This window comes from Sylvia atricapilla, chromosome 2, assembly GCF_009819655.1.
Source record: "Sylvia atricapilla isolate bSylAtr1 chromosome 2, bSylAtr1.pri, whole genome shotgun sequence".
NCBI lineage: Eukaryota > Metazoa > Chordata > Aves > Passeriformes > Sylviidae > Sylvia > Sylvia atricapilla.
The window spans coordinates 66,395,710-66,539,888 of NC_089141.1; the positions used below are offsets into that span (position 1 = coordinate 66,395,710).

A 144,179-nucleotide genomic window follows, 5' to 3' on the forward strand; every position below is an offset into this window, starting at 1 on the left:
AATAATGGTGCCATTGAAATTAAAAGTCAAACTCAACTGTAAGACGAATATTCCCAAAAACATTGGTCTGTCTTCATATCTTCTGGTTCCTCCAGTGAATTTCCACCCATGGAACTTAGAATCATATTACCCGTGTATGTAGTTCAAATCTTGGAATTAAGAATGAGAATCCAGCTAACCATATTTGTAGTGCTGTAATTTCAAATAGCCAAATAGTTAAACAATATTTGGAAATCTACAGAAGTATGTGACTGATAATGCATTTGAACACTGTTCTTAGCTGTTTTCACAATTGATAATGCATTTGAGCATTTACTTTATCCATCTGCCCAAGTGACATATGTGAAAGTAACAGTTAAGCCTTTTGAGCAAAACACCAGTTTTCTCACAGCAAAATTCTGTTTGGGAGCAAGCATACCAGTTCTGACATGACTGACATCTGTGGAAAGCTGAAGGAGGAAAGCCGGGAAGGAGCAATCTTTTTTCTGCTCTCACTCTAGTGAGAGACAACCCACATAGTCAGAGTAGGCCACATGCTTTGAGAACTGTGGTTTCTGGGTTTTAATTTGGAGATAACCAGGACTATTTAAAAACTCCCCTGCCTTCTAATTCAGAATCAGAATCTCTGCAGTAGGAACATAAATTAAACAGGGAGTAAAGATGGCAGGGAGTTTGCTTCTCATAATGAAATTGGAACAAACACAAGGAAAAGATCTAGCTAAGAAGAATACACTTTTTTTTTTTTCCTAGTATCACAATTCATACAACCTTCATCAGCCAAGAAATACCTTTGTCATACTGCATTTCTTCTATTACCAGATTGTCCCAGAAAGAGCTGATTTTAGACCAGCTCTTGCCCAGCCCTGGAGGTGTTTCCAGCACTGACTGCACATCTACAGGATGGACAAAGGGACCCAGAAGCAGCAAGATGGACAGATCCATCACTACCCAGACCGAGGAATTCTATGGCAGGAAGGGCAAGGGGTTTTATGCCAGTCTAGTGATGTTGCAGGAAAGATCTCAAGTACTATGCAAGTTATACAGTTTATGGAACAGTGGGTCCACAAAAAAAAGTCTGGATGTAAGTTTTCTAAATTACCCTCTGTACCTAAACTACCCTCTAGGTATCTTTGCCATTTTATCATTTTGTGATTCAGTGGGTTATAGATAGTGCAAAGACAAGTTTTTACATGCAAGATTTTTCACATTATTTTTACAGGCTTTTTTTTTCTATCCCATCTGACAGAAAAAAAATAAATTATAAAAATTAATTACATGGGCTTTTCTGGATAGTCACCAAAGGTTCTTGCTGGACCAAACTGAACCAGGATGAAAGTTCAGGTACTTATGTTTTTAAACCATTCCCTATCTGAAAAGCTAATACACCCACTTGACACAAGAAAAGCCTTTCAAGCAACTGCAAATTTTCCATGCTCTTTTGACATGGTGCCACTCAGATGTGCCTTCTCAAACTCACAATACTGCTGGACTGAGGGTTCTTTATATTATTTATTTTTTCCTACATACATTACATAACCAATGCATATTGCTATTTATTTTTTTAAGATGACAACTTCTAAACCACTTTGCAGCATCAAAGCTTTGAGTCTGTTGGCCTACACTTACTAACAGTTTGCAAACTGTAAAAATAATTTATGTATCCACATGATAGACTTGCTAACATGGACAGTAATTTTTTTCCACTTTTTTGCAAAGTTTATGAATTTCTTGAATCTCTTTCCCCAACCATATGCAAATAGACAGAAGTAAAGATGACAGAAAATTAATAAAAGGACAAAAAAAAAAAAGGAAAAAATCATAAGGTAATTCAGTATAATCATGTTATTAGAAAACAAGGCATTTTCCTGAATCAGCTGCCACTGTTCCCTGTAGATAAGCTGAAATCTGGAGTCCTGGTGGAAGGTATGTCATGGATTTTTAGCCTCCTGAAGAGAAGGTCTATTTCTGTCTTTGTGATCTTCTGCTCTTCACACTCAAACAGTGTTTCAAAAACTTTACTTTTAGATTATCAGCTCATTTATTAACAACCTTGAACACCACATCTCCTCCTCAACCTTCTCCTTCTTATTCATCTAAACCAAATTACACTCTCCAATATAGTTGTATACTGGAAACAATGTAAATATTCAAACTTCTTTGAAAGTCTAATTAGTCTTTGTTATCCATGAAGATCATTAGAAACCCATCCTGATTTGCAAGATTCAGGCTGGTGCTTTCAGTTCATAATAAACAGAAAGGATGGGAAGGGGGGTGAAGGAGGGGGTCTAAAGCATTTGAAAGTCAGAGTGATTTGATAACAATCAAATAACCCCTTGAACAAGGGCTGTCATGGGTAATTCTGTCTAGATGGATCTACAAACTAGCAGCTAAGCTTAATTCACAGACCGTATCTTTGGATGCCATAAGCACTGAAGCAATTTGAATTCACTGAAATGATGCAATTTTAGATTTGTTCATATAGTAAATCCATTCTAATGGTGATTACAATGTACTTCAATTTAGTATCAATTAAATAAGGAAAAAAGCCCAAAGGAACCATGGTAGTTCAGAAAAGAACACGGTATAAAAAAAGGAGGAAGTCAATTGGCATGAAATTAGCAACAGCTAGGAAGTCAAAATGTTTGCAAGAGACACTGAGAGTAAAGAATCCATGCTGTAACTTTAGGGAAGTATTTAATTGCTCAAATAATGTAGAGGAAATGTATAAATTTAACAGTAACAAATTGCTAGGTCTAGGTAGTATCTATGCAAAACCTCTACAGCAGCTCAAGTGTTAGATTGTTTAAGTTCTCACAAAACATCGACCCTACCATTCAAAGCAGGCTTGGTGCCAAACAAATTAGAAGCATCATCTGGGACATCAGCCTTGAAAAAACCACGAAAACTGCTCTGGGGAACTACATTTCATCTAGCCTTATTTTTTTATCAAGCCAATTTGTACAAATTGGAATAAATAACAGAATACAGAAGCATCTGGATATGTATGATACATTGGAGGAGAATCTGCACAGATTTTTTAAAGCAGGTCATGCTGATGAATATATGAGTGTTTCTGAAGAAGCCAATATGCTTTTCATTAAACTGATTTCTTTAACTCTGAACATTTGGCTTTATAAGAAAACATGGAGTGAGAATAGAAAGAAAACAATGGGTTAGAAAATTCCGTTTTCCTTATGGAGTGAGACAGGAAACAATGGGAGGTTTGGCCCGACTTCTGCGGGGATAAGGCTATATAAATTAGGGCTTGTCAGCTGGGAAGAGAAGTATCTAAATTTTAGATAGTCATGAATGACAAAGAGAAGCTGAATAGAGAATGATTAATCATTCAGTCTTTCTCAGAAAACCAGAACTAAGGGGCACCCAATCAAATTACTAAGCAGCAGATTTAAAGTAGATAATAAGAAGTACTTTTTCTAACAATACATTATTAAATTGCAGCTCTAATTGCCACAGGGGGTTGTAGAGCCCTAATGTTTAAATGGTTTAAAAATGGGTCTCAGCAAATGGAATATTATTACACATCAGTTGCTATCAAAATTAAATGATCCAGATGTCCTGATTCAATGACTTTTGAAAGAGGGGAAAATATCCCTCAATATTTTTCTTGTTTCTGAGATTTTTTTCTAACAAAGCTACTATCAGCCCTTGCTAAAGGCAGAATACTGGATAGGATGGACTTCTGGTGGCATGATAGTGGCTCTATTTTTATAAAACTACTTTCACAGTCATTTTTCAGACTGGAACTGCCCTTTAAAATAATCTCACGAGACTTGGGAGTTTACTGTCCGTGCTCTGACCTTATTGTTACACGTCTTTTGTATAGCCCAGACTGGATTACAGCAATTAATTCTTTACTGGCTTGTCTGAAAGGCAGATCCAGCCGCAGCTATTGCAGCATAAAGCAACAAGCTTATTACCAGGAAAGAGCAGATGGGATTGGTGGACTTCCAGCTTCTTTGTTCTCTGCATCGACAGCCTATTAGTAACTACACTAATTCAGAAATTCCTACTGTAGGATACTGCATAAGTAGCACCCTATAGTAGATTTTTACTGATTTACGACGTATAATTTCTCAAGTCCAGGAGTAATAGGTTTCATGGGCACATTAAGATGTTTGGGGTTGGTGTTAGACATCTTTTATCAATGCCTTAAAAAGGGAATGGAACCATCAAGCCTTCAGTGTGGTTTGTAAAGTGCTGATAAAGTTCTGGGTTGATCAAACTCCTCAGCTATTGCTGGGATACTGAATGGAACTCCTTAACAATTTATTAGTAATGTCAATATTGGGAGGAGAGTAATTTACATTTAAAAACCCAAACAGTTAGGTTAACTATTTAAATGACTAAGGTGTTCAAATAATCTTTGCCGCATTCAAACAGATCAACCTGAAAACCATGGGACAGTGTATTCATCAACATACATTTTACCTGCCAGCACCTATGTGTGAAGCTATCTTATTAGTGGAATTATGTGTTAGTGAAATTAACAAGTGTAAAAAACCAAGTACGCTTAAAATACAGCAAGAAATACAACACAGTGAAATGCATTTCTACCCTTTACTAAATCCACTTGTACAGGAAATGCAAGAAAAGGGTTTCTCACACTGACTGAGAGCAAGGTAGCTGAAGTATGCACAACTTTAAGCTGCTTTCTACCCATACTACTGGGTATCTCACTTAAGAAGTCCCAGTCAAGGAAGAGCCAATCTCTGGACCATTTTCTTGTTGATGGCTTCTTGATATGAAGTCTATGATCAGTGCATCTGTCTCAAAAAGATGCTTTTGTACCCATGCTAGGGCATGATGCCGAGCCCTAAGCTTTTTCTCTTTGGCAACTGAGTTCTGAAATGAATGCTGGGATGCAACATTTGTGTAGGTGGTATAAACAGTAGAGCGCATTTGAAAATTTTCAACTACTTGTACTCATAACTGAGGACAAGCATTCCTATGGTGACTCTTAAGATCCTGTGCTATGATGCTACATGCTCTATCCCCTCGTCAAATGTGTCTCCTGATGTATGTCCACACTGGTGTCTGCACCAAGATATTTTTAGTGATGGAATATCCAGATCAGATGGTCATGTTCCTGTTCTGACAACTGAAAACTTCATATACCCATTTACTATTGGGTTTTCTTGCTGGTCCATTAGAAGATTTTGCATCATTGGTTCAAAATAAAAACTTCGCCCATTTTTAATCTCTTTTGAGTATTTCACAGAATCATCAAGGTTGGAAGAGATCTTCAGGATCACCTAGTCCAACCATCAGCCTGGTGCCACTATAATCCCCCCTAAACCATATAGCCAACTGCCACATCCAGACATCTCTTGAATGCTTCCAGAGACAGTGGTTCCACCACCTACGTGGGCAACTTACTGAAATGCCTAACTACTCTTTCAGTGAAAAAAAAATGTTATTATACATAACTGAACCTTGACTGCCTCATTGCATCCTCCAGCACTGATATCATAATAAACTTCTTGGCTTTTTATTTTTTAATTGTACACTAGTGATGTGTAATAAACTCAATATTCCATGTGCTGCCAACTCCTCTTTCTATATTGTTTTGCAATCTTACTGGATTAACAATGCACTTCTAAGAACTACCATTATTAGCGATAATAAGTTGAGAGGTCCACATTTGGCCTAGGACTAAATATATAGAAGCTGAATTCTCCTTTTACTTGTGGGAATAAAGATTAAAACTATCTGGAGTAGTGAAAACTGGATTCTGTTACTCATTCTAATAAAACATGGCAGAATTGGGGCCAGATGGTTTTTACACTCTCAACATTTCCCCCCTTCTTTCTTCCAAAGGGACAGAGAAAACACAACCAAAGTTTTGGATTAAGTGCTATCTGGTTACAAAGTAGTACACTGGGGGCTGTATTTACTCTCTTCACTGACAGAAGTTATATCATCTGGAAGTCAATACTTTTTGCTCCACTCTAGCTTCCTTTCTAGTCATTCTTACAGGACTGGCTGTTACTATCTATACTGCAAGAGTGCTTGAAAGACCGACAACAACAGTGCTGTTTTCTTCTGCACATGCAGAAGAAAGTTTTCTGATCATAAACAAAAGAGACAAAATTGTGACAGGCTGGATGATTTCAGAGTTGACTTATGCCCTGAACAGAGAATCAGTGTCTGTTCCTCCTTCCACCACCATAAACAAAGCAGGGTGAAGGCAGCAGTGGCTGATAGTGCTACTGCTCTGCCTAAGGCAGATGTTCAAGAATTGGGCAGTGACTGACCAATAGCTATTTTTAGTGGGTAGCTGAGCAACTCACAACCCTTAGACTCACAGAATCATTTAGGCCGGCAAAGACAGCAAATATCACTGAGTGTGTTAACCCAGCACTGCCAGCTCCTCACTAAACTACACCCAAGTGTCACATCTACACATCTTTTAAATACTTGCAGGATGGTGACTCAACCACTTCCCTGGGCACTCTGTTCTAATGCTTAATGACGCTTTCAGTGAAAAAATATTTTGTAATATCTAATCTAAGCCTGCCCTGACTTCTTGAGATTTGTTCCTGATTTTGTATTAGATCCCTAGGAGACTTAGGATTGTGACTTAGAAGGTTGTCCCCGAAAGCTGTGTAGCCAGAGGAAATTAAGTGAACGGTTGTGTGATGTCGGAGCTGTCTCGGGCAACACTGAATCTCTGCTGACCTCCTAAGTGACACGAAGGACACAAGCAATGGCTTCTTACAGTGCTGGGCAATGAAAGGCAAAATCACTACCGTAAGTGAACAGTGCTCATCCCTCTCTCTGTCAAAGATTTGCCATCTACGAGTCCATCTAGGCATCCGGACCGTGTTAAGAAAGACATTTCAACACGAGGTCATCTTCCACCTCAGGAGTTCTCCTATACATAACCAACACATAATTATGTAGTTTTCTGCGATGCTCGGTTCAGTCTTTGCTTCACCACCAACGCAACTTCAAAAAACGCGTCGCTTTCCTCGCTTTGCGCCGAAACTCCCAGAATCAGCATGTTTTAAACCTACAAACGACGGCTTTTGGCTGAATTAGCTCCTTTCAAGCCCAACAAAGCCTCTATTTGCGATTCCCATTCCCCTCACACTCTCAATCTGCATAATTACATCCCTGACACCAGCAGGCTCTAATTACACGGCTCGCGAGGGGCCGGCGCCCCGGGCCGGATCCCGCCCGCGGGCGGGGCGAGACGCGGCGGGGGGCACGGGGGAAGGCACTTTTCCTTCAACGCCCGGGGCTGCGCTCCGAGGTGGCCCCCGCCGCCCTTGCCCGGGGCTGGATGGCGGGGGCGCCGGGCGGCTCTTTGTTCCTGCCCAGTGCGTGTGCGCGTCGCTCGGGCTGCCGGAGTGGGAGTGGGAGTGGGAGTGGGTCCCGCCCTCGCCGCCGTTAACGGGAGGCGCAGGAGCGGCGGAGCGCGGCCGGGCGGGCCGCACGGCGCCCAGGGCCGGACCCCGGCAGCCGGGCGCTGCCCTCCGGCGGCGCGGCGGAGCAGGTGCCGGCGGCGGCGGCGGGCCGGCAGGATGGAGGCCGCCTTGCTGAAGCCGGCGATGATGGCGGAGGTGAAGGGGAGCGGCGCCGGCTCCGCCGTCAGCGCCGAGCTGGAGGTGAAGAAGCTGCAGGAGCTGGTGCGGAAGCTGGAGAAGCAGAACGAGCAGCTCCGGAGCCGCGCCGCCGCCGCCGCGGTGGCCCCGGGCCCGCCCAGCCCGCACCTGCTGCTGGCCCCGCCGCCGGCCCCGGGCGGGCTGCGCCCCGCCAGCCCCCCGGCCGCGGGCTCCCCGAGCTTGCCCAGCGCCGTGCCCGCCCTGCTGTGCCCGCCGGAGCCCCTCGCCTACTTCAAGCCCTCGCCCGGGCCGCCGGCCGCTGGCAGCGGGCAGGAAGGCGGCGGCGCTCCGGGGGCGGCGGCCACCGTGCTGGACGAGGTGGCGGTGCTGGAGCTGGAGGACGGCTGCGGAGAGGACGAGGATACATGGTACATGCGGCTCGGCCCTGCCCTGCTCCCCGCCCCGGCCCGGTTGCGGCTCGGCCCTGCCCTGCTCCCCGCCCCGGCCCGGTTGTGTCCCCCGGCCGGGCCTCCCGCAGCGGTCTCCCGGCTCTGATTAGCATTAGCCCCCGAATCCGCTTGATCTCCCTGCTTACGCTGAAATCTGCCTTTTTTTTTACATTTTAATTTTTATTTTTCCATCCCCTCCATCTCCCCTCCAGAGCGAGGGAGGGCCCCGTGTGCTCAGGTCGGGGTGTCGCCGCCCGGCGCGCCCAGGGCGCCGCGCCCTCCGCGGGGAGCGGGGCTCGTTCTCCGCCCCGAGGAACAGCGTTCAGATCTCAGCCTAGTTTCAGCCTCCTGTTTACATAAGGAATTAAAAATAGCGGAATTTCGTTCCGGGGAAGCCTTGATCTGAGCAGCGCTGCCTCCTCATCCTAAAATCTCTGCCGAATATTCTCCCATCTTCAGGGATTTGGGAGGGCTTTTGTCTTTTAGCCGTTGATCTAAATTGTGTGTCTTACGCGCCCACGGATCTGCGAAAGGCACGGCAGGGTGCCAGTAAATGCAGAAAATCAGAAATGAATAACGAGTGAATAAAGAAAAAAATTAAATCGACCTAGACGAATGGTTACACTCCCTTAAAAACAAACGCAAGGGGAGATTGCAGGGTAGAGATACAAGTAGATCAGTAAAGCTAGTGCCTCAAAACCTGTTTCAGCAACGTGGGCGAGCATCGTAGGGACAGTGCTGGAATACTATCTGGGCTGCGTAATCATGTGGAATGTCATTGATCCTCAGTTGTTTTGAAGCGTCAATAGCAATATAGAGATTATTTAAATAACAGTTTGGGAGTATCCATGTAAGCTTCTATGTAGCTTTCTTTTTTATGTGGTTAGTTTTTGAATCAAGCTAAAGTTAATACCAGATAAGAATAGAATGCAGTATAAAGAAGCTGAGATGTATTCAAACATACCTATTTTTGGTAGAAGATAAAATATTCAAAAATGAATCTAAATGTCAGAAATGTTTCTGATTGTTATATGTGCTTCCTGGTGCACAGTGTTGTGTTTCTGAAAATGGCTTTTGAAAATCATGTACAAATCGTGTGCGAATTTTTGTCAGCGTTGCTTTATTGTGCGTGGTTGGTCTGTGCAGGGATGGTTTGGGCTTGTCAGTCCAGACTTAAATCAAATTTTACATTGGTTCTGACTTCTAGCTTTCCTGACATTAAGGACTATCTAATTTGTTTGATAATGTCTTGTTAAACATAATGTTTACATTTTAGGGTGGTAGTCTGTCATAGTTTCTTTATGTGCCGTAGTGAAATTTCCAATTTGATTTCCTCCCTTGGAGCAATCCTAGATTTAGGGGCCAGAATATACCTTTATGTCACACGTATATGTGTCCACAGGCAGAATTTCATGACAGGGATTTGTTGACAAATTCATTCCACTAAGAGTGAGTTGTTTTAGCTGTTGAACGTTTTTAAGTCAAAGATAAATCTTCGTCATTGTCCATGAAAGGTCAGGCGTGTGATGCCAGTTGCTTGGGGCTTTTTTGTAATCTCAGTCTTTAAAGCAAACTGGTATGTGGAAAGCCAAAGCCTTCAGTGCATATCCTTGTTTTTTTGTTTTTGATTAGTAAGTTTACCCCTTAAATATCTTTATCTTTGGGTTTTTGTGTTTTGATTGCCTTTTTTTTTTTTTTTTTTTTTTTTTTTTTTTTGTTCTTGTTTTGGTTTTTTTTTTAAACTGCAGTTACCAAAAACCCCAAAACCAGCCAACCCTCTGGAACTGCAGAAAAGTCACTGCTTTGTAGTGTTCAGCTTTTTACAAGAAGATCTGATCATCAGTCCAGATGTTTAGCTTTTGAAGCACTTCTGCAGGTTATCTGGGTGTCTGAAAGCTTTTCTTTCCTTTGCTTTTTAGTTTTCTCAGTTTCATTTTTTACTGTGTGGTCAGAGAGTGCAGGAAGTCTGGGGAAATGAGTCCTCTCCTCAGAGCAATTCAATAGTTGATCTCTGCTGGGATTGCTGAGAGAGATAGCAATCACAGTGAGGATATTTATTCCTTGTGAACTGGGTAGACGGTGCTGATTGACTTCAAAGGCAGAAAACTCCACAGAGCAGACTCTGGAGAAAGGGTGTTCTGGTGGGACTTGGATAGCTCTTGAGTCAAAACTGTGAAAGTCAAAGGCTGCTGCTACCTGTTAGTGACCCCCTGAGGGACAAAATCCTGTTCAGTTTTTGCTCTTGCCTTTCACTCCCCCTTTGTACAGGCCAGATCCCATTACAGTCTGTGGAGTGTTTTTCTGGTGCCTAGAGAATCTGCCTCTGGGTGTCCCTGCCCCGTGGCTCAGAGGTGGCCAGGCCAGGGAGCTGTGTCAGTCTTGTCCAGCAGACAAGAATAGTTTGCTTCCTGGAAGATTTGCACTCTCCCAGGTGAATCGGCATCTGCTGTGCCTGCTAATCTGCCAGGGCAACAACAGCAACCCAGATCTTGGCCTCAAGAATTCTTCCATGAAATCTGCTTAAAAACCTGGTTTTCTAAGGTGGCAACTGATCAGTTGCCAACTCTTGTCTGAGAACGATGCACATACAACTACTTTTTTTGCGTATGTGTGGGTTTTTTTTCCTTTTCTGCTGATGTTGAAAATAGATTTTCAGTGTTTCTCATAAAATGTTTTTTAATCGTTACAAATATGGCTTGAACAACATCTGGTTTGTGTGGGAGAAGATAAAATCAGGTGCTAAAATTATCTAAATCTCCAATAAATATAAGTATAGGGAAAAGGAAGAGCACCTTTGGTGTGTTACAGCACCTGATATATTTGAACTTTGGAGAGTGCTAAAATTCAGACAATGGTACTGATTAGATGGAAACTTTTAATGTGGTATCTACTTGAACTTTGTTTGAACATGCCCGACCTGTAGAGTTGATACTTTGCCACCTATTTCTTTGAGGAGAGAAGAAAGAAAACAAATGTAAACTCTGCTTCAGGATATATTTCTTTTTATTAGATCTTCTCTTGCAGGGCTTTGGATGTTAAAATAATCAGTGATCTGATAGGAAAGTGAGATACAAAAGCCAACTTTGCAGTATTGCGTATCTTGCTGATACTTCTGTGTCTTTTGGTTAAGGTTGTACGTCTTGCCTACCAAGACTCATGCTACTCGAGAGAAATCACTGAGTCCTCTGCAGTGGTGCAGGCGTGTTCTGGATCATCCAACTCCTGAAATAGAAGCTGCAAAACGTTCCCTATGCTTTAGATTGGAGCAAGGTAATCTTACTTTTGTTATTTTGTTATTAGGAGGTTGGCATTTTTGGTCTGGTGTTTCACTCCTCTTGAGAATTTTCACAATTTACCAGGCTTTACACATGGCAGACATGCACATTCATATGTATGCAAGTCTTCCTTCATTACGTAAATGCTAACAAATGGTTGGGTTTTTTTTGTTTCTGATCATGCGGTTTTTAAAGTACTCTCCTCCTTTGTTAGCCATTTTTTTCCTGCTGCACGACCTGTTGTTCTAACTTGTAAGTTTTCATCTATGGCTTAAAATAGAGGACCTCCTGGCAAGGAAATACTGATGCTAACTTTACTGTTGGTTTATCTGTTGAGGTTTGAAAAAGGATGCTTTTCATTTTCTTTGTAGTCAAAATTATCATGAGGCTATGATCTTTAAAGGCATATTTGTCAACATCTAATGTAGTGTCAGAACTTTGCTAAGCATAGCACACACCAAGAAGAGCTGTAACTTGGCTTCAGTGCTATTTTGTTGGCCTCTCGTAATCTCTGGTACTGGAATCCGTCTGATGGTTGGTCAGCGCTGGTGAACTTGTGGAGTTCTCTGTATGCTCTAACTTTTGGTTTAAATAAATACCAGACTTTATTTACTTTCTTACTGTCTGGGATCTCCTCAAGATTGTATTAAATGTTGTTGAAGAAGCAATTAGAGGAAGATACTAAGGTTTATAACTCATCAGGAAAGAAGAAGAGAAAGAACAATACAGGAACATGACAGAAGGAGGAATAAAGCTAATGAAAGCATGAACATATGGCTGTATAAGTTAGCTACAGCTGTCATTAAGAGAGATTGAGCATGTTCTTATATGCTTTGGAGGATGTGGCTAGCTGTGGATCCAAAATCAGGCATTTAGCTGAATCAGGCTCTGAAGGCATCAGCCTCTTTGCATTGACTATAAAAGATGCTACAATGATCATTGATCTAGGAGTATTTATTTGAGCTTATTTGCCTCAAGTTAGGTGGACAAGCTGTGGTTCCTATATCGGCAATCACCCAATCTGATTTTAGGGTGGACTTTGTTAATTTGGTACCTGAGTTCAGGAGTCTGTAGGGTGAGCTGAGTATCATGTTTGACTGGCAATGGAAGTTTTGTGTGTAGAGTCAGAGGAATCAGGGCAGCTGCTCAGGTGACAAGATTTAGGTGTTGACTGTAGAATAGTTCCCTGGAGTCCCCTGACAGTAATGGGTGCTCGGCACTCAACCCCATGTACTCACCTGAAGGTGCATCTGTGTGGAGTTGGGCATTCAACAATGGAGTGCAGTCTGCTGTGGAAGCTCTTTTTCGATTGCCCCGCATACATAGCTAGTGCCCTTTGAGATTGCGTGTTGCCCTGTTTTCTGTTCAGGTCAGATGCAGACCTTCCAGAAGGTCCTGTGCTTTTACTGTCTTTTAATGATACCTTGGCCTCCCCAAGGGCCTCTCAGGTGGGCAGGCACATCCGAGTATGGACAGTGGAGTCAAGCCTGTAATGTCAGTGTAGAAGCGAGAGGACTGCATGACCTGTTTTTGCCCTTAAAAGGATTTATTTCATTTGAATAGGCAATAAAGGTTTCCAATTAAAATCACTCTATGGTTATCAGTTCAGTGTCTCTCTGCAGAAGTCACAGCAAATGACATATGTCACTGAGTTACGTTGACAATGAGTTACTCTGATCCGTATGTTCTGCTGATGGTGATTGGCTCATGAGTTTCCTGAGCTCTGTAAAAAGTTTCTGAGAAATTGTATGTCATTAATAAAACCTGTTATGGGAGCAGTATGTTCAGGGAGGGAATAGACTTGTGCTTATACTGCAGCAATTCTTTGGTAAACGTACTTTAATTAATAACTCAGTTAAGACCTGATTAACACTTGTATTTCTAAATGTTTTCTTTTAGGACCTGTACCTTTTAAGTAATACATAATAAGCAAATGTCATCCTTCTTAGTGTTAAATTTTCAGAAGTTGGTTTCACTGTATTTATTTATTCCTTAGTTTTTCAACCAGATGTGAGAGACTTTTAAACATCTAATAATTTGGTTTTTGAAGTACAGCAAACTTTCTGTAACCTGACTTGTGTATGTTTTGTTTTGCAGTGCACTTCATCAGTAATATACATATTTAAATATGTACACATAATCCATCCAGATTTTATAAGTGACTCACTAAGTATGACATTCTTCTTTTCTGGTACTGAAGTTTCAAACTTTGTACTTCTAAATTGAATGGTGTTTTCCCCTTTTAGCCATACGCCTTGCAAGGGCATTTTCATGGTATTTTGAAATCCAGTTGTGGTCTTCTGCTTGCCTCTCAATCAATGGTTAGCACTAAAGTACTTGAGAACTATTAAATGAGTAGTCAGAAAACATTTATAGTGTACCAGAGAGTGCCTTCTGAAATGGCTTATCAGTAGAATTCGCTTAGTGCATGGTGCATTAGCCAAAAATTAAACCAGTTTAGTTGTTACAGCTCTTTAGACATCAGAGTGCACATGGAAATAAAAAGCAGTAAAAATTGATTTTTGACTGCAAAGTCAGCATATCTGAGTAAGTTCATGCAGAGAGAAGAGCTGTGAGGGGAAAAAAAAATAAAAATATGTCGGTCTTACTTTTGAGTTGTAACTAATTCCTGTTCTCTTGCTCAGATTTTTTTAATCCTGCCTTCATTTATTTCTGCTCATGTGAATTTTTCTTACTACATTTCATTTTCATTAAAGTTTTTATTTCGTTTTTGAAATGTCCCAGCATTAGGATATTTCATAACAAGTCTGAAAGTCTTGTGAGAGACTTCTGCAAGCACAGTCCCAGGCAGTGAAATAGTCAAACAGCTATGTAGTCTTCCAGGCCAGAAAATTACTTGAAGGGTGGTATTTTCTTTCACTTAGCTGTGCTCACCAGCCTGTTTCTGATCTAATGAAAATGACTGTTTTGAGTATTTCATGGTGGAAGTTAAGAATTCATCTTTGCATAAATCTTTAAGGTTTATTATAAGCGCAGAAGTGGTCTCCAGCAGATGGTTCTTCTGTGAACCACTTTGAGAACTTGGGCAAGCTTCTCAACATTCCTCTGGTCTAGCACTAAGTAGGTAAAGCTTTTATAATGTTTATAATGAACTAGGCTTATTATAAACCCTGTTTCTGTGGATTAAGCATGCTAGCTTTAAGGAGGATGAAAGTTACATTTAACCTCTGATGATACGATCTTTTCTTGGAATCATTCCCTTTTTCCATGAGCAATTACAATGTTGAGGTAATGTTTGTTGTTTGTTTGAGTTCTATCTGTGTGGGCTGGACCAGATCACATCTTTCTTCTTACTCTTTGTCAGTTATCTTTTGTTTGAAACTGTTCTGGTCTTTTACGTTTACAGCAGTTCTCCATATATTGTAGGGTCCGTTATCTTGCTGTTTGGATTTTAATCTTGGCTGTCTATTTTATTTTTTTAGGTTAATTGAACAGGGCCACCTAGCAGTCTTAATGGTGTGGTAGAGCCTCTTCCATGATTTCTTGGCAGTAATTGAAGATATTGGGACATGCATTAAGTTCAGTGAGCAGAGAGATCAGCTAGTAGACTTCCTAGCTGATGCAGATGGCTATAACCCCTCTGAAATTCGGGAGGTGGTGGTGACTGACACCCTGGCTGAAGATACCCTGCCTAACTTCGTTTCTGCAAAAAGCTCTGAGGCAGACAGGTGGAAAAACTGAGGGCTTAAGAAGCTTAGCAAGGAGTCAGTCTGTAGGAGCTCAGCTTTTATGCAGGACTTCAAAGGGTAACTCATCCAATTCAGCCTTCCTTATAGGAACCTCCTCTTTAATGGGCAATATGAAATACTGGCTAGATTCAGAATTTGGCTTGGATGAGTTCTTATTCAGAAATGTAATTTCAGATCTTTAAGAACAGTAGGCAGCTGAAGTAGGTTTCACAATTGGCTACAGTAGTTTAAAAGAGGTAAACTCTGTTTTCTTTCCTAAAGTATTATTAAGCTTCAGGATGGATGCTGTTATGTCACCTGTGGCTGACAAGATACGTTGTGAAACAGATCCATTACAGTTTCTTTCCATTGCTTATGATTCCACAAAACAAAAGATTCTCATTAGAAGAATTTTATTTGTTGCTGTGCTGGATCCCAATATTAAACATTAGTTAAGGTTGATACCCAAACATACATTATAACGAGAAAAAAAAACTGGGAGGAGACCAAACAAAATTACTTATTTTGGCAGTGTATACTGTGTTCTTTTTACCTGTTAAAAAAAAAAAAAATCTAGTAGGTTATAGCTGGTAGGGCCCCAGGCAGAAGGTTTTACCTGGATGTCTAACTTGGGCTTATGCAGGAAGAAGCAGTGTTCTCCCCCTTATCTTAACTCTATTCCACTTTCCATGGGTTCATAGTGCAACAATTTATATTGAGTCTTTAACATATGGAATACACTTCAATTGTTAAAAACCAATGTCATAGGGAACTTCTGTGCTATAGTCTGTTGATACCAGAAACAAACAGAAAATACTGTAAGTGAACAAAAATCTTTATGTTGTATGCTTGGGCTGGATCCGGTGATGAAACAAGGGCAAGGAGGATTTTGGTTTGTTTTTTTTTTTTTTTCCCTCAACTAGATTTATTAGATATAATTTTATTTGCTGTTCATTGATGGATCAGATATGTATGTTGTGATACTCATAACTGGATTAATAAAATTTCATATGGCTTTCTTGCTCATATGTAATACAGGTTAGTTCTGTGTAAAATGCTTTTGAGGCAGGAAATAATAATGTGCAGAGGGTTACAGATGGTTGTTGTTTCCAAATAAAATGTCTAAAGCTCTAGACAGAAGGAAGAAAGTGGCATGAGAGGTTTGCTTCCTTTTTGTGTATGTTTCTGATAATAAAAAAATATAAACAACTGTAGCTCTTATCCATATCTTAGCACCTTTTGAGGAATGTGATATCTTGGAGGTCAGGCTGTTTAAGCATCTTCTGCTGCGGTACAAGTGTAGTGCTTGAAGTGCACCTATGCATGCACAGCAGTTACTTCCTAATGGATTTCATTTATTTGAAGTAATTTGTTGTAACAGCTGCATAATTACAAGCACTTCTTAGAGGTTTTGTGAATACTGATATCTGGATTTTCTAGCACAGCTGCTGAGGACTTGTGTATTTAATTTGGAAGAACTCAGGTTTGATACTCAACTTGCATTTGAAACAGAATATTTCTCTCTATCACTGTAACATTGCTACTCTGCAAGTTCACTTGAAGATAGAAGTGTTTAGTTTAAAGCCCTTATGGCAACAAATGCATAGAAGATCAGACACTTAACTTTTGATTAATGTCAGAGATATCTCTTGCCTTTTTACTACAGCTCTTCAGTGTGATTTCTACTTTTTATTAAATTGCAACCTACATACTATTTAAGATTTTAATCGTATTTGGGGATTGATTGTTGCGCAGCTCAATTATTTGCCTTGAATAGAGTTCTGGTTATCAATATACTTACAAGAGGAAGCTGAGTTCTGAAGTGTCTGCAGATGTAGAGAGGTGGTGTTAGATCTTGCCTCAGTTGAGAAGACACCCATCCCATTTTAAAGTGTGGGGTTTTTTTAATCCATGCTGACTATTGAGCTGGGATTGTCATCTCATTATGAGTGGTTAAACAGCTAGAAACACTTAAATTTCATGTGAGGATTTCAGTAGGTTTATTCTTATTTAAAGTAACTTACACTCACAATGTAAATTCAAAGCCTGTAATGCAGTGTGTCTAAAAACAAGAGAAATATTATGAACACTGCTTTATGCTAAAAGTATGGGCACATTTAGTGTTACCTAGCAGAGTACTAATCCCTGGGTTGGCTTCTGAAGTGTGCAACTACTTTTCTGTATAGAAATTGAAAAGAAACCTAAGTTTTAATAATTGACTTGCGGGCATTTGGAAGCTTATCCTCTGGAGATATTTTTTCTATTGAAATGAGGACCTTTTCAAAACTGGACTGTTCTGAATGCTGTACTGCATTTTTGCTTCTGATAATCTTACATGTCTTGCTCACTGTTTGTTAGTCTCCAAATTATTGTTACAGCTTTTGGCTTTCATGTTGTCTTTCTTTCACAGTCTGTTTTTGATGTCTGCAGAAGAGAGCTGGAGATAACATTTCAGAATGCAGACAAGTGTGATAGAGGTAGCATTGCTTCTTCACTAAAAGGTTTACTTCTGTATTTTCACTTTCAGGGGCACTTTGGTTCTTCACAATATTGCATCTTTTGGGAAGCTTTTGTTCACACTGGGGTGTGTGTCATTTTGTGTGTTTTTATGCCATGATCCTTAAGTGTCTTTTGATTGGTTATTTCTGGGATATAGTCTACAGTCCTGTAAATATATCATGCAGTCTTCCTTCTTGGCAATGCCTTGTGTTTTAATATATTAGAAGAAAGTTGGTTATTTGCAGTTTCTTTCCTAAGTGTTCCACATTTCAGCATCTCTGTTCATGTTTCATGGAAATAAGACATTTACACCAATCATTTGCTTTTACCTAAGGGTTTTTGCAAGCGCTCTTGTAATAAAATAAAATCCTTTTTACTCTACCTGGTAATGAAATATAGACAGTAAGCTCTAATCTGAATACTTGTGGGGCAGAAGCATTCACAGATTTACTTGATCTTTTTTGTGGTGCAAGGCAGAAGGTGAGTTAGTACAAATGTTAAAAACCTAGGAGTTTAAAAACAAAATTCCTGAGTGTTCCATTCTTTTTTCCCTTCATGAACTTTTTAAAAAATACTATTATCTTAATTTTACTTCTTGTTGTAAGATTTTTAATTACAGAAAACAGTTTCTTGGGGAATATTTGCCCTTAGTGCCGTTGCTGAGCTATTCTAAAAGTCTTTTTGCATGTGGATTTATCGCAGTAATGGAATGCTTCACTGAAAGCTTCACGTTTAAAAAGTGCAATGGGAAAAAAAGTAGTAAAAGTATGCCTGTGGGACAAAAAAAATTTTTGTCAGCGGAGAATAGTTGCAACTTTGGTAGTTGCTGTTTTGAAAAGATTTGCAGCATTTAAAGATTACATTTTTGGTAATGTTAAAGGAATTAAGTCACAAAGTGTACTGCAACAAGTGTTGCAGTATGAAACATTGTTTTGTATGATGGGAGTATTTGGCTGTATGAGGTCATGGAAAGCTAATATGGGGTAACAGTTTTTAAAATAACATTGAGCATAGCATTTTTTAATCTATTTTATGTATTTTTTTTAATCTATTCTCTTGTGTTACTAAAGAGGTTTTGGATGATGTTCACTGGTGAATTCGGACCACCATTACCACTTCTACAATGTGAAATACCTGTTAACCAAGTCTGCACAGCTGTCTGAGCTCAGAATGGCCCTGCTTAATAACACCAGAGAAATCTGTATGAAAGCAAGATTTTGGGAGAGCTTTTTGCTTGAAAGTGGATGGCTGTTTGCTCAACTTAGCCAACCCTGTCTGCCCCTCTAATGCTGAGGGAGCGATTGCGCTTGCAGTCTGACTTGGAACAAACAAGTTCTCCTACTCCTGGAAAGAAAGTCAGCTTCTCTGCATTGTCTCTTCCTGTTAGGTAATACCAAGTACCACTGTTGATTTTGCTGCCTATCCTCTATTAATTCAGAGTGAGGAGACTTGTACTTGAAGTGCACAATTCTAAAATGGTTACTCAGAGAGTCAGAGGTGGATAACTTTGACGGTACCCTCATGCAGTCAGATAAATTCCTCTGTAAAGGTTGATGAGTTGTGTCCTCTGCTGCATAAGAGGGATCAGTTGTTTTTATTTTTAGTTTTGTCTGTAGTTGATGGAGGATAGATTCTTTCTGAGTTAATTAAGTATGGATAAGGATTTGTAACTAAATATTATGCATGATTTCACTGAACCTTAGTCATTTAAGCTAGATACCTGGGAGAAGCTGTCTGTCCACTGATTCTGAAGAAGCCAAAAGACAGTCCACTCAGCCATCCCCTAAGCAGTTGTGTGAACTGAGTCTGGAGATAGTAATTTCTCTCCACTAATTAGAGAAAAACCTTGGAGTACTTAGCATCAGAAGGATTTGAATACAATACTACTTTATATTTTTAACAAGTTTTGAATACCCTCCATATTTTGCAAGAATAATCCTGATGCCTTTCATTCAGAGATGGTTTCTCATTGTCTCCTGTTTCTTCAGTCATGGCACTTCTGACCTTGTTTGTAATCATTTGTTTAGAAGCTAAGCTCATCCTCCAAAACGAGGACACAGGATGCTTCAGGATTTTTTTGTGTTTTCACATACCTAGTAGTTAGCTGTATCTTGTTATGAAAGGCACAAAAATTCTGTTCCACAATCCAATCATTGGTGAAATGGTGTAAATTCTATTGTTGTGTCTGCTAGTCTTAAATTAGATACATGGGATATTGCTTTGTGTTGCATCTGTATCACAGAGGGACATCTGTGTAATTGAATCATCCTTGGAAATACATTTTGTGGCTCAATTTCCAGCTTCACAGATGGGACTGTTCCTCGTGTGTCTGACTGTAAGGACTTTGTTGTTTGGTCTTGGGTATCTATGTGAATTCACAGAACATGTAATGGTCCAGGTTTGTTCCACCTAATTTTAGGTTTGTGTCTAGTAAATACACAGTTTAAGGTTCAGCCACTTTGACTGTGATCCATTGGTCTTAGTGAGCATGCCAAGCATAACTCTTGCATCCTTGAGGTGTCTAGGTGGGCAGATGGCTATGATACAGGATCTGAACAACAGGCTCACTGAACTGGACCAGCTGAAGCACTTGAAATGTCATTACACTGTGGTTTTAGATGACTGAATCATGTCCTTGCTGTTTTATGCTGGATTGGTTCTGCTCCAGACTGAAGGTGTTAAAATGAGGCTGTCTGCAAGTAGGCCCTTCTGTGTGTATATATGCATTGTTTTTTCTGTTTAGAATTGCTTTCTACACATAAGAAAATACAATATGCACTTCATATTGATGCTGTCATTTCACAGAAAAATTACCAGTATGCAAGGAAGCAAGTGCAGGATCATTCACGTGGTAAAAAGTATCCCATCTGCAAGTTAACTAAGTAATATTAGCTGTTCACTACTTGATTTAAAATCACTTGAAAATCTTGTGAAGATTCGTGTCAGAAGTTAAGAAGTTAAGCTTTTAGGGCTAGGGGCTCTAATTTGTTTTACGCTTAGGAGTGGCTCATATACTGTAGCTCCAGTTTCATTGGCCTCAAGGTCCTACCCCAGAGCACACTTAATAAAAGAGTAGAATTTAATAATAGGTCTTTAGAATTTGCATCTGGTATGAATGGTACCATATATATTTTGATTTTTTTTAATTTTATTTTATTTTAGAGGTAGTTGGCAGTTGATGTATTTGTGACTTTTGTCTTTAGGCAGTTTTTTCTTCATAATATGTTTGAAGTTCGCTGTGAGTGCAGGGCAGGGTTTTGTGGCCTCCTGTTATGTGGGTGGTAGCAACTGAGTCATCTGGTGTGTTGTTGCCTCCAGGTATGTAGGATTTGGCTCAGCATCCCGACATCCCAATGACCTTTCTTCCTAAAAGTCCTGCACATCCTTCAAGCGGCTCTGTGAAATGCTAGCAAACCTCCTCTAAGTTTTTTGTTTCTCCTGCCTAATCCATAGGAAAGGCAGAATACAGAGTGATTTGCAGGCCAAAATGAAACGGCATGGTGGAGTGGCAGAATCTTGGCTTCAGCCTGTTCCTCTATGGTGTCGTGTATTACAGTTGTATAGCCAGTGTTCAGACTGCCTCATGATTGTTTCTTAACGTCTTTTGAAACACTGAGTGTGAAATACTTCACTAATGGATCCTTATTTATAAATAATAAAAACACCCAATTCAGTTTGTAAGTAGGCACATATGTTCTTGTTGTTTTGGACATAGTCCAAAAATATTTTACCTGTTCTTGGTTTATGTGGATGCTAATAAATCTAAAATAATTACTTGGAAGAAAAACAATGTTTCTTTATAGAGAAGCTTGAAAAAACAGCTCAAACTATCTTGTCCAAGCCCATTCTTGCTTATTTTGTGGACATGACAGGCTCTGGTGATGGAAACATGTAAAAGATGCTGCAGAATGCCTTTTATTCGAACTGTAAGACAGGGCAGAAGGATGCTGCAGCAGTGTAATAGTCGTACTGATGGTGCTTCTGCAGTTTGTGTGCTTTTGACTCCTCTCTGTGTGCCCACTCTCATGCTTTCCCTGTTGTACCATGCTGTTGGGTGATACTGTACTCCTCTCTCCTCCTCTGCCAGTTTATACCTGTGTTGCTTGTTAGTGAGGAGCAAAGAATGCCTCTTTGTTAAATGCCTGTACAGTTCTTGGTGCAGTGTACATCTGGGAGGTACTCACAAGGCAAAGTTTACTTAAGGAGTTTCCCTTGAGATACCTGAAATCACCCCAGGGAAGCTTAAATGTAGGAATGTGCTCTGAGTTAGTGTCAGGAGACATTGGTCTTTCTCAGGGGAATCTGAAGAGGCTGGTTGGCATAGCATAAAAGTTGTTGCAGAAGCTCTAACCCTCATGACAGTAATGATAATGGTATCTATATCAAACATCTCTATGTCACTTTACCTGCTTTCCTAGTGTAGCAATTTTTTCGTTAGTGCTTCTTAATTTGACTGGAGGTTGGTGTTGAATCTTAAATCTGTGTGAGGATACATATTCTGAATATGTTATTATATTGGGACGTCAGTTAAACCTCTATTAGAACTTATCTTCATCATAAACTCTAATGATTTTTATCCTGTATGGTGTTTTAAAAATATGAAAAAATCTATTTCACAGGTGCTTTTATTTTTCAAGTGTTTTCTGTATTTTCTCTGCTTTTGGTAATAGTGTTAACAGTTTCTCATGATAATCACATAACTGTGGCACCTGCTATATTTATCCAAAAGCCACAGGGCTCCTGGAGGGTAAGTGCTGCTTTTGACCTCGATTTGAGCCTAAGATTTAGCTTTTTCAGTCTGCCTCAATATAGGCAGCAGATGTGCTTGAACAAAGAAGAGGGAGTGTGGCATCTTGGAATGGTATTGGAGTAAATTGAGCCCTCTGGTAAAAGCCTCTTGCTGGAAATTTAACCTGTGACTACAGATGGCAAGTAGATACAGTTTTAGGGGGAGCTATAGTGTTTGTATGGGTGTTGCTGGGATGCAGAGGAATTTCAGTACTAAACAGTAACAATAGGAAAAATGGAAGCTAGGGTTGATCTTGGACTAATTGGACTAATTCTATATTTTCTGTCTTTTCATCTTATCATAAATGATCAAGAGAGTTACATCCCAGTAGGCACATATATTTAGAATCTACCTGGCATGTAATAAAGATCTTAAACTGTTAGGAGAAGGATGGGAAATTGTCCTTCTGTGAGTCTGTTTTTAACAGAATGGATTCCTCACCCTTTATGCTTCTCTGTTTTGCTGATGGTAATGCAACAAAGAAAAAAAGAATCATGTTAGCTACCAGAAAAATTAAATTTAGGAAATTTAATTACGTATTTTTAACTGTATTTTTCCTCCAGCAACTTGTTCAGAGCAAAAATACACCTTTGATTCAAGTTCTTGCTACCATGTCTGATTAGCAGTATAACACATGTCCATTTAGGAGAAGTGTTGCACATCCTGTGTGGCATGTGGCATCTTTTATTAACTGGAGTTACCATCCCAGAAGAGTCCACTAAGCAGTTCATAGTAGCATTTTTTTTATACTAGTGCAGTGTATAGACTAAATGAATAGTACATTTTCAGCGTGAGAGTACCTTGTGAAGTAGTTGAGCTCTGATCTGCATAGGGAGTTAACTAATGCCTGTTCTTTAAATCACAAAGAGAAGTCTTGCTCTTCATAGCAGAGGAGCCCCCTAAGGATGGACTTAGAGAGTGAAAGGTCAAAGGCACCTTTCATCTTCATTCATTTTGTCAATAGCAGCTGAGCTCTTCTTGAAATACATTCAGTGTTTTTTAAAAATAAAATTGTCTATATGGTGATTGAATGTTTGTCTTGATTGTTACATAGTTGTGATTTGATCTTAATTTGTTTTTATGCAATGGTACTGTTACTGCTGTCTTCTCCTATCACTTGTTCAAGTTCCAAGACCAATGCAGCAGAAGGGGAGTCTGTCCAGTAGAGTTCTCTGGGATTGCTGTGATTGCAATGACTCAGCACCTACGACTTCAAGGAATCGAAATTGCAAAGCAGCTACTACTTTCTAAGGACTGAGAAGATTTCTAAAAGAGTGGATGAATTGCTATCCGTGGGGTTTTAAATCTGCTGTTGGCTGACTGAAGTGGGGGTGTCTAACATAGTTTTAAGTGAGTGGGAGATGGCATTTTGGCACCAAAAAAAGCCTGATTAGATTAACTGGTTTTGAAAACATGCCTCCTCCTCAGGATGAAGTTAAGAAAATACCCTAAGACTCATAATTTTTTGCTATGTAGAGAGTAGCTTGCTGATGAGATAAAATGTTCTCATGTTCTTTGTAGCCTTGAAGGGTACAGGGTATATTCAGGCACACAGAAGACCTTGTACCTTCTTGTTGTGTTACCAAAACATAAGTACCTAAGAGTTGATCCTGTCAATGCACACAGCCTGTCTACACTCTGCAGGGTATGCCAAGCAGCCTAGCTCCAATATATCCACACAGTGCAGTGCTGTATGGATAATACATGTGGCTGTAGCTGTAGCTGGGATCCAACGTGAATGAATCTCATGAGATACTTCTTGTATTTCAGATTTCTATTTACCATATCTGCCTCTCTGTGTGTTAAAAATTGTTAAATGTGCTATAAGTGCTTTCAAGATCAGGGTCACACTACTTTATTTAAGCCATCTTAAATTTCAGACTTGAAATCAGTGACTAGTTGAAAAACAGCCACATTTTTGGAGTGTGAGATCTGTCTTCCTCCAGGGACAGAGAGTAGCATCATTGGTTAGTAGGACTGGAGGTCACATTTGAATATTGTACACTAGTTGAGCTGATTACAGATCGCAGTTTTTTAAGATGGAGGACATGCTGCATTTTGCCAAATGGTCTACTTCTCTGTGACTGAAATTCTGGTTGGTTTCCATACTGTAACTTTCAGAAGAATTTTTAATCATCAAGCAAAATTAATTTTCAGCTTTTACTTACCTGTGGTATACTGAAATTAAATCTGTTAAAGACAGGATTTCTACAACTTCAGGACTAACCTGAGACAAGAATGAAATGTCTCCAGTTTCGTGATACAAAGGAAGGTAACTAAATAAATACCATTTAAAATATCTTTTGTAGTTATATCTAACATACTCTAGATAGAAGTAGTAGAAATGTAGCAGGAAAAAGACCATAATGATCCAAAGTCTGCTGAAGACACTGGAAGTCTTTAATTTACCTGGAGTTTGTGCGGTATCTTTATGTTCTTTCAGGTATTTTGCCTATGAATTGTATGCTTTTGGGGGTGACTGTCAAATTACTTTGAGAGAAGACTTCTGCTTAATATTTGAGGTTAAAAATATAATAAGCTGAGATTCCATGTTTCCCACATGTCTGGAGAAAAAAGTAATTTTATGCTCTAGATTTGGCTGGCAATGATCAGTATAAATTATTTCAAACTCTGGAGTTTGATACCCTATATTTAGAGATTTTGCTTCAGGGGGACTTAGCAAGACCTGCCTAGACATCATGAGGTTCTTCTGACTCATATAACAGAGCTGCATGTGGTATTCTTGCTGTTTGTACAAATGGAAGGTCAGGTCTGTGCTGAACATGTGAATGCAGCATAGTTCGTCAGTAATGTGAACAGTGTAAATTCACTATCTGCTTTTGCCAAAGTCCCTGGTATGTAGATATGTTTGTTCTGGGAGATTTTCCCTGTATTGATGTAGCCTGTCTACTTCATTGCAATGCTTGTAGAGTGTTTTATAAAGAACAGTTTTGCTCAGTGGTGTAAGAGTCATTTACAGATGTTATCCTACTGTATTGGCAAAGTACTCCTTCTCTGACAGGCTTACTTGGTTTTCTTATTAAGAAATCCAAGGAAGTGAGTGGGTGTGTGTAGACTGGCTAGGGGAAGCAAGTATCTTTTAGCTGTAAGGCAGATGCCCAAGAAAAGCAACGTTGTTATAAGTAGTAGTTCCATAAATAATCTGACAGATACCTATCCAAAAATGAATTTACCAGCTTTTACTGGAACTTAAAAAAAATGGTTTCTGCAGCCACCATGACATGTGCGAGGGTAAATGAAGCCCTCTGAATAGGGGACGTGAAACTGCTTCTCCTGCCTCTTGGATGGTGAGCCAAGGTTCCTATGTAAGGATGATTTCAAGGGACAGAGCTGTCTGGCTGGGGAAGAGGAGGACCTCTAACAATAAGGTTACCTCACCAATGTATGTACCAGATGGATTGGCAGCTTGAAAGCATGCTTTTGAATAATACATGAGCATGTCCAAACAAGCAGCAGGCCAGATTTCTCTCAGTCAACTTCAGCACTAGATAAGTTTTAGGATGATGAAGGGCTTATTTAAGTGCATTGATTTATGATCATGGGCCTGTATTAGAATCAACTCCCACTCCAACATACATTATTAATTTTCTATATGATACTAGGTTTCTCTCTTCATTGATTCAGAATCTTGGCTGTCAAGAGTTGTGAGTTAGAGGGCTCAGCCTGCCCCAGGAGATGTGCCCAGGGAAGGTTGTAGAGCTACAGCTCTCCTGTTCTTTTCTGTTAAGTGGTTTGCAGTCTTGCAAAGTAACAGCTCTGGTAACTATTTTCCATCTCAAAGTGGAAAGAATTTCTATGGTGTAGTTCGGTTTTTTTTGTTGTGGTTGGTTTTTGTTTTTTGGGTTTTTTAATACCTTGGTCAGGGCCCAACTTTGAGCTTTAGACTTTTTGTTTCTTTACCCCAGACCTGAAAATGATTGACAAACCCTACAAACAACATGATTCAGAAATGATGTGAGGTTGCCAAAATTGTGCTTCTTTCCTCCTTTATGAGGATATGTCATTGATCCGGTTACAGTTGAAGGGTCTCTGTGAGATGATGACAGTATGACAGTTTTCAGCCAGAGAAAACAGATCTACCTACATCCTCGTATTGTTGGGTAATGACCATGACCCACAGAACTGTGGTGGTGATAAATCTGGCACAGTGGCTGTCAAACTACTGATCATCAGTATTTTACTGTGTGAGCTGCATCCTGGGCAGGCATCTCTGCTGAAGATGCTGTGAGTTTTGAATTACAGTAGCTGTGGAGGTGATGCCCACGGCTACATACTCCTTGCTGCTGCGTATCTGCAGATGTTCCCTTGGTTGTTTCAGACCTAGAAAGTGTATGCCATACTGGTCTGTATAACAAATCTCCACTGGATTTAAAAAGTGTGAACTACATGGCAGACAAGGGTTGCTAGTGCTCTGCAAACAAGTAGGCAGTGAAGAGATGTCCTGAGACCAAGATGCACTCTCTCTGAGACCTAGGAGATGCTACAGACCTGTCCAACATCTAAAGGAAAAGACAAAAAGACCTTATTCTGTTAAAAACATACCCTTTTTATTATTTGTGGAGTATTGTCACAAACAGAACTATTTGTTCTGGGTGGTACCAAAGTACTCTTCCCAGATTACTCCAGTGGGATTTTGCTATATCACACTGCCACTGAAATAAAAACAAAGGAGGTACCAAAGGTAGCAAATTCAAGACAGAAGACCAGATTGGATGAGTTTCACAGTGTTTATATAATGAGTTTGGATTTTGCTTATGATGATGTTACGGTAGCATGTGTGTGACATCAATGACAGACCTGTGTTTTTTTTAAGGAAAATACAAACTCTTTCATAAATTGTGCTAGCAAAAATGATTCCCCTTTGGATTAACAGGCAGTGAATAAAATGTGATTTACGATGATCACAATGCTCCAAGAGTGTTGAAGTGGTATGACTTCTGACACACATCTACTTACATCGTAGTGCCATAGGCTGCAATAGCAATGTCTTTATGAAGACACCCTTTCCATATTAGAGGAATAGAGCTACAACTCCTAAATTAGTGGTTTGTGGAGGTTTTGGAAAGGTTATTTGAACAGATAAGTTATCCCCACCAGGCTGGGTGCAGCTGCCTGCTTGTGAAGGTATGCTGATTGTGGAAGAGATTAGGTTTCTTGGCACAGTCCTACCTTCCCCTGGGTTATGCACTGGCCTCCTCAGAGCTTCTTCAGAGCTCTTACAGGAATTGCTGCTCCTTCAGATCTACTGGCTGAGATTATTGGATGATAACTTTCCTGGCCATTTCAGTCAGTGCCTGCTGGCTGAACCTTACCAGAGACCTGGGAATTTATAGCTGGAACCAGTGGAGGCAGGAGGTCTATCCAGCTGGCCCAGCAAGAGCTGGAGGAAGGTGTTTCCGTGGGCTTAGGTACATTGTCTGCACATCATGGTGGTAGATCTTTACCCACTAAGTGGGTAACCACATGAGGTGGTTACCACTTTGTTCCTGTTTTTGTTGCTAACTGTAATATGATGAAAATGCTTTACTCTCTGCTGTGTGGGTGAGTAAATGACTGGTGTCAGACATGGAGTTTGTCTCGCCTGCCCTAAAACACATTCTGGAGGCTGTTCTCTGATGAATGCTTCTTTTGGAGGCAGTGTTACTTCAGCAGTCTCACCTTCCTGCTGCTGTTCTCCACTTCTCCGTCTCTCCCTGAAATGTTATGATACAACTGAACTTCATCTTCCTGGTAAAGAGCATTGAGAAATGTTTCCTTGTTTAAAAAAATTAACATAGAGCTCCCCTTCCAACTGGAACTGCTGCTGAGAAGGCTGTTAGGTGACTTCAATTGAATACAAGCTGGTTTCAGTACGATGTATGCAAGCATTGCAGTGCTCTATTATTGCAAGAGTTGTCTTTTTCAGTTGCTTAGAAAAAGTGAAAACTGAATGCAGTCTTTGAACTCTGCTTGGAAGCCCTGTTTACTGCCCTCTGTGATGAATGCAGAGTGAGTTTTGTTTGAATGTGTGCAGAGGTCTGTGTTGGAGCCAGTCACGCTGGGCTTCCATTGTAGGCAGAGCAAAGGGGCACGGCTTATGTCCTTTGCAAGCAGAGGTGAGGTGAATCATGCCCTGTCCTTTCTCCTAGAAATAAATAGTGTCCTGAGGTGACTAGGTCAGGCATCAGTGTCTGTACCTAGGAGCATATTCATTGTGTCTGGGACATAGGATATGTCACCACCACACCTATAAGAGTGCACCATAAATAGATACGGGAAGAGAGGGATTATGGGGAAGCAGCATGTATGCCTGCCCTGACACCATTCCAGCTGTATAGCCAGTTCAGGGACTGACAGAACCAGATGAGAACTCTGAATTAGATGGGATTTTAACCTTTGGTGGATTCTTCTTTTGTGAGTTTATGTAGTCTCCCCATGTTAATTTTTGCATTCACAGTCCCCTTGGATAAGAATCTTTACCAAAATCCTGTTTTTGAAGGCCCTTAATGCCTTATTTGAAGGCTTCTAAAATTAAGTGGGGTAAACAGTCTTAATGAATGAGATACTAATAGTTTGGTAGAAGAATCTGGGGCTATATGTTTTGTTCCAGGTTCCCCTATGTAGTGGTACATGAGAATGAATCTTCTGCTCAGACAGGTCTGTCTTGCTTCAAACTAGCTGAAATGTGAACTGCTCATGGATCTGGTCACTATGCCAATTAGGATGAAAATGCATCAGTGCATTTTTTATATAAAAACTAGGAGCTGGGGAGGGAACAGGGATTTGGGCCCTAGGTCATGCCTAAGGCTTAATATTTCAGCATAGTATGTGGCTAAATTCTCAGAAGAGAGAAGCTGGAAAGCCAAGTTTGGCTGCTGTCTCTAATCAGAAAATTTGCTTTTGGGTGTGTGAATGCAGGTAGAGTTGTGCACTCAGGAGGGTGTTAAGAAAATGAATGCTGAGACACTTGCATTTTTCACAAAGCTCCTCTGCTAGCCTGTGTCCATAGCTGTACTGGAAAAGGTTTGCCTTAAGAAAACAGAGCCAAGCTAAAAAAACCCCACAAAACAAGAAAAAGCCCACAACCTTACCCTCCAAAGCACATACGTAAAATGTAGTATTTTTTTCGGGAGGGTTGTAGGAAGTAGCTTATACTTTGCAATTCCACTTCCTTTCTAGTCTTTTGAATTCTTTGATGTCATAAAATCATTTTTGTGACAAAATTGGGTCAGAGAATGGTGGTTGGAGTTTCCATGCTCTTCAGTGTGCTGCAGCTGGACAGTGCTGTGGTTGTGTTTTCAGCATTCAGTGTGTACAAAAACAATTTTCAGGTCAGCCTTTCACAAGAATACAATGAACTAGAGCAGTTGTAAATTTACCTTTGAAACTTCCTGCTCACGCTGATAGGTCATCATTGGCACAATTGGACTATGTCATTTAAAGTATTAGTCCTGAATCTTAGATTTACAGTTTTGTCACCAGTAGCAGTGTGCCAGACACCAGTGCTGATTGCATTACTTGCTGTACTTGCTGAAAGTCACAGGAATTGCTGCCATTTAGACAGGCTTTCTGATTCCACCTCTAAAAGACGTCTGTGCTATTTTTCTGAGGCAGCTCTTGAGCAGTATATCCCTTAGCTCTATATATCAAGCAGTTTCATACCAATACATGCTAACTGAACTGCTTTCTCATTCTGTGCTAATACTAGATATTTTTAAATATATTTTTCGGAAAAGGGTGTGTTTCATGTGAATGTGCAGGAAAACAAACTTTTCAGGTACTCCCAGTTTTCTCATACTTTTAAAACAGAAGCTCTCACATACTCTTAAAGTTGCTTTTCAGTTTTCCTAGGCATAGAGGCAAGTGGACACTCTATTAATTTTCTCAGCTCGTGGTCCATTGCCCCTGGCTAGACACCCAGGTGCCCACCAAAACTACGTTGTCATTCCCATCCTTAACTGCACAGGGGAGAGAGAATTTAATGAGAGGATTGTGGGTCAAGATGAGGGCAGGGAGAGATCAGTCACCAGTTAGCTTCATGGGTGAACCAGACTCGACTTGAGGGAAAATTTACTACCAATCAAATCAGAGTACAATGATGAGAAATAAAACCAAATCTTAAAACACCTTCCCTCCCATCCATCAATTTTTCTGACTCTGGAAAGGAGTCCCTTTGTGCAGTCTATACTTGGGAAGTTTCTGTTCTCGTTGCAGTTGGGGATGAGGGGGTGCTCTCCCTCTTGCAATGGAGCAATCAATGGACAGAAATGACAAACAAGCCTCAAGCATTTTGTGAGCTCTGTGTGACAGTGCAGGGAAATAGTTGTGGGCAATGGCAGTTCCAGTGTGACTAGAGATGTGCATTAAGCATATGAGGTGTGACTGTGCCCGATGGCAAACTTTCTGCCACTAGTAGGGTGGCTGACTGAGCTACAGCTGAGGTTAGGAAATCAAACTGGAATAAGCTGATGGGATAACCAAAGCTGATGGCTGTGGGAGACTGGAACTAGGAGTGTGCTGCTTGAAAAGTCAAGAAGTTTGCTGTATAATATCCAACAAGATGGGAAAATGGACATGCCCCAAACTAACTTCCAGATTTTACAGGTACAACTCAATTCTCTTTACTCAGTTATTAGAACTGGGATTATTGCTGTGTTAAGCCCAGATTTTGCAATCTTCTAAATGACAAACAGATGTTTTTTGTAAAAATGTAAATTTTTAGGACTTAAAATCACAAAGGAAAGCTTTGAAGCACTGTGTTTTGATAAACAGTGAAACAGCTTACACAGTTGTTAAACTGTGTTCTGTGCTTAGTCCTTCTGAGCACAGATGTTAATGTGTCACCCTGTCAAACAGACCCAAGGATTGCACTTACTGCCAAGGTGTGTGTTGAGGAGCAGCTGAAGTACTTGAAATAGAAATTCTGCTTCTTTGAGAGTTTGGCTCCTTGAAGTTCTCTTACTGGATAGGGGCACCAGTGTTGGTTCCTGGTAAGGATCTAGCACCTGTCTTCTGCCTTGTATTGCTTCAAGTGCTTACAGGAACTCTGAGTTTTTGAGCAACTCCTGTAAATCTCAAAGGCTGCTGAGTAGTGGGAGCCCATGTTTCCTGCTTCTTGTGCCAGTGTCCCAATAACAGCACTAATCAATGAGTAGTGGGGAATATCTTCATGTTTTCCTCTGTCAGGCTTCTTGGGCATGGTAGACACATAGTGATTCCCGTATGTGTGTCTGACTGCAAGAGTATGTTTCAAATTCTGAGTTGTTTTTTTTACTGGGAGCAAAAGTGAAGGTTCAATACCTATCTTTGGGAGGGATATTAGTTATGCCTCACTGAGGTGGTGCCTCTTAGCTGGCATAGACATTCTTACCTGTGGTAACGAGAGGGTTCCTGCTAGTACTCTCGATTTTCTCCTGTGCTCAACTAAATATTTCTTTTTTCCATGTAGGTCTCTGTATCTTACTCCCATAAGAGATACTGTTCTTTTAAGTGTGACTGCTGTGCTACCACACATATGCAGAATACACCAGGGAAGTGGTTTGGGTTTTCTCCACTAAAGAAATTGTGTTGGCAGGAAATTATTTGCGGTACTGTGGATTGACAGTATTGTAAATGTTCCTCCAATGCTGGCTCGAAAGAGGATTTTGTTCAGGCTGTGTAATTAGAACCCATATCCAAATATCTGCATGTATGCAATACAACTTGTTTTAAGCTTGAGCTTAAGAAGTATTTTTGACTTTGCCTGGAGGCTTATACAAAAGTTAAGCTAATTGAGTGGATAAATAAGCCAGATAATGCTTCATATATTTTAGCATGTTTAGTCTGTAGTATAACTCTGATATACATAATTTTATTGTTTTCTGTCTTTATAGCAAAAGAAATGTTTATTTGTGTCACTGAGAGTGAAAGTAAGTTCTTGTTCTGGCAAACTGAGCTGACTGAGTTTCATAATAGATTTATGAAAATGGGAAGGTGTTTAAAATGTGCATGTACTTGGTTTGGTTTCTTGGAAACCCTTATAGCCTTAGCTAATGTGACCACAGAATCACAGAATGGGTCAAGCTGGAAGGGACCACAGTGGGTCATCTGGTCCAGCCTCTGTGCTCAGGCAGGGTCATCCCATGACACATTGCACAGGGTTGTCTCCATATACTTTCAAATATCTCCAGTGAGGGAGACTCCACAACCTCTCTGTTCCAGTGCTTGGTCACCCACATGTCCTGGATATATCACATATGATGTTCTAGGTGTAGGTGTATCTGATTCCTCCAGTGGAGGACCTGTACTTGAACTGTCCCTGTTCACACCAACTCTCATAACTAAAACAACATAACAAGGATCTCTGCCTACTCTTTGTGTTCCAGCTGATGAGCATTCCCATTTAGTTAAATCACAAATTTCATCTTCCCTTTCAAAAACATGTTTCTGTATATGTTTAAGATTTTTTTTTAACCTTATGTAGCTTAAACGAGGAATCAGTTTTAGGAAGGGAATTGCTTTAAAGATGGTACAGAATCCTGTGGTTTTTCAGGGTATGAGGTTCCTTTTGAGCACTTCAGTTCTGTGGATGTTTACTTGTTCAGGCTTTCATGTGAAATTTTGCAACAGTTCTTATTAAATACTGGTTATTCACAGGAGCCAGTATGGTGAATATTTTTATTTTTTAATTAGTTGCTCATATTTTCCTATATGAGTTACTATTTTCATCTGTTTTAGCATTTTGATATCTCAAGGGATGTTATAAAAATAAGGTTAATTAATTTCTAAGCCTTCAGTTCTGTTAGTAAATATTTTAAAGGTATGAGCACTTGTCGCTGATTTTAATTTTTAAAGAAAAGGTTTTGATTGTTTACTTATATGGCCAGTTTGAAAGTCCTTTTTCTAACATTGGAGTGGGTATTGTGTAACACAGTGCATTGTCAGATGTCTGGTTACTAAGAATTTGTCAAAATCAAGGAAATCATACCCAAAAAGTTGGACACTTCTAATAAGTGTAGAGTTGACTAGGACAATTTATGCGTATTACATTACAATATTCGTTCCACCACTTTTATGCTTCAAGAAATCAAATTGAAAGCATTTACCTCTTTAATGTCAGTAAATGGAATGGGTTTTTTTGCTACTTTTCTCTTGATTGTTGTTTTAGATGCCCTTGCTTTCCTTCTCATGGCTGAATATCTTCCTCCCCTCAGTGCATCTTCAGTACAAGTTAATCAGAGCAGGATTATCTAAGTTTCTGTTCAATTACAAAGATTAGAAACTTTGTTTTTAAAGAGTATCTTACTTCATCTTACTTCATCTGCAGGTAACTGGTATTGGGACTTTAAGAAGAAGCTACAAATAATGTAGAATTCAGAGCTATACAGCTGAAATTTTAAGCTTAAAATAAAAGTCTGAACAAAATTGTCTCATCCATGCATAGTATAGTGGTCTTACCATGCTGTACAGGACAGTCTCACATTCAGTTTGGAGCAAAATAACTCTTCTAAAATGACTGCACAGTTGCACAGTTTTGGGGTTTTACAAATTTTACATGAATGTGCATATTTGCCTACATGTCTGTAGCTCTCGCTTCCTACCTACCTTTTTATGGTTTTGGCATTAGCACAAGACTTCAGTAAGTCTAATTTTGCTGTCTTTGTTATTACGATAAAGGGCTCAGTATGCATGTTATTTCCTTTTGAAACCTAATCAAAGCTGTTATCTGTATTTGATCCTAAACAATGAATTTACTCTTGTGCCTAAAAAGTATCCATAAATTCCTGGTGCTTAAACTAGAAAGTTTTGTTTTAGGCACAGCAGCAGAAGTTTGTAGAATTGGGAATATTTTACATTGGTATCCTTAGAGGTTTAGTATATATAGAAGTTAGTGTAGATACAGCTTCTTGGCCTCATCCATCCATCTTTCCCTGAGAACACATGCTATTTGAAAGGAGTTTGAAATCTCCTGGCCATAAATACTAATTATATTCTTGCTGTGGGTTCTCGCTTTCAGAGTTGTGATAACTATTGCCTTGTGCTCAGAGGGCCAGCTCACAGTGGCTATTGTAGAGTGTAATGAATGATGTTTATTTATGCTGTGTGCCTGACCACATCTGGGGCTGAGGACATGCTGGCAGCTAATTGGCCTGGCAAATGATCAGGCTGCTACAAAGCAGTAGCTTGTGCTGGGCAGGAAAATGAAATCTCAAGGAACTGTCATCCCTTGCTGTTATTGATGGTTCCTGATGGAAATGACAGACATTAGCTGTGGATGTGATACTGAGATCTGCTCTTACTGCGTGGATTTCTTTCAGTGAATGCCTCGGATCGATTTGCTGTTATTAACACCTTGTGAATTAACCCCTCCCCAGGGACTCATGTTAATTGCTAATTTGTAGACTTATGTTCCTTTGTGTTGGCTCTCCATTTTGTTCTGAGACAGTTGAATGCTTCACTTTAGAAATGATCGCATCAGTGAATGCTGAGGACAAGCAATCCAGCCGGGAATTCTGTGTTGTGTGGCTTGGCATCAAGTAATTTCCTGAAAGTAGTGCTGATGCTGCCTTTAAAGATCTCAGAACTCTGGGTTTCTTTGAGCTTGAAGGAACTAGAATCACCAAAACCGAGAGAATTGCAATAATTCTTCCATGAGGGGACAGCAAAGAACACAGTTTGAATTTTTTTATGCTAATAATATGTACTTAGCTAGCCTCCTCAGGGCCTGAGCGCTGCAGGTAATCCCTGTCCCTAGCAGACTGCTTTGTGCTGTGCTGGAACCAGGCAGTTGTCTTCGCTCCAAGCTTAGCAGCACTTGTGGGAAGAGTTGAAAAGGTTTTTACTCCTTATAAACCCAGGATACATTTAAGTAGGTCAAAGCAAAAGGAATAGGAGGAGAAATGGTGCTGTTTGGATTGCTGACAAACTGATTACTCCAAAAAAATTGTGAAGATGTGACTGACAGACCACCAAGAGATCCTTCCCATGGCTACTTGGAGTTGATGTTAAGAAGGAGGAATAGACTTCATATGCTCTGCTAAATCATTTTGGTGGTAGGGAGGTTTGAAAGCAGAAAAACTGAGTATTATTTGAATGGTTAGTGTGTAAAATGACCAGATGAACAGATCCAAATAACACAGCAGATTGTGGTATTAAGTAGCCATGTGATGAAGAATGGCTTTTGAGGGTTTTTGGGCCCTTCTGGTTTTGAAAACCAGTTTGTGGCATCTGACACTGCAAAGAACACCTAAAAGCATTGAGGTTATGCTGTTGATTTCAAAGCTAGGTATAAGTATGTTCCTGGCTCCCCCTCTTGTGTCACTGTACATAACATCTCTGAGTAGAAAAAAGATTCTATTAAAAAAATCATATGTTTTTCATCTTTCCTTGCATCTGTAAGAGTTCTCTTAAATTTATATCTTTTAAAATTTCCCTTCTTAAAGCAATTTTATTACTAGTATTTATTTTTGGAAGAGCATGTGAATGTTGTTTATTTTGCTTTTTCAAGGTATGTAAAAATAGGCAAAACAAAGGACAGTTGTATTAATACTTTTACTGGATGGGTAAGAAAACGTAAATTAAATAAATGTAAATAAGCCTTATAATAATAAATGTAAATGAAATAAGCCTTTAGCTTTATTTTTGTGTATTCTGAGTGCTTTGTGATGCTGCAAAAGACCAATGCCTCACAAGCTTTTTGTAAATAATGTAGAAAAAAGGATGCCTTGTTCTGTTACTCCAAAAACAGTGGGGGGGGGGGGGGAGGGAAATAAATCATGCTTACGCGATCAGGAATTTGATGGTGTAAAAAGGGAAGGGAGGATATGGTAGCTTAAAAGCTTGATATGGGATTACAGTTGTTTTTATCACTTGATGGTTAAGTGTCTTTTACTGCTCTGTCTCTGAACTCCCATAACTGATAATTTAGCTGCTAATTCAATTGTGTGGTGATTAATTGCCATGAAGAATTCCTTGAAGAGCACTACAAATTTCATTTTCATTTCTCTGCTAACTGTAGCAGTTTTTGCTTCCTCTGCTATTCGTGTGTTGGTCACTCAGTGATGTAAGTGATGAATATATACCAAAAAGGTGGATATATAAAATATAGTCAACAGATATATTTGCTAGAAAACCTCTTGGAGTGTACTTTTACATGCCGAAGACTGTTCTGATCCTCTGATTTTCTGCTGAATTTTCACCATTATTTTCCTCTTGCAATAAGCCAAAAAATGTATGATGAACAGATGAAGATGAGATGATTTTTCTCTCTGACAGTACTGTTCTATTAATAACTGTAAATCTTGTTTTCTCCCCTTCCTCCCTCGCATCCGTAACAGCTAGCCGATGGCGGAATCTCTTCTCTACACCTGTCTCCTTGGCTTTTCCCTATAGTCCTGTTGCAAGACTCACCCCATATACCAATGGCTGTAATAGTCCCAGCTTCTCTAAAACTTCCAGTAAAGCAATACTAACACCTGAACGGACAGGTAATGCTTATCTTTTTATTCATTTATGGTGCTTACAAAAGGGCTTGATTGAACCTAATCCTGCTAGCATTTAACAGCAGCACTCCTTTTGGCTGATTGTATATGAACTTGCATGTCAGCGGGAAATTGTTTTGTTTGTTTATTTTTAATGGCCTAAAATTTGGCTGCTAACTACAAGTGTTAGGCAGCATGTTACAGGAGAGTGATGCTAGTAAATACCACTAATGATTTACCCAGTAGTACAGTTGTGACTCTGTCAGCTTAAGCAGTCCCCAGCTTTGTTGCCCATTTCTGCCCTGCAGTGCCCTTTCCTTGTGTCCACAGAAACATATATACAGCTGTGTAATTAAATTGCAGTGAGAATTTATTATAAGAGCTGGCAGAATCATGCCTGTTTTCAAGCTGGTACTGTTGATCATGTTCAAGATTTATTTTATGTTTTCCACTAATTTTCAGGGAGCACACAATTACTAAGAAAATTGAAAACTTTCTGTGGTCTGTAAATTGCAAGGATTTGTGTTTTCCTTCTTCACTACAGATAGCAGGAGTCAGATGGTATCTGTGACTTCTCTTAAACCGGAGTGGCAGTGGCAAAAACAATCTTCTGGGGGAGAGGCATTAACATTTCATTGCTGGCAGGAGCAGGCATGGGCTGAGGATGGGCTGATGATCAGTGTCACACTGATTTGTGTGCAGTGTTCCTTACAATGCATTAAATCACTGCAGAAAGCCCTTTTTTAAGGCATATGGGCACTGTGGGTGAGAAACAGCTCAAGACAGAGCACCTGCTGTAGCTGTCTGCCTGTGAGTGAAGTGTCTTTCCTATTCAATGGGATGAAGTGTAGTTCCTAAATGATGTCATGCTATTTGAGATACCTTCAGGTGCCTTGTCTAGCTTTCCTCTGCTGCTCCAAAAGAGCACAGCTTTTACTACCTCTGCAGAACCTCAGGGACTGCTGTAGCTTGCTCATTTAAGAAAGGAAACATATTTGTTCCATATAGTCCTTCTAAAGGAAACTAATGCCCTGTCTGTCCTTTTCTTCTGGTGATATTATTGGGAAATAGCTGAATTTAGGATGCATTTTAGGTGGCTGTTTTCAGCAGTGCTAGAGGATGCAAGCACACCTGTGGTACAGCGCAGCTGGTGAGCTGTAGTCACAGCAGTTCTTGCCCTACAGGCTGTGGGTCTCTGGTGATCCAGAGGATATTAGAAAATTATTTACTGTTTTAGTTGATGGGATTTTTCTTTAAAGTTGGACAACAACTAGCTCATACAATTGCAAATTAGTTTATATTTTACTATCACTCGCAGGGAAAAAGTGAAATCCTTTCAAAAGGTAGCTCTGTGAAGGAAGCAATGCTTTCTCTGTTGCATAATGTTCAACCTTAATTGTCACTGTGATTGATTTATATGATAATCATAGATAGTTTAAAAAAAGGATGGTAAAATTTAGCTAAATGGCTCTGATGCAGTGTTTGAATACTGAGCAGAAGTCAGTGGCACATAGCCACTAGATTTTCAAAACAGAGTAGGGAGAGCCACAGTCCCAAAGGAGAGATCCAAATGCAGATGTTGGTTAAACTACACTAATGTGAGCTGTATCAGAACAGTCTTGGGGCATTCTTGGGTAAGTTATTCATTGTCTGGGCTATGCAATGCTATCTTGGGAACAAACTGAGGAATTCATGATCCATTCCTACACTTACTACTTCTCATTAATATCAAAATTCTTTGGTAATTGTTAGTGAATTGAACTACACTTTAGAAAGTTTTTATGTGCTATTCAGAAAATGTTTTAAGCTGCTGTAATGTGAAGAGTAGATGATTCTGAATGAAGGTGGCCAGACATATTTGTAGCCTAAAGTGTATGTTTTCTTATATAGGGTACATTTCTAGGAGTTCCCCTTTGAGTCCACAGTCATCAATAGACAGTGAACTGAGCACTTCAGAGCTTGAAGATGATTCCATCTCCATGGGATACAAGCTGCAGGACCTCACTGATGTTCAGATCATGGCTCGTCTACAGGAGGAGAGTAGGTGGCACTTTTTGGTTTTCATAACAGCCTGAGGGAGACTTCCCATGACAGTTAAAACTGCTCCAGTCTGGTCTCAGTCAAGTAAATGCTTTTTAAACAGTGTTGCCTCTTGAGTGGCAGCTGGAAGTACTCTTCACCTGCATGAAGAATGTGTGCACGTTGTTGAGTTCGGGTTAATCTGAACTGCTACTGAATCTTTCAAAATTTAATGTTTATATTTTTCTGAATATTAGTTTTATTTCTGGAGAGGGAAGAGGCTAAAGCATTTTTCTCCTGCATGCATTTTATGAAAAAGGTAAAAATAAGGAGCTCTCTTGGCTTTCTTTCTCTCCAGTTCAATTTTCTTAAACTTTCAGATGAGTTTTGAAATGAAATCCCCCTTAAATACTAAATTGACGCCTTTAAATTTAATATCATGGTTTAAAACTAGTAATTGCACAAATGCACGGATCTGAGCCTAGAGTCTTCTTTGACATGGATTACCGTTTTGCTTAATAGTAATTTTTGTAAAATGTCTTTATTAATAAATTAAAGGCATTTGACCTACAGGTCACTAAGACAGTAAGTGGAGTATTTCTCCCACATCCTGTTAGTGCCAAGTGAGATATCAAGGAGGAAGCGATGAGATTAAAAGCAAGAGAAATTCACAGACAGAGTCCGAATGAAAATGCCAAGTAATAAGTGATTATATAAAACAAAAATAATAAAATGGGAAGAAAAAATTAGAGCCGTGGTCTGGGTGAAGCCAGCAGACTGAGCAGGCAGTGTAATCACCTGTCAGTAGAACTTTCTGAATATCTGGTGGCACTCAGCATGGTGTTTCAGCAGAGAAATATACAAGAGTTCTAATTTTAAAATGAAAAAAAGTTATGACTGTCAAAGATACAAAGGATTGCATTACTTAAGTGACAGCTGTGCTCATCTCCTTCAGAGTGAGGTTTAGAAAATACTTCAGGTACTTAGCTCTTTAAGGAGTCAGGGCACTGGCACACTGGAAAGAAAAAACCTGATTTTTTTCTTGATGTGTGTGTCAGGTGCAATTGATGGTGTCTCATCCTTGTGGTAGCAGCTGGTGGAGAATGTTTGAGCATGTGACAGTTGTTGATCACTTAATCCCGTGGAAAGTGGCAGTTCTATATGTGCATGCAGGCACACTCTTCACATCCACAAAGAGACACTCGCACTCGAGGAGGAAGAGAGGAAGTATATTGAGAAGTTTCCATCATGAAGCAAAGACATCTGTTAAAAATTAGGGCTTCTTGTAAGTCTAGGAAGGTTTTTCGTAAGTCTAGAAAGTCTAGCTGCTGTTGGAGTTACTTGGCTCCTGGAATGTTTTTTCCTTGGTTGCTGTGCATGTGGAGAAAGGAGGGATGGGCAAGGGATGTGAATGTTTCCCTCTCACTTGACCTGAAGTAAACAGACTTATGTGGCAGTGCTTAAAGTCAGACAGTTTTCAAAACCTGGCATTTTGAGAAGAGGGGGGTAGGATTTTGTACCTGTATGAAACAGAACTGTGTTACCATGAAACCTTGTCCTTGAGACTGGATGCTATCAGGAACTAATTATTGTTCAGGGAGGTTCGAGAGCTGGAAGATTTAGATCGGTTGTAAGTTTAAGAAATGTTATTGCAAATATTTTTGTTGCATGAATACAAAAGTTCAATAGCAATAGCTTGGAAAACTAATGTGAGTGTAATTCCTCTAATTAAGAATATTGAGAAGTTAAAAACCTAGTACTAGTGTAGTCTTTATTGGCAGAGAAATAGGTGCCTCCTGAGAGTGATTCCTCTTAAGAAAGGGATCCAAGACATCTTTTGGAGACTCCTGTATTTTTTTAATGTTTTTTTGAAAAAGATTTTGAGAGAGAGAATTTTGGCTTAGATGCCTGAAAGATAGATCAGATGAATTCTACATCAGATCTTCCGCCTGATTACAATTTAAATTCAGTTCTTGCTGTAAAATTCTGTATACTTACCTGCATAATTTTCAGTATTGAAGTGCATATCAGGAGTTAATCACTTAGCAGTGAAGCTGAATCATCCTCCTCTTGGAATTTACAGGTCTTAGGCAAGATTATGCTTCAACTTCAGCATCTATGTCAAGGCACACTTCCAGTGTTTCTCTTCATACGGGAAAAAAAGGGACATGCAGTGACCAGGAATATGATCGCTATAGTCTTGAGGATGAGGAAGAGTTTGACCACCTTCCACCTCCGCAGCCACGTCTGACTCGCTGCTCCCCCTTCCAAAGGGGGATTCCTCACTCACAGACTTTCTCCAGTATCCGGGACTGCAGGAGGAGCCCTACTTCCCCACAATTCCCTACAAACACTTATCAGCAGCCCTTCTACTCTCCTCAAGCCCAAACTCCAGAGCAGCAACCAAATAGGATTAATGGAGGTGGGTTGCATGCTTTTCTGAGAAGTGGTCTTTTCTCTGCCAAGTGCCAGTGCCATTTGAAAGATGAATTGTACATAAATTGTGACAAATAATTCAAGCCTGCATAAATGATTAAGGGATGTTATTGTTAAGCAGTTTTCTACAAAATGTAATCTGTGACCTGATCATGAAAGTTGCTGATTCACTCTGTTTTAAAATACTACAAAGATGACCACAAATGAAGAAAGAAACAAAAAGTAAAGAAGAGCATGTTTTAGCAGGCTAATAATTGGCTAGGAGAACCTCTGGGGTTTTCAAGCTTGATGTACACATGTCCATTGTGGATGCAGTAAAATACAGGTCCAGGTTTTGAAATTTTAATTTTCTTTCTTATTCTTGAGTTTGCTGTTAATGCAGCTGTGCTGTGTTGTGTGCTTATGGCACCTTACTTGTGCTCCAGGTCTTCTAGGGCTGATTGTTAAAGCAGTTGGAGGTAATGTCTCTCCCAAACTATCCTGAGATATTGCTGTGTTTTTGCACTGCATTTGAGGTCAATTCCAGAATCTGTAAGATTTGTCTCTCAGTGCTTACTCACCATTTAAGTTTCCCTCCATTGTTGCTATTAACTTCTTTTCTTTCCTTATTATAATCACAATTTTCTTCTTTCTGCTGAATTTTACTTTCCTGTACCTTCAATCTTCCCCCCCCCCCCCCCCCAGTTAATTCTAAAGAGTACATTTCCAGCCAGGGTCTTGTTTGTAATGTTACAGGTTACAGCTCACCCTTGGGCAAGAAAAGAAATGTGTTGTTCAAAATAACATATAGTTGCAATTTATGGTGCTAAAGATACACATGTTGGCTTTTCTGCCAAACAAGACATGACAGGTGGGTGCCCAAACCACTTCTATTCAAAGTAAGCCATGGTACGGAAGTATAGTTGACAAGTGGCAATACAGAAGGAGAGATGATGTTAACAGAGGGTTGAGCAGCGTGGGTGTCTGTCGGTACAGCATTTGTGCCATATTAATTTTAATGTTACTTCTCTTGTTGGTACAAGAGTGGGACAGCATTGCTGGGCTTGCAGAAATGTTGGGAGACAGGAAGGCTTTGGGGCATTTTTGTTCAGGAATAAGAGAGTGATGTGTTGCTGCCATGATTTTATGTGGTTCCCAAATGTGTTTTGAATAATTTTTTTCATTTTCCATGTTGGTGGAACTTAAGCATTAGACTTCCTGCATGGAAAGGCATGAAAACCTTTAAGGCACTAAAAACATTAGACTCCTAATTTATTGATTATGAAGTGTGTAAGTGTAAAAGACCGCCAGTTTTGTCACCTGGTTGACTTTTTTCTCAATTACTTTGAGGTGTTGGATAATATGTCTGGCATAACCCAGAGGTTGGACATGTGTTGGACTTCAGTTACCTTTGTACAGGAATGACAAAAAGTGTTATAATAGTCAGTACCGCTGTCTGTAGAAGGGAATTATCTCCTCAGGTTCTACACCTTCAGCCTCTAACACATGCAGCTCTGATCCACCTAAGTGGCAAATACTGATGGTGAGAAACATTTTGACTGTGTTCTTTTGACAGACAAGGAGATAAGGAGTCAAGTATTCACTGTACTGAGTGTATCTGTGTAATATTGCAACATCTTGTCATCAGCACTTACCATCCTGGCAACAATTTCATTGTGTCTCAAGAAATCCTGCACATTGAAATGGAGGTAGACTGCAAAACAAGAATTTGTCTGAAGCTGTCTGTGATGGATGATGTGTTCCATACTGTTAGTTTACCAGGGTGGTTGAGAAGGAAGGGTCTGGTAGTTGGGGAAATGGAACCTTTAGTTTCTGCCTTTAGTGTATGTGGAAAGCGTGATCCATAATTAATAATAAAGTCACACACACCACATGCTGTGCTGCTCTTGGCTATTCCAGCAGTCTTCCGAAATATGTATTCCTTTGTCTTCCCCCAGAGAGATCACTTATGTTTTCATATGTGCAGTCAAGGGTCTGGCCTCTGCTTCATCTGGGCATTCACAGAGCTTTTCATAAAACAAGAATAAGCAACAAGCAACTGTTGAATTTTGACACTCAGTCTGGGGTAAAACCCCCAGTATTTAGCTTGGACACAGTATTTCAACTAAACTAGTCAATGCATTTAGCTTAATTACAATTTTTTACCTTTAGGCAAATAGTTTGAGGAATGCTGCCATGCCTGCTTTTGGTGATGTTTGTTTGGCATGGTCCTCTAGCTGAGGTACTTAATTACCTGCATGTGAAAAATATGGTGAAGGCGTGATAACCCTGGAAAACTTGAATAATTGGTTGCCTGATGAGAAGCACCTACATTTAAATGCTGAGAGGTGGGTGCCCACCTGTGTATGAAGGGCCTAATTCAGCTGCTTGGATAGAGCTACATGAGGTAGCACCTTGGCTTCACCATCACCCTGTGTCAGTGCTGTTTAGATTCCATGAATAACTCAGGATCTGTGGGATACCATGAGGGGCCTTCACACAGGCACTGACTTGTGCACCAGGTGTCTGGTCTCTCACTATGGCCAAAGGTCTGCTTTTGTTCTCCATCCACAGGGTTGCATTTTAGGTAGGAGATAAATGGTTTGCAATTTCTGGTGGTTTTCTGCCTTTTCTAGGAGTGAGAATAGTTTCTCAGATGTTTTCCAGCTATGTCTGAAGTCCTGTTTTTGAGCTCATACGTTGTTCTTGTCAGTGTATTGCTGCAAAGCATTGCCCCTGCTGTAATATTGACTCTCTGCCCTGTTTGAAGTTGATGTACACCTATTTGAAGATAAAATCACGTATTTCTGGACCACACCACTCTGTGTCACCCCCACTCTCAGGTCCAGGTTCTTTATCTCACTTTATCCCACTCATATCTGAGTGAATGGTGTCAGTCACATTTACTGCCAGTCCCCAGTAGCTTGCTGTACTGGAAGGCTCCTGGTGAACACTAGCATGAAGTGGCAGGTGTGTGCCAATCTTAGTATGTTTAGATGTCAAATACGTTGCAATGTGTTTAAGGTGTATTGAGGCCACTTGTAGCATGAGCTGTAGATGTCCTTGTTGCCTTTTAAACAGCATTTTCACAGTCACTGTCTGTAGAGTGTGTATGTTATCTTTGCATTCTAGTAGGTTTTTTTGCCAGTTCCAGCAAGAATATAGTAATAGATAAGCTTTTTGTGAAATCTATTTTGTTTTCCTTTAGTTACACCCTCTTCCTAAATCAGCTGAATTTTCTGTAATGATGAGTTACATCAAAAAAATTCCATTTGTAAGCTTTTTAAGGTATTCTGATTTTCAGAGATTTTACAATTGGTTGGTAGGTCAGAAATAGATAATTTAAAGAAAATTTGAGAGAGACAGGATGTGAATAGCTTTTAAGTATCTGTTGTAATTAGCTGAAGTGAGTTTGTCTAGTTAGTGCATATTGTATACTTTAATAAAGCTTTTAATATGTTTGCAGTGGAAAGATTTATGCTTATGTCTCTCTCCCCGTAATCTACTTTGAAGAAGTTACTGGTTAGCAGTTTAAAAACCTGCTAATTATTAATATCAAGAATATTTTATATATAATCATTTTCATATAAGAAATACCAGCAAAAGTTATATAACCAATATGGTTTCTGCTTTATGTTGTCCATAAATATGCATTCTTTTTGTTATTTTGATGTGAAAGTAACTGCTTTTACTTCAACTTTTTAAAATATATTTTATTTGTTTAGTAATTTTATTAGCTTTTAAAATTATTTTAAGTATTTTAATAGCTGTTAGTATTTTTGCCCTTTTTACTTCTGATTTTCTGAAACCAGAAAGTAATGGTTAACTGTAATGCTATGAAATCATCCAGAGTAATTAAAATCCAGGATAGACAAGATAACTGAAAATGGGATTGATTTTTCCTGTGTTTCCATCTCTTGAGATCAGCTTGCTCACAGCCTTTTGTCCTGGTACTACTTACTTTATGTGTATTTTAAAGTGTCCATTTTTATAATACATGAAAATTTGGAACTTTGTATTATGGACAGACTATTCCAGGTAAAGGAGTTTATTATAATACAGTAAGAAGGGCTGGATGAAAAAGGCATGGTTCATGGAGTAACAGTACATTCAGTCTCTTTAATCTTAATGTGTATTTTCTATTACCTTTTGATGTTGCTTTTTAAGTTCCTTTAGTGTGGCATATATGTTCATAAACAAGCCACAGATACCATTCACTTGAAAAACTTGGCTTGAATTTTCCAGAAATTGTTACTTATGAGTAACTTACTTGCTTACACTTCAAAAACGTTATGGACATCATTGGCAGTTGCCTCGTTTTGAAAATTACAACTGTGGTTTCTGTTTATTGTTTGGCTTTTTTAAGCAAATTCCAGACACAGAAGAGCAGCAGTACATTGTGTTTTGATAAAGGTTCAGCACAGACTTACAAAGTGTTTTCAGCTCATAACCTCTCCTGCTCGGTAAGAAAGGAAGAATTCTCTCTAGGAAAGGGTTGCAGATTTTATTACAGAAAAGGAGTAAAATACTCTTACTTTGCCACCTTTGGATTATATTGAGGACAGCAATCAGTGGATGAACTCATGGAAGGCAGTGGAAAAATCTTTTATTGGTTCTCACTACCTGTGGTGGGAGACATAAGCATGTGAAGCCAGGATGAGATGAAGTAATAATTCTGAATAAAATAGGTATTGACATTATTGAGAATGGCATCACTCACTTCACTGAAGAACTTGCTTCAATCTGTATTTGTGTTTTTACACACTGATGTCTCTCTTGTATCAGCTTGTGATTCTACAGACCATTAAAAAGACCCTGGTGTATTTGGGATGTCACAAATATTGTACCTGTGACAAATATAATGCAGGTACTCATCTCAGGTCTTCAGAGATGAGGAGGAGAATTAATCCCATAAAGTGAAGCTGTAATAGGGTCTAGAAGTTTGCTACATATTTCAGACCACACTCTGAATGTCTACATAATATAGAACATAGTATTTAAAATCGAGAAACATGAGTTTTCTCCTTATGGTTTTACCCTGACCCGTTTGTGCTTACAATACAGATAAGGCAGAATTTAATTTGCAGGATTTGTGTGAAGGATTTAAATATGTGTGAGAAACTGCTAATGTAGCTCAAACAGTGATACAGATTGCTGTGAGACACTAATAATTCTGATTCCCTGTATCACACTTCTGTGCTGTAGGTAAGGTTTGTGAGTCCTTTTGTTCAAATAAAACATTGACAACACTTGCAGAGAATAACTGTGAAGGAATAAATGTATTTTAAAAGACTTCACTGTAGAGTCAACTTAAGCCCTCCTTGTAAGGAGGACCTCATTGGATGAGGCATTTTGGCAGATAGAAGATGATACTGACCAAGGATTGCTACAGAAGTCCCCATCTGGTAGCCCACCAAGAGCGCACCTCTTCTGGGGCAGCTTTGCTCCGAGGACAAGGTCTGTTTGCATGCTACATGGAATTAATCTTTGGCCAGTGATAGTATTAGGTCAGGGAAGGGAAAAAAAAAGCAGCAGTGGAACAGGCATGGCCAGCAGCAGTGTGGGGATCAGAACACAGAAAGCAGGTGCTGCCTGTTCTGGTGTCCTGCCAGAAAGAAGCTGGGCCACTGACCCCAAGCTGACTTCAGAGAAGAAATAGCATTGGGAGAAGAACTTCTGGCAAAAAATCAGAGCTGAAGCAGCTGAGTGAGAGGCAAACTGTTGTCTTCACGGTGATTCTGTGGACTGTATGACAAAGAAGGGACACTTTTTTCCTGCCTTTTGACCTGTAGAGCCATAAGTGAATATGATGTGTGCTGAGGGGTGGCCTTTTCATGTATATTTTCAATTGAGAGTATGGGATCCTGTATTTCACAATTCCCAGCTTCTCTTGTGCTGTAGAGGCAGTGGATGCATGGATGCATGAGCATGGATGCCACATATGGGGGGAAACTGTAAAACATGCAGTAGGCAGTTCTACTTCCGATATGTGAAAGGGCAATGTATGCTGCCTAAAGAAAGCTCATGAAATGACAAGCACGTGTGCATTTGCGTGAATTATTCTTAGACGGTGGTAGGAACCAGGAACTGATTATTAGCTCCCCATGACCTATCCTTGAATTTTCTTCATGCATACAAATACCTCAACAATGCAATTTCTGTAGGTCATTATATTTTATCTCAAAGAAGGCTGGGAGAGGTGAAGCTATGCCTGTGGTGCTTTATACGGCTGCATTCTACTTAAACGCTGTAATTTTTTTCAGCCTAAAGTATAGTTCTGACTCAGTAGTGGGTCACAGTAATAACTATGGATGCTGTTGGAGACCATCAACTCCAGTTGTTGACTGATGACCACCTTGCCAACTAGACCACAGCACCAAGAGCCACCTTGAGTCACTTCTTGAACAGGTGTAGGTCTTTTGAAGTCCCTTAATACCCACATCTTTCTAAAAACACAAACTGCAAGCAACCAGTGATTTTTATTTTTTTTTTAGGTTTGCCACTGAACCAGATTAGTGCAGAAGAAGTAGCAGAAACTGTAGCAAATTCCAGTGCTCATCACATACAGGACTATTTGAGCAAATTAATTCTCAGCTGAGAGTACATCTCTACTTCTCTCTGTTAATTTTCTCATCAGTCTTAGGAGAGGAAAGGGGTCTGGAAAGAAAAGCAGCTTGGAAAAATATTTTTGTTCTCATATTTCCAGCAAGTTCATATCTAGTCACATCTCAGTGGCCTGAAATAATATTAAAATCACAGAATTCCCACCTTCTGCTTCCCTGTATTAAGCTCACAAGAGCCATCATTTCATTTACAAACAAATCGTCTGTAAGACTATTTCCACTGTTCTTAGGAGGGAAGCACGTGACAGAACAAACTTCAAGAAAGAGATGAAAGAGGACGCATCATCCAAGGAGATGAAAGCTGCAAAATGCCACCAAGGCGAATACTTCTGGGTTTTCCCCGAACACACAACTGACCCACTATTTTCATTGCTTTTCAGGACTATTTATCTCAGCAGACACAAGGACCCATCAAAGAAGTAACACAGCTGCTTGATGGATGAGAATTTGCAGGTGCAGCAGGAATCTGCTGCCTGAGGACTGAATGAATCAGCAGCAGAGCAAGCTGCTGGAACAAGAAGGGACTAATGAACAAGAGGCAAAAGACGTGGCCACCCAAGACATGGAGGAAATCCAAGCTACTTCTGTACCTGTTTTTCTGCTATTGTAGCTGCATCTGCTGGACAGTTCAAGGCACAAATAATGCCTGGGGTGGCTGATGCAGGCCCTGAGTGGAAAAGCATGTAGAGTCCAAAGAATTCTGCTATACAACATAATACTTAAAAAGCTATTTTATGCAGTGCTATCTTCCCTACTGCCATTCTGCTCCTCAAACATTTTTTTGCCAAGTTCTGTAACGTTGAATTAGAATTTCAGGACCTAGGACTTTGGAAGCGTAGGCTAGGACAACAGAACTAACTGCAGCTACAGCCATCCCATATTCATTACTTTGTGTCACTCTTTCCCAAGGATTGCATCATGAAGTGACAGTTCCCTCTTCAGTTTGCAAAATTCTTGAATATTTTCAAAATAGATACATACAGTAGCTGTGTGGGTGCTATTGTTTGCATCCCCAGGACTGTTTTGGAGGCCTGCTAACTGGTTTATCATTGTTACATCCCTGATAAGAATACTTACTGCCTGGGTGTACCACACTGGTAATTCCCTTGCTAATGTTTGTTGCTGTACCATTGACAGTTTCAGTCTGCCACTGTCAGTAATTAGTCACTGAAGCACAATTCTGACTGGTTTGGTGAAAGATTGTCCGTACAGTAGTTCTTTATTAGGACTTGACTGTACTCTAGTTTCCAGGGATTCAAACCTTACTTTTGCTTTTCCTGCTGGACACACAGCCTTTCTGTTACACAGGTTGCTGGAGTTACATAGGCATCACATATATTAAAGTTACTGTCAGTGACTCCTAATAACTTGTATAGATAGAACTGTACTGTCACATCTTATTACTTTTCACTTGTTAGCAGCTTTAAGGATTAGAGGAGCTAATGATGGTGCTAAATAGGTTGTATATTTACGTGGACTGATCAACAGAGATTTCTAAATAAATCTGCTGTTCCTGTGAACTGAACTTGCCCTGTATGACCCAGGAGCTTGACCTCTGCCAGAGCAGTTCCAAGCAGTGAGCTGTGTTGTTCCTATGCATAAAACCAAAACACCAGTCTGGAAATGCCCTGCTCTCTGTGGGAGAGAGCAGTTGTAGCTGCTCATACAAGACAGGCACACCCCTGCTTTCTGTTGCAGTGTGAGAACCTGCCAGCCATTGGAACCTGTGTCAGGAACAGGAGCTGGTGACCTCTGTGCTGGCTGTGCTGCAGGAGGACATGGCCCACCTCGGCAGGGCACAGCACTTGTGCTTCTGAACCTGGCTGAGAGGCAGACCTTGTTTGTGACAACACTGATGTTGTCGATGACAATTAAATAAATACCCATGGTTTTCCCACAGCGGTGCTTTACTGAAGTGTGTCATGTCATAGGACCAGGTCCTGCAGTCTGTGCCTTTTTCCCAGTCCCTTCTGACTGTACAAAACTGAGTCTTCTCCCTTTGGGTGATGGCAGAAGAGACCAGAAGAGTTTTCCCTTAGATTAGCTCATGGTGGTGTGGTTGGGAAGCCACCTTGAGATGTCAGGAAGGTTTCAGTTTCTCTCTTCAAGTCAGCCGGTGTGAGTGGGATTGCAGACATCTTCTGACCTCTTAGACACTTTCATTAGCTGTTGTACCTGCCCCAAAAACATTTGGAACATGTGCAGTTTTCTTTTTGTGAAAAGCCCTACAGGAAAACCTGCTCTGAAAATGCCTACCAAATCAGGTACCACAAGTGAGGTAGGAGGGAGAAACACCAGATTTGAAAATTCTTATATCAACCCAGGGCTCCAAGCCACTGAACAGCATGAAGACTGCTGTTTTTGCATTTGGCTGCCTGTGGAAACTTAACATGCTATAACAAGGCTAGGTTCCGAATGGATTTATTTAGCACCTGACTGGCACCTGAAAGCAAGACTTCAGTCACTTAGGATGGATTTCTCACCTGTCTTTAGACATCCACAGAGCAAACAGCTGTGTCTGACTGCCAGTGCTGACTTGCTTTTGTATTCACTGCAAAGAAACAGCCACATTTAGGGCATGGTTCACCTGACCTACTTACATATCAGTGTGAAACTCATCATTATTTATTGTTTAAATCCTTGCAGTTCTGCACATATACTGCCTATTGGTGTCTTTAAAATCACTTGTGAATAATCATGCTGTTAGAATAGTCATAATGGTTCAATTTGAAGGCTGTCAAGAACATATTCATATTCTCTGGTAGAGCAAAACCTCTCTTTCTGTTGAAATAGTGTGTTATAATTCTCATTTTCTACAGAAATGACACTGAGGCTGTTTGTGTTTGTTGGAAATTCCGACCTGACTCTGGACGTTGTTCTCTTTTGCTCCAGACAAACTCCGCAGAAGCATGCCTAACCTTGCTCGGATGCCAAGCACCCCCACCATTAGCAGTACTGCTGGCTTTGCTGGTTCTCCTGTCACTGTGAGGAATAGTCAGAGCTTTGACTCCAATTTACATGGAGCCAGTAATGGGATTTCAAGGATGCAGTCGTGCAGTAAGTACCTGTGTTCTTCGGCTGAGCGCAAGGGATCGATAAAGTGGTAGAATACACATCCTGGTCGCTGATCCTTTGTTCTATGAAAAATTAAAAGCAAACTCTTCTTTCGCACCAGAGTTTATTGTAACTCGGGATTTTCAAAGTTTCTGTTTTGGAAAGCAAATTCTGCCACTCTTGTTATTGAAGGTTTCTTCACTTTTTTTTCCTTAGCCCATTTATCTTGTGCCAGCACTAAAACTGAAATAATAATAATAATAGTAATAATAAATACTACTATTATAGAAACACCTAAAATGCGGTTAATTCATGTAAACTCACATTTTTAGTTTTGATACTACAATTGGAAACTGCTTTTCTTGGTAATTTATACAATACAGGTTGTACAGTATACTGTGTAAACACTATCTTAAAATATATGACCGCTCTTTTACTGAAGTTGAACCACTTCTGAAGGAAATGCAATAAAGAAAGGGTTATATTCTCAAGTATAATATATTTATTGATTTGGGGAATTAAAATTGCTCTGTAATTGGTATAATTTAGGTGACTTCATGATGAGGGAATGAAAGGAGCATTGATCTAGTGGAAGAAATATTAATGTAGAATGTGGGCAAGATAGATCAAGATACAGACCCATCTTTTCTAGCACAGGGGTTGAGGTTCTGAAGTGGAAATGGGAAAAGTGATTTTCACTGGACATAGGCAGAAGCAAAGAGGAAAAAATAAATAGTTTGAGAAGAAGTGATTTAACTTATGCTCTCCATTTTCTGTGAGATTTTGGAGGGAGAAGTTGGAAAAAATGTAGCCTGTGAATGTTTCCTTTCAAATTTGAGCAGAAGTTACAAATGTCTTCAAAATAATTAAATTGCTTCTTTTCTGGAAAATATTCTTGACTTATGGGTCATTTTGTTGTATTTTTTCCTGCTTGAATATGAGAATGGAAATAGTTCAGGTTCCCATGGATTTTCATGGTTGTGCATTGAAAGTTTAATTTTGTTCATTATTTTCGAAATACATATTTATTTATGTGTTCATGCTCTTACATATATGTGTGTATAAATTTCCATTTTTCTGGAATACTTCTTATAAGAACATTTATAGTAAGTGGTTGTGCTGCAGTGTTTTTAGGAGCTATGTTATAATAAGAGTTCTATAACAATATATTGGCAGTATAGTTTAATTTAATCACTCCTCTGCAATTTTTCTGTGTCTTTAAATGGTTTAAAGATGTTTTCTTTTCAAAGAATTGAGAAAGGATTGCTCTAAATCTAGTGTCTTAGTTTATATGCTTCAGGCTTTTGACAGTTTGCTTTTGGTATGTGGCCTAGGAAAGTGATTCCTGCCAGATGCACACCAGAGGGCAGGATTGGGTAGAAAATTTATATATAAAGCTTCTGGAGCTCATAGCATTGATTTAAAATGATAGTTTACATAACATCAGCTGTGGAATATGCTGTTACATTCAAGACCTTTTATAGCCTTTTTATTGTTTCTATGTATAAAGCTTAAGCTTCTTTGATGCTTAATAATGCTTTAATGGAATGTTGTTTGAACAAGATGGGATTGTTGCAAGCCACCTCACAAAAATCGCAATCACCTAACAGTGATAATTTATACATTCATCAGTTTCTCTTGTTTAAAGCTCTAAGTGCGTAGGTGGATTTCGTGGGCTAATGGCTAATTTAGTCTCTTTGAGGGGAGAAAGAAAGATATATATAGATTGGGATTTTTTTTCAGGATGGGGATGTAACAGGATATTTTAGTTCAGTGCAATGTTACTGGGTACAGTATTGGATTCAAGAGGTTTTTCAGCAGTTTGTAATCAGCAAGTAAACTGTATAATGATGTGTTTATCCTTACTCAGATCGATCTAGAAATAAGCATTACTGCCTGGTCTTATTTGTTGCATATTGACCTTGTTGCTTCATTTTCTACCACTCTTCACAGTTCCATCACCAGGACAGCTTCAGCACCGAGTTCACAGTGTGGGACATTTTCCAGTGTCTGTCAGACAGCCTCTCAAAGCTACTGCCTACGTAAGCCCAACCGTACAAGGGAGCAGTAACAGTAGCAGTATCCCGGTGTCCAGCAGCTCGCAGCTGTATTCCAACACTGGGATCCCAATGCCGAACAAGACTGCTGGCCAAGGCGTTGTGGGGCGCAGCGCTCTTCCAAGACCATCACTGGCGGTCAATGGCAGTGGCATTCCCAGAAGTAAAATGGCACAGCCAGTTCGAAGGTGAGAGTTAAACAGGCCTCAGTCTCTTAGGCTTAAATTATGGAACTTTTTTACCTCCTGAATATAGAACTATAAAACATAAGTCTCTGTCTCCCAGTGCTGAGTCACTGAATGGGTGAAGATTGCTCGCCAGCAATAGTGACGGATAACGCATGCTGGTAGCCCCTAGGAAACTCTGATAATGGATTGTGTGTAGTCACATGTAAATAGGAATGGATTGGCCCCTGTGAGTAAGAAATCCAAACAAACACAAACCTCATATCATTAACTGATGTGGCTTACCTTCTCCCAGACTTGTGCCTGCTGCTATTTCAGTGTCACAGCATGAGCTAATTTTAGAGTGCTCATTTTGAAAGAGGTGCATCCCTGTTGTTGTAAATGACAGTAGTCTGTAAAAATGCAAGTTCTGCCATTACAGCGTTGTGAAGAAGGAAATGTCCTGGATAGTACAGGCTTGGGTTGAAGCAGCATCTTTTCAATTGCAGCTGGGAGAGAGTAGGCACACAGGGAATCCTGGAACATCACATAGTTACAATAAGCTGTACTGTTAAGCAAATGCAAATTTTTGCATGCAAAACAAGTGAGAAACAAATTCATCTTCAAATTATTTTTTTTTTTAGGTCAAGCAATAAAATACGCTTGATGGAAGAGATTGTGTTTTAATCACCTTATCATAGCTGGGAGTTAAATTCTTAGCTGCATGTTCTGTAATCAAGTCTTCTCAAGGAAAAACTTCTCTCAACTTGTGTTTACTTCTCCAACTAATTCTTCCATTGCACACATCCCTCCTCTTGTGAGGGCCTGCTGTGTGACCACCTCATTTTCTGTTGGATGAACTGTCACTCTTTAGCTCTCGTCATTTTTGTACTTTTCACTACCTACTGGCTACATCCAGAATAAGTTCAATTGTTCACATTCTGTCTTTTGTTGAGTTACTTGGGGATTACACTGATGTGACTGACAACAGATTTTGACCAACTGCGGTGAAACTTTGATAAAGAGCCGTCAGGTTCTTTCTTTGAAGAAGACTGTACTATGAGATTTCTATTATAACCTTCTTTGCTCTCAGCTGGAAGTTCTTTCAGTTAGACTTCTTTATAGTTGAGGGTTTTCTTTCCTTTTTTCTTTTTCCTTTCCCTACTTCATGTTCTTCTGCAGAGCTCTTAAATCTTTCATAGCAACATGTGAGGAAGCCTTTCTGGGTCATGAAGACCAGTCCCTTGCTATTTTGTAACTTCTCATACAACAGACAATATTAAAGAAAAACAGAATTAAGAGGTTTCTGTGGGAGAGTGAGACACTGTACTCTCAACACTGTTTTTATTAGAAGCTGATTCAAATCAGTAACCATGCTATTTATAATCCAGGAAGTCTGTGCTCCTGTCTCCTTTCCTTCAGATGTGCCTTAGCAGCATCCTGTGTTGCCATAGAGCCAGATCAGAGTTCACTGAAGATGGATGGTCTTTGCACTGTGGCAATGCAGAGTTCGTAAGACTCAAAAAGCACAGGTGGGCTGAAGCCTACAGTTCTTTAACACCCTCGTTCAGTTTTATTGATTCATTTGGAAAAATCGAGGTGGTTTCAGTTCATACAGACTTTTCTTGGAAGGAATTCAGTTGTCAGGCTTTTTCAGTGGTATTGTCTAATAAATAGTATTTCTGATTATCAGTTTAAGAGTCTAGCTACTTCCAAACTTGTAGTTGTGACTTGATTAAAAATAGAACGTCTTTTGTTTTTTTAAGTAAATCAGGTGTTCAGGGAGAAGTGGACACTCACAGAAAATCTGTCTTCCTGCCTTTTGCCAGACTGTTAAGTAGCCAAATTACTGGTACTTTAGATACTTAAAATTGGTTTTTAGACATGTGATATTGGGGTTGCATTAGGGAACTAAAATATTTACTGCACAGAATAAAACACTGGATAAGGAAGTGCTTTTAATAATTTGTAATATAAGGTCATAATAGCTGAGAGAAATAACTTGGCTAAATATTAACTCTTTTTTTCCTTACCATGAGAAGTTCAAGCAGTGTAAAGAAATTCTGATGGTGTTATCCATCTCTTCTTATCCTTAGATGTCAGACAGCACCATGTGGGGTTTTTTTATTTTTTTTCTTTGCTCCTTTTGAGCAAAGAGGATCCACACAACTCTCAGCCCATTCTGACTCCAATCTCGGGACTCCTTGCAGACTCCACCTTCCAGTTCTCCGTGTTTTAACCTTATGTAGTGTGAAGGGCAGTGGGGGCAGCTGCCCTTAGGACAGGGTGAGCAGGGACAGCAGGGCTGGCCTGCAGTGCCCAGCATAGAGCAGTGTTTATGGTGATCAGGGTCAGCAAACAGTTTCCAGGTAAGGCCACAGTGATGAGACAGGTTCCAGCTAAAGCCAGAAAGCCAGTCAGCATCTCAAGGTCTGGATCATGCCAGATACCAGGCACAAGTGTAGCAGGAATGTAAGCATACCTGTGGAGCCAGGGCTTGCTTATTCCTGCTGCCTTGTACTGTAGCCAGTTGGTGATGGAAAAGTAGAAATGCACTGCAGCCCCTCCAAAACCCTGTTATCTCAAACAACCTGATGTCATACAACAGCTTGTACTTGTTTGAAATGGTTTTCATCACTGGCATGTTGTTCTGTCAGTGCCCTGTAGCAGAGATTCACCTCTGGATACATAGAAGTATTCTTAGAATTATTTCAATTATTTTCAAGTTAGCTAGGTTTTTTGGGTTTTTTTCCCCCTCTCTGTTTCTTGTGGGCTGTTTGTTTGCTTTGTTTTTTTTTTTTAAGATTATTAAACATACTTTCTTCTTTTTTCTCTGGAAACAAAAGCATCAGTTGCAGAAAACAGCAGAGGCAGAGTATGTTCTTAGTCTCAAGTAACTGGATTTATATCAAAGAGAAATGATGCTGCACCAAAGTGGAGCTGCACAAAAGCAGCTTGGTTGAATTTAACTTTAACTAACTGTTTTTACTTAAGTGCAGTGTTTTTGCTACTAAAAAAGCAGTTGTAGCAGAGAGTTGAAGCTGCTCTGATGACTGACTTACCGACTGCCTGCTTTACAAGACGCCTCTGCCTTTTTACAGGAGTGTTTGGAAGGAAGAGGATGCATCAGTAACGTAAAACAAAAGCAGAGTAGTGTGAAAACAAGGCTTGAGGTCTGTTTTTATGTGCAATTGTTTCATAAAATTGAAACACACTTTTTTCAGCCAGATTGGGGTGTGAAAATATTATGGTTGTGGCAAATTAGATACAGAGCCTGCTATATTACTAGTAAGTTGGTAGTTAGATCAAGTCAGATAGTTGTTTTCCCTTTTTAGTTTTGCTTGAAATAGTTGCCTCAGTAGTACCTGGAAGGTTTGGAAGATGGTCGGTCAGGAAGTGTTTTGGAAGTCCTCACTGAGGTGTGAGAGATCAGCCCAGGTGTGAAGGTGGGGACCCAGGGGATGGTGAGTTCCTGTCAGGAGTTGCAGTGCTGGAACTGGTGGCTCTGGAAACACATCGTCACATGTCTTGTGACAGGTAAAAGAGGGTCTGGAGCAAAACTCGGTGCCATTCTTCAGCCAATAAAATTCTTTGCAGCTTGCACAGTATTTTTATAAACTGCTGGTTTTTCATGAGCATGCTAAGCACAATAGCTTCTTGGGAAGTGTTTCCAATTAGCTCTCTGGTGCCCATAGTGACAAAAATATGTTTTTATTGTCTTTAGCCCTGAAAAACCAAATCTTGCCATTTAGAGGCATCTCATTCATGATTACAATTACTCACTCAAATTGTTTTTACAAATTTTTCATGCTCTTCTTAAGTGGCCTTAATTTCACTATAGATCTCTATATGTGCATCAATATGTAGCCAGAAATACACCAGAGGAGTGTGTTTAAGCAAGCCCCAAAACCATTATCACTGCAGAAGTAAATGATGCTTTTCACCTTGATCTCTCACAAGAAATATGACCTCATTTTCCTTTCTTTTTCCCCCTGTCATTTGGTTAATACAGTTTTCTTCAGCCTCCAAAGCCGCTGTCGTCACTGAGCACGATACGGGATGGAAACTGGAGAGACGGTTGCTATTGATGAAGGATGCCCCTCAGCAGTGGAAGACACATAATGTGGATTTCATTACCCAGCTGGCTGGGTAACAGTGATTTGGAAAAGGAGGGTCATAGAGTATTATTTTCCCCAGGATCTTAATCTGTAACCATCTACAATGCCATGTCATTTTTTAAAAATGAACATCTTACCAAACACTAAATATTGCACTTAATTGGTTACCTGAAACAGCTGCATTGTTATCAGACTAACAATGGCAGTGTTGGCATTTGGAACTGAAGAAGGTATTATATATGTGCAAAATACAAGAATATTTTCTTGAAAGAACTGGGAGATTTTGCTTTTGGGCAGCTTTGCCGTATTGAAGTTCTGCGATAATTTATTCAGTGTAAAAGCATCACGCATTTTATTTTGAATTTTGGGGTACATATGTATGTGCTTGAATTTTTTTCTAGTGTTTTCAGTACATTTTATTTTGTATACTTAAGTTCATTTAAACTTGCCTGAACCTTGAACTACAGAGAGATAATTTAACTTTTTCTGTGCCATAAATAATATTTTTGGGGTAATGTACTTTTTTAGCTCTAGGAACATATCTTACAAAATCTTACCATTGGCAATACAAAGCAGTATATTTATGTTGCAGAAGCACAACAACAACAACAAAAAAGGTAGCATTCACTGGAAGTTACCATCCAGCTGGGTCAGCATGGTTTTGTTGGTCTGTCACCATTTGTTGAATCGTTAATTTATTGTCATAGTGTTTTGTATTTAAAATGGCAGCATAAATCACATTGCACTTACAAGGTACAGTAATCTCTAAAACTACTGTTGATTTTCAGTACTTTATTACAAAGAATAAAATTGTAATGTTTTATTAACAGTTGCTTATGGAAAATGAGTTTTAATGTGAATAAATCTTTTTGATAGATCTTTTACAAAATCCAGTTGCACTAATCAATGCTTTCTTATAATGGCATATGACTTAATATTTGATTACAACTGTGTATACTGCTGTTTTGGAATGTTTCAGGAAATAAAGAATCTATTTCAGCAATAATGCTCTTCTTCAGTGTGCAATGTAAATATTGTCAGAATTTAGCTACTCACATTTACTTAACTTCTGAAGTTTTTACTTAGCTTCTATAAAGGTTATGTTGGATTATTGCAAATAGCAACTGAGTTACCTGAAAAGTTATTTTTTAAAATTGTGGTAGGAAGCCATGGTATGCCTAGAAGACAAATATTTTTCAAATCAATCTCAAAGATCTTAAGAGACTTCAGCAATTTAATGTTTAGACCAGGTACAAGTGCAAATACGACTTGTAATGGGAAACAGAGAGTGTGTGCCTTTCACTGTGGCTGTATATTTGCTCTCAGTTTTTCTCTGCAGTTGCTTGAGGACCTGCTTTTCTGAGAAGGGCAAGCTAAAGTAAAAAGTAGAAGGGAAGTATTTAGTGGTGAGTAAAACTTTCATTATGCTGAAAAGTGATGTAAACTAGTGATGTAGGATCTCTGCACAGCATAGCATTGTTTAGCAGAAATAAGCAGGTGATTTTTCACACTGAAGTTCTTTTAATATAGTTAAAATCTTTTTTTTTTCTTTTCTGAAGAAACAGAACTGTTGAGGAAGCTATCAAGAGTAATAAAAAAAAATTCTGTCTGCGCAGGTAAGTATTTAAGCAGAAGTGTGCCAAACGCACACTGTTTGTTAGAAGCTTGAATTGTAAGATACTACTTTTAGTTAAAGCAGTTAGTCGTTTGTACATAATCTGTGGTTGTGGTGGAGTTCAGAGGCAGCTTGGGAGTGGTTTGCCTTTTGCCTATGAGAGAGAAGGAGTTCTGCAGCTCTCATGGCTTCTGGTGCTAGGGATCCAGCATAACCTTCCTAAAAGATGGATGAAAGCCCATGTCTGTGATTAGTTTCTCATTGATGACAGCCCTGGTCTCTCCAATTTGTTCCCTATTGCCAGGATTTTACCACTGTTCCTACATTATCTGGGACACCACAGTACCACATTATTTTCAAATTTTGAAGTAGGTTGCAGCTGTTGGATTTAATACCGAGTTGTACACAGGAGGGCAGTATATACTTCGAAGAGATTTTCTTTCTGGTAGCTAAAGCTTGTCTGCTTTCCAGACTCTGAATATTATGAGCTCTTTGAGAAGATCCAGTTGTTTTTCCCTTTTTTAATTACCCTGTTTCTTTGTAATACCATCATGTCAGGATTTGGTAACCTCACAGCTTTTCTGTTCTAAGTGTTTTTGTCAAGTATCTGTCACATTGGATGCCATCAAGCTATATGAGGAAACGCAAGGTGTGAGCAGCGGGATCTAAGACTCAACAGAATCACGTTCCTTTCAGCTATGGATTGTGGTACTGCTGCTGTTTGGTGGTCGAGCTGGCTGTCCTCCCTCAGACTGGCATCAGTGAAACGGGACTACAGCACAGTGTCACAGACTTCACCACAAGTCTCAGTGGGAGCAAACTGGGTGGAATATGCAGCACAAAGTCAATTCTATCAGGCTTAATTTTGTGAGAGGCAGAACCTCCTCCAGGACAATGGAAAACACAGTTACCTTTAAAAATAGATTCAAACTTAGTTTTTGCGATAAAAAAATAATTTCTAAGTGTAAGGGAGCTTCTGAAAACTCTCTTCTTTCTCTTTGTTTTTTCTCTTTTGGTCCATGAATGCAAATCGTACTCTTGCCTCCTTGTTGCTGCATCCCAAAAATCTTCAGTTCAAACTGTAATCTTGGGCTCACCTCTTGAGCTACTGGATGAGTCATGACCTTTTTCTCAAAGGTCTTTTCGCCTCTGTAGTCCCTGGGGATAAAACCTCTGTGTTTCCAGTCTTTGAGCCCCATTATCTGTGGCACTATGATTTTTCTAACAAGATAATATTCTGGCTAAGTCCTAAGTTTTGCATTGAAGATACGCATTTCTTTTTTTCACCTTTACATATGAAATTCATCCATGACCGCCTCACCTGAAGTAATCTTTGGCTTTTTAGTGGCTTCAGTATGTGAAACATGTCCAAAGTAAAACTGCTAAGATAATTTTTCTGTCTTTCTGCTTTGACAGTGTCCCTGCTTTGACCATTTCATGTATATTGCTGGTTTTCCCCTCTCTGTTGAAAAGAATTGTGATCTGTGTACTCTTTACAAAGCCATTCACACTACCCTATCCCCACTATTAGTTGCTCATTGAGTGTTGAAGTGAGTTCCCGTTTCAAAGTCCATGATGCTAGCCTTCACTGTGTGCGCTGCAAGAAAAGCCCCTGCTAGCTCCTTCTGTGTTGTCCCTCACTGCAGGGGATTGCTGAGCATCTCCTTTTTAAATTCACCATCAGATCCTTCTTAAAAGACTTTTTCTTTGCCATGGTGCCGCTCAAAGCAGGACAAACAAATTACCAGTATTGTCATCATCTGCTTTTAAGCCCGTCATTTTAAATTTGACTGGTGATTATTGCTGTACCTAAACTGCAGATTGTTGGAGACATAGACTGTTGTCTTTTTCCTTTGTGTTTTTAAGGTATGAAGCCCAGTAGAATTTCAGGCCCACCATTACAATGCTTGTATATTAATACACATACTAAAACCCAGTGTTTTCATACATAAAACACTGCTTAAATATCCACTGTAAATGTCATGTGAGGTGTCATAATTAAAAATACTTGGGGTAGTAGCACAATCACTCTTGAAAGCAGATTTGTAGTGTTTAATCTTCAGGCATGACTGACTAATTCAGAAATTCTCGTTAAAAAAGGAAGTGAGTAAGGCTGGGTGACTTTCCCTCTCACTGTTGAGGTGAAAAGGGTATGTTCTGTTTAGTCTGATTTAATTTTCTTTTTTCTATATGACCAGCCCATCTGCTCAGTCATCTTTCCCCCTTATCAATTATTCTACCTCTTGCACTCCCCAGATTCAAATGTTTCTTGTAATCTCTCTCAGTCCTTGTAGGTGCTCTTGCGGCTTGTGTGGCTGGTGCAGTTCTTGGCCATCCACCTGCAGATTCCCTCGCTTTATTCTGCTCCTCACTCCACCCTGAGGAGCAGGTTCTCAGCATATTTTCTGTCTCCATGAGTGGGACTTTCAGCTCTTACCTACCAAGGTAAGCAGTTATGCCTAATCTGAATTAATGTCTGTGAGTAGGGGTTATACCTCTGCACTTGGATGTGATCAGGCTGCCTGGTTGTTGCAAGGGGAATTCAAGGGATTATCTTTGACCTAAAGAGGCCCATGAGATGACGTTTCTACGTAAGCACTTCAACAATACTTTATATAAAGTATCTCATGGAAGGAAGGGAGTGATTAGATAAGCTTATTCTTGAAACCTCATTCCTCTTTTAAAAAACCATTTTATATAAACCATAATTATTTAGGTGACTTAAGCATTATGAGTCCCTTACCCATAAACAAACAAACAAGAATCCTTGGATTGATTTTGGCACAATCCAATTGTTGATTTTGGCACAGTCCTGGAATGGTTTTGGTTGGAAGGGAGCTTAATGATAATCTAGTTCCAACACCCCCACCACAGGCAGGGACACCTTCCACTTGGCCAGGTGTCTCCAAACCCTCTCCAGCCCGGCTTTAAACATATCCCGGGATGGGGCATCCACCCATCTTCCCAGGGCAAGTGTTGCTGTTCCTCACTACCCTCAGAGTAAAGAATTTCTTCCTAACATCTAATTGAAACCTATCCTCTTTCAGCTTGAAGCCATCGCCCCCTTGTCTTATTCCTATATGCTCTAATAAACAGTCTCCAGCTTTCTTGTAGGCTCCCTGCAGGTACTGGAAACCCCCAGTTAGGTTACCCTGAAACCTTCTCTTCTGTCACCTGAACAACCCTAATTTTCTCAGCCTTTCCTCATGGGAGAAGTGCTCCATCCCTCTAATCATGCTGGTGGCCCTCCTCTGGACTCACTCCAGCAGGTCCATGCCCTTCCTATGCAGGCATCCCAGGGCTGGACGCAGCCCTGCAGGTGGGTCTCACCAGGGCAGAGCAGAGGGGCAGAATCCCCTCCCTGGCCCTGCTGCCCACGGGGCTTTGGATGCAGCCCAGGACACGTTTTGCTGTTACTTGGCCAAAGGTTGGATTCAGTCATCTTGGAAGACTTTCCCAACCTTAATGATTCTATGACTGCATGATTCCTGCTTAATTCTCTAAAGAAGTAAACACGTTTCTTAATTCATGTGTTACCTTGAGCAGCTTATGGAATAAAAGCAGGCATAGATACCTATAAAAGCAGCTGGTAGTCTTATTTTTCACTGGTTCATGTGAACAATGGACAGATACATAGATATGGCTGTCTAAACTGTGGTAAGAAGTTTGAATGGTGGTTGAACTTTTAACTTCTTGCAGAGAAATATTTCAAAAGTGAATCTATCTTGACTTCTTAGAAGGAGAGAGAAGTTTGATTATCTAACACAGTCAAAAGGTTTGATTATCTAACACATTACCCAGATGCAGACGTCAAAATTGTATGAAACTATAGTTAGATAGTCAATAGATAGTGCTCACAGACTATTAAGTGACCTGTACATGAAAAAAAAATGTGACAAATACACAAAATGAAGGCATACTTCTGTTAGGTATTTCACTGCTTCTCTACTCAATTCAGCCCTCTTTGAAAAGGAATTGAACATCTGAAAGAGACTGAGCTGTGCAAGTTGTTTGTGGCTGGGCAGAAAAAAAAGCCTAGTGGCTCCTAAGCCTGGAGTAGGCTTGGCCATGCAGTGTGGATCAGCAGGGCAGATCCATTGCTCTGCAGTAGCCTTGTTGTTTCCCTGGAGCGCAGGTGCCCCCTGCACACCTGGCACCCAGATGCAGCCTTGGCTGCCCACTGCCTTCTCTGAAGGTACCAGAGAGGAGACATTCCTTTCCTGCTAAGATTGAGTGCTTCAAAGGGTCTCATTTCTGGAGCAGAGTGCAACTAGACAGTGATACTCAAACATGTTATTTTTGTTCTGTGAACATAGCTAGAATATAAGGTTTTGCCTTTTCAGACATGATCTTTCTGCTCTGTGGAAAGATCATGCATTATTGCTCATGCATTTATTGATGTATTTTTCTATTTTGACTATTCTTTTTTTAGTTAGAAAAATTAAAATAATATTTCTTCTGTGTTAGAAAAGATTGAAATAATATTTCTTCTTTGTTTCTGTTCACTTCTTGTCCCTGACATTCCTGTTGTTCCCCTAGAAAAATAAAATATTCCTTTGTCTTTGTGGCCAAACATATAGAAAGAATGAGCCTGCGGCCAAATTCCCTAACTGAGCTCTAGCAATCCAGCCAACCCTTAATACTTTGCAGTCTGCATGCAGATGTTACTAAACAAGGTATATTATTTGTATCCAAGACTGAAATTTTCAGTAATAAAAGCAGCAGATAACATGAAGAGGATGTCAACTGCAATACACCTAAGATGAAAATTTTGGAACCGTTTTTTTTTTTGCAGTAATAGGAAACAGAAAAGTACTGATAATGTTTCTTTTGCTTTTCAATCCCTCCTGCAGGAGGTTGTACTAACTTCAGTTTTGGAACCTTGATACATGCTTTTTCCTTTCCTATGAATTTCATTGAGCCAATACAAATGTGTTGAATTCAATTTTAGCAGTATGTTTAATGAATACTGACCTCTTTAGGAGACTTACATTGTTTCTAAAACTGAGATATTCCAGTACTAGCATCAGAGTATAATACAGTTTCTTTACATAATGTTGCTAATATTCTGTTCAGTTCCTTTAAAATGTAAATGTTTGAAATAGAAGTTCAGGAACTCAGAAGAACAAAGTTATTTAGAAGTACTGATATATTTTTAAGCCAAAGAAAATCATAAAAATGTGTTTTGATTTAATCCATGTTTATCTAGGCAGTGACTGACTGCAGTAAATTATGCAGCCCTAAGTAGGTATACATATTCAATGGAAAGGATTTTTCTATGTATGAAAGAAAAAAAAGAATCAGACAAAAATCTAGCTGTATCAATGGATTACTCTTCACTGGATCTGAATTCACATTAAGCAACCTACTTCTGCCTTATGAAAAGGAACACTTTTAGCACCTGATCTTTTCAACCAGTGAGAAACAGCATTGATGATATAAAATAGGCCCCACTTAATTTACAGATGCAGCTACTTGGATTGGTGCAGCTGGGCTCAACTACTTTAATTACGCTCTCATCTCGTGGATAAGTGCTGTCTGATCCAGAAGCTGTGTGAGTGTTAGTGGAGCTTATCTTGCTTCTGAAGACATCTTATTTGGCTCTTCCCTTGCAGGAGGAGATTTGTGGCTGGCCGGGTTGGGTGGAGGGACACCATGCATCTGCTGTACTATGTTCAGTACTATCAGCCTGGTAGCTGATAGCTGATAACAAACCTGTGGCTTTGTTATCCAGCCCTGTGGTTTGTGTGTGAGCTGAATTATTCTCTTTGATGAGGAGCCAAATGTAATTATGCAGAGTCTGAAAACGTGAGCATGCTTTTCTGAAGCATTGAGTACTTGCAGCCCCAACTGCATCTAGTTCAAATGGTAAGATTTTTAGCACTTCTGAAATCAGACACTGGTAAAAAATTGCCTTCCTGATACTGTCTTACTAAGGTTCCATTTAAAATGAAGTTTCATTAATGTATTTTCACAGGTCACTATCTTAAAGTTTACTCAGAAAGCAGTTTATAAAATTGAGTGAAAATGGCTTGGAACAAAATTCAGTGTCTGGGCATGGATATTTTGTACTCCTGTGGAATTCCAAACTCACTGCACAGAACATTCTGTTAAAAATAGTGGTTTAGATTGTTTTGCATTGTCAATGATCTGTTTTCCAAAGGAAACAGGAAGAAATGTGCTATTTATTTGGCAAGCTGTTCCAGACAATTGGGATGATCATTTTCCCTGGCACAAAATCTCTTCATGTGGAATTGAGTGTAATTGCCAATATTGATTGAAAAGTATCAAGTATTCATAAAAATCCAAGTTAACTTTATAATGTAGCAGAACAAAAACTACCCTTAAGGGACATTAACATAATGGAGGATTCCATCATGGAAAGCCTTAGCATCATTCCCAAGAGTAGAGTCACTGTCTCCATATAGATTAAACCAACAGTTTGCTCAAGAAATGCACATTCTGCTTCAAAATACAAATCACAGGTGCCTGTGGGGTTTACATAAGCACAAGCATATTTCCAAGAAAGATAGATGTGGAAATCTTGGAGTGTTTCAGCAGTGTTTCCGAACATAAACTGCTGAGAAGAGCCTTGTTTCCTTCTGCATCATTTCATAGCCTCACTCAATATCCTGTCTACTTTATATCCTCAGTGTGAACAATATATGATAAGATGAAAGGCAGTTTACATAAAAGCAGTCCATCTCCTTGAAGAGAACTTATGAAGTACATCTCCTGTATATTCCTTTAATCCTTTGTGAAGCAGTAAACGGCGGCTTTGCTCTCTCTTTTGAAACTTCTCCTTAATTCCACAGAGCGGTTAAGTTTGTTGTGAAATAGTTTGGGGTTTTTTCTCTTTCCTCTGGGTAGAAAAAAAGATATGGGAAAAACTGTCTCATGGCATGTGTTAGCCTGCGGATAGAATCACAAAGCAGTAGAATTTAATGCATTTTCTTGAAACCTCAGTAGTACCCAAAAACCTGCCTGACATGCTCACGCTTGAGTAATGGGATTAAATGTTTTTGCTCTGGTAGTGTCTGTGGGCTGCAAGCAACTTGGACTTCATGGAATAAAGCCAAAAGCCTTCTCCAAAGCAGCTGGCAGTCTAAGTGAGGGCATTGCCTAAGCTCTGTGCACCTTGTCATGTGAATAAAGCTTTTCCAGCTGCAAGTGAATTGCAGAACCAATTCCAAAACAGGAACAGTCAAGACAGTAAACTGAAAATCAGAAGACCTGGACTATATTTCCTGTACATTTTCTTTAAGGATCATTTTTGTGGTCTTTCATAATCGAGTTTCTCCTTATACAGTTCTTGTTTTAGCAAACTTACCATGTATTCCTAGAGTTATTGTTTAGGTTTTGTGGGAGCTACAGTGAAGCAAATAATTTTTGATTCCATTGAATACAGGTAGCAATGAAGAAAAGCAGCGGAATTACAGAATTCATCATCCAAATTTGAAAGTAAATTCTTGTACAGATATCTGCTGTGTAAATGGGGTTATTTTGTGTTATCAATGCATTTACTCAACGAGCAAAATCTCGGTAGCAAGTTTAGGAATCCATAAGGAAAAAATTAGGCACAGCTTGTTAAATTTTGGGGTTCGTTCTGTATGCTGATGAAGTTTTGCATTTTCATGTCATGCAAAAAATAGGACAAATGTAAGTAAAAGGAAAGGGGAGAAAGAGAATCAGAAATAAAGGTAACTGAAGGAAACAGCACTTGTTTGAAGACTAGGAAGCCTACCTTCCACAGGAGATACTGATTTGATACTGTCATGTGCAACAACAGTCAAAAAGCTGCAATGGGGAGCCACTGGATTTGTCCCTGTGCTGTTTGCTTTGAGCTGTAAACAGAGAGCTGGCTTAAAAGATCTCCGGAGACATCAAAAGCACTGATAAGTGCTACTTATCCTTAATCTCGCGCATACTGATTCTTTTCCTGAGGGACAGTGGATCTTCCTGGGACGTTGGAGAGGCAGGATGATACAGGTATGACTTGAATTCAGGTAGCAGAAAATGGAGGAAATACCAGTGTTTTCTGGTGCCCACTCTTACAGGTGCCAGCTGCTCATCCAGCTGTGAGGAGAAGGAGAGAGGATGGTAGAAGACTGAGACAATTGTGGTTCATCTGTGTTTGTTATTATATTACATTATATTGAGGTGGCTCACAAATGCAATAGTGAATCAGAGCATCTGGGTTAGAACACGTGATGTTCTGATAGTAGATATTAGTCATGCATGCATTGGCCTTTCCATCACAATCCAAACACTCTGGTATTCTGTGTGTTAAAATACCTAAATAAAAATACCATCCTGTTTTCTGATGTTCAGGCCAGGCAGTGTTAGTGCGGAGTTGGACCTGTTCAGCTGCTGTGCACCTGGCACTTGTCAGGAGGTAAAACTGGGATCAAGTCAAGAACAGGTTCCTGCCTTGAAGAGTTTAAAAGTCTGGAAAGCAAGGAAAAAAAGTAATATGATATTAAACAAAACAAACCATGTGTACTTTTATCGAGCAAATCAGATATGGTTTAGATTGTTTGTACTTGAAAGGGAAAGGTCTTTGGCAACTTTCTTTGGCATCCTCTTTTTTGGATTTGCCACAGGAACTGGTCTTGAAGTATTAGTTCTGAGATCAAGGACTCTGAGCCAGTGACCACACAACTGTGGTTATTCTTGAGCTGATGTTGACCCCTTAAAGGGGAAAGGAAGAGCAGGAGTGATAGCATCTATGATAACGTGAAAAACAGCAGAGGAAAAGGAACATGGTTCTGTTACTCGATGTTATAAAAATCTTGTGACACTCTTATTTTTTCCTAGTGTGTGAGGTTCTGTCCTGACTGGCCTCTTAACCACTTCTAAGCAGTTCCAACCAGGAAACTTCTGTTCTTCATTTGAATTTGCATCAGCAGAGGCTGAATGAGAAGAGATTAAGTCTAAATCTGGTGAAAACCTGTAAAAGAAAAATTCTTCATGGAGGAGTCTAGGGGTGGATCTGATTGTTGAGATGGGTGCCTACGTGGTACAAAATGTGATGCCTACCTTTGGCATTCCTGTCTTAGTTGACAATCCAAAATACAAAGTAAAGTAAGAAAGCATCCTGATTGCTGAGGGAAAAAGAAACACTTCAGAGGAGTGCTTCCATTAGGGCTACCTAATAAAAAAATGCTAATTAAATCCTTCCTTTTTTCTAGACTGCAGGTGCTTAAATTAAGTCTTCAACAGAGATGACTCTGCTCACTTGGGATTCACAACCACAAATCCTCTAATGAGGGTTGACACCCACATATGTTCTTTGAAGAGATGTTTATGCTGCTAATTAAAAAGGGGCCATGAGCCAACCCCTGGTCTCAAAGCCAAATGGCACAAGCCAGCTCATGGCTGTGCAGCTGAGGCTTCTTCTGGAACTAAATTTGTCTTGGAGAGAGTTACCTGAAGCAGCCTGAAAAAAACAGGGTGTGAACTATCATTTAAATATTGTGCATTATTTGTGGGCCTGCTGCTTAACCCAAATCCTGTCTCTCATATTTAGAAGTAAAGATGTGCCTTGAGAGACCTGGACTACCAGCCTTAAAAGAGCCTCCAAGACAACAACCCTCTCTGCAGCCGTCAGTGGTTGTAATGCTTCCTGAAGAAGTGGTAGACATATTTTATAGGTTCCAAAGGAGTGCCACTGCCATGAAGTTCTCTCAACCTCTTCTGTTAAACTGGACAGAAAAGACTACTGGAAACCTGAGGCCAGAGAGAGAGAATGCTAATAGTTAAGGGAAAGTAGATGCCATGTTGGTTGGGTTTGGTTTGATTGGTTGCTTTTCTCCTGGACTATTTCTGTAGATTAAACAGGTCTTAAATACAAGAATTACCATGCAGTTTAAATTATTACAGTTCCTTTTATTGGCTCTATTTCTAAAACAAACAAAACAAACAAAAAAACAACCAACCAAACAAATAAACAAACAAAAAAACACCCACAAAAAAACCAAACCAAACCGAAAGCTTGGGAAAATCCCCACTGTAAAGCAGGCATGGCAAATGTAGGTACAAGATGTAGATGCAGGCTGTAGATCACAGAAAGGATTGTGTTCAGCAGGAGAATCTGAAATGCATCTGTTGTAATACAGCATTTTTCACTGCTTTTTTCTGGAAGAGGCTGCAGCTGTTAGATATACTCAGCATTGCAAACCTTTATGCTGGTGGTAGCAACTAGCATCAGCAGACAGAACCTGTGGTTTCTGCCTGTTTGGGTTTTATTCCTGGACATGGCTTACAAAAGTTATTTCAAAATGTGACCAGAAGAGGGAAGGTCACAGAGGGAAAAATTACCATTCTTGAAATCCTAATACTAATTTCTTCAGTCTTTAATTGGTATACTTAAAGCTATAAGCCAAAAGAAACACACTTCTTTTTATTGCTCTGCAGATGCAAATTGGAACATAATAGCCAAGGGCAAATGCATCCATCCACAAATATTTTGCAAATACTTTTATGGAATACCTCTTTAAAAAGGTTGTGCTCATTTTCAGAGGCTTTCAGTGTGCTCTGGTTTTGAAAAGTTTCCAGAAAAAAAAATGTCTGCAGTTCATGTGTCCTGGAAGAAATCAAGGAACACTTTACAACCTGAAATGGTGTGGAGTCACCACCAAATCAAGCCTAATGCAATCAAGCTGTTGCTGAGCACCGGTTTTTGTCATCTAGCATGATCCCAGTTCTCTCTTTTGACTAGAACTCTGTGTCAGTGAAAATACCAATTGAATGTTTTAACAGCTAAAAACCAAAAGGGAACTGAAAAGCTTGTCTTTTTATTCTCTGTGGCTCTAACACCACTACAAGCACTGATAGGACATTGTGAATCCTTTTCTTTCTGAAAAGTAGAAGTTTCACATGTAGAAGGAAATGGAATAAATGTTGGCAATGAATTATTGTGCAATATAATTCTTCAGTTTTTAGCGGCTCCTATTTGAATCAAATAAACAGAAACTGGATCCATGTTTCTTACCATCCTAGAGCCTCCAGTGTCTGGAGTGTCTTTCATAACTGGCTTGGTCTCCTCGCTCCTGGGTGGGACATTACATACCGGGGTGAACATAAAACATTGCTGGGGTGACAATTGCAGATTCTGGAAGAGCATCTCTGCCAGTAAAATCCTCTGGTTCAATTGTTAGAATTCAATAAAGGGTTTAAGCTTATTTAATGCAGTACTGCTCTGGCTTTTTTTTTCATTTGGCTTGGCTTAGTATTCTTTGCTTTGTTTTTATGTTGATTCGACTCTATGTTGATTAAAATCTCTCCTGTTTTCTACAAGTTTACCCACTTATCTCACCACTGACCTCTGTGTTTAGCTGAATCTCTGGGAAGTTATCTAGTAATGATTTGAAGTGCTCAGGAGAGAGAAGAATTTTTCCCTCATAATGTTTTCTTTTGCTAATTGGTCTTTGCACTGGCAAAAATATGTGCCTCGTTTCTCACTTGAATAATGTAAAAGTCATTGACTATCATTTTGATCACTTAGGAAAAGCAGTTCAGGGAGTTTTAAGTCATGTGTTGTAACAAAGACAAGTTAATACAAATCCTCAGGCTTACAAAAAAAAGGTAGGAGGCAAAACTTCAGAAATTAACTGTAAAATGCCAGTAGCTAGAAAAAGGAATAAAGTGAGTGTCCAGCTCAATACATCTGATAGATTTTTATAGTAGCAAGAACTAGTGTGCTAGGAGAATCGTGAGTTGCTCTGAGCTTGTCATATGGCATGTCCTAACATCATCAAACATTCTTTGCTGCATTAAACTTCCGTAGTTCAAACCATTTTATCAGACACACGCCAACTTGATTTGCCAGTAACAAGGGAAACTACCCTAAGGATATGTTTTTGAACATTTATTCAAGATGTATTTTGAGTGCTGTTTCAGCTGACATTCCAGGTATTGGCAGAAACATTATTGCTTTTGCTGTAGATGAGAAGGCTCTTTAACCTCTCCAGATACCAGGGAAATGAACACTGTGAAAATACAATTGCAAAAATAGTTTAAGAGAACTTGTATTCTGTGAAATGAACATTAAATAGATATTGTTTCGCCACACACAGGGGACACGAAGTTCTCTTTTGAAGCCTCAGAAACAGCTCTATCTATCTGACTGTTTTAATAACTGCAGCTGGAAGAAACTGACTGAGAAAGCTCTTAACACTGGTATTTCTCCTATTCAGAAAAGTATGAAAATAGGTGCCTAACATTGATTGCAATGCGTGTTTAATGAACACTTAATTGCAAACTCTATATGGGCTGTTCTGAATCTGAAGAGCCAAAGCACTCATGCATTAATTTATAGTTCTCAAACATTTTTGAAATGCTACTTCTTAAAAACTGAGGCCCGCATATTTTATTGAGCTACATCCAGTAAGTTCAGCAGGCTTCAATGAAGCTGCCATTCTGAGGATCTCATTCTGTGTGTCTTAATGGTCCTAAAATAAACTTTCATGTTCTAAGATGGAATTGTGACACTGCATTGATAGCTTTTTTTTTCATTTTCTTCTGTCCCAGAGAACCAAATACTCATGCTGTGAGAAAGCCTCAGTGTACTTTATTAACTGATTAGTTAGGCTTTTTAGCAGCCATTCAAGGGAGAACAGTGGCAGTTCTTAGCATTTTACAAAAGAGGTCGAAGGTACAGATGGTAATGTCTGTGTCTCATGCAAGTCTCATGACTTTCGGGTTTGTGCCAAGAGCTCTGGCACTTCTGGGAAAGCAGCATTCACATCAGAGGTCACCATCAAACAGTCACAGTGTCTACCTGGGAGCCTCTACATAAATCAAAAACCTTTGCTTCAGTCATTTCTTGCATGTGTGCTGTACTAGTGTGGCTTTTTCATCACTAAAAATAATTGTAGAGCATTTTTCTAGAAGTTCTAAATTTTCTTTTACAGATAGCACTTTGCTTAATCACATGCTGGCTTCAGCTTTAAGCTGTGGAGATGAATTTTGGAGTGGAAGTGCTACAACAGTGTGATTTTCATAGTGGAAAAAAAGATGCCATGGTCAGCAGCTCCTGTGGCTTCTGAGTATGTAAATGGGCTCTAAATCTTCAACAAAAAAGAGGTTCTACAGCTCTCCACATCTCTGCATGATTTTGAGGACCTAGCTGTATAAGTCTGCTATCCTGCCACCAACTGGAATGATGTCCAAATCTTTACTTTGTACCATATTTTTTGGTAGTTTCATGGACTGGGGAGAAAATTCATCCCCATGGATGACTCAGCAAAGCTGAGTCAGTTCTGCTCCTCATTACAATTACTGAATGCAAAAACCTCTAAATGGGGACTTTTGCACAGCTCTCTAAAGTGCTGGAATATCTTCCCTCTTCTCTGAAAGAGATAAAAGTGCATCAAAAGGTTCATTCTAAAACCATTTTAAAACCCAGAACTGGAAACAAAACTTTTTTGAACTTGAATGACAAGAACTTGCTCAAACTTATCAGGGTTTGTTTTTTTTTTTATATTTTATTTTGTTTTGTTGGGTTTTTCGTGTGTGTGTTTTGGAGGGGTTTTTTTGTGTTTTGGGTTGTTGTGGTTTTTTTGCTATTGTGAACTATAGAAATTAGATTGCAAAATCATTATAAAAAATAAATGAAAAAAGACAAGGTTGGATGGGGTTGTGTGCAATCTGGTCTAATGGAAGTTGTTCCTGCCCATTGAAAAGGGTTTGCAAATAGATGATCTTTAAGGTCCTTTCCAACACAAGCCAGTTAATGTTTCTAAGATATACTGCAAAATAATATGGATGCATGCACAAGGCACAATGCACAATACAATATTGTTCATTTTATGGAATCTATTTCTTTCTAAAAAAATCTTTTGAACCAAAAGAAGATAAATACTTTTTTGGGGGAAAAAAAGTTGGCATAAATTACTTCTATTAAGTATCAAAACTTTTGTATTGAGTTAATCACCATCCCAAATTTTAAGTGGATTTTGAAAGAAACAGAAAGACTTTGCAAGTTATCTTTTCACAGCCCAAGGGGAAAGCTCCCTCCCTTCCTTTCACACCAGCTATTCTTGACCGCTAAATTGTCTTCCTGCTTCCTCCCTCTTAGATTTCATGTTTAAAGCTGCAGAAAGTTAAGATAAACAGGAGTTGTCACACTAACATATGACTCAGTAATACTGCACAGCTTTGTTGTTTGTTTTTATTTGGTTTTTTTTTTTTTTTTCACTAGAACTAGGACTGCTAGTGCTGCACAGGGTAATTGTGTTTGTTTTAAAAAAAATATGAGCAGCTGTCTGTGGATGCTTTAATTAGAATGAATTTTCTCATAAGAGATCTTTATAGTCTCACTCTTAAAGTAGATGGCTGTCATAATTCCCAGTCTGACAAGCTACACATGATTCTCAAGTTTCACTACCTTCCTTATGGCTTACGTTTATGTGGTCTTTCAGATGATCCAGAAGCTGTTATATATGTATGTATGCTACCACAGAAGAGCGAACCAGCCTGCTGCTGGCAAAGTATAAAAGAAAAAAGGCCTAGTTTTATGATCTGTGTCCCAGGATCTTGTATGTCCACTCAGAATAAACAGGAACTTTTAAAGCTTTGTGCATGACACACCCCCCCAGAGCACTGGTAAACTGTGCTGCATCTTGTTTGCCCAGAGGACAGGAGAGAGAGTAAACACTCTCAAGTTTGAAAGCTCTTATTCTGAGATAATAAGATACTTTACAACCTAGGATGTAAAATACATATCTCCTTCCCCTTTGAACAGGTAAATTCCTGGTGTAGGGAAAATAAAAGCTATAGGATTTGTAGGGTTGTGGTATTCTCCTTACCTCAATGATTTTGCAGATGGTGAAACTTGCCTCAATGTATGTCTACAGATCTTCCATACTTGGTGAAGTAAATCACATTTCCTTTAGGACAGGGAGTATCTTGTCAAACATTTGAGCATGAACTATATTGACTATACACTATATTATGTGTAACCAAATAATGCCCAAGTGGCTCTAATGAAACACGGTTAATCCTGAGCAGTAATAGCCAAAATATATGTGGATTTTAAGGCACCTAAGAAATGCTTCTCAGAAATGAGTGCCACTAAAGCACATTGAAGAACCAGAAACACTGTGGTGTGTGGTTCCTTAATTCCAGCTTAAGAAGTACTCTTATAAAAAAAAGAAAAAAAATTACTTGCTTTGGTTTTTTTATTTGTGTTTGGTCTTTAATAGAGCTTGTCTGTCCTCTTGTTTACTCATTATTTTGGAGGTTTTTTCTTTACTATGTTAAAAGGAGCTCATTTTTTTAAAATTCCAAGCATATTTTTCCCATTTACTGGCTATCAGAAAGAATTTTTCATTTACTCTAGAATTGTTTTTCTATGAATTCTCTTGCATCTACATTTTTGCTTTACTGCAAAACAGCACACTAGTGCATTCAGTGCACTCTCTTCCATTGCTTTAAGAAAGAGTTTTACTTAGAAAATTACTTACAGATTTCTCTTCTTAATCCTGCTTTTCTTTCCTCTTGTCTTGAGCAAGTGACTTATATTTGGAGCACCTGAGCACTGCTCTGCCAAGGCTGGAGAGAGGTTGTAGCACAGTGCAGGAGGAAGGACTGCAGGTGCCTGTGTCATGTCTGTGTTTCTCTTTCCCGAATTCTGTCAAAATTTCTTCCCCTAAGCAATGGGGCTCTTCCACTGACTCTCTTTCCATGGCGTCTCTTCTGAATGGTAAATAATTGTATCTCTGTGTTCATGCTGCTTCTGCTTTTGTGTCTTCCTGACAAGCATTTCTCTGTACTGACTACTGGATTTAAGTTTGAGGAAATCTATATTCAGGTGCAGTCCTGAATTCAGGTATGGATGCATGTGTTGCTTTTCCATTGAGAAAGACAACACAGCTGGAAAAAGTTATTAAAATTAAAAGGTCATTATTTGCATTGGCTTACTGAGGGTTTTATTTGGTCTCATTTGCCCTTGAAAATCTCTAAAACAATGGTAAATTGTTGTGGAAATGTTTTTTACTTTAGTGCCTCAGGTCTAATCTGAATGTATTCAGCCCACAAAATCAAAGGAGCTACTCTGATTTCAATAGATTACTTGTGTGCTTAATTTTGGAGCAGTGTTCTAGCCACAGCAATGTCTGTCTCTATTCTATTGAGCTGTGGCATTGGAAAGTTTTCTCAGTGGGGTTACACTGAAAAGGCCACCTGGGAAACTCAGCTAGAGCAAAACAAAGCTGCTTAGTTTGCTGAACAAGGATCCTCTAAAGGAAGACCTAACACAGCGTTCACACAGCTCAGTTCTTTCAAATTTGGTTGGAAGTGAAGAAGAAAGTACTTTGCAAAAGTGCCCATTGGTGTCTGGGATGTCTTTTGGATGGCCTCCTGCCTGCTCACAGTGGGAACTGCTCAAAATGCTGGAACTGCTGTACCTGTTCTGGACAGAGGCTTCGGACAAGGGAACTCACTGATGGATCTGTATCCTCTATAATAGAAACATGATCAGGACTTACAGGTCTGCTATAACATAACAGATGATTTTTGGATTAACACAAGCAATGTGTTCAGCATTTGCAATGCTTTCTATATACATTACTATAGGATGTGAATAGCCTAGAGTTTGTGAGAAACACAGGAAGAGAGGAAATTCATTGGTTGAGATAACTTGGTGCTTATTATCATTACTTCCATGTCTTCTGAGGTTTCTTTAGTACTGTTTGTTTTCATTAGTTTTAAAGATTTTACATGAAACAGTAACTAAATTATATAAAAGAAACTTGAAAGCCAACAAAGGCAATTGGCCCATTTTAAAACACAAAGTATATAGGAAGGAAAACCCTTCTAGCTTTTAGAAGATAGCTTGTCTGTACACGACTGCTAATATAGTGAGCAAACCGCAACAGCACTGAAAAAACTAGACTCTTAGTCTAAATACAGTGAAGGTTTTCATCAGTATGTGCTAGCCTGTCCAGATCTCCAGACCAGGTGTGAATTGCTTCCTCAGTGCTTTGACCTAAATCTGTCAATATGATCAGCTTGCTGGTGGAAATGCAAACCCATTTTAGCAGTTGCCAGCTGTAACATCTGAAGGGCACAACGGCGTAATCTGTCCAGTCAGTGTGAGACGGAGCTTCCAGCAGCAGATCTGGCTGCATTAAAATGAAATTTGCTAGTTGGAGCACAAAAGGGGCCTTTCTCTTTTGTTTGATTTGTATGCTTGTTCACTGTATATGCCTGCTTTTACGTTGCTTTCATGTGTTCACAGTTCAGCACCAGTAAACGCATAAAACAGTACAAACAAGTAATAAAACAAGAAAGGCGGTTTGGTTATTTGATTTATTAATCTAAGTGGAGATAAAAACTGTCAAGTGGGGCAACTGATAGAGAACAATATTGTACACTCCACTTGCTCCTGCTGGGCCCACTGCCTTTCCCACTCCCTCAGTGCCATTGCAGGTGCATCAATGTTGCTCTGTCATCTGTTCTTCTGTTTCTGAAATATAAAAAAAATATAGCCAAAAATACAATTTCTGAAATTATGATGTATTTAAATGAAATTTAGTCATCCCAAAATTAGATATCTCCTTCAAGCTATCCCATACAGGATTTCCTCCTATTCAACAAAGATAGAGAAGATTCTCTTTGGAGCAACTTTTCTTTCAGCAAGACCTTTATTCAGGTCAGCTTCCCTATGAAGTGTCAGAGTCTCTTCATTAAAACAGAGAGGAGCAGAAATCGATGCTATGATGAGAGGAATCCTGTCCCCAGTCTAACACATCCCTATCATGCCCTAGAGCCTCTGGGATGGTTGCAAAGAGTATTACCCATGCTTTCAAGATTCCTGCCAGTGGAACATTAGGATTGATATTAAATGAATTAAAAGACCCTTCCACTGACAAAACTAAGGTGCATTTCTTCCAAACACTGCTTCTCTTCTCAGTGATGGCTTCTGAAGGTGGGTTTGAGCATTTGAAATAAGTGATCAGATGTCATTTGTTATGTGCCCATGGGAAACTCCAGAAAGACTTAAATGGTGCTGGAAATGAACTTTCTCTGTCTTCTTTGTGAATGTACTCACATATAACTTTCATATGACTTGTATACTGAACAAGTTTGGTTTTTTTTGGGTTTTTTTTTGTCTGAAGCATTCTGCTAAGTTACTCTAGACATTAAAGTAAATATGATGAACAGTAACTGCTCAAGTAACCACTGGAGTTTGTGCAGAAATAAGGTGCTGATGGGCAACAGGGGAGGCACCCATCACACTAATTATGTACGAATAAGATGTTTCTCCTTAGGTTTTTATTTGTTTGTTTGTTTGTTTTTTGGTTTTTTTTTTTAATTTCATTGCTTTCTTACTTTCTCTCTGTAAATTATGTTTCTTATCCTTAAATATAAATTCATCATCACTTACAGCTGTTCTCAGCCACTACGTAAGTATTGAAGTGTTGCTTCTCTGTGGTTTCTGCTTGCAAATTGTTTACTCCTGATTCCTGGAGTTATAGGAACCACTTGTTTCCCTGGTAGAGTCATTCACATTCAGTGCATTCCTGAACAGATATAAATGTTGAATAAATCATCTCATTCTGATGCATTGTGGCTTTGCAAAGTAACAGCTACATACAAGAAGCAGTATTCTCTTAACAGATAACAGAAGAAAATCAGGTTGGTGTCCTTTGTCCTTATTACAAAAACCAAAACCAAAACAAAATCTTTTCTAGAAACTGAGTTTTCTTTTTATTAGAATCCAGTACAAAAAAGCTATTACCTTTGTTGGGGGAGAGCCACGACTATAAAGAGGTATAAATTTTGTATTGATATTAGTAATATACTAGGAATTTACACATAATTTAATTTTATGGTTTTATCAGAGGGAGTTTTTTCAAGGATTTTATGATGTTGCCTTGAAGTTCAAGGCTTGACAGTAATCAAGGTAGTTACCTCAGCCTGATAGCAGTACATTAATTGTTTTTTACTGTAATATATGCAAAATAAGTAGAGGTACATCCACAAGATATTCCTGGCTTCAACTTCACAATTTTTCTTTATGTTAGAAGTGTAATTTCTATTTTTCTTTCTTTGAGGTATTCTTGTGCAAGTCAGGCATCTAACTACATTATCTTAAAAATTAATTTCATTTCCTATTTAGTCAATAGAGGGAAACACTTAGCAGGAAGGTAATTCAGTCTTTCTGAAGTGCTTACTTCTCTCCATTGACTACAGCATCAGATATTTACACTTCTCTCTCAGTTCCTCACCAAAATATTAATAACTATGGGGAATGAATCCTGGCTGTATTATTGTACATTCAGATTTTATGTTAAATGATGGCTTCTGACAAAGTGCTGGATCTAATGCAGACAAAAAATCTCCAGATGAGGAAATGGAGTTATCATATGCTTTGAAAACTCAGAGAATTCAATGCAACCAATAGCAGGTAGGATCTGAGAAAGAGAGAGCTTGCAGAAGTGCTCTGCATTATCCATAATGTTGCTACAGAGGAAAGAATCATTGATTAAAAAAGACTGTGAGGGTCACACAGAATAATTTTTAGGAAGCAGAAAAGTAAAATCAAAACAAATTCTCTATCAAAAATTAGTTCCAAGGTGGGAGAATGGCCCTTGAGATTTGAATGGGAGTAATGAAAAACATTAGATTTTTCAGTATGGTAAGAAAGAATGAAGACTGTGATTTTTAGAGCAAAGACAGTGCTGGAACTTTAACTCTTCTGCAGGAGACTGGTTATAGAAAATGAAAACTCTTGACACTTAGGTAAAGAAAATTCAAAAAAACTTAGCCTGGAAGAGGTGTCAAGATGCAAAAGGAAGGTCCAGCTTTCCTGGAGATTACCACAACATTTTTGCTCTTTTTTTTAAATAAAACTATGGTCTTTACTGAGAACCCACAATTTTCCAGTCCATTTATGACACATCTTGCTGTTTGTTGTTGTGGAGCTTTTATTTTGAGTGTGTTTGGACATTAATTCCCCAGAAACTTAATTTCCTTCTGAAATACATAATCTTTATTGATAGATTTGTGCTTTGGAAATGGTAGGTTCCGTCTTGCCCTGGCCCAAGACCAGGTCCTTTGGGGTGAGATGATACCTGGAGAGTACCTGCACTGGTCTGCTGTAAGGCCAAGGAAAACATGAAGGGTAAACAGCAGTACAGGAGCTTTCGTGAGCTGGTAATCAATCACTACTGACATATGAAAGCTGGGTAGTGTAAGCTTGGTATTAAAAAGAGTTTTGTCTCTCAAAGATGAGCCACAGATACGAAATGACGTTGTTATTTCCCTTGTTTTCTCTTCAAGATGATATACTCAGTGCATTTTTAAGATAGTTTATCTGTCTCTGGATATGTACAAAGACAGGGCTAGCTTTACGTACAGAACTTCTCTTTAGGATTTTTTGAGTGGGAAGAGTTCATTCTCCAGCTGCTGTTAAGTCACCATCACACCACACTCATATCATTTGCTGTGGAATTCTTCTGCTCAGCTTTGACACCTGAGCTATCTGCTGTTATTTATACTCAGTAGAGAGAAGCAGGTATTTGTTCATGACATCTAGAAATTGAAGTGTGGGAACCAATTCAATTGTCTAAACAAACTTGCCTGCTCCATAAGGTACCTTGAGTCACACACATGAAACTGGTAGATAAAGTACCAGATTTGTGGGAGACCTGTGCTCTTCCCTGATAGAAGGCAGGAGGCCCAGCATGATGCCCTGTTGTAGTTAAGCTTTTGAAACAAGTCCTGTATCCTCAAGTTTTCACCACTTAAACCATTTGGGAGTGGGATTTAATACCAGACTGTAGATGTCTGAATGTAATGCTTGCAAATGAATTCAAGTCTAAGCTCCCCTTATAATCAAAGAACATTTAATTACTACTTTCAGTGGTGTCTGGAGAGCTAGACATTATTTGACAGAAAATTTTCAGAAAAATAGATTGCTGATTATAATGGATTTTGATCTGACTTGTAGAAGCCAAATTCTTCGATTAGCAGGCATACGGTGGCATTTTAGTTGAGAGCAGTGGAATTATTTATTAAGAGAGCTTTTCCAATCAGTGTATAGTTGCCTTGTGTTAAATGAATTGATTCAGTACCAGTTAGATAAATGAGACTGTGTTAAAAATAAATAACAGTGACTTGGGGTTTATTTAGCTCATAAACCCTTTTTTTTCATCCTCGCTTCATTCTCATTTGTTTGAATTTTATGTGGTAGGTTTTAATGAGTACATGTTTATACATTTTAGGATGTTTGTATTAAGTTATGCAGTACCTGAAGCAATTTTGCAGAACAGACATACTCCATACATCAATTTATTTTTACTGCTATTTACATGGTATTCTGTGACATGACAGTACACCTCATGTGTGCCAAAATGTTGTAGAAAGGTAGTGCCTGAAGGTGTGAAAAAAATATTACTTAAATTCATCTCTGGATCATGTTTGTGAGAGACTGTTGCATGAGGAAAATTATTTTTCTGTCACAGAGCACAGTTAATAATATTTGTAAGAAGTATGACCAACACGGTAGAGTGCTTTGGGTTTTGTTTCTTAAATGGCTATGTTCCCATGTCCAAAACAAAATACAACTGGATACAAACTGACAGCTGACTGTTCATGTTAAATAATACCTCTAGCAGCTTTGGTCCAGGGATATGCTTTGTCACAGGCTAGAAGTCCTTTGGATTTTCTATAGTTCCAGGAGCATTTTTTAAATCTGCATTGAACCTAAAGAGCACAAGTATAGCACAGGTTTTGAGGTGACAACTCAGACCCTTGCTTGCTTTGGCAGAAGAATAGTGACTCTTAAAAGAGAGGTGACTCTTAAAGAGAGATTTTCTGCATAAACAAACCATCCATCCAAAAGAGGATCTGGAAGGACAAATGCCATGGGATGGTTCCAAACTACCTCTGGGCAGAGTGGCTGACAGTCTTGAGATCCCTAATCATAAGGCCCTTCCAAACAGCTGCCAGCACCATCCCTGCTAACAGCTAGGCTCAGGAACGGTTGTGTTGGTATCAGCTCCTGGGAACAACTTGCAGAAGATTCCCTGTGACTTTATTGTATGTCCTGTGAATGGTGCAACACACTGCATGCAGAGGAGTAAACTGTGGTGCAAGGCTGATGTGACAGCCTTATTTAAAAGTCGTGTACGAGTATCCCTGTACAGGTAATAGCTTGGAATAACCAAAGCTCTCTGAGGAGCATTCCGCAAACTGTTAGCAGAGATACCTCCTCTCTTCTGTCCTAGTTGAGAGACTTCTATCCACTGAAGAGAGCTGAGGAAGAAGCTCAGGCACTACAGTCTACGTTGTTTAATTCCTAGTTCATTCCCTGTCTTTCTTTTGGACTGCTTCAACCAGCCATTTCTGAGACATGTTTCTAGAAGATTAGTCCTAAGCCATTTTGGGGTAAGCATGCTGGTGCCAGCCAAAGGGGCGTGCTTTGTTGGGCAGTTTGTGGTCAACAGGCAAACCAGGTAACCTCAGGGTTGTTAGGAGAGAGATCCTTTTTCACCTGTGACACACTTTCCAGGATGAACTCCTTGGAGGTAAGATTTCATACACCACAGTTTATTTTCCAAGATAAAACTTAAAAATGGTAGTTTTTTTCGCAGGCCTTATTGGCAGCAAAAAAAAAGGCTGCTAGAAATTTCTTTACTAAAAGAGATTTGAATATTTACCCAGAAACCTGGGAAAATAAATGTATTTTGTCTGCAAAAATACTTCTGCAGATATTTGTGATGAACCAAACAAATTAATAGATTAAACAGTGCTAAACAGTGCAGAAAGGAGGGAAGGAGGAAGGGGAGGAGGGGAAGCAAAGAAGCAGAAACAGTATGTCCTCTTCCCCGAAGTATATAGCTTCTAGTTTGAGTCCAAGAACTTCAGAACTCTGGCTACTTGATTCTTTCTTTTGGTTGTAGCTCAGTCACTGTTGAACCATCCAGGTTCAAGGCCAAGTCTTTATTATACTTCCCAGTTTAGGATGAAGAGTTAGGAGGCCTTTTACTGGAGTTTCAGTTATATAATATTTTTTGTATTTAGGATGAAATTTTAAATAGATATAGGACAAGAAATGAACATAAAACATAACTAATTGTGCCCTTTTGTTCATTACTCCAACTTCTTTACTTTCCCCTCTGTGCTAGCAAAGGGGCATAAACTAAAAATCTTCTGTGCATGCAGAGCATGATCTCTGCTCAACATCCTGACCAAAACACTGAATATATTAATCCTTAAGCTACATGTATGGGGCTGGCTTCCAAATATTTGCAATGAACCTACTACATAAACTGGTTTTCATGCACTGAGGTATTTTTGACTAGTCTCTGAGATGACAGGTCTCTCTTGAAATATCATAACTGTTGCTAATTGGAAATTGAAAGTTGTTTATTTAGATAGTATTAAGGACTTGCGGTTTGGATGTCTAATCTGTTGTAACTTTTGTCTAAGCATGACTAGAAAAGAAAAAAAAAATGAAAAGAAAACAAAGCACTGGATTACTTTTATCCTCTCCTGAGACTGGAGGAAACAGCATTTGTCATTCTGATGTCATTCTCATAAGCATGTGGAGCAAGAGAATCATAGTCTATCTCTGTCTAACCACAGTGTAAGTAGGAAAAGATGGAAATTGGGGAAATTTGGTCAATCATCATACAATTAGAGTGCATGGCATGAGGCACTTTTCTTGTGCTCCTCTATCTCCTTAGTGTTCTGATCATTAATTTCCATCATGTGCATATACAGAGCTTTGAGTCAGGTGATTGATCATATTGCATACAGCTGTATTTATACTTCCACAAAACTCTGACATCAACTTCTATCATCAGCAAAAGTGTTAGAATTCTCCCTGTCTACTAAAATAAATACCAACAGGTGACAACTTGCATTTAGTTGTTTTATCCTGCAATTTATTTGTAGTAAATTTCTCAAAAGTCACTTGGATTATGACCAAAGGCATACTAGCAGTAACTTGTCTATACCCAAACTTACAAAATACTGCTTCTTCATAAACTTACTCCAGAAAAAAAAAAAAATTACATTTATTTTCTTGGCCAATCTAAACAAATCTAAGTCCATGTTGCTCCAAGGGAACAGTTTTTCCTGTGTCACCAATAGGGGTTCTTTTGCTTGACTTGGCTTATTCTTCTGGCATGTACAACACATCTTGAACGTTTTCTCAATATCTCTGTTCAGCTGAGCCAATATAAAGCATTTCTGGTTTTCTTAGGTTTTTTCAGTCCTTAAATGACCTATATGGCCTTTTATAAAAGCAGGAGTGCAAAAATGTTCCTTTTTCTGTCCAAAATTCCATGTCAGTCTGAAATTCCCTCTTACAGGCTTGGTGAGATCACCCTCTGCTAGTTGCATTTGTTATTTTTTAAAAGCCTCAGCTAGTACTCAGCCTTGCTGTATCCTCTGCACAGGCAAGTGATGCTTAAATATTTCTGTAAAGCTGTATAACTTTCCAAACTGAGAAGTATGGACTGGGAATGACTAAGGCTATGTCTAGATGAACAGGCTTAGAAGTGCAGCTAGGACTGAGGTCACGGAGAGGCACAGCTTTCCTGGCTTACAATGAAAGCCAGAAATGAAGACGGAACAGAAGTTACTCTGCTTAAACAGACCATCATGTGGACATCTGGGAGTACATCACTGATGGTAAATTGGATAGAGCTTAAGTGTTTCCTTCCTTCATCATACAGGTTTTAAAATCTACAAAAGAAGCAGCAGACCTGAGGCAGCCAAACAGTAAAGCTGACAGGATCAATGCAGAAACTGTGGAAGCTGAAAGCTGTGATGACTTTAAAAGCTTATTTCTGCTGTCTTAACTCCATATAGCCTGTTGTCCATGCAGACTTACCATTTTCTCTCATAGATTTAATCCTATCCTTTTGTTTTTCCACCTACCTAATTCCTCTCAGATTTCCACTGAAGAAATTTAAGCAGCAAATAAAGTAAATAATAGCAATGCTAACAGAGATAATATTTGCTACTACCACGTTATTTGCTGTGCTTGTCTGTTTATCCTTTCCTCTGCCCCTTTTCTGTCTTGTGTAGGTTTTTTCTAAGTTCTGTGGTCCTGATATTTTCTCTGATTGTATATTCATACAAGTGTGGTAAATGACATACATGTTTCTTAGTGGTTCTTAAGGCACATTATGATCTTCTATTAGATCTGTGCAGTATATGCATCCCAAATATGTGCATTTTGAAATCAAACTTTGAGGGAAAGAATGCAGAGTCAGAGACTGTGATGACAAATGGAAGCAGAATTTTGTTCTATGTTGAATGCGAGAAAATTGGTTCTTTTATATGTTCATCTGTTTAAATACACATTGTTACACTATTTAGTCTTGAAAGACAGACTACAGAACAGGGTTTCTGGTGTGTAATTCTTCAGATAAGTCCTTTGAAATTTAGTCCAAGATGTAGACTGTCATTAAAAAATCGTGGTCCCCTGCTACACATATGATTTGTCAGAATATGTCTTGTATAGTGAATGATTTACTGCGAAGAAAAATGCTGTACATAAAAAAAAAATTGAAAATTACTCCATGCTATTTATTAGATGTATTCTATTTTTCACATATGTAGTGAAGGCAGAGAGAAAGATGGTATGCTCAGCCTCTAAAGAACTTTCAAGCTTTGTATTGTAGTATCTCAACCCCTAGCAATGATTTCGTTTTGACTGCACATTGGTCTTCTAAGTTGAGTATTTTTTCTCCTACATATGAGTGTGATGCTATTCTAGCATAGATGTATGTTAGAATCACTGAATCAAAGAGTAATTTAAGCTGGAAGACACTTGATGTTCTTTGATATAACTCTCCGCTTGAAGCAGTGCCAGCTTAGAGGTTAGGTTAGGTTGCCAGCTTAGGTTGCTCAGGATCTTGTCCATCGGGTTTTAAATATCTCCAGTTCTCCACATGACAGAGACAGGCTCTTGGCTTCTTATTTGGACTTGTTAATTTGTCCATTGGTGTGGCTCCTGATCTCTTATTGACAGTATTATACTTTTGACTGGTAAGAATATTTCAGATTTGTTCACACCCCCTTTGTTGGAGGAAAGATGTCTAGCAGAGGATGAGCAGACCTTGGCAAGATGGACCCCTCTTGTTTCCAATGCTCTCAGACAAGGCTGTTTTGGTGGTGACACAACCCTTTATCTCACTTTGTCAGGAGGGCAGCCACAGACTTTGTTACTGAGTAACAGTTTTTGATGAGGGCAACACTCTAATAGCAGCATTTAGGACGCTCAAAGCACCTCCAAAACTTGAAGTTAGGAATGGCAACATACGAAGTTTTTAGGGGGAAGTTCATTTTTGCCCTGCAGCAGCAACATGGCATCATCAGAACTTTTTCTGTCATGGACAGGAAATGGCCCTGGGAAGCTGAACACCCTACAATGGTTTGGAGAAAGTTAACTCAGCTGACTTAGAGGAAAGGTAAGGCAAGACTCTTCTTCTGTTCTCTCTGTTTTGGGCTCTAGGCCTTTCTGAAGCAATAAGTGCATCTTCCCACTGTGCACATAAGACACTAATGACACGCTTTCCTGCAGATTTCCTGGTGCTAAGACCTAAAACTGTGTGAGTCAGTAGAGGCATCACTTCCTGATCCTGCAGAGCCTTGTGATCAGTGAGAAGATTCATGAATGTCATGACCATGTGCTTATCCACTTACCCCTAGGCCCCTCATCATCATGGTTACCACCATCTGGAGGCTAATCCTGCGGGATGTTGCACAGCTGGGCCTTGGATAGTGTGGAGAAGCTGAGACACAGACCTGTCTCTTGGACTCTAGAACCTCAGTATAGGGGGTGGCCTGAGCATGTGGGTTCATAGGCATGTTCCATAGCTAATGCTCCATCCAAGACGTTGTGCATATTTTGGAAATACTGAAACTTCCCTCAAATTCCAGCTTCCTTTTCTGGCTTCGGGTGATGTTTTCTGAATTTGAAGTGGTGAAACTGTGAGTGTTGATCTACTCTTGGCTCCAACTGCCCACTCTTCAAATGCTGTTTGGCACCATTCTGTACAGCCATGGACACAAACAAGACAAGTGCCTCACAATCTTAAACAGGAATGTTTTGTAGCATGTTGCCAAGGTTAAAGCATGTTGTTTTGGTCTATAGCATGAGAATCAGGAAGGGCACACAAGGCCATGAAGCCTTTAGGCTGAAGAAACCAGATCTGCCAGGATTTTTTAAATGTTTTATATAGGAACAAAACTCTGGCATTCACTGTTTTCCAGTTCATGCTTGCACCCTTTTTTTTTCACAAGCAAACTCTTTAGGCTTCAGCCCTTCCAACATGACTCCACAAGGAATATTGAAGATAAACAACGTGCATGTGGCAGGAAGATCAATAGACTAAGACTGGAATATGAAAAGTGGGATATAGCAACACAACAGTAAAGATATTTAGGAGAGTTTGTTCCCCATTGCTACAAAGATAATGGCACTATTTGGAATTAGGCAGTGGCCAGGACTCCTCCATATTCAGTGTTCATCCAAAAGGACAGAAAACACAAATCCTGTCCCAAAACTATAAAAGAACTGAGATAGGGGTATGAAAAGATATGAAAATAAGGTACAGCTATGACACAATATTATCCAGCATAAAAACTATGCAAGTTATCTCCTTGATTATGTAAGAGACAGCAGAAAACTTACTAGTATTGGATCCACTCTATGTACTACAGGGAATATAATTTTTTCAGGCAGTCATGAAGTGGAAGACAAGTGAGCATTTCAAGCTACTATCAGTGCAGAAGCGCTGGCCAGTAAATTAAAAATTTTGAGAACTTGTCTGCAGGAGCATGATCTGTTATGACAGAAAAAGCATGCTTCAAGTGAAGAAGTAATAGTAGCAACACATCAGTGATAAATACAAGACAGAGAGAATATAGAAAGGCTGAGCTGTGAAGAATCAAGAAAATAACTATTTGTGTTCATGCCATAAAAAAATTATTTAAAGGGGCTTGGAGAAGGCAGGAGAAAAGTTACCTGATTTCAAGTGGTTAACTTCAACATTTAATGATATTAGTCCAGAAAATCCTAGCTCCCTTTACAAGAGCTATTAGTAGAGTGAATTTCTGTCAAAATAAACATTTAATACCAAAAAGTGTTAATTTATCTGCTTCAACCAACAAATAAATCAACCTACAAAAAGATTTTCCAACTACTATTTCTTGGAATGACTCCTAAATATATTAATGGCATGAGTTCTTTCAACTTGAGTCTTTTGGAAAGGCTCCCAATAAAGATAATGACACAAAGTTCTTTCAACTAGTGTCTTTTGGAATGTGTCCCCATAACATTATTGTCATTCCCTCAACTCATTCATCTTTGTAACATCATAGTAATTGCACATTCATTTTCCTATATATTGAACTGCCTTTCTTTGTAATAAAGTAAAATTTTAGGTAATTAAACAGCATTTTGATTTAAACTATATTCAATATTAATTTATTCAGTATTTACAGCCAAACATAAAGAACTTAATTAATAAAACAAAAATTTCATTAAACTGAAAAAAATTAAAATTTTCAGACACAGTATATGCCTTAATGACCAACTCTATTATAGGACTTCAGGTATGCAGAATGTGATGCAAAGACTTCCTTCATAATTTACCCAGTTGAGTTGTCTAGCTAATTCACATAACAAAATAGTCTGACTCTTTTTTTTGTGGCTACAAGGAAAAGAGTCATTAAAGACAATATATCTTTTAACCATTTTAAAGTGCCTATCTCTGAAATGCCTTAGTTGTTATGAGGTGGACTTACTCCTTGATGTTGATGAAGTTCAATCGTCTGGACTCATGCAGACTGAGTAAATTGTGGTTTACTGTGGACAATTGTAACTTGCCTCTTTATACTCCCTGTCTAAATTACATCTACTGTGAGAAAAAACTGCTTGTCCATCTGGATCACACTTAGGGATTCAGTGAAACACTGACACCTGACCCAGGCCAGGTTTTTCCTAAACATTTACTTGCTCTAATTGCTCTGCCCTGGTGTGGGGTCCTCCACAAAACACTGTCCCTTCGTGGGCATGTCCACACTGGCACAGGCTTATCCATGGGCTCCAGTCCTCTGGCAAGTAGTGCCTCCTTCAAGTGCATCTCCCCCTATGCCCCCCAAAATGTCCCCTTCTCTGTCCCTCCTCCTGTATCTTCACGTGTCCCCCCTGTGCCTCCTCTTGGGTCTCCTCACATGCCCTTTGGGTATCTGGCAGCTCCTATCCTTTCCTAAATATGTCTGAGCAGAGGCACTGTGTATTCCTCTGACCAGCTGAGGTTTTGGCACAGCTTGTTTTGATTGTTGAGCTGGCTGGAATGGTTGTGATTGTACAGGAGACAGTTCTGGCCTTCTCCCAGACAAGTCACTCCTGTAGCTCCCCAGACCTTGCCAGTTGTGCCCACTACACCTCCGCAGAATGGATTTTGGGCTGGTTCCTCTCTTGCATACACATACACGCCCCGCCACATTTTCTTGGCAAAGCAATTCCTGCCCACACAGAGCACCTGTGGGCACCCAAATACACTGCCTTGGTGCTGCTGGCCACACTATTTCTGAGACAGGCCAGGATGCCATGGATGCCATGGGCCTTCTTGGCCTCCTGTGCGCACTGCCAGCTGGTGATCAGCTACTGTCAACTGGCATTCCCAAGGCCTTTTCTGCCAGACACCTTTCCAGACACTCTGCCCCAAGTCTGTAGCTCTACAAGGGATTGTTGTGATGCAGGTGAAAGCACTTGACTTTTTTCAAGGCTCACACAACTGGCCTTGGCCCTTCAATCCAGTCTGTTCAGATTTCTCTGCAGAGCCTTCCCGCTTTCCAGCGCATGGACGTTCCCACCCAGCTCAGTGTCATTTGTGCACAATATGAAAGTGCACTCAATGCTCTCATTTAGATCATTGATAAACATAGTAAACAGGCCCCAGAACTGAACTCTGGAGAACACCATTTCTAAGCCACCAGCAACTGGTTTTAACACCATTCACCACAACCCTCTGAGCTCATCAAGCCAGCCAGAATGTCTATCCAATAAAGAATGAATATTCTCCCTTTTTTTGCTTACCTATTTATAGAAACGTTTTAAATTGTCTTTTAAGGCAATAACTGCATTGAGTTCTAGTTAGGCTTTGGGCCTTAAAATTTTCTGCCTGCCATAATCTCCCAACATCCTTTTCTAGACTTAGTTGTTTTTACAAACCATATGTAATTCAGCAGTATGGACTTCCAAATAAGGTATTTTATTAGTAGGAAGGGTTAGATTGTTTAGAAACATGGAAAATACATGTAGGGCTTTTAACCTCGAGGTCATTGGTTTGAGCTTTGTCCAGCCTGATAAGGAACCAAAAAATTAATTCTGTATATTCTCATGCAACTCCTCCAAACAAGTATTTCCTGAAGTATAAGAGGGAGTCATTGCTGCTGTTTTTCCTTTTTTTTCCTGCTTTCCCTTCTGAGTTTAAACATGAACACTGTCTGGTAGGATGATCTGCTTTGGCTTTTTGAAGAAATGCAGCAGCGAATGTTCTTCTGTAGAAAGCATTTTTCCTTCTCAAATACATATTGTATATGAATAGTACTTTATTATTATCTAGTTGACTTCACTGAGATACTTAGGTGGCCTTTCTGCTAGGTATTATTCACTGTGAACACCCTTTTTCCTAGGCCATATGTTCTGAGTTTATTTCACATAAATTCAGGTATCTAGTCAAATCACATAATTTAAGTGAGGGTTTCTCTAATCTCTACCATGTGGAAGAGAGAAAAGCACCAGGTGAGCATGTCTGAAGTTTTATCTGTACCACCTTATCGACAATAGCAACACATTTGTGAAATTTTGTTTAATACATTTTGAGAACTGGTATAGTTTGGGATTATGCTTAGGTACAGAAAGGCACGCTCAGCATTGGATTAGAATGTTCACACTGAGATCTGAGATGTATTCACCTCGATTCAGGTTGAGTTTTAATGCCAAGATTCAAAAGAAAAATTAAGAATATCTGCAACAGACAGCTGACAGCCCTTGCAAGTCTCTAATTCTGTTAGACTTGCAGTGCAGTTACCTAAGAACGGAAAACTCAGGATCCCACATAACCACAAAAGTTCCCAATCTAGTCCTGTGGGAACCTGAACCCCTGGAGGCTGATTTACCATGATCAGGCTGGTTAATACGCCTGGGGAGCACTAATTTCACTTGAAAACACACAAAGAAGATGGTGGCACTGCATAAAGGCTATTTGAGGCGGAAGATATCCTTGGATCCTTTCGATCCTCTGTTACTGGCACTACTTCCAGGTTCTTATGCTTTTGGTGGCTTCCTCTCCCTTCACTGTGCAATCCTGAGTTAAACACCAGTATAGGGATGAACTGCAGCTTTCTTATTAGCTACATGCATACTGTTCAGGCTGTTGGATTTTCTAAGATGACTGTATAGTGAATGGCATTACAGAGGTAACTGTCCTTATCTTTTCTACTATTATTCTGGATCCTTCATTTTTGACACCTATTGCACTACGGCTGTTGCTTCTCTTTTACAGTGGGCCATATTTTTTAATAGATACTTAAGGGTGTATTTCGTGGTTACTGCCAGAGTGATTGTTGTATATTCTCCTTGTTTCTAAAATAAATACTGTACACAAGTCCCATTTCAGAAAAACTGTTCTCCCTGATCTCACCAGTTAGACCAGTTAGACCTTCTTTCTAACTTTCAGAACCCACCACTGCTTTGATCAAGGTCTTGCTTAGTTTTGAACCTGTTTTTCCCAGCTGATACCTGAAATACCAGTACTAGGGATAACCAGCTACTCAAACTGCTTGTGAGCCCTAATCCAAATAAAATTTGAAGAAGACACTGTCAGCAATATCTAGGTTTTCAGCTCCATTGTTTTCATGGTCAGCAAGCTGCATAGACGCAGTGCTGATATGAGTTGGTGCTGATCTCTCTCAGTCCAGCTTGTATCCCCATATTGCTCAGTGTCTCTGAAGCAGCTGAGTGTGTCTGCACTACTGTTTTCCTAAGACCGTGTGAAGGCATTAGCTTTATACTCCATAAAAATGCCCACAGTGTTCAGCTGGCCTCCTTTTGTCATTCTAGCAGCTGAGTGGAGGAGAAGCAGAATGAGGAAGAGAATACCTCCCTTAGAGTCTGAGCAGTCAAGTGAATGGGGCTTGTATTACTTGAAATTACCACCAACAATAGAGTACTGTTGGTGTTACCAGAGTCTGTGATATTTTCAGAGATCTGAAAATGACATTTTATTTTGGCATAGCAGCAGAAATTTATCCTTTGAATTGCTTGTACTTTCCTACATCACAAATATTGCTGATACAAAGAGGGAATAATCAGCTTCTTATGGGATTTGCAACCATTAAGAGAGAATTCACATAAATTTGCTTGTGAGATTTCCAGCAATGGTGGCGCCCTGTATGCAGCTCTGGGAAAGGTGGGGTGGGCTTGAACTGGACGTGAGAGAATGGCATCTATCTGTGCAGCAACTTTAGGTTTTTTTATAACCCAGTTAGAGCACTGCTTTAGATAATTGTAAATATGTGTTTGTACCTGCCACAGCTTGATTGCAGACAGTGAAGATTTTGAGCTGTATTTTAACCCCGATCACAGCACTGAGCAGTTATTGCATTCTCTAGCATATGCATAAGCATTCAACTTTCCATCTGTACAGATAGCATAGAAAGTTGTTTACCCTGATTGCTGATTATACTTGAGATGATCTCACATGTGTAGTGCTTCAAACGTTCTTTTTGTAATTGAGTCCTCTTCCCCTCCATCCCCACATGAAGTATGGTGTTGAGTATACAGTAGGTAAACCACTGCCAAATTGCATTTTTCAGCTGGAACTGGCTGCCAACACTCATTTTTCAGAACTGTAAAGCTGTACCTCAGTCACAAAATAATCTTCACATAAGGGCATAGGAATGGTTCAGACAAAGAGTCTGTCTAGCACAGTACCCTGCCCTGCCAGTGTCCATGTCCATGTCTGGACATGAAAGAAAGGAATACTTGGGCAAAATTTTGTCAGTTCCTGATATCCCTTCTACGATGAAGGCATCAAAGCTGTACACAATTAAGGTGTGAAGGAATGACGGATTTAAACAATGACATAAAGATTTTCCTGTTATGTTTGGTTTTCCTTTTATAATGTTTTCTAATATTCTACTCAGTTTTTGAACAGTGAATTGGTGCTATCACAATGCCATCTAGCCTAAGCTTTTCTGCAGAATCTTTCTGCGGAATACATCAGCTCATGTGATAAATCTTTTTACATGCGATACCATGTCTATTTTTCCAAGTGGTTTCCCTCGTGACTTCACATTTTTCTGCATTTAATTCCACCTGCCATTTTATTGCTCAGGACGCTCCTCTTTTCTTACAGTACCTCATATGGTTTAATATCATCCACAGGCTCCACCATGGCACTGTTGGCTCTCTTTTGCCAGCCTGTTTCCAAAACTTGCAAATCTTACACTGCACACCCATGACCAAATCTCTGCTGGCTCTGAGACTGTTACACTCCTTGAACTGAGGAGGTTGCTCAAACCTATCCAGTAGCCAAAAGATCTTTACTTGTATGAATGGAATGTACTCTATTTACTTGTTCCCTGTGAAATAAGCCAGTAGACCTACACTGCACTGTTCTTGATATGGAAGATTTAGAGGCTCTAAGAAAGAGATAGGTTAGATATTTTTTTTTAGATAAGCTTCAGCATTCAGATACTCTTAAAATATTTTAGGTTGAGATCTCTCACCTGTCAAGAAGATTTTTAGTAGAGTTTTTAGTGTAACAGCATGACATGTGTAGTACTGGCTTGACAGTTATTGTGAACTCCCTTTTCATATTTGTGCGTCTTTGGTTTTCATCATCCCTTTATGATATTCTGAACAAACAGAAATTTTCACAGAAACTTAAATGACTCATTAGGCCATGATGGAAAAATCTACAACTTCCTGCCCTGAACAGCAGTGCTGGAGAATTGCGCATGATTCAGACTGGAGATGGTCCCAAATTCATCGAAAATATTGCTAGAATTGTAAAAGTGGCAAGTCATTGTGGGGGCCTGGACCCTGCCAAAGGCTGAACTGGGGAAGCTGTGGCTCAGCTAGTGTTGAGTCAGCCCGACTTTGCTGTCATCAGTAGAGAATTCCCATTTTACACCACCTGACAGCCCCATCACAGCTATCACTTTGCAGACCCAAATGTGATGGGATTGGAAGCAATCACCGTAAATTACTGCTTTGTGCAGAACAATCGAGAGGCTCAGCGATGGATGTGCATAGGTAGCATGGAAAGAATTAGGCAGCAGAGAGAAAAAAGTAAAAAACGATGGCACAATGATGGTCATATCAAATTATCAAGAGAATATATCTTACTGGGGTTTACTTTCCTTTGTCGAACAGCAGTTTGTTTTACAAAAATGTTGTCTGGCATGCAGGAATATTCACCATCTCGTTAGCCGATTTGATTCTTTGCAGGGAGAGATTATTCTGTCTGCCTTGTTCAAATTAATTTTCTATTCAGTATGAAAACAGTCTCCCTCGATCTGGGCTAATCAATCTTCTGGTGGACATCATGAAATCTGAATGAACCCAAAAAAGAACAAATTGCAGCGGGCATGTAACAAGCCCCTCTTCTTTCTGTTAAACCCCTGTTAATAACGTGTGAAGGGGTGACAACAAAGAGCTTCTGTCTTCCTTATAAAGGACCCTTAAGGGCAGAGGCAGGCTGTAAGAAACTATTCTTTTGCTAATGATAGCTGAATTACTGAGAATGCTCAGTGTTAAAAACCCCACGAAAAAAAGGATCTTGTACATGGAAAGGAAGTATTTCCTTGGATGACTTTCTAATGACTGTCAAACATTTGCAGCCCTCACACAAAAGGAAGCATTGTGAAGACAAGGCACAAACAACCTAGTGCTACTGCTGTGGTTACATCTGCCAGTAGCTGTGAGCTGTAAGCACTCAAGTAGCCCCACAAATTAAAAATTGACTCCTGATTCCCAGTTTTCTTTACTTCACCCTTCCTATTTGTTTCTTTTTTTTATTATTTTCCCTCCAGCGTTGCTTGGTGTTATTGACTTTTTAAATTGAATAGATTTCAATTTATTATTATTATTATTATTATTATTGTTGTTGTTGTTGTTGTTATATTTAGATTTAGATAATATTAGATTTAGATAGATTTAGATTTATTGATTTTATTAGAAAAATCTTAGAGCCTTTCAATCACATACAAGTCTTTCTGAGTTGTATAAAAGACGTTTTCATATTATGTTGTTCACTTGTTTAAGATCATTACATTTCTATGTCACCATAACTCTCTCCTCAGCTGAAAACACACCCATTAATATATGTGCTATATGTAAAATTAGTGACTTGAAGAACATTCTTGCTCATAGATATACATCTTTTATATGACTCAAAGGTCAATAACTTTTCCTGTGTTTTAACATGTATTCCATTGTCAAGTTTACAAGGGGCAATTTAGTCCTAACCACACATTTTTTACACTTTCAGAAAATTCAGCCAAAAAAAAAAAAATCTCCCTCTATTCAATTTTATCTAGTATTTTGTGGTTTGGTATTTTTCCCTCAAATTCAAGTCAGGAAAACAACAAAAGAATTCATGGTTCGATAATTGCATCGGGTATAACAAGGGAACCTCATCACAGTGTCCACACCTGAACTCTCATAATAGTAAGTGTTTATAGCAGTCATATTTTGTCAATAACACAGAGAATTAACAGCTAAATTGTGAGGAGGAAAGATAATTCCTGCAGCTCATGTTGCATGCTAGATTCAAACAGGTGTGGCACTTTTTTCAGCACTGTGATAGCATCAAGGGACAGATTTTTGACATGGAACTTCTGTAACAATGAAATACTTAGAAATGGGGCAATATTTCTTATACTGGTGTAAATACTGAAAGCTATATATACATTAGGTTTTCTTTTTGTTTGGTTGGGGTTTTTTTGCCCTTAGTATAATTTTGTTAGTAAAGTTCTGTGGGCAAAATTTTAGGTATAAAATTTATGGTTTATGATGGGAAGTTTTTCTGTCAGTATGATGTGGGCAAAATTTTAGGTAAAAAAAAAATTATGGTTTATGATGGGAAGTTTTTCTGTCTGTATGATGTCTCAGCTGAGCTGGGGGAAAAAATCACACACCCTAAACTCATTTATCTGTGCACACAATATGCAGCTCTAATCTTGGCTTAGTGAGCGTCATTAAAGTAGGCGTGGTGGACACACTGGTGGAAAAACACCTTCAGTATTTTGTTTTACTGAAATAGCTCTGCTATCAGAGCAAATTCACAGAGACTCTTCAGTGGAGAGAAACAGGTTTATAGTACAACTAATTATGAAGCATTCACTGCAGGAAAAGTGAATGTAGACCGTATTACTATTCAAGGATATGCCTTGAAAAGCAACATGCCTAAAAACACTGAAGAGTTTCAGTGAACAAATTATCTAAGTGCTCCTCACATACTCCTGTGATTAAAAGGGTAAATGCAAGTCTGGCATGTATGGACTCCAAATTTTTAGAGAGGATTTGCATCAAATACTAAAGTAATTATGAAGTTCTACCAGAGCTGGGATAATATGTTTAGTAGTAAGGATAATTAATCATAGCAATAACCTAACAAGACATGTGACTATATTTCTGTAATTCAAAATATCTGTGTAAAACCAGTTGCTTTTCCCTAAAATATGTATTTGAGTTTAAAGAAAAAAATACTTTTCAATACCAGCATGTTATGCTTCCTGCATCTAGCCTTAGAAATGAAACTGAACACCATCACAGTAGAGGTGGATTACCTGCTTTCCAGGCTTAAAGGGTGCCTCTTATAGTTTTCTAAAAAATCCCCTGTAAGGGGTGAAATATATCTGCCTTAATTATAAACACCTAAACATGAGATATTCAAATTATCCATTCAACCAGTATGATCAATGGCAAGACATAAGCTGTTCATCTCAGCTGAAAACATGTAAGACAGATCAGATGAATTGCCCTCTGGAGGTGACTCTTTTGTACTGTAAAGGGAACTTGAAGGAATAGATTCCAATATATAGGCAAGTTTATAAATGCAGATTAATCCCTTCAGAGGTGTAGATCTAGCAGAGCAAAGGGCTCCAAGATCTTACTGCTTAAATATTTTCTTTATCTTTTCTTAAAGTATACAAGATACTCTGCTCTCAATAGGAAAGAGACACAAAGGTAGATTTTTCACATTAAGTTGCACTGATTGCTATCATTCACCTCCCATTACAGCAATATCTACATCACGAACACACATTCATAATTTTCTGTCTGTGAATGACACAAAGGACACAGACACTGAGGATTAAAGGCTTGATTTAAATCCCATTAAAATGGGAGAGACTTGCATTGACTTTAATGGGATTTAGATTGAGTGCAGAGGAGGCTGAATGCTGAACTGCTGTCAGGTTTGAAGTACAGGGGGTATTAAAGGGCAAACTAATAATGCTTCTGTTAAATGTTAAGTACCTGTTCTTCAGAGAGACTTGCCAAACTGGTCATTCAGTCTCTTTCATGATGACTCAAGAGACTCAGGAAGCAATAAACAAAATTATTAATGTAATTGCTACTTGTCTTCATGTCTTTCAATCTTTGTTACATTCCAATAAAGTAAGATGCTGTTAAAGACATGATGTGTTTGCTAGACACTACAAACAATTTATTTTATATGATAGTTTTTGCCATCTGATACGTCAAGGAATCTTTGTCTTCTATTGATGCGTTATTTGATCAATTTACAGGCCAATGAGAACATGTTGGGTTACATGAAGCCTACCATTGGAGGTATGTGTGATTCCTGTGGATTATAAGCTCTTCTATACCTGCAAAGTCCTTAGCTATCTGCATGAAATGAAGATAAAGCCCTCTGCAGTTGATAGGTGCCTGTGCTTCACCAAGCACATGGAAAACACTTGGTTGACTTCGCTGTGTGAATGGAGACAGGACATGGAACTCATGAAATAGGAAATGTTTTGAAAATGTTTATTTTCTGAGCCTGTTTTTTTACAAAGAGCTTTGAATCCTTAGTTGCTATTTTATATAATCACTGCCAAAGTAAAGATGCAGGGATGGTCCTCATTTGCTGTTAGAGCTGAGTCTCTGTGCAGGGATGAAGGTATGAGGCAACAGCACAAACTCAAACATCAGGAAACACTACTCTTATTGAGAGGAAGACTGAACACCAGAACAGGTTCCCCACAGTGGTTTTAGAGGAAAAGCTGTCTGGGCATAGTCCTGGGCAACCATCTGTAAGTGGTTCTGCTTGCACAGGGGTGGTGGACCAGGTGACCTCCAGGGTCCCTTCCAGCCTTAACTGTTCTGAATCTGTGATGAATGGCAGCGTCTGTGAGGTAACAGGGGTGTCAACCAGGTCACTGCTTCTGAATCCTTTGGAGAAGAGAAATTTGTGGAATAAGGGCATCCTGGATTCAGCTCAGTTCTGCTGGGACTGCTCAACCAGGTTTTTTTTTAATCTGGGGTGTCACCCTGATCTTTTTCAGCCTTCTGATATTTGCATTTTTGTACTAGAGTTTTTCACAGACTTTCAAGTGATGTTATGGCAACTGTCTGTCTTATTTTAGAAACTGTTCTTGATGTTTTCGCATTCCTCTCTGGAGGAAGAACAACTGATGGACTTCTAATTTGACCAGTGATTGGAGAGGTGACAGCCTTCATTCTCCAATCCCAGGTCACTGGCCGGGGTCTATATAAACCCAAGGGAAAAATAAACCACCTCTCTTTTTGCTCTTACAACCTGGCTGCGTGATTGTTGTTCTTTTGAGTCTGCCTAGCGACAAAGGCATTACAGCAGAGCTCGATGCATGTATCATAACACAATCTCCTCTGGGGAGCATTTGCATCCCTGATCTAGGGAATGCCCCAGGAATGTGAGTGTTCCCTGTGTCCCAGGAATGGAGGAGGTGAGGGGTGGGGCACATCCACAACTTCAAGCAACTTATTCTAGTGCCTCACCATGCTTGGAATAAATCCAATATATAATCTAAATCTACCCTCTTTCATTTTGAAATGTGAAAGATGAAACATGCTGCAAATGTGGTGTGTTCTTAATGAAGCTCCTGTGCAGCTGATCTCCGGTCATGCTGCAAACAAATCCAGGTTATGTAGACAAGAGACCAGGATATCATTCAGGATTTCCACATTGAATTTTACATGAACATTAAAAATTCTATTAAATCTACCACAATTAAGGTTCCAGGTAAAAAATGAAGCCGTATGAAGCAACATAGCCATTGATAACTGTATATTTTCAGGAATTCTGAGGAACAGTAAAGATCCTGCACACTTCTACATTGTCTGCCTGGACCAGGCAAAAGCTGTGTGCAATGTATAGCCTGGGAGGTAATAGTCCTCTGTTGTGGAGTAGGAATGTTGCCTGCTTGCCTGTGGTCCACTCTCTGTGACCTTAGTGAAAGACCAGATGCCAATGCAGATAGAACATTGTTGGTTTTAAGGTGATAAGAGCGTAGTTTCCCTTGGTTGCTGAGGCTGGATTTTCCCTGAGGTTTTGTGTGATATTCTGCAGAAATGTGCACACATATGGATTGACAACATTTGGAACTGAATGGAGCCCATTCTATCATACTCCCAAATTAAGTTAATTAATCTATTTAAAAGATCCCAAAGAATCTGTATACCAAGAAGGCATAATGTTCTCCACTGATGTTGTTAAAATTTAAAACATTAAATAAATATATTAAAAGAAAAAGAACCCACATGTGCAATTCTAGGTTTGAAATTTTAGACTTTTTATTGTTTGTTTTGTTTTACACATAATACATGGTACTGGAAATGAAACTGAATTTTTTTTGAATGCCCAAAATATTACACACATACCCTCTCCCTGACACATTTTAGAAAATCTTCTAAGTGCAGAAGAAAAAAAATAAATACATAAATACATTGATAGAAATCCTAGATTTGCAAAGCAACCTTTCACACGACGTTTAGGTCAACTCCATCTTATTTACAGTTTGTTTTAAGAAAAGTATAAGACTTTTTCCATCAGCAATTTTAGGTTTGTGTGTGTCTGTGCCAATGTTAACATTGATTTATCTTTGCTGTTTATGCCACCCCAAAAAATCTGAATTTAGAACTAATACCTAGCCTGTCTCACAAGTTGCAACTTAATGGGCTTCTTCTCTTTTCATATATAACAAGAAATACAAATAGCAATCCAAAATAATTTGATTTCTGAATTAAATAAGTCTGCTGACTGACTTGCTGTGACCTTACCATCCTTGTTCTAAACAGAGACTTGAATAGATCCTATTTAGACAGCAAATCCAGCTTGTTTTGTGATGACTTTTGAAATGTGTTGATGATGTATTCTTTCTGGTGAAGAAAGACAGATTTGAATGGGTTTTTTTTCTTTACATTCAGGGCTTTGCAAAATGTAGCAAGAGAAGAAAATCATGAATGCACTCAGTGCTCATGCCAGTTAGTGACTGTTTCACGTCAAACACAGACTTTGGAGTAGGAATGAAAAACCCATACTTGTGAGTGAGTGTTCTAATTGCTGGAGAAGAGTAATCAGCTTCTGCTGTTTTCCAGACTAATCAATCTTGGCTGCACTTACGATTTATGTATGGTACCAAAGATGAACATCAGGGTTGGATAATCTTTGCTTCTTGACATAAGCAGCCTGCAGCCTGATGTTTGGTACATGTTTTGTAGGTGAGAAAAGGCAAACTGACTTTCAAAAACAGCATTGTCATCCCCTGCCCTTTAGAAGGTACTGTGTCTCTTGAGTTGCTCTATAAAGGGCTGTGAAGAAATAAGACAGCGAATAATTTTATTTTTTTAAAATAATAAATACCAATTTTTTTGCATAGCAAATACCCTTGTTTTGAATTTTAGAAGGAAGGTAGTAATGGCTTGTGTGTTCATCATGGAGTTTATGCTTTAAAAGTTTGTTATGTGTACATAGAGTCTACCTGCCAGACTGGGTTTCTGGGAAAACAGGCATAATTTAAAATCCCAATTATATATAAACATGAGATATATGCTGAGCTGCTCAGCTGTGCCAAAATAGTAGCGATCTTGTGCCTGCCTGGAAGCAGACTGTTATAGGACATTCAATGGTGTAGGTGTGGGACTGTATCCAAAATGTCACTGCCCATGTAGAGTTGTTTCTTGCATCAGTAGCTGCAGAGGGGAGGGTGATTGGGGAGGGAATGTGTAGGAGATGATCCAGGGGCCTCAGGGAGATGTCTCCCCATGCATTACACTGAGCACATCAACTATGCCATGCAAGAAGACACTAGGGTGAGCACACAGGACATCTCCAGCTGTTCTAGTCACTGGTGTTTAGGTAACTGAAGACCTCTACTCGGGCCTTAGCATGGCTGGTAGCGATAATCTGCTCTTTGGCTCCTAACATACCTCAAGTGTACCAAGTTATGCTATGGATCTATCTTAAAGATCTGAAATCATGGATCTAGCTTTGGCCCTTATACCTTGGGCTTGTAATGTATTTTCATAACTTCTTAAAACAAATGGGTTAAATCCCCCTGATTTTAATCCAAGTATTCCTGTGTCTAAAATGATTTATGTTTCGAAGGCTTCCTGCCACAATACATGGGCCTAGTCTGACTCGTTCTTCCTCTTTCAATTTTTCTTTTAAGTATCCTAAATGATGGTTGTCACTAGAACCAGGAATCCAGACACATCGACATCAAAAGCAATTGTAATATGTATGTGGCAACAAGGGTGGGGGGAAGAGTGGAAGGAAGAGGAGCACTTTGAAGATGTCATGATAACTCAGGCATGTTTAGATTCAGTAAGTAGGTGTGCCTTTTTCTGTATCCTGCTCATCTGCAGAGTAGGATGTTTGAAGAGAGGGAAAAATGAAAGGTTATTTCCAGTAAAGGGGATGACATTTAACAATGGCAAAATCATTATGAAAAAAAACAAGTGGTGGAGGGAACATCAGGATTTTTAACCAGGAAATAACTGGGAAAAAAGGAGTATGTATTTGAAAGAAAGAGGAAAATTGTTGCCTTTTTTGTTTTCCAAAGCACTGATGTTTATAATTTATTTATGACTGAATTTTATAAAAGTGTTGCAATAAATGTAAGGCTGAAATGGAATAGTATTTTCCCCTATTAATTTGGTTATTTGCCAACAACATGACTGAAATGTAAATGTAAATGTAAATGTACATGTAAATTCAACCTATATTTGCAACTAACAAAATTTGGTTGCTTAGTTGGGAACAGATAGACAGACTCTGTCCATCTCTTGGGATTTTGGCAGAGGTATCACATGGGAGCCATGTGCTGAGGTGACCTCTGGTGTACCCCACAACCAGGGGAGCAGTCACTAAACCTCCCCCAACTTTTGGATGGCTGTGCCAGCCCTCACTGTCCCAACAAAATGAGAGCCATCATGGAGGGGCACCAGCAAGGATTTAGTAGAGGCTCTATATCATGTCTGCTGAGAGCATGAGAGAAACCATTTCCCAAGTAAATATCAACCACCAAATTGTGATCAGCAGGACACACCACTCAGTGAAGCATTTGCAGCAACTTGCTAGGGCAGTGGCACACTAAAGGCCAGGAGCTGTGATTTTGCACAATGACAATGCTCCTGTGTAACTGCAGAGAGTTTCTTACAGCTCTACTATTCTTCAACCTTTCCAAGCCTGCTGGCAAGGTGAGGACAACCAGAAATCCCCACAATCACTGCTGAAGTGCTTGTGCACTTGGCTCCAGGAGTATGGATATCTGGTAGGACTGCAAGGAGAGGATACAACCAGTTCAAGAGCAGTTAGTAGCTACAAGAGTAGTTTTTATCTTTCAGATATATTCAGAGCTTTATCCATTAAAAAAATTTTAAAAGTGGTTCTACTTTTTTTTTTTTCATCACTGAAAGTTAAGGATTTATCCCACCATCCAGATCATGAAGCTGCAACTTCCACATATTACCCTTTTCTAAGATGATCTTGACTCCTGTCACTCATTTGGCTAAAACCCCATGTTTGGAATATAAGAACCTTTTATTCTCACAATACTTTAATTTTTCATTAAAGTATTTAAGAGAAAAAGACACAGTATTAGTAAAAGACAATGAAAGAATGTATCAAAATATCCCAGGTATCTAGAGGTATAAAATGATTCAAAATATCAAAATAAATTTCAAATTATTTGTTCCACAATTGCATATATATATATATATATATGAATATATATATATGAATATAAAGTTGTGTGCTGGGGGGTGGGAGTTCTGCCACCTAACTTGAAAAACGTTCACTTTGATTGGTGCTGTATCAACGTTTCCTAATTTTGCTCTAGGTATTGCCCATTTGAGCCTGGGCTGAAGAGAGAATCACCAAGTTTCAGTGGCCTATTTCCCTCCAGCTGTTTGTTACCACCTCTATGCTAGTTCCAGCCCTAAAGCAATTTGTGAATACTAAACCCATTTCAGGAAAAATTGATTGGATTAATTTCTTTAGTTTAAGCAGTTTACCTGGTTTGCTTTGTCTGAAGTGGATTAGGAAACCCTAATATAAACTGTTCTTCTAGCAGAATTGTAGAAAAGCTGAACTCTTTGGCAGTGACTTCCGTAGCAAGACCTCACTCAAAGGAGCAGGGCAGGGCACTAGTCTCCAGGGACAGCTCCTCAAAGCACAAGAGGACCATCCGGATGTGCAGGAAACAGCAGGTGTGGCAGGCAGCCAACTCGGCTGAACGGGGAACTTGAACTCCTGGCTGAGCTCAAACACAAAATGGAAATACACAGAAAATGGAAATGGGGATCATCCAAGGAGTATGGAAACTGTAGCTTGAGCTTGAAGGGGTGAATCATGAAAACCCAAGTCAGGCTGGAGTTTAAACTGGTGAGTGGATGGGAAAGTGAGATCGAAAAGGCAGTTGTAAGTACATTGGGAACAAAAGGAAAACCAACAAAAATACAAATTCGCCACTGAATAGGATGCATGACTTGATGAAGGATAAAGACAGATTGACAGAGTGACTTGGTTCTTACTGGCAAGGTCTGTTTTACAGCTTCCCAAATCTCTGTGGCAGAGTTTGGAGGGAGAGAACTGCTACCTGTAGTAGGGTGTGAGGAATTAGAGACTCCTTAAACAAATTATACATGTGCATTCTGTCCATGGGGCTGGACAGAATGCCTCGAAGATTGCTGAGGGAGATGGTTTATAGCATTGGGATGCTCTTCAGCTTGGTCTTTGAAAAGCAGTAGAGAGTGCAGGAAGTTCTCGAAGATGTGAGAAAGACAAATGTCATGTACACCTTCAGAAAGTGCAAGGAGGAGGACCTGGGAGTCTACAGGCCAGCCAGTTTCACTTCAGCCTGTGGAGAAGTTATAGAGCAGATCCTCCTGGACACCACTTCCAGGTACATGGAGGAATAGAATGTGATTTACTGAGGGTAAATTATGCCTAATCCAATCTGATTGTCTTCTATAATAGAATGGCTGGCTGTGTGGTCAAAGGGATAGCAGTGGGAGTCCATGAAGGCTGGAAGGGATCTCTGGAGGTACTGGCATGTAGACAAGAGACTTATAAAAAGGCAAAAGACAATATATTACATAACTTTTCTAAAACATATTGCTTTTTATTTTTTAAATACGTGAAATACGTTAATTGACATTTAATCTGTGAGAAAGCATGAAGGGTTTTGGTTTGTTAAATTTATTATCTAGTGATGAGTAAACACTTACGTTTCAGTTTACTCTTCATTTTCTTGCAAGTTGATTGCCAAATCATCATAGTAGAAAGTAACAGTTTTCACTGGACATTCTGTTCTAAGGATCTCAGAGTTTCTGTATAGACACATCCTTTTTTCCAAAATAAAACATTTCATGTTTAACAAAAGCAGTGGTTTCAGGTTAGGGGAGGTATTTTCCACCTGGCCTCTGTCACCATGCTGCTGGTGCAGAAAAAGCAAGTTGGCATGGAAGGGTAATGGGAAGAACACCAGAGCCACACATCAAAAGAACAACTTGGATTTGTAACCATTGAATTCATTTTTGCAGAGGTGCTACAGGAAGTGTTTGTGCTGGCAGCCTAGATGTGTGGAGCGAAGAAAAAGAATGAAATTATACACTGCCCTTTCCTGGGATCAGACAACAGGGTCAGTTGTAGCTTTCATATTTGTGTCCAAACACGCACACTAAAGCTTTTACTTACCACAACCAGAGAAAAAACAAACTAAATAATGTATGAGATATTTTTTTATTTTGTTGTTTCCTCTCATCACCTCAAAGTAGGCAATAAATATATATTTAAAAAAACATATTTTAAGCATGCACCAATAGTACACATTATTAAAAAGACTACCAAGGACTGCAAGTAACTTTTCAGAGATTTTTTTTTTTTTATCATATCTGACACTGGTCTTGTGTATGATGTTATGAAGATGTAGCTGTTGAATGCTACAAGTTTAATTCTTCAGTGTCAGCAAAACTTTCCTATATGTCTTTTCCTGCTGACATGAGGGTGGTACTGCAGTCTGGTGACGGGGAGGCTTTCACTGCTTTCTGTATAAAGCAGTGGTGACTTGATCCGTCTGAGGTTGTTTTCTCTTGTTAAACCTGTGCTGGTTCATTGCCAGACAGCTGAAGTGGCAGGATGCCTGATTCATCTGGGAGTGGCAGCCTTTGCTATTCAGTCTGCATCTCTTAGTTGTATGCACAGTGCTGATTCTTATCATAGTGATATACATATCCAGTTAGAAGAAAAAAACACAAAAAGAAATATGAATAACTACGACTTGCTTCTGAATATGTTACTAGATGTTGAAAAAGCCGCAGTATCCCAAAGAAAACAGTGTTGTATCTAAGAAAAGAAGCAGTTTCTGTGTATGAGAAATCAGAGCAGAACAAATAATAAAAAAGAAGACATATTTATGAGTGATATCAGAGATATATTTATGAGTGGTGTCAGTGAACAGCATAGAAGCCAGGAAATAAAGGAAATTAATGAAAAAAGATTATGGAATGGAAGAGTAACCATCTGGGCTAAAGATAAAGTATTTTCTGAGTAGATCCAAACAAAACCAATACTAAGAATAATAAAGACAGGATGACCCTAATAGAATTGCAATGACTGACAGAGAGAAGGAAAAAGCATTCCATAAGTGCTTCAGTTCTTTTTTATGGACTGGGGAGAAAAATAAATTATATCTTCCTGTTGGATGATGCTGATCTAATATCCTCCAGTGGTAGCAAGCATAGCTAACAGGTGCAAGACATCACATGATTTTAAGTTAGCAGTTCCAATAATCTCACAACCATACCCTTGTTAAGATTAATGTTGAGATTAGTGTAAAGAACCTCTGGTTGCTTTTCAAGAAGCCTTGGAATTTCCAGAGGACTGCAGAGAAGATAACACTGTGCCATTATTTTAAAACAGAAAATGGATGAAAGCCCAGACTTGGATAATGGAGGTCTGGCAGTCAGAGCATAGTATTAGGACAAATAATGGAGAAGTATACATACACAGATTAAAAAATCATTAAGATATGTTAATGTAATTAATTTCAGTTAATAAAATTGAGAGAAATAGATCTTGGTGACATTAGTGAATATTTTCAATGAAGATCTGAGTTTGGTTGGAGAAACTGAGAAACTTCTGTAGAGGTCTGACTTGATACTGTGTAAGATTTTCACTAATATACCACAGAAAAACAGGTCAATGCATTACACTGATGCAAAACTGTATATCTCCAAACATAATTGTAAATATGAGTGCATCTGTGTCTTGTTTGGTTAACTGTGTTTTCCAGGAGGTGCCAGGGGGACAATTTTTGCTCTGTGTAATTGAGCATTTTTACCAATAACTCGGCAAAAGGGCATCATATTTTTTCTGAAAAAGTTTGGTGATGACACAAGATAACAGGCGTGAAAAAATAAGAAGAGATGGATCAGCAACAAAGAGTATCCAGGAACACTGTGTAAGAAAGAAAAAGAAAAAGAAAAAGAAAAAGAAAAAGAAAAAAAGAAAAAGAAAAAGAAAAAGAAAAAGAAAAAAGAAAAAAGAAAAAGAAAAAGAAAAAGAAAAAGAAAAAGAAAAAGAAAAAGAAAAAGAAAAAGAAAAAGAAAAAGAAAAAGAAAAAGAAAAAGAAAAAGAAAAAGAAAAAGAAAAAGAAAAAGAAAAAGAAAAAGAAAAAGAGACATTTCTGTACAGCCAAATAGAGGATCTATTATATGGGAATAGAAAAGTAAGCCATAAAAACTAAAAAAAGTAAGCCATAAAAGAGAGAGGACTTTCCTGCGAAATAGAGATTCTGAAGAGGACATTCATTTAGACCACATGGAAAAAAAATTAGCTAATACTATCCTTAGGTATATCCACCAGACAGAGATGGAAGGTTACAGGGTTGCCACACTTGGCAGAGAAGCAATTGCTACTGGAATAGAGTGTCCAGTTCTAGTGCTCAGAATTCGTGATGGATGTGAATAATTTGGAGAAGGGTCAACAAAAAGCCATGGGAATATTAAGGACCTGGAAAGTCTCCAGCAGTGCAATCTACTCAGCTTATCAGTGTGATGACTTAAGGATAACTGGTCACGGTACACAAAACAGGACAAATAGCAAAGAGCTGTTCAGTCCAGCAGTCAGAGGTCTGACAAGCTCCTCAGTCAAAAAGGTGAAGTTAAAACTCAAAATAAGGCACTTTTTTTTCCTTAGCAATCCATTAAATTAATAGCTACCTTCACTCACTGAAGAAGTGTGGTATCACTGGCAGTTTTTAAATCTAGATTGGGTGTGTCCCAAAATGCAAGTTTACTTATCCTGAAGCAGAAATAACCCTGTGAGACTCTGTGGACATTGATGGGATCAGACTGGTTATTTGAGCCTTGCTGCTCTTGATCTCTGACTGTATGGATATGTGCCCTGAGAGAGCTGGTTATCTGTGTGTCATGACACGGGGATGTTGCTACCTTAGATCTGATAAGGACTACAGCAGTGTTAGTCTGGTGATGAGCTCTGGCTAATTAACCGTGTCACGCACAAGGGCTAGTCAATCATCTGTGGTAATGTGACTCTGCTGCTTCCCTTTGTGGAGCTGGCTCTGCACAGTCCAGGGCTGTGCAGCTGTTTGATGTATGTACAGTTCAATACAGAACTTAAGCAAGTTTGTTTTCATGTACTAAAAGAAATGGTTACAATACAGTGCTTCTCTCTTTAATGAAAGTAGAGTCATTACTGTAACTTGTATTGTGGTATTTTAAACTCTTTTGTGTATCCAGATATAGCTGAGACATTACAGGGTGTCTGGTTTCCTCTGCATATTAGCCACATTATTCCTCACTTTCTTAGCTGTTTTTTGGCTCTGATGCTTTTATTTGCATCACTTAATGAGAAACATTGAACAGAGGATTTATTGTGACATTATTCATATTGAGAAAAGGAAATAGATGATGAGGAAATGAATAACTCATCTGTGAAAAACTGTGAAATGACAAAAATCCAGTGGAGACATTTTCACAGTTGTTTGTATCTGTTTATCATATCAGTCAGTAGGTGAGTCATTGCACCAGAACCTCTCTTACTCTTTATTTACTCCAGATAAATATTTGCAACATGCAAGTAATTATTTGTATTACTGGGTCTCATCCCTGAAATTTTCCAGAGATGTCCCCTGATTCCATGATACCTGTGTGTATATTGTATATTCTGCCTTTAACAAGGGTTTCCTACATGTTATAGTCAGTTGGAACTTCACAACATCTTTCTAAAAAGGTTTCCCCAAACAATGCCAATACACAAATACAGGATAAAAATTCAAAATTACAGCCTTCTCACTAAATGCAAGCACAGAAACACTTTAATAACCTGAAAAATAAATAGGAATTATGTAAAAAAAATAGGTGAGAAGGTTGAATATGAGTGTAAAAGTAGTGAACACATATGTAGGTTTAGTCATGGTAGACTAAGGGAGTAATCTGTATTTAAATTTAGGTGCCTCCTGAATTATTCTTCCTAAAGTAAATGGTTCTGTCTCTTGTCCAGAGCAGTTTGTAAATAAGCCCCTAAATGTTCTTCAGTTGCTGGGATTTGGTTTGGTCCTTAGGCCAATTCCAGTGGTTTTAGAGTGGATTAGTTTTTCAAGAAACAAAATCTATCCCTATTTGAAGTGTCTTCCAGTGTCTGATGGGGATATTAGTGTGTGAACTTACCGAGTCCATGTCATGCCCAATGCATATCTGACAGACAAGTGACAATACAAGGCTGCTGAGAAATCCTGTGTCATCCCAGAATGGGTTTTGTGCTACATTAAGTGTCATGTGCTGTTTTTAAAACCTGAGGACCATGAGGTACAGAATATAATCTACAGAGCACCTTGTTGCACCTGGAAGTGTTCCCTCTTCCCCTGACTTTTTTAGTTCAAGCATGTATTTCTGTTACAGGTTAACGAACTGGGTGAGCTGCTCATGTGGCAGCCCTGAAAATATATATTTGAGTTCCCTTCCCCTTCCGTCCTTTGAATACTATTCAATTCAGCACTGAGGATCCTGTCCCTCGCACACAAAAATGAAGCCATTTCTTCAGCCCCAGAACCTCTAGCTGACTGTGCTCAAAGTAGTAGCCAAGACACGGACACCAATTCTGCTTATCTTCTGCTTCAGAGAAAGGGATATCCTAGAAAACAGCTCTTTAAAAGAGGTGTCTTGATGGGACAGACACAATGGACCTAGGATTGTTTTCAGTCCCTCCTTATTGTGTCTCACAATCCATGTTTTCCATAGAGTGGGAAGGTAATTTCAGCAGAAAGCACCACAGAATCACTTGGATACAGCATGAACAGGAACAGAAAGATCTGCTCAAGAGATCTGGATATTCAATGGTGGCTTGAGCAATGGTATGTTTGATTTATGTGGGACAGAAATAAAGGCTAGCTTAGAGGTTGGACTTCAACTTTTCCTTGACCTTGTCTCAGGTAATGTCCTTGCGAATACTCTGAAGAAGATTTATCTGTAAAGTTGTTATCTAAGGTTGTTGTACCTTTAAGGTTCTGAACTCATCATGTTCTAAAACCATTCTTAAGCAGGAGCCATCTGTCAAGGTGATAGATCATTTCAAGTAAGACTATGCGAGATTCACTTGTGCATGTGGTTCTGTTCAACACTTCTTCAATTTTGGGCTGTTTATACACAGACACAGTGTACACTTAAGAAATGGAGTATGAAATAGACTCTGGAAGCAGTCTAGGAGATGGTACTAGAATTCAAAACTGTCTTCATGAATCAGAGAGACTAAGGTGGCTGCAACCATCAGTGTGAAACTTTGTAAAGGCAAGTAATATACATTGCTACAAGAGGCAAAGATCAGACCAACATATAAAGATAATTTAAAGTTTTTATCATTGTAAAAAGAGAAAACTCTCATTCTGGGACATACAGAAAGGAGAATCATATGTATGATAAATATTTTGTAAAATTCCAGTGTGAGATAACTTTAATTTCAATATCTTTCAAGTATTGTGCAGTAGTTTGTCATTGTCTATCATGTGCTTGTTACAGCAAAATGTCACAATCATAGTACTTATGCTGCAGTAGCAGCTGCAAACCTATAATCCTGTCTTACATAGAAGTCTGGTGGGCTTTTTTAATGTGGTATATATTTTTAGGAGTAATGTAAAAGTGTATTGATATAAGTGAGGTGAAGAAACTGATAAGTCTTGTCAAGTAGGGAGCCTTGAAGGGAAAACTCCTAATCAAAGTGGACAGTGTGTTCCCTCCTCCTGTTTAATTGGTATTAAGGAATGCATCTGCTTATCTTCATTAACTGTACATGACATCTGTATATATGTGATGTGTGTTTCACAACTTCCTTCCTGCTTTTCAAGAAGTGCAACAAAATCAAAGGTTTCTGAACAACAGAACCACTACTTCAACGTCACTTGAGATGCATAAAATTGTTTATGAGACAAAATGGAGGAGAGTGTATACACTATCACTAGTGTCACCTTACAAATAAGATATGCCTTTGCTTCTCAGAAAAAGAATTTCTTTTTCTTATAAAGTGAAATAATAATGCAGTGAGAGCCACTATCGTAACTTAATCCCTGTTGAAGGATATTAAAGGGTAGACAAACCCCAGATAGTCCACAGGAAGAAGACATGCAGACTTTGAATATTTAAACTAAAAAGTAAATATACTTGCCTAGTATTATTAGCACTGTACCTGATATACATTTGCCCACACTGAACTAAACTAGTTTGCCCACACTGAAACTAAATTAAACTGAAGTAAACTAAACTGAACTGAACTAAACTAAACTACTATCTAAGAAAGTTCAATGTTTGTCTGCCAAATGTCCATTGATTTCAGCTGTCCAGCTATCTCACAATGAAGTCAGTTTTGGTGTGTTATAAGACGAGCTTTCCAGAATATCCACTGAATACCAATTTATACACATGAATTATATTCTCCCGAGCCCTCTTTTCTCCCAGGGTGTAGAGTCCCTTTTCTCTCAATCTCTCCTTATCTGTTAAATCCCCCAGAAGTGCATTTAAGTAATTAGATACCTTAAAGCAAATATTGCAAATTCTTTGTTGATTGTTTCAAACAAATGCAATCAAATATATTGGAGAGGCCCTGGAGAGGGACTATTTACAAGGGCACATAGTGATAGAAGCAGGGGGTTCAGCCTTAAACTGAAACTTAGACTGGATATTAGGAAGAAATTCCTTTACATGAGGGTGGTGAGGCACTTGAACAGTTTGCTGAGAGAAGTTGTGGATGCCCCATCCTTCAAAGAGTTCCAGGCCTGGATGGGGCTTTGAACAAGCTGGTCTAGCAGATGCTGTTCCTGCCTAGTGTTGTTTTCTTCCAACCCAAACCAGTCTATGAAATTTCTGAAAATAAGAAAGCTTTTATTTTTTTTTTAATACAGCCAATAAATTATGATGAACCCATTATATTTGTATAGTCTAATGGTTCAAACACTTAGTCTTGCCTTTTAAAGTAGTAATCCTCACTTAGGATCCACCTGCATGACAGGTGACTGACACTGCCTCAGTCTACATAAGATCTGAGCTGAATAGAAGTTAGTCTGGTTTGCTCTGGAAGCAGTGCAACTACTTCACCTGAGCTTGCACTGAACTCTGCAGCTCATGGCTTTCTACACTCAGCCTTGTAGACATCCTTAATGCCTTTTCAAATATTTGAGCACTATTTAACGATTTCCAGATCATAATAAATCTCTCCAACTATACAAATAAATTATACAAAAAGTTCTAAAAGCCTTTTAAGATATGTTTATAAAACTTAACAAAGTCAGTAAAAAGGGGTGATTTAGATTCACTTAACCTTGAGTTGACATATGCTTAAAGAAACTCTGAGATATTGATTTTACATTTGAAATTCACTTCTCATTGTGAAACACTCCCAAATACTCTACAAATTGTCAATGGATTTGGGAGGCTCCCACTTTCTATCATGGAAATGTGGTTACCTCCAGTACACGACAGAGCAGATGTCTCCATGCAGAGTCTGAAACTGAAGAGTGGGGCAGGATGCTCTGCTAATCCACGCTGCAATTGGCAGGAAGAGAGAGGAACAGAGGAAACAGACTGTAATTATTTAATCTGGAATTTGGCCAAGACACCATGGCTGGCATTCCTGCTCTTTTGTAAGAGTGCCATGAAATGTCATTCTACTGCAGGTTTTGCAACTAATTGGGAAGACTGGAGTGCAGATGGTCAAACCTTGAAGAGCTGGAAAATTTGGTTACTTCTAGCTGAGAACTGAAAGCTCTTCAGTTCAGGCAAAAGCACAGTAGAAGTCTCAGCAAATCACATATGCTATATATTTCTTGTATTTTTAAACCCAGCTATAACTTCTCTAGTTTTTTCAGCATCTTTTATATTGTGAGCATTATCCTGACTTATGTGATTTATGTATATTTGTGTAGATATTTACACACACAGAGAAGTAAAAATGCATATGTGCATGGCTATGTTTCTAGAGTAATTTAAAGGCATTTGACTTGCACATTACTAAAATATCAATTTATTATTTTTCAGTCAACTCAAAATAAGTTGTTGAATTCTTGCATAAACTGAGAGCATATGTAAACAAATATTAAATGGCTTCACCTATTTGTGACATAATGTTTTTTCCTCTGAAGACATTTGTGATATCTCTCAACTTCAGTATGAACACTGTGATACAGATCAAATGCTTCCAAGATACTGAATAATGAGCTGCAAATATCAAGAAGCTTGCCATGTTCTTTGTCTATTTATTCCTTAACATGAAATTTCGGCAAACAAATTTAACAAGAGAGTTTTAGTAGTTAGTATGACAGAAAGTGTCTTCATAATAGATGTGGAGGCGCTCAATGCAGAGCATTAATGTCACAGGTTATTGCACAATCTGTTTCCATCTCCTATAAAAATATGAAGTTTTTAAATTTTTTGAAAAGTATTTCCTCTGTTGTCATTTAATAGCCAAAAAAGTTGCAAAACTTGATGCTATGAATTTTTCAAATTATAAATTATTTAAAAGACAAAATTATAAAAATATTCCTAACCAATTCTCTTTGGAATTTATGAATACCACTTAATAAATATTTATACATATCTTCATTTCCTTTCATAGTTTAGCCATTCAGTGTGAGTAGTGCATGATATGTCATCATTTCAAACTTTTAATAATATAAACTGACATCCACATCAGAAAACAATAAAAATATTTCCATCAGTGCTCAGCAGTCTTTATTATTCATGCTAATGAGCACAAAGTTTGAAAATGAAATAGACAAGTCCAGTGGTTAGACAGCCATTCATAGTTTGCATGAGTGACATATATAGCTTACATTACTCATATTATCGCATGAACTAATGTAAGATTGGTCTCCAAATATATTAAAACCCCTTAAAATTCAAAATATGAGATTGAAGTGATAAAACAAATTAAAACTAGTGTGTTTGTGGTTTTTTGTGGGCTATGTTTTCTTCAGACTGATATGTTTTTTAAAAATCCTGTATTGAATTGAAAACATTTTCAGATAAAACTAATGAAAAGCATTCTGTATACCACACAATTTATATTACAACATGAAATATATTTCTTTTGTAAATGTACAGGTATAAATATATAGATACATAGGTATTCTTATCCATGTACTCATAAATACACATCAAAACTGTGTGCACTTGGTTACTGCATGTGTTGAGTATTTGACTACAGCAGATATGAACCTTTCATACTGCATCTATGCTAGTTCCTCAAGACCAGTGGGGCCAAATCTGTAGGATGTGCTACCTCCTGTAGGTGCATTCCAGGAACAAGCTTCCTGTATCTTTGGCAAGATCCACTCTGGTCCTGTGAATACCTATTAGCAATTATGATGCTTGTTCCAGTTTTATTAAAAAAAAAAAAAAATCCAATTTCTTGAAATCGGCTATTTCACTTACAGCTCCAACTAAAACTTAAATCCATCAGTTTTGGGTTTGTTAACTTGGCATGTTTCTCTCCTGCTTCTGCAAAGGCTGCATGTGTTGATCCCGTTTATCTGGGAGAGATGTGAGCTTCCTGGGGATTTGTCATTATTCTTTTTCCTGATAGCTTCAGGTGAGAGCCATTGTCTGAGTCCCTTGGTGCCACCACTGATCTGTTTCTTCAGGGTAATCCGGTGTATCAATTACTCACTTTGGGAAATGAAGATCAAGAAAAGGTAAAAGGGCAACAAATGCTTCTCCTCATCCCACTCACCCAAGAGCAAAACAAGTAGAAGCAGCTTCTGGAGGATGTGGTTTCTGAAAAAGGCCTGCTTACCCTTATCCCTTATCAGTGTGTCCTTTCAGGCTTTACTGGGTTTTGGGATTTTTTTTCCAAAGCACTCCTGTAAGGCGGCTACACAAGACGCAAAGTTTTATACTTCAGCAACACTGAAGTTGAAGGTATCTACTAATGGGTATCACATAGATATTGATGTGTCTGCCTACTTGCCACATCGTACTTTAAAATTCCTTCCAGATACTACTTCCCACAATCAGGACATCCTTGGATTGTCACAACAATTTCATGAAGGTTTAGGATACTGATCACTAAGGTAAAACAGTAATTTCTGAAGGTTTTACCTTTCATTACAGTAGATTTTTCTTACTGATAGTAAGGGAAGGGGAAGGTGCGTGGGGCCTTTTCACTGCCTGCACAGCAAAATGACAGTACATAGGAAGACTGACAAGACCAAAGAGATGTTGTGGTTTTATTTAATGACAGCACTTTTAAGTCCTTTTGTCTGCCTTGGTCTTCTGAAGTGTTCAGCAACTTGGCTTACAAAGTTGAACCCAAGAGAACAGCATTCACACAGAGAATTCTGTTGCCTTTTGAGCACAGTACAAGAATGTGGTCAGAGCAGCAGGCTGCAGGACAGTGCAATAAAATGAGAACCCCTCTGTGGACCAACCCAGCCACAGGTTACCAGCTGGACCATCCTGCTACACCAACACCAAAAGTACCCAATCTGCCCTGCTCAGGAGCGGCCAGAGTAAGTCAGTGTTTGAAGAATGTAAGATACATGTACATGCGCATTGCTGGGAAAGTTCTAGCGTGTTTAGAAAGCTGACAACATGCTGCAGTTATGGCTTACCTTTAGAAGGCTGTAGGATCTTAAGGAAAATGTGCTTCTTCATAATGAGTGGTTGGTGAAGACCTTGAACCATATCACAAGATAAAGGAAGTGAAGAGGCCATGAGAGATACTAAGTACAACATTGACTTACAAGGGATCTCAACTTCACAGGTGCCTCTGGTCCAGGCCCAGGGAACTTGAAACTATGTGCTAAAGGTCCTGGGACTGTGAAAAAAGACAGATCTACATGGATGCAACAAGCCACTCAGAAAACAAGGAAACTTAACTACTTGGAACAAAACAGCAGTAGCATAATTTTGGGATGTACAGATACTGCAAGAAAATAAAGTTATGTATTTGACCTGTTATAGCATATTTAATCCGATAGTTTCCCACTGCTTCAAGAAAGGTAAATTAAAATACACACAAAATTACACTGTCAGCATACAAAGGGATGATGGTTTTCATGTGGCATATTCTAGCACTGAGTGCATAAACTTCTAAATTAATGAACTAAAAGCTCCTTGCCTTTTATTTGTGATGTCCCAAACATAAGAGAATTTTTGACTATATAAGGGTGTGTAGAGAACAGATTGTGAGTGACATTCTGCAGAAAAACAAGCAGAGCAAAGATAGGCATGATTGTTCCTATAAACATCAGGCAATTTTGCAATGCATATGCAAGTCTGAACTCTCTCAAATTTTCTAACAGCCATATAAAACCATCCCACCCAAAAACTCTGATATTTAGATTAGGATTGCTTACTTTTTTTTACATCACTGTCACTGTTTAACAACTAAATGGGACCCCCTAGGAGAAAAAAGGTCAGACATCTTTTTTGGAATGAATCAAAATTACAAATATTTTATTGGTAATTTAGGATGTTTACACTGCTTGATCCGCTGAAGTTGCTATTTTAAGTGATCACAGAAAATGAAATATAGAATTATTTTACACAGCTATACAGAACAATTTTTAAAAATCCTTTTAACATTATTTCAGTACATACAACATTCTCTTGCTAAGCCAGCTGTGTCTTGATTAAGAGCTGTTTGGGACACTGAAATGTCACAGCTCACAGCAGATGCTCCACAACCATCAACTTTTGCATTTGATTCTCTTGAGGTGCAGTACCAGTGTTTCAGTTCAGTTTAGGCAGAATTCAGAGCAGCTGGGGAACTTATCTGATGGCCAAAACACAGAGTTGCCGTGTAGTTTTTTAGTAGTAGTTTCAAAAAATTGTTTGTTTTTACCTTCAACCATTCTGTGTGAACTCTTCAGACCATTGGGACAGATGACTCTGTCCCACCACTCTGGGCAAGCACACTGAATTCCTATAAAGACGCCTGTGTCTCTCTGCAATTGCTCTGATACCTGTGACCCTGACTGAGGTTTAGAGAGCATTGGACTGGATGCCTTACCCCACAAGCTGATTTCAACCTCTTTTCCTATGTTTTCTAATCAACTCCCTAAAATATGTATTTGGATTTTTCTCTTTTTTTGTTCAAAGTAGCAAATGTCAGATAGGTTTTTTAAAGAGCCATGTTGGGCCACAATTCTGCTCGAACTGAATTGAATGGTTACATGTTTACTGATGTCAGTGAAAGGAGGAACAAGCATGTACTGAGGACTTCAGAAAACACCTGTGTGGAGCATTAAGATATTTAATCTTAGAACTGTGTAAGAACAGAGTTTTGAAATGTTTTATTACAGGAAATGAAAGCTTCAATAAAAATACTGCTTTGAATAATACTGAAAAATATGACAAAGAGCGTACTAATATTTATATATGAACCCAAAAAAGGGGCAGTATATATGGTCTTTATTTGAAAAACCTTAATATCTGACTTAGCAGGACTTAACAAAGAATTAGTCCAGGAAAAAATGATAAGTATGTTACACAGTTGCCAATACAACAGCTATATTTTAAATAAAAGTAACAATAATATACATGTACAATATTGTAACGATATAACTTGATGAAAATAACACTGATCAGTATCAAATCTAGGATTTCACTTACTATCCATCCTTAACAGATGAAATGCATTTCACAGAAATAGATGCAGGTAGGGTGACGTGAAGTGATATTCATGGCTTACTGTGAGAAAGTTACCATGAAAATTAAGGCAAAAATGTAAAGAAGGAAACCTAAAATAGATTTATATTTATAAAAGTTCAGAATTATAGCAGCTGAGTCGACATGCTGCTGCAAGATGGCAACAGCAACCTTATGGTACACACTTGCACACGCTCTCACACACAAATTCACTCATGCCCACGCTGAAACGCATGTGCAGGGGTCCTCCTCACCTTGATTATACAAGCATTCACTTACCAGCTTTTGATGGGGGCAACACCAGGAATGTGGCTCACCACCCTGTTTTTAGCTGTCTGCAAGGTAGCTGTAGCTACCTAAAGTCAGAAACCCATCTAACATCAGCTGAACATTTTAATGGAAGCTGTTTTCATCCTGAGCATGTTTAAGGCATTTTAGTAAAAAATCCGAAGTTTATCAAGACTGGAAAAAAAGGTATAAATCCTTACATGTGAGATCTGGAAATTTAAAATAAAAATATTCCTGAGTTTTGATAAATAATTTTATTATAATAAAAAAAACCAAGCCTATCGAAAACATGTTTTATAAAAGCATGTTATATGACAATTTTTCTTGAAAAACTCATGTCTTAGTGCATGAAATATGTTAATAAGTCTTTTGGGACATCTGTAACAAATTAATAGGAAATGAAAAGTCAAAGAATGACCTGTCATGTATATACAAAACATGCATTGCTCCCGGCAACACACATCATGTTTACTACAGGCATCTTTATCTTTTTCTCTTCTTGCAGGGTCCTGCCCATATCTTAATACTTTACAATTAATTACATTTCACTAAACTATTTACAGAAGCAGAAACTAATCACACATCTTCTTATGCCCATAAATATAAAACTACAGAAGTAGAATATATTTTAAAACAGTATGAAGATGGGTATGCTACATAGTACTGCTCTCTAGAAGTACAGTTCATGAATTATTTTTTTTACAAAGATTTAAATCTAAATGAAGATAGGAGTTCAAATTCTTTCTTTTTCCTTGGTTACATTTTTTCCACCTGCTATTTCTAAAAAATGTTGCCCCAAGACAGTATTTGGAATACAAAAAAACCCAGTTATAAATTGTCACAGAAGTATCTCCAGTAAAGAACCATCAGGCTCTGGAATGCCCACTTTTTATACAGGATACAATTAATCTGTTTTCAACTAAAAATAGCTGAAATAATAGCCGTTGTTTGTATGTTTCTTCTAGCATAAATTTTTGCTTTTGGTGTGTATTTCTCTCCTTTGCTATCAGTAAACACAAATACTCATACCCAAAGTGCTGCCAAATGCACTGAAGACACACAGTAGCTAAAGAAAGGAATTTATAGAACCCTCAGGAGGTTCCTTCTGACAGTAACAGGTAAAAACAATCATCAAAGTAAAATGCACTTTTGGCTTTACTGCATCCTTTAATATTTTCAGTAGCTACCTCTATAATACACCTGATAAAAAAATCTACTTTTTAACATTTAGACTGCTATTACAAAGTATTTCATGTTTTATTAAAAAAAAACTCACAATAGTGATGGTGGTTAATTTACTTTATAAAAGATAATACATTGAGTTATATATAATAATGGCTTAGATCCAATTAACTTGATATTATGCTGCTTAATAATTACTGTGACTTCAGTTCCTACAACTGTTACAAAGAATACAAACGATCGCTTAATGTACAGGAAGTGGGGATCATTTGGAAGTGCTGATTCAGAAGTATTCAAGTGCTAACAATGGCTTGTTCTTTCTATGCTTTTCTTCATGTTCCATAAACGATGATTTCATAAATGTCCATGATTTTCAATGTGACACAGTTTTAGGGCAATTTTTTCTTAATGTTCTTTTTTATGTGCAAATAAAAAACTACATTTTCTGAATGTTACCATCTTGTTAAAAGTAATTGCCATTTTTACCTAAAAAGGCACCAGCATTAATGTAAAAGAATATACCTTTTATGCTTGTTTTATGAAGAGCTGTACTTATTACTGGAGCGGAAATTATCATATCCGTGATCATTAGCTTTGAACTTTAAACAGGACTGCCTTTCCTCCAGGGACAACAGATCTTTGGATTGGCACCAGCAACACAAGCATGACTGTTAAAATAAAAGAAATAAACATTTTACCTCACTCTGTTTTTGCACAAGTGGCAAAATGCACTGAAAAGCTGCCCTTTCTCAGGAGTAGAGTAGGAAATGGCAAATGTGCAAGCTGCTGTTCTGGGATTATAGCATAAAGCACAGAAATGGGGTTCAACTCTGAGCTGCTTAAATGGCCCCATTAGCAACCTTAACTGCTGGAGTACAGGAAGAGTTATACTGAGTAGTTATATATAGTAACAGCCACACACATACCCCTTCAAATATGGTCTGCAATTCTAAACTGATTTTATCTGAAAATAAAATTATGACTCCTTGTCATCCTTTCTCTGATAATTGTTCTTGGGAAAAAGAAATAGTCTTCTCTATGCTTTCTAAGTAAGATGCTGCTATTTAGCTCATTGTTCTGAGGTGGAAAAAAAAGAAGCTAAAAGAAGGGTGAAAACCTACCTACAATTCATACATTTACTAAATGTACTGCAGACCTTTTTCTCATGGTCCTGTCTGGCCTTTGGGTGCTGGAAATGCCTTCCTTACACCACTTACTTCCATGCTCAGGATGCTGGAGAACTCTTATGTGCTCTCAGCTCCAATGACTCTTTTAGGGAGCAAGCAGGATAAACAGGGAAGACAAGACCAACACTAAAACCTCTGCAACCTGTGCTGGCACAATTATGCAGGAAATATATTAACACTACTAGATGTAGAGCTAACTGGCTTCTGCCTGAAAGATTTTTTCATCTTGCTAGTAAAGAATTTAAACAGCCAGGCAATAACCCTAGCTGTGGCCAGTGGTTAAATACCTAGCAAGAAAAGAAAAATCTAACAGTTTGCCATAGGCAATGTAACGACTCTGATATAGTGTCTGAATATAGTAAGGGTTCACAAAAGAAGCCCAAATCTTTGTATTTTCCAAGCAGACATGAAGGCTGAAGGGCTGCAATCCATATGCAATCCAGAGCCTGAAATCCTGTGTGGAGAATTAGTGCCCAGCTCTATTGACTCCGACCAAGCCAGAACTACAAACAGGTCTGTCTCATAAAACGTTGGCACTGGGAAGGGACAAGTACAGATTTGCACCCTCTGCCTTACACGGCTGATTGAAGTGCTCAGCCAGGATAAGGGAGCCCAGGGTCAGCACCCTCCCTGTCAGGATGCACAGGACATGGCTACGTGAATCTCTGCAGCACAGTCTGAGTCTGCTTTGTCAGTGCTCTGGAAGTAGCTGGATGCCAGCTTCAGTCAGGAAATGATGTAGCACTGATTAGCATGATCCCCAGAGGATTTATTGTACACTCTGCTGTTTTGCTTTCTCTTTTTATTCCCGTCAAATCTTAGTTTCCTCCTACGGAGCTTCAGCAGGAAAGGGAGAGAACATTTACCATAATCCAATTAAAATTTAGAGTAAAACTTGAAAACACTTTGTGCATGTTAAGGAATTAATTTTTTCTACTGACATCATCTTTTAACCAGAGGAGTAACTCCCAGCAGCCACTTACCTTAAAGCAGTTCTGGAATCTTTTGCTCACCAAATACAGAGCTATTGGATTGATGCAGGAGTTCAGTGAAGCCATGTTAATACCAATGTAGTCCATCACAAGAAAAAAGCTGTGTGGAAATTAGTGAGACATTTCTCATTTGCTTTGAAAAGGATTAGTAGAGGCTTACAACTATGGAAATTGGACTTGGTTTCACCCAATCAAATCTAGCTATTAAATGTAATAGTAATGGGGCTTAAACTTTTTAATGAGGATTAACTCACGCAGGTAACAGTTACACTCAACAAAAATGTCTGAATCAGAAGACCATTCTTGTGAAAGTAAATTCTGGAGATCCAACTATCTTAACTTTTTGAAGATATTTACAAGGTCTTTTTGCACAAATTGAATCCTAGTTGCTCTGTTGGAAGGGAAAATAGAAACTCTCTTTCTATTTTCTTAGCACCACATGACAGAAGAACAGGCCCAAAAAGGATCAAAAGGAAGATGGGAAAAAGAAAGGGAATTCCTCAAAATTTTCTTTATCTGCCACTGGAGTGAAACCAGAGTGTCCCAGATAAACAAGCAGAGACAGCTCTAGACATACAAAGTAAGCTAGTTCAATTGGAAATCCAAATATGCTTATGGAGAATGCCCACAATATACAGACATTTTATTTTTGCATCCTCACCTTAAAAGTTCACATCTGTTGGGGTCCTTCTGATCATAAATAGTGAGTTTCAAGATTCTGCTTAAGTGAAGTGGGAGCCAACACAAGGCAAAAACAAGTACCAGACAGAACACAGTTTTGGCCACCTCACGTCTCTGAGAAAGAAAATTAGACAAAACAGTGTTACAGTTCCTCTCCCTCTCTCTTTTCCTCTAGATTGTTGTTGTCTTCTAACATCCAAGTGTTTAATAAACAAGATAAAAAAGCCTATCAAAATAGGAGTTAGGAAAACATCAAATAGCTTGTTTTCTCGGAATATGTGCTTGATCTTTTCTATTGTTTTAGATGTCTTGCACTGATTCAATGTATCTCTTATTTCAAGAAGTATGAGTAATATGAAAAATCGAGGTCATGAAAACATTAATTTAAGCAATAATTTAAATTAAAATTAAGAACACATTTGTCTCCCTGATCACTTTCAAATACCAGCTTGGTTTCAATTGCATTTCCTTGTGCTTTGATCTCACATCTTATTTTAAATGCCTGAAGAGATTCCAATTACAGCTCTAACCAGGTAAGAGGAAAGGAGCACAAACACAGAACAAACACAGAACAAAGTTTAATTCTAGTGACGTCTGATGCTTGTGTCTGGGGAACTAGTACCTAGGAGTGTATGCTGGAATATGTTTTGTTCTGCTAACATATACCAATAACCTCACTAGGGTTCAGCAAGAGCTTGCTTCAAAATAATTAACAGTTTTATAGCACCACTTTCTAGACTAGAGCAAGACCTCAGTTAGCATTACAAAATAGCCAACTCTCATTATAGTAAAGAAGAAATAAAACCTATAAAACCTGAAACACTAAAATCAAACAAGAAATAAACAATTTTGTGATTTTCAGTTAAAATCTTAGGTTCCTTGGGGCTCTAATATATACATATGTATGAGTTCAGCAGCACCACTGCTAGGAAAGTTTTCTCTGCTTCTAATCCTGAACTCACACAAGAAGAGAATGGTGTGGCAGGAAAATCAATAAGGTTATTAGTTAGAGTGTCTACAGTTAGAGAGTGGACAGGGGTAAATTTTTACCTGTTTTAAGTGGTCATTTAAAGCAATCTGCATCCCACTTTTCTTTCGTAACATCTCACAAGTCATGAGAGTATAGAAAAATGCTGTGATAGCCAGTGGCAAACAGAAGTAAAAGCTGAACAGCCACCAGTCTTTAGCTTGCTTGTAGAACTGTAAAGAAAAAAGCAAAGCAAAAACATGGTTAGGAATTAAATGCTGAGCATTTTGCTAAGTGTGCTAATCGGTCAGTCTGTCCTGAAGTAAGCCGTATATTACAGGTGAGAAAACAGGACAAGACAGCAGAATGTTCAAAGGCCACACAAAGTCAAAGATTTCTGAATGCTCTTCTTTGAACTAGTATGCTTCAGAAATGTCAGTATTTCATTTGAGCATTATATTCACCTACATGTCACATACACCTGTTGCACTTTACAATCCATACAACACTGCAAAGATGCAAGAAACTCTCCCAGAGATTTTATAAATGTTAGTGACGTACCATCATAAAGGGTGTTTTCTGTGTGGGGTGAAGCAAGCAGATTCTAAGATACCTTCCTCTGTACTCCATAGTAATCATGTCAAATGCAATAGCTTCTGGAACAGCCAGGATCACTGATATGACCCAGATCAGGACAATTTCCACAGCAGTCCACTTTGGCACTCCAATTCCTTTAATGCGACTCCAAGAAGCGACTGCTCGGTACCTGAAGCATCAGCACACATTTACAAATTCAAAATATGAGAAAACTCACACAGTTTAACTGGCTTAAATTCATCTTATTTGCATTGTATCAGCTGAGTGGAATTTGAGCCAAGGCTGGTACAAAAAAACAAATTAGAGACTTCAATGAAAAATGCTCTCACCTGTCTATACTGAGGGCACACAAACTCAGCACTGTGATGCCCACCGACGCCTTTTGAATGAAGGGCACCAATTTGCACATTTCAACACCAAAGGGCCAGTCCTCTGCAAGTAGCTGTGGAAAGAAAACAACAATTATCAAAAAAAGTCATTCCCAATGCTGAAACATGGAGTTCTATCTTGACTGTTTTCCTTTTCCACCAGGTCTTGCCCTATGAAGACAGGCTGAATGGGGTTTGCTCAGACTGGAGAAGGCACTGGGGAGACCCTGTAGCAACTTTTCAGTACCTAAAGGGGGCCTGAAGGAAGGCTGGAGTGGGACTTTTTAGAAGGGCATGACTTTTCACAAGTCATAGAAGAAAGGGGGAATGGCTTTAAACTGAGATGCTGTGAATGCCCCACCTCTGGAAGTGTTCCAGGCCAGGCTGGACAGGGCACTGAGCAACTTGTTCCACTGAAAGGCGTCTCTGCCCATACCATGCCAGGGAGGTTGGAACTAGACAACCTCTAAAGTTCAAGTCAAATCAAACCATTTTATGATTCTATGCAAAACCTAGTCAAGAAGAACCTGCTCACGAGGGAGCCCCTGAGGTGTGTGTCCTAAAAACTAGACAGTAGCAGCAGTCACTCCCTGGTGGGACATGGGTATCACTTAACTCTTAGTCCATCCTCCTTGAGCCCTGGGAACTCCACTCTTTTGCTTCTAACTTCATCTCCCCAGTGCTTATGGGAAAAAATGACAGAGCAGGAGAGGACCTTCCTCATCTTTAAATTGTTTTTATCTGCCTTGAGTGTTCATTGCTTTTCTTACATGTTTCAAATAAGACACTCTTGACCAGAAATACAGAAAATTACTTGAGGCTGATCAAAACAGGGACAAAGCCAATAGGTGCTTATCTGGGGTGGAGTTTATCTGAAGCTTAGTGTCTAAGCTCCATCAACTGAGAAGTCAGGCAACACTAGAGAGAAATGTATCCTCTATAGTTTTTTAGCTGACCATCTGATAAAAAATCAAAGGACCTGCTGGACACTCAAGGAGCACAGGCAGATAGTTTGATCTAAATTTTTTGCAGCAGGCAAAAACATCAGATGAAACCCCCATTAATTGTTATAGTTGATCAGTTTACCAACATTCTGTATAATAGTAACCAAAAGGACTATCTACACCTTCAGCATATGTCTAAGAACTAAGAAATAAAGAAAATAGCACTATGCATTTCAGGTTGGCTCACTTACACTTTGAATTATACACTTTAGTGGAAGTCTTGTTACATCCCCAGATGCAAATTTTATCTGATTCAGGGGAAAAGATTTACTAGACACAGAAAGCACCTTCCTCACAGCTGATTCTACGAACAGACAAACATCTGTAGCCTCAGTTTAGCAACATGTAGCCTTTGAACTCTGCTGTGAGCCTCTTTGATGGTCAAATACACCAGAGCAGCAGCCAAATCTTCCAGTTTTCACTAAAACAACATTCTCCACAACAAGGGCTGTGCCAAGAAATAGACGCAATTGTTATATAGAAGAGTAAACTTTTGGAGTTTCTGTAATTAGTTAGATTATCTAAGCCCATCTCTGTTTCTTCAAATGAGGTCTTTGGAATGTAATGCAGATACAGGACTACAAAATGGAAAAGGAGAAGGAAGAATGAGGACTACCCAAAAGAGACTGGAAAATCTTTCCCTTGGCTCGGGTGTCTTCAAACAATTCATTTAAGAGGGTTGGAAGAATGGAAGAATAGATCATTATACTGTGTGAATGTTTCTTGGAACCAGAAGGCTACAAAGTCTCCAAGGAGGGTTCTGGCCAGGCTGGATTGATGGGCCAAGGTCAAGGATATGAGGTTCAACAAGACTTGGGTCACAACAGCCTCACGCAGTACTACAGGCAGGAAGAGTGGTGGGGAAGTGGCTGGAAAGATCTGTCAGAAAAGGTCCTGGGAGTGCTAGTGATGCCTGGCTGAACATGAGCCATCATTGTGCCCAGGTGGCCAAGAAGACCAATGGCACCCTGGCCTGGATCAGAAGGACCAGGGCAGTGATTATCCCTGTATTTGACACTGGTGAGGACACACCCCAAGTGCTGTGTCCAGTTCTGGGCCCCTCACTACAAGAAACACATTGAGGTTGAGCTGCTGGAGTCTGTTCAGAGAAGGGCAACAAAGCTGATGAAAGGTCTGGAGAGTAAGTTGCATGAGGAGCAGCTGAGGGAGCTGGGATCATTCAGTCTCGAGAAGAGATCTCGTCGTTCCCTTCACTTGCCTGAAAGGAGGCTGTAAGTGGGGGACGGCTTCTTCTCCAAGTAAGAAACAACAGGAAAGGAGGAAATGGCCAAGTTGCACCAGAGAAGACTGGGAACTAGGAAAAACTTCACTGAAAGGGCTGTCAGGCATTGGCTGCTCAGGGAAGAGTTAAAAAAAAGATGTACATGTGGCTCTTGGGGACATGGCTTAGGGATGAACACAGCGGTGGCAAGGTTGGCAGTTGGACTTGATGATCCTAGATCTTTGCCAACCTTAACAATTCCATGATTCTATAACTGAAGGTAGCCACATACAGAGTTGCCTGCTCACATTGGTTTGCTTCAGCAAAGTCCTTATGCAAGCATACATGTCCATCTAAGGGTAAACACTTACACGGCCCATGAGAGTTTTTTGAAGAGTCCTGATATAATTTAAATATAATTTCATTTGAACACAAAAGAAGTTAAGAACATTTCATGACCATGGGCTTTTGTGAATCTCTGTGAAGTGCCCACCAGTATTTTCAAATACCAGAATACCTCCAAATATCTGCTTTAGCTCTGTGCTGTAATGGAATCTTTAAAAGAACAGCAGTACACAAACTGCAACATGGCCTAGCCATTCCTTCAGTGATCTACTTACGTAAGAATAAATATAATGCCTCTGCAGAAATGAAGCAGAGAAATAAATTCTAAGGATTTACATTTCTCGAGAATTTTAGGGAAAGTAATAAAGCACAGGAAGTAGGCATGAGTTTGTAATAACCATACAGTATCTTTTACTTATGTAATGTGGGAAAATAACACAGTGTGTGATTAAAGTATTTTCAGTAAAGTATCTCCCTGAGACGACTTCTGAATTTCTGTAAGGGGATGACAGTAACAATCTACTATTAAAACTGTAGTGTGAATAATTACATGTATTCTAAATTTACACCCTTACAGAATTCAGTGACAGCTGGACTAATTTATATCAATCAGGCAGTGAACCTCCAGCCTTTCACATCTATTTGCCACAGAAATCAAGGACTGGGTAACAAGTACATTGTATACTTATTTATGGTACCAGCTGTACATTGTACATGAGTGTATATAAGACCGGAGAGAACTCATATAAAAAGCACTTTGAAGTACAATATTCTTCTCTTTGTAACTGAAATGCAGAACTTTGGTCAAATCTCTATTGGCAGGATCTGTTGAAAGCTTTTATTTACATCTAGCTGGTGTGTAGACGCTCTCTGTCTCTCTTCCCTAAAATCACAACCCTTCAGCCACATGTTATAGATTTCACTGAACTAATACTTATCTCTCAGGTGCAGACAGTCACATCTGTGGTCCAAACTGACTGGATTTCAGCCAGCTCCAGTTTGGGATTATAGAGGTGTGGCACACGACTGAATGCAGTCTACTGAGTGAAAGGGTGCATTAGCTTCGGTTTATCATAACATAAAAACATTACTTTCATTCAGCCAGCTTATATCAGAGCAGAATGGACATGCAGCTGTCTGCACTGGATTGCAAAAACATGTGCTTTATGTCTTGCAGCTGATGTATTGTGAAATTTGAGCACTTTAATGCAGGAGTCACAAGTTTCTCCATCATGGTATTGCAAGTGGTTAATGATATGCTCTATACCAAATGCCTGAAAACATTAAGAAAGTAAAAGAAAGAAAGAAAAAAAAGAATGTTTTGATTCCTGAACTATGTTTCCTTGATGTTTGTTTGTTCTCTGTAGTGCTATCCCCTTCAAATACTGCCTTGATGTACAGTGAAGATCCAATGTAAAGTATTTGGGAGCATCACTTTTGTGGACAAGGGTAATTCTTAGTGAAACACAGATGCAGCCTATTGCAATATTGTATGAGTAAAATTATTCTCTTATGAGTCACAATAGGGTAGCTGTAAAGAGATTGTCATTTTACAAATGACAAATGGCTTGGAGCTATGAGAGAAGATACTGCCAAGTGGCAGCAAAGAGAAAAATAATGTTGTGTTTTCATAAGTAAGATGCCAAGAGTAGTCTACCACTGGCTGTATTCTGAGTGACCTTTCCAATGTTTTACAGTCATTTATTTTACACAGGCGAGGTTTTAATTGCTGAGCAGCAGAGATGTGTTTAAGATGAAACAGATCAAAAGGAAAGAGAAAACATTGCAGAATGAAGTGAAATCATACTCAAAAGAACCAATACATATGATGCATGCCTAGCCAACGCTTTCTCAGACCAGACAGATCTGAGCCTAAACTGATGTGCAAGCTGCAGAGCTATGAAAGAAGCCCCAAGAGATGCTGTGACTCACAGACACACCTGTGAATCACAATTCCCACTCTGCTCCTCTTAGTTGTGCAAGAACTGAAAGATGTTCTCAATCTGCTGCTGGAACGAGCCAGGCTGTGAGCACAATGTGCTGCTCTAGGGCGCAGCTGCTGTGGTCCCCAGCCAGAAGGCTGATACCTGGCTCCAACCCACTGCTGCTCAGGGGCTGCAGTGGGGCAGGAAGAAGCAGCAGAGTGTGCAAATATTCCCGTCAGTGCTCAGTCCCCAGCAGTGAAAACGCATGGGAAACGCAGAGCAGGAATTTGCGCTTCCGCCAAGCCGTGCGTACACAGCAAGTGACATTGGACTTGATTTTCATCATTATAAACAGCAGGTACAACAGAAACCAGACAAGCAGCTCTATGAATTCACACGCAACAGCTTTTCAATACGTCTCTGAAATGACTGGTAGATTTTCATAGATTTTCACCTGATTTTTTTTTTTTTAACACAGGGCGGTTATTCAGATATTTTACAGGAGCAGGCATTTTTCAAAACAGAAAATTTCCCCAGGAAATTAAGGTTATGGTCAGGGTTAAGTCAGGCAACATCACAAAATAATTACTATTTAGTTTTAATTATGTCAGGGTGAGGATCTCCCCTCTAGATAAAAAACATATTTCCCTGCTTTCAAGCATAGCTAGGAATGCTTTATTGATCTATCCAACAAACAGTGTAAAATCTTAATATGAACTATGCAACTACTATCTTTTCTTGTATCTTTATTATAACTCCTGCTAGAAACTCAATTTTAAAAAATTAAGATAATTTTATACAGTCATCTTGAAAATGACAGAAACCTTGTAATGTGCTGTTGCAGTAAAAAAAATTCTGCAATTTCACAACTTTGGTGGAAGGACTGTGTCAAAAGTAACCGCTTAGAACGCCATGCTGCTGTCAGATTGGGATGCATCAACACAGGGTAGATGAAAAAGCCAAAACAGGTCAAAACTTGCTTTGAAATTTGTCATGTCCATCCCTTATACATGTGAATGTATACACAACAAATGTACACATAATGAAAAAAACCTACTCTCAATTTACACTGAGTTAGATATATAGCATTGTTTAGATGCTAGTATATACTCTAGTATATACTCTAGTCTATACTCCAGTTTGGAGATCTCCCAAGAACACTATCTATGTATGTGTACTTTTAACAGCATTCAGACATTTCCACTACTCTGTATACTTGACTTGAGAATGGACTGTTCCCATCTAAAGTTATCCCTTCCCTGCCACTGTCTGCAAGAGTCCAGACAGGTTCCTCCACTGGACAATTCAGATCTTTTTTAAGTGCCTATAACCTGTACTTGTTCACCATAAAGGGTTCTTAAGTAAAACAGACTTCTAGCATAATATGGTCCGAAATCGATAAACTTAGTGTAAGAAACTCTGATATGAACTTTGCAAGACCTGAAGTAAGTGGTTCAGATCTTGAAAGAAAGGAAATAATGCATTTCTTTCATAAATCAGCCACTAATCTTTAACATCAGAAGAACCAGCAACCAAGAGTTCAAATATGAAATATTAGAGAATACTTTCTAAAGAGAAGCACCTTGATTAGAAAGTTAGAAAAAGGTTGGCTTTATCATAATGCCTACTAGGTACTACATGCCCTACAGGTACGTGCATTACAAGAGTTAGTGAGTTAATCACAAATAAATTTCCACAGAAAACTTTTTCAGAGCCCTTTTCAGAGAACAGCTGGATTAAAAAAGGAGCCAATTTGTGTCTGCATGGTATACAGAATCCCTAATCTGGCATTTCTTGTATTTCCAGTGCTCGATAATGCCATATTATGTTAACCTTAATTTTTATGTAATCCCTAAATTAAGTTAATGAAAATAAATCACTGCCTACAAAGCTTGCCCATAATTATTGGCTTGGATAAAGACCAGATTTTTTTCTTTCCCTTGAAAATTCTTCACTCTTCCATCGCGCTCTGAGGAAAAGAAACCTATGACAGTATTGCCAGGTAGATATCCTTCCTCAGACATTTGTTGGTAGTCAGAGTTCAGAATGCCCCACAATAATGTGCAGAGCCTAGATTGCTCCCCTTGTTAAAAATCCACTGGGATATGACAATAAATTGAATTTAATGTACAGGAATAAATATCACAAAATAAGAGAGAGAGAGATGTTGTTTGTGTATCAGAAGAGAAAGCATGTTAGTCTGTGATTTGATTGTGGGTTTTTAAGCCTATGAAAGGGAAAGCTAGTGTAAGTTCGGAATTTCCAGTCCCAACGTTTTGATGTCTTAGACATGGGGTCTTAACTTTATTTACTTGGGAAGGTCAGCATAAACTGTCCAGAACTGCAGACCTGTTTTGTTAGGTGCACAAGCTGCCATTGTCTTGTCTACCAAAGTTTAAGGGCAGAGAAGGACATAAAAAAGTTCACTGACAACCTACTCTATCCTTCTGCTCCTTAACTGCTGTTTGTGGCCTCAAATTAACAAGGATATGCTTACTTAGTCTGTTTAGTGGAGCAGCATAGGATCACCTACCATTCCAATTAGTAGGAATTTTGCGAAGTATCTATACTGGCAAACCATTACAGACTGCAGAACGACTGTCTCAGACCTTCCTCTGCTTCCCATTCTGCAGCTCAGAGATCCAGGCAAAGCCAGACCATTTACTAAGACCCAGAATACCATGAAAGTCTGCCTGGTTGTACATGCTGCTACTGAACGCCCTTCAAGCCCTCATTTCCTAGCCAGTTTCCTGACTGTGTGACCGATTCTGGTATTTTCTATTTTCTAGTGAATATATTGAATGGTATTCAAATTTAGCAAGTGCAATGGACTAATTAGCATCTTGTGCATTGGAGTGCATTTGCCTCCCTATCCAGGTAACACCTGCTTTTCTTTAGATACCCTTGACTTAGGAGATGTCAATTTTCATTTGTGCACTTTTTCAGCTACTTATGTATTCACTTAATCACAGGGGACATCTTTTGCAGTTATCCCTTTTAATACCTAATAAAAAGCTTCTTCTAGTGCAGCTCTGAATTGCCTCCTATGTCTGGAAAGCATTCACAGACACTTTCTACAGCAAGTGTTATGGAAAGAACTGCTGGCATTTTATTAACATGAGAAATTCTCTCACACTGTTTCATCCAGCTGCCTAACTTGATGACGTGGTAGCAAATTCTGAATCTGGACCTGTTTCATGCAGTTTTAAATTGTTGCAAACTGCAAGTTACAATTGCTAAATATATTTGATTTACTGAGGGAGCCTCTGCTTCTGGTACTGCTGAGTGATCAAAGCCAGGTTTTTATTGCATTACTGTATGTATTCTCCCTGTTGCTCTGGAATGAAATAGGATGTAGAGTCGATAAAAAGTTATCAACTCAAACTGCCCTCAACATTTTGATTAGATAAACATAGTATCTAATAGGTGTTTATTTCTTTTTTAAACTTGCATTTATTCAAAAATTCTGTCTAAAAATAGCAAATATTTCACTCATTATTATAAGGAATAATCTAAAGTGATTATGGGCTCTTCAGTAAGATGAGTAGCAGTGCGGAAGATTTAGCACCTGAGAGCTATTGCACAGCTCCTAAGATTATCAATAGCACAATAAAAATCCCAGACTTGCAGCTGGTGTAATATTTATTGGTCAGCAGTCTGAACCTTTATTCCTCCTTCTCCAGCCTAATCACAATGATATACTTGGTGACATTCAATCAAGGTTAAGAACAGAGGTATATTACTGCATATTAACACAAATTTTGAACTTATCAGCGACATTGCAAAGTCTCATACTGAGTAGCTGTTATTGATTGAATCTTTTTGATTTTTATGAGGACAAAAAGAATTTTTTGTTCAATATATTTTTTACAAAAACGTATTTTTAAAGAAGTTATTTTGTTTCTAAATTCCACCTTCATTCAAAAGAGCACACTCCTCTCACAAGAATTAAGAGGGTGTACAGTATAAAAATCACTGAAACTTCAAATCTGAGAACTATCATGTAATCTAAATTAACTGGAGCATTAATTTAACACAATGATGACATTCCCTGCTTTGTAATACTTGAATATTTTATAAGGATAAAGAGAGAAGATTCTCTCATCTCAGCAGCTTCTGGGATAATTATCATGGATTCAAAATCTGTCCTTTCAGCGTGGCTTTCTAAAAGTACAAGTACCAACCCCTACTTTACAATCATGCATATAAAGTGAAGAGAAGGTGATAGATGAAGACTCTTCTATTCACTTTATGAAGTCACTGATGGGTGCTCAGGGATCCAGACTGTAAACTTTCAAAGCAGAAGGAGCTCTATTATTTCCAGTACACCTTCAAAGAGTGGCAGACTACAACTAGAAGCTGGATTTAACTGCCCAACTAATTCCCTAGGACAAATGAATTGCACAAGCTGGTTTAGAGAAGACAGGGCTTGTACTCCCTCCATGACAAGTCTTATCAAGTCAAAACACTGACTACTGAAGGTGCAAGAGGAGCAGGTGTGGCTCGTTCCCTGTCGGCTGCCCATGCTGCAACACCGGCAAAGGGTGAAAGGGTTCACATCTCAGGCAAGCATCGCGCATCCCAACCAAGAGATGCATAAAACCTTAGCTGAACCATTCTGTTTCCTCCCAGAAAAGCCCCCACGCCAAAAGGGTCTGTACAGACCCATGTATCACGACCAAGCTTGCCGCAGCTGAATACAAGGGACCAAGTGGTACCGACATGAGAAGGTGGTATTTTGTGCCTCCTCTCCATTCCTCGACCAGACCACTGAACATTTATTTATTGCATTTACTTCCTTTATCCTTGCGACAGCACCTGTTACCAGGTGATTTTCAGAGCTTGGCCACCTCCGTTCTGCCCCATTCCTAGCCTGGAACGCTGAGAGGGATGGGACTGAGGCACAGAGAGTCTGCCATCTGCGACCACATCTGACGAGAATACCACCCTCCGGCAGGGTTACGTCCTGAGGTGAAGTCCACGGGTGTCTCCTGGCCAGGAAGGGCCGCGTCCCCCCGCAGCGGGGACGGGCATCAGCGGGGGCCGGCAAGGGACACCGAAGGGTGACCGTCGCACCCCCGCGCCCCAATCCATCCCCGGCCCCTCCTCACCTTGTACACATTGATGGGGATGTCGATGATGATGTGGAGCAGATCGCCCAGGGCCAAGCTGGCGATGAGAATGTTGGGGCCGTTCCTCATGCACTTGTTCTTGTAGATGATCCGCAGCAGCGTGGAGTTGCCGATGATGCCCAGGACGAAGACTAGGCAGGACACGACCGTGTTGATGTACTTGAAAGTCTCCTTGATCTCCGTCTGCCCCGTGCACATGGGGGGCGAGGCGGAGCGCGGCCGCCCGCCCGCAGCCCCCGCGCCCCTGGGCAGCGCGGCCGAGCGGCTCGCGTTGTGCTCGGCGCCGCGCAGCGCGGGCGTCGGGGCCGCGCTCTGCCGGCCCGGGCCCGGCCGGAGCGGGGAGCCGTCGTCCTCCGCGGCGGCGCGGCAGCTCAGAAGCAGCAGGAGCAGGAGGAGGGAGGGCATGGCTGTGCGGCACGGCAGATTGCCCCCGCCGCCGTCAGCGCCGACCTGCGCGGAGAGAGGGGACAGGGCGTCAGCTGCGGGGACGCCGCGCCCCGCCGCTCGCTGCCCCGGGGCCGGGACCGGAGCGCTGCCTGTCCCCGGGCGGTGCCGGCGCTGCGGGCGGCTCAGCCGGCAGAGCAGCGGCGGGGCGAAAGCCTGCGCGGCCGCGGCCAGCTGCCCCCTCCGGCCGGACCTGCTCGGCGTCGCCCCGCTCGTCTCCCCCTCACCGAGCCGAGCCGATCCTCCCCGCCCGCCGGCCGGGCGAGGCGAACGCGCTCCGCTGCTGTCGCCGCGCTCCGCGCCCCGGCTGCGTGTCCCCGCCCGGGCCCGGCCGCCGCCGCTGGCCGGCGATGGGCGCTCCGCTCGGGAGGGCGGCAGGGACCGGTGTCCGTCAGCCGCGCACCAGACCCCGTGGCCAAAGTCGCGCCGGCGGCCCAGGACCCCCCCTTTCTAAAACATCCAGGCGCATCTGGCCCATCAGTCACGGCCAGACCCCACCCGCGTCCTCCGCCCCCAGCGCAGCCCGGCCCAGCCCCCGCCCGCGGAGCCTCCCTCCCGTCTCCTGTCAGGAGCTTCCCCCGGCCGAAGGGCTCCCGGCCTCGTACCGACCGGGCCATGTGCCCTGCCACCTCCCCCTTGTCTTGTACCAGGCTGACTTGGCAGTCCAAAGAAGCAGGCTTTACGGGCTTTGAAACAATTTTTCTGGAGGGTTGTTACAAGAGGTATGGGCATTGCTGGAGGACGATTGGGAAGCAGAGGGCTCTTCCTCGCTGTCCTGTCCGTGGCTCACTCAGTAGCCGGGATTCTCCCTGCTAAAGAAATCCCCTTGCACAGCCCAAGGGGCGCGCACGCTGGAGAAGCTGCCTGTACAACATCTACACGTTTAGTGCCACGTTTTAAAGCGCTTCCCAAACTGTTCTTACATCAGAAACAGTATTTTGACTGCTCTGAAGTTGCAGTTCGGTTATCTGGTTGGTTGCCGCTTTGGGCAGCCTTAGCAAGGCGTCTGAGCTCAGTGAACTCGTTCCAGTCGTTGCACCCTTCAGTGAAGCGTAAGGAAAGGAGAAAAGAGATTTGTACAGGATTTTGTGGCGACTAAGAACAGCCTCTGCAGGTTGGAGACAATTGCATGTCTAACTAAAGAGAGTTGAATTTAAAACTGTTTTTCAGCATCTCTGTGCGCATCTCCCTGATGTTCTTTTTTCTTAAATCATTCTGGACGCTAAATCTTGAATATACACATGCTTTGTTACAGAAGCAACCTGCTCACCTACATTATTGACATACCCATACGGGAAAACACTGAAAGCACATGCTTTTTTTCAAAAATTGGCAATCGATTTATCTAATCTTTCCAGAATCTTCTGCTGACATACCCTTGCACTACTGGAGCAGACAGCCTTTTCTGGTCCTCATTTAACTTCCTTTTCACCTCTCCATCTTTGTCTAAAAGACTTCTTTATTAAACACCTTCTCATTCAATCATTCTTGATAAATTTCCGCATTTACGTCACAGTGATTCTCCCCCCCCACCCCTCCCCCCATTTTAAATTACAGTATGTGTGGAATAAAGTCATTAAAGTCACTTCAGACTGTACAAGGGTACCTGGAGGCTGATCGCACTCCAGCTGGAAGACTGATCTTTCCAAGTTCAGGCTTTTCAAGACTGCATTGTGCAACATGATTCATTTTTAAACACCATGGCTGATTCCTTTCCCTAAGTATGAACATTGAATTCTGTATTATATTCGGAGCCCTGGGGATTTAAACAGTCTTTTCAGTTTTCACATTTGCATTTTCTTAATTTCCAGTTCAGCAGTATGTAAGTGAACAATGTTTTGGTAAATGCAATATTGATTTAGAAATTCTTGCCGATTAACACAGCATTAACTTTAATCTCAAAATGTTTTTTTACTTGCAAGGTTCCAGCTGAGTCTCAAAGGCTTCTATCCAGACAATCAAGAAATACATTGCAACTACAGTGAGACATGTTTGCTAACATTTTTATTATCACCACTCCTTAAGATGTTTGCAACTAGTGGCATCTCTATTGCTGCCAATTGCTTCAGCTCCAGAAGTTTTAGTAACACCAATTTAGTTTCTGAAATATTTAATGTTAGTATATACAAACTTAGTATTTACAAACCTTCAGGCAGATGCTGATACCCGAAGCATATTGCTCTTTAATATTGCTCAAATGAGTCTATGTGACAAAGCATCTAAGCTGCTTCTAGCTGCAACTACCTGAATTTACCACCTTTTCAGTTTCTAGTATTTTTTTCAGATATTTGAGGAATTAAACCCAGCATATAGTGTGGAATAAGTCTGCTTTAATTAATGAAAATTAAAGTGTTTCACATAAATTTATGTGAGGATTAAGATAATACTGTTTTAAATACCAAGACCATATCAGATATCTTGGCAAATTAGCTGTAATTTGAATGAAGATCAACTAGCAAGGTTAATTTAGACTTTGACAGGAGAAAAACATCTGTAAATATAATAAACTTGTGCCCTTTAAATGGCCTCTGCAAATTAAGCTATGAAAGAAATTCCTTACTGAACTGTATGGAATACATTATATAAGATTATGTAAGCTGCTGCTAATGTGTCTGGCTTTTTTTTTTTTTTTTTTTTTTTTTTCCCTGGGAAGCAGAAATACTCCTTGTTCTATGGAAAGTTCACTTTTGTACAAAGCAGGGAAAGCTGGTCCCTCCAGACTGCCTGTTAGTCATTTTATTGTATTCTGCTTTTCCAATGCATTTCATCCCACCAGATATTAACAATTATGTGAATTAGCCTGTCACTGTTTTAATTATAAGTCAGATGCAGCATTTCCATCAATGACTGATAATGTTCGGACTTTTTTTTCTAATTTGGAATGCCATTTACAATGTAAAAAGACTGGATAACTTGTAATCATCACCAGGATGATTTTTAACAGAAAAAATACTCTAAGTCTATTATGTTACATGTAATATAAAACATGAGAATAGGTCACAATTATGGCATCAAAAAGTCCTTTAATTAACAAGCTTATGAGACACACTGCAGGATTGTATATGTTAATTCATATAATACTTTATTGAATCAATGAGAATTTTGTTATGAGTTTGCAGGTACTTTTGCAAATACCATTAGCTTTCTGCTTATGTTCAGCAGAAGTCTGTTCCATCAGGCTTACTTTTCTTTTTATTGAGTCTGGTGGAAATTTGCCCACTAACTGGGGCAGGTCTGGGATGAATAGAAAGAATAGCTGTCTCAGTGTGAGCCACTCATTAGACGCATGAGTTGAAATAAAGTCAGAAAATAGTCCTCTGTGTTACAGAAGTTACTATAGAAACATTACCAATGGCAATTTTGAAAGACTAAGTACTTTGATAAATTGAGATATTAAGATATTGCAGTTTTGTAACTGCATATGTTCATGTACTGGGCAGATGATAAAGAAGAATGACATTATCGGTCTGTTTTTTTTTAGTCTAAACTTACACGAAAAGATGGAATTCTTTTTAGTGTGATGTATAGCTATGCTTTGTCTTTTTCTACAAAGCAAAGCAACTTCCATAAATAATAGCGTTGTCTGTCAATTGCAGTGTATTGACATTATACCTAATGTATTTTATCATAAAAAGTTACAATAAAACCCAACCAGTAGATAGCACCAATGAAATATGAAGTTTGGATGCAGATATCAGTTTTAATGTAGGTTACATTGTATATGATTGCAAGATCAAAACAATGAACAACAATCAAATTTGTACTAAGAAGAAAACATTTGTCTGTCTCTTATAGTCTTTTTATTTGGAGCTTGAGGATTTTTTAAAATGGAATTAAGTTCAAGCCTTTGAGTCAGACTGGTTGGCAACTGAAATTTTTCTTCCTGTCTAACTCTAAAACTAAAACCAATATGCCACTTAGTAAAATTTGTTCCCCTCATCCTTCCTATTCAGCAGCAGCAAATTACAAGGTAAATTGCAGTCCTGAAACTGATAATGCATGTAATTAAATTGAGGTTTAAAACACACCGAATCACTGTCTCTTCAGGGAGAACATACTGAAATGAGTTTGGAGAAGTAGATGCAGGTTTGAAAGAACAGTATTTCTGAATTTTATGGATATGATTAAAACTTTTTTTGTCCGTTTGCTTATTCCCCATGACACTTCAATAGAATAGAGGTGCTTACTTCTAAATTCCAGCTGTAATAGAAGTTTGGATCAGAATCGCCCAGGAAGTCTAGATAAGATCAGTTGTTTTAAAAAAAAGTGCATATTTCAGCTGCTGTGTAATATATGCATTTATACAAGGGAGGTGATAACTGACCATACATTGTTTATGTTGTTGCATAAATATTACTCCAGGCAAGCTTTTCAAGTCTGGAATAAATTAATTTCCAGCCAAAATGCCTGACCTCCACAAGAGGTGCAGTGATCCACTCATCCATGCTTTTCTGCAAGTGTGGCCATGTAACACACACTGTGTTCATTTGGATAGAGCAAAATGCCAACACATTTTGGCTTTAATATGTACTGATAAGCTGCACACCAATAAAATCATTCAATGGAGAATGCTCAGAATAAGGAAATCCATGCTGTGAAGTAAAAGAGAGATTTCATGTGCCAGAGAGCTGGCTGTCCATGGGCTTCTTGTTAACTTCATGCTTGGCTCTGCACAGGATGGTTCCACCTAGCTACAAAATCAAATCTATTACTGTGGGGACAGGCTTAAGCAGTGGTGAAAGCTGGTTCTTGCCACAAGGTGCTGGGGTTCCTACCAGGGAGTAACATGGCTGTACTTAGTAACAACTTAAATAGTCCCTGGGATCCTCTGCTTGCGCTGGAGAGGGAGAGACTTCCATTTCTAAGGTGAGAGTTGTTCCCTTGAGGAGACTTAATGATCTTAAGGGTCTTTTCCAGCTTTAGTGGTTCCATGATTCTGTGGTTTTCACCAAACTGCACTGACAGACTGAGGGAAATAAGCAAGAGATAATGTTTAGGTGCCATATACCCAAGAGGTATAAGTACTGTTTATGTGGTTGACTGGTAGCTACTCAAATGCTCAGAGATCTTGAAAAGTCTTTTTACAATTTATGTCATGACCTTGGGCTCTAAGATTTTCTTGTATAAGACATAAAAAGATCTCACACGTGTAAGATCAGACTTTTGAAGAAGCTCTTCAAAGACTTTTATTTCAAATAAATATTGGATTGAAAATGAAAATAGTGCTTGGACATTTTCTCAGTTTTGGGTGTTGGCCAAAAAATATCTTTGTAGCTCATCAGCTCTCAATTCAGAGAATACCAGAGCACTTCTGCATGTCTGCAAAGACTGATCCTGGCTATTATCTTTTGGAAGTTCCTAACACTGCTGGTTCTACTGGAAACCATATTTTTGGTAGGAGGTGTTTGAGAGGCCCAGATCTAATGAATTAAAACCACACTCTTTCAAATCAGTGCATCTGCTTGATGACATGGCTACTTTAACTACATTTTTCCAAGTGTTGTTGAAGGATTTGTATTCTATGTGGCATTCTGTGGTTTCTATAGATGGAAGTCTTCTCAGAACATTGACAAACAGAGACCTTAATGTATTGAAAACAGGCATGTATTATTGTTACCTTGTGCATTTTGCAACAAAATCTACCTTCTAGCATTTAAAAATGTTGTAGTGCAGTAATGTCTTCTCCTTTTGTATAGTAAAGGAGTAAAGGCTCAAACTGTTAATATCCATTTTTACATAGAGCTATATTTGGTGCTAGAAGATTGTACACTGTCAGCCAAGGCAATAAGGAATTCTGTCTCTAAATGCTGTTTTATTTGTAGAAGGTGGCCTCTGGAAGAAGCCTCAGCATCTGACTTTTTATTGATGGTACCAAGATTTTCTGGGTTCAAAAACTTTCCTTCCCTTACAAAAGTGTGTCACATTATTTTAACAGACGGAGGAATCTGGGCTTGAAGACCTGATAGGTCCTTTACTTCAGGTGTATTAAAATAACAGTGACCTTTAACTTAACCCCTACAGGTATTGACTTGCAACATCAAAGTCCCCACTATGTAGCTACATGATGGACTCTTCTCTTAGTTTGCTGTCTTTTTTTCTCCCAGGTGCCTTGGAGTTATTTTGCTTTGTTTTTTCTGGAATCCATTTTGATTTCTAAATTACTGTGGTTTTGTGTGACATTTTATCCTGCTGTCTTTGGTCCTTCAGTTGAGTAAGTTTGGTAGCCACAGATGCTATCATCAGAATCACATAGGAGTTGAGGTTGGAAAGGACTTGTGAAGGTCACCATCTTTGTGTCTCTTTACTGCTGTCTCTCCAGTCACTCTGTATCTCTTTTGGATTGAGGAGCCCAGAACTCTGGTGTCCAGCTGGCACAAACATGAATTTGATACGGTCAATCCACTTGCAGACCTTTACAGAGCCTTACCTTGCTTGCTTCTGAGGCCACAGATCTACAGTAACATTTTGTAGATGCTCTAGAAACCTGGTCATATATTTGCTCTTAGATCAAGCCACGATTCCCTGAAGTGGACTTCTTTGCTCCTAACAGCAATCTATTTTTTATCTCCAGGAAATGGAGTATTCTTGTTTCAAGAGGAACTCTCCAAAGCTACTTCCTGCTCAAAAATACATTTTGATTTCTCCAGGGAAAAGTTCTCCCTAACCTGTTTTTAGCTCTCTCCCATCCTTGACCTTTAGGTATCATTTTGTTTTCATCTTCCCTTCATGACCCTTCTTTCTCTGTTCTGTTAGGGTACCTATATCTCTTTCTTTTAAGCTTCCAGGCCAGTGAAATAATTTCCTCCTCAATGTCAGTCAGAAATAAAGTCCTTAAACTCTTCCCATCACTTTTTTAGGCTGGACACCTTCTGCTACTGCCATTCATTTTTTTCAAGTAAATGCCCTGTTATGGCTCAGCATCAGTGCACACTTCATTTTCTCCTAATTGTCATGGGGTACAAATGTAGTCTTCAAGGTCCAGCTCTATCTCTGTTCCATTGTTTACTCTTCTCCACAGCTACTTTCTTCAGTTTTCCCTGATCTCATCTTACTGTTTTTTGGTGCTTCCTTTTTTTCAAATTAATATTTTATTTTTATAACCCTGTCATTGAATTCCTGCAGCTGGCATTATCTCTTCCTGTTATACCTGATATACTTCCTTAAGCCTTGACCACATCTATTGAAATCATCCCATAGAAAAGCTTGAACTTTGCTGGAGGACACTGCCACAGAATACTATTTCTTCTCAAGGCAATCCTCTGGTTTCTTCTCCAACTCTCCTGCTTCAAAGCTTCTGAATATGACATGGATGTATTACCCTGCGAGATCTTCATAGTACAGATTCTCTGCCAAACAGCATGACTCATATATCTGTTCTGAAAAAACTGACATTCAAATATGGCTCCTATTATCTCACCTTCCTACATAGGTGAAATTTGCTTTTTTTTTCACTGTTTCATTTTTTTACGTCTGGAAACTTGATCTTGCTCCCTTCCTGTTTGCAGAAGCTGATGCCTCCTCTCCTTCATAATGCCAGTATTTTCCTACAGATGTGTTTATAGTCTTTTTACTGTAGCGTAATAAGGTTGTGATCCTGTAGTAGGTGGGCAGAATAAAGTGTATTTAATTCTGTGCTGAAATTTCAACTTCAGGTTTCAGAAAGGCTATTCAAGCAGGTGAGAAGTTCTTAGAAAGTCTATTCCAAATTTAGCTGTGGTCCACAGGAATTTATCTTGCTAAAAGCTCTTTGTAAACTGGGAATAAATTCTCTAGTCTTTTTTACCTGCAGATAATGATAATGTCCTTAAAGTAAATAAATATTCAACTTCTTAAAAATGACAAGTAGATGTTGCATTTTCCAAGATTCTTCTCCAATATTCTCACCGTTCCAGCTCCATGGTGTTCATTTCTCATTCTCCACCATGCCAGTCTCCTGATGACCCAGAAATTCTACTCTAGCATATCTTTGTCTTCCTGTGCTTGCTAATCTGCACAACAGATAAAATGATTTGGGGATTTACTCTTGTGCCCATTGTTCTTTTTTTTTTTCTGGTGTGGCTGACATTTGTATACAATTGTGTTTTAGAATGTGACCACGTAAAATGTGCAAAGTAATTGAACAGCAATTCACAGTACTGTATTATCTCATGTTAATACAGGCATGTGCATTCAGTTTGGGCTAGCACATGCAGTTCTGGGCACTTTTTGGAAACAACTTTGACCCTCTAGAACTCAGTCTATGTCCATGTCTGTTTTTTTGTTTGTTTGTGTGTTTCTAGTCAGGAATAAAATTGTGCAATGACTATCTTCTTCTTCATTTCTTTTCCAAGCCAGCAGCTGAGGAGGAAAATTAAATGGCAATGAAGAAAAACAAGTGCAAATATTGCATCTTCCAAAAGGGTCATCCTAATTTGGGTAAAATGTCAAAGAGGATTTCAATATATCTTAGCCATTTCCCCTATTTCTGTTCATAGTCAGCAGAATGAGCTAGCTTCTATTATGTTAAAAATAAAGTACCAAAGTTGTATTTTCAGGTTAAATATAAAAGAATGATAACCTATTAGCCCATGTTCTCATACTAATTCCTTGCCCACTTACTCTAATGACGTGAATGAGCATCATTCCTTTGTCTATTTTTAAACACAGAATGCTTTTGCAAACAAGACACTTTATTTTAGTGTGAATTTCCTGGGTAAATACAAGTTACATCCCTCAGATATAATTCCGGTGCATTTAGATTGATGCAAACCCTCCTTTGGATCACTTGACTGAAAGCTTTTCTTTCATAGCTGTGTTATGCCAGAAGTCCAGATGCAAAGAGCAAAAAGCCATGAGAATTAGGGGAAAGATAAGATACCATAACACTTAAGAATGCAACAGCAATTTTCTCTGCTTTTGATAACTTTTGTAGCAACATCTAATTTGCCAGAAGTATCTTATTGGTACAAATGTAAAAATGTTAAAACTAATTCCTTATAAGTTTCAATCCTTTTTATGGACTGATAATACAGATGAGCAGATTTACTGCTGCTTATTGATGGCATAAGGCAGTTTGGGTTAGTTAACACTGTTATGCTTCAGACCAATAATGAGCCTGTCAATGTATCTGTGCTTGCACTATATTAATAGTGATATTAATAAAAGATATTTTCCACTCCCTTTCTGAGCATTCCTTTTTCAGCTGTTATTTTCAGTGAACCTTTTGCCCCTTTTAATATTTTAAACCTCAGCAGGATCAATAGGTGAAAGATGAAACTGGTACATATATTTATTGCATCCGGAATAAAAGGGAAGGCAACAGCTAAAGAATTGGATTCCTTCCCTAATTTTTCATGTTAGCTGTAAATGTGTAAACAGTGGTTACTACCACATATCAGCAGCTGAGTAATTACAGAAACACGGAATATGCTGAGCTGGAAGGGACCCAGAAGGAACATTGAGTCCAACTGCTGGTCCTGCACAGGACCAATTCCAAGAGTCGCACCATGTGCCTGAGAACATTGCCCAAATGCTTCTTGAGCTCAGACAGGCTGGTGCTGTGACCTCGTCCCTGGGAAGTGTCTTCCAGTGCCCAGATACCCTCTGGATGAAGAAACTTTTTCTAATATTCAGCTTAAACCTCCCTTGACACAACTTCAAGCCGTTGCCTTGAAGCTTGATGAATACATTCCTGAGAATGTACATCAGCCATCATTTCTGATGGCTTCATATCCCATTTATTATCACCCCCTTGGCAGGTGACATGCTTTGTGAGTATGCCAGCCCACTGAACCCCATGAACAGTTATGGACCTAAACAATACTCTTCAAGGGCAAGTTTTGGGAAACAGGATAGTGTAATTCCACATATTTCTGGATGGATGGGTGAGTTAAATTTACCACTCTTGAGAGAACCTCACACAGCGTTGTGGTTATAACTGTTCCATCTAGGCCTGGCCTGGATAATGCCTGGGTGTGTTATGGATGGGATGTGATGATGATTCAGACTGTTCCAGTAAAAAACCTGGACACAGACACTTTATATATATATATATATATATATATATATATATATATATATATGGGATGGGATGTGTTGTGGAGGAGAGAGTTTAGATGTGTGCAAGTAAGTTACAGCATGCCTAGGTTCCTGACTAATCCTACTTACTGGTACAGACAGATCCTGCAGGTTCCAGGGAAGCCTTGAAGACAGAGGAAGACAGACTTACAGTGGACCTTGTAGTGGCCTTGTGCCAGCAAGGAATGACATGTAGTTCGTAAGTCACTGCCCCAATATAAGCAGACAAAGCTCTCACAGAGTCAGAGTAGGATCCACTTGTGCTGCAGATAGCACAGAATATGAACAGCTGATGGAAAAGGCCCATCTGACAAAACAACGGAGCATAGCAGTCTGAACTGTAAGGGAATCGCAGCTGTGCAACAGGGGAAAAAAAAAGAGCCCTTCCCTTTCTAAAGCTAGGTGGAGACCTGAGTAGCCTAATGAATCTCTGCAGGTTGGCCATAGTATGTCTAAACAGCACTGTGTCAATTCTCCAAGAGTAGGAGGCAAATAAAACTTCCATCAATGACTAGACAATGTTTTCTGGATAAATGGAGCTCTGTTAGTTCCTGATCTCCTTGTTTACCCACTAAGAGTGTGCTGGAGGCTGTACTTTGCATTAATGTAATTTACAAGCTAGGCATCTGCATGATAGATGCTAAACCTGAAGCAGCTTTTATAAGATTTCTTTGCATGAATAAAATCAGTTGTCTCTGAAGGTGATTAATTGCATTTGGACTTTAGGGTGTAAGACTGCTCAGATGATTTGTTTTCTGGGTAATCTATTATTCTCTCTCCTTTGAGTCTGGTGAGAGTATAGTGAGTAATTCAGACTTAATTTTCAAACTTTAGGCAGTTTAAAATTAGATGAGGTGATGCTTAGTGTCTGAGGTTTAGCTCAAAGAAGGTTTAGGATAGGATAAATAAGCAAAAAATATAAGGTGTTTCCTACATCTGTTTACTGAGTTTATTGGGATTCCTTAAATTTGTCTGTGTCTTGTCATATAAATTTTAGATACACTCAAGGACAAATGATGCCATATTGTCTCTTTTATCATTCATTCCTCATCTTAACATCTGTTTCCTAACCAATTATTTCTCTACATGTAACATTAGTCACCACTTAAGCCACCAGTAAATTTGGATCATCTTTTCTAGACAATAGCTGGGTGCATATTCTATACAGTTTCTATTTCTAAAATCACAATTAGAGTAACATATACTTTGATTCAAATGGGTTAATATTAATGATTATGATGAAACATTTCCTTTATCTCTATTTTTGGCTGAAGGAATTAGCCATAAGCTCAGACCAAA

General features: G+C 39.3%; 2 protein-coding genes across 3 annotated transcripts; one reads left to right on the top strand and one right to left on the bottom strand.

Annotated features, from left to right (window-relative positions):
- Positions 1 to 7,482: 7,482 nt before the first annotated feature.
- Positions 7,483 to 58,178, top strand: SLAIN1 (SLAIN motif family member 1). Of its 2 annotated transcripts, XM_066313421.1 has the most exons (8): positions 7,483 to 7,996; positions 11,148 to 11,287; positions 36,585 to 36,734; positions 38,619 to 38,768; positions 40,831 to 41,169; positions 50,678 to 50,842; positions 52,793 to 53,084; positions 57,073 to 58,178. In XM_066313421.1, exons 1-8 carry the CDS (start codon positions 7,548 to 7,550, stop codon positions 57,146 to 57,148), a joined length of 1,761 nt encoding a protein of 586 aa, XP_066169518.1. In that variant the 5' UTR covers positions 7,483 to 7,547; the 3' UTR covers positions 57,149 to 58,178. The 2 variants fall into 2 exon arrangements, with proteins under 2 accessions (XP_066169518.1, XP_066169520.1); XM_066313423.1 differs by lacking the exons at positions 36,585 to 36,734; positions 38,619 to 38,768; positions 40,831 to 41,169.
- Positions 58,179 to 118,042: 59,864 nt separating this feature from the next.
- EDNRB (endothelin receptor type B) lies at positions 118,043 to 132,826 on the bottom strand. Its single transcript, XM_066313424.1, has 7 exons — positions 132,360 to 132,826; positions 122,714 to 122,826; positions 122,349 to 122,553; positions 121,871 to 122,020; positions 120,801 to 120,934; positions 120,131 to 120,239; positions 118,043 to 118,628 (listed from the first exon to the last, which is right to left on the bottom strand). The coding sequence occupies exons 1-7, from the start codon at positions 132,783 to 132,785 to the stop codon at positions 118,497 to 118,499; spliced, it is 1,269 nt and encodes a 422-aa protein (XP_066169521.1). The 5' UTR covers positions 132,786 to 132,826; the 3' UTR covers positions 118,043 to 118,496.
- Between the last annotated feature and the right edge of the window lie 11,353 nt (positions 132,827 to 144,179).

Excerpts from the sequence above, each read along its gene's own strand:
- SLAIN1 (XM_066313421.1), top strand. The coding sequence starts at position 7,548 with ATGGAGGCCGCCTTGCTGAAGCCGGCGATGATGGCGGAGGTGAAGGGG. Across the intron at positions 36,735-38,618 it reads ACTAACACCTGAACGGACAG|GGTACATTTCTAGGAGTTCC; the intron begins GTAATGCTTATC and ends TTTCTTATATAG. Across the intron at positions 38,769-40,830 it reads GGCTCGTCTACAGGAGGAGA|GTCTTAGGCAAGATTATGCT; the intron begins GTAGGTGGCACT and ends TGGAATTTACAG.
- EDNRB (XM_066313424.1), bottom strand. The coding sequence starts at position 132,785 with ATGCCCTCCCTCCTCCTGCTCCTGCTGCTTCTGAGCTGCCGCGCCGCC. Across the intron at positions 120,935-121,870 it reads TAAATGACCACTTAAAACAG|AGACGTGAGGTGGCCAAAAC; the intron begins GTAAAAATTTAC and ends TTTCTTTCTCAG. Across the intron at positions 118,629-120,130 it reads GATTCCAGAACTGCTTTAAG|TCATGCTTGTGTTGCTGGTG; the intron begins GTAAGTGGCTGC and ends TTATTTTAACAG.